The 144,179-nt window shown below is 37.0% G+C and overlaps 1 protein-coding gene across 1 annotated transcript; it reads left to right on the plus strand.

Annotated features, from left to right (window-relative positions):
- Positions 1–5,468: 5,468 nt before the first annotated feature.
- Positions 5,469–6,562, plus strand: LOC147611547 (glutathione S-transferase U19-like). The gene is made up of 2 exons (XM_086784971.1): positions 5,469–5,864; positions 5,977–6,562. The coding sequence occupies exons 1-2, from the start codon at positions 5,523–5,525 to the stop codon at positions 6,325–6,327; spliced, it is 693 nt and encodes a 230-aa protein (XP_086641097.1). The 5' UTR covers positions 5,469–5,522; the 3' UTR covers positions 6,328–6,562.
- The last annotated feature ends 137,617 nt before the right edge of the window (positions 6,563–144,179 follow it).

Below are 144,179 nucleotides of genomic sequence, written 5' to 3' on the forward strand. Positions count from 1 at the left end.
GCAGGCATTGCGGAGATCCTAGAGTCAGATATCCTGTTGACAGGTTGACATATAGAGATTTTGCTATGCACTATGCATATATGACATCTATGGTGAAGCATGTGGAACCTACATGCTATACAGAGGCTATTGGAGAGCATGTATGGGAAAAAGCAATGGATGTGGAGATGGACGCATTGATCCATAATGATACATGGGACTTGGTTGCATTACCAAACGACAAGAATGTTATTGGATGTAAATGGGTTTATAACGTGAAGTGCAAATCTGATGGTTCTATTAAGAGACATAAAGCTAGATTGGTAGCAAAGGGTTATGCACAGACCCAAGGATTAGATTATGATGAGACGTTTAGTCCAGTGGCTAAGATGGGCACAGTGAGAGCAGTCATTGCTATGGCTGCAGCTAATGGCTGGGAAATGCATCAGATGGATGTCAAGAATGCATTTCTGAATGGAGATCTACAAGAGGAAGTGTACATGGCACAGCCAGAAGGGTATGTACACCCTAGATATTCCACTCACGTATGCAGATTGAAAAAGGCATTGTATGGTCTGAAGCAAGCACCTCGTGCTTGGAGTGATAAGATGAGCAGATATCTTATCTCACTTGGTTTTCAGATTTCTACAGCAGATTCTTCACTCTATGTGAAGAAGACAGAGCATGGGATTGTTTTATTAGTCATCTATGTGGATGACTTGATTATCACAGGTGATCATGGTGCAGATGTGATGCATGTCAAGAAAGCTTTGAGTGGGCAATTTGACATGAAAGATCTTGGTGAGTTGAGATACTTTCTTGGAATTGAAGTGGTGAAAGATCATGCAGGTACTTGGTTAGTACAGCGCCAATATGCATTGGATATGTTGGCAAAGTATGGCATGACAGGGTGTAAGCCTATGAGTACACCATTGGAGCAAAATGTGAAGTTGCGGGCTGATTATGGCGAGGAATTAGATGATCCTTCTATGTAGAGGAAGATGGTTGGTAGTCTCATATATATGACTATCACACGCCCGGATTTGAGTTATGCTGTGGGGCTAGTCAGCCAGTTTATGCAGAGCCCCAGGAAACCACATTTGGATGCAGTGAGACGCATCATGAGATATGTGAAGACCACAGCACATTATGGTTTATTTTATGAGAGTGGTAAAAGCTTGGACATACATGGCTACACAGATGCTGATTGGGCAGGTAGCGCATATGACAGGAGGTCTACTAGTGGATATGCTTTTACACTTGGAAGTGCTGTGGTGAGTTGGAGTAGCAAAAAGCAACCTATAGTTGCTTTATCCAGTACAGAGGCTGAGTACAGGGGTGCAGCCATTGCTACTTGTGAGGCTATATGGTTAAAGAGTCTCTTGACAGATTTATGTGAGCCTATTGATAGCAAAGTTGTCATTCATTGTGACAACATGAGCAGTATACAGTTGGCAAAGAATCCAGTGTTTCATGCGAGGACCAAACACATAGAGGTCCATTATCACTTTGTCAGAGAGAAGGTGCTAGATGGTACAGTTGATCTTCACTATGTGAAGACTGATGAGCAGGTGGCAGACATCTTTACGAAGCCACTTAGCAGGGAGAAGTTTGAGTACTTCCGGACTATGTTGGGAGTACATGGGATGAGCTTGAGGGGGAGTGTTGAGAGTCTTGATATCCCAAGCTCATCTACATATTCATCGGCAGTACATCATGAGCTTGAGAGGGGCTGTTAAGATTCAAGCTCGATGTCAGTGTGAGCCACCTATGCTATGTGCTGGCAGATTAGGTAGGAACATGTGTGAGACATAAATGACCGCGTGTCCAACTGGTCATAGTGTGTGGACATTAGCTAGGGTTAGTAGAGTGTGGACACACACTCATTGTGTGTTGTGTGGATCATGGATTAGTGCATTATGCTTTGTGTGAGAGTGGACATGGCTTCCCTCTATGGTTAGGGTTTGCAATATACATTACGGGTTACTCCTGTGTGTGTGTCTCCTCCTTCTCTACCGTTCTTTCAACAGTTGAGCCCACATGCATTGATGAGGCTATTGGAAATGTGTGTTGGGAGAAAGCTATGGATGAGGAGATGAATGCACTATATGGAAATGAAACTTGGGATTTAGTGCAATTGCCTGAAGGCAAGAAATCCATTGGATGCAAGTGGGTGTACAAAGTTAAACATAACAGTGATGGAAGCATAAACAAGTACAAGGCTAGATTGGTAGCCAAAGGATATGCGCAGACATATGGGATTGATTATGAGGAAACTTTCAGCCCAGTTGCCAAGATGGCAATGGTGAGAGTTGTGATAGCAGTGGCTGCATCAAAGCAATGGTCTTTACATCAGATGGATGTAAAGAATGCATTCTTGCATGGGGATTTGCAAGAAGAGGTGTATATGTTGCAGCCACCTGGATATGAGGATGTGGGTCACCCCGAGCATGTTTGCAGGTTGAAGAAAGCCTTGTATGGCTTAAAGCAAGCACCAAGAGCATGGTCTGACAAGATTTCTGAATATCTTGTCACTATTGGCTTTCATGTAGCCAATGCAGATTTCTCATTGTATGTGAGACATGGTGATAGAGGAGTTGTGCTTGTTGTTATCTATGTAGATGACTTGATCATTACGGGGGACCATGATGCAGAGATATTTGATTTAAAGATCTTGCTAAGACAGAAGTTTGAGATGAAGGATCTGGGGGAGCTCAGATATTTCTTGGGCATTGAGGTGATTAGGTCACCACATGGTATGGATTACTGCAGAGACAGTATGGCTTGGACATGTTATCCAAGTATGGTATGACAGGCTGTAAGCCTATTTCTGTGCCATTAGATCAGAATGGCAAGTTGAGTGTAGATTCAGGAGAGATCTTGGAGGATCCTACTATGTACAGGAGCATAGTAGAAAGTTTGATCTACATGACGATCACCAGACCAGATTTGAGCTATGCTGTTGGGTTGGTGAGTCAGTTTATGCAGGTTCCACGGAAACCGCATTTGGATGCAGTGAGACGCATACTGAGGTATGTGAAGTCTACTTTGCATTGTGGACTATTCTATGAGACTGGGACAGAGATATGTGTACATGGGTACACAGATGCTGATTGGGCTGGTAGTATCTCAGATAGAAGATCTACCAGTGGATTCATGTTTTCTTTGGGGAGTGCTGCTGTGACTTGGAGCAGCAAGAAGTAGCCTACGGTTACTCTATCAAGTACAGAGGCCGAGTATAGAGGAGCTGCTATGGCAGCATGTGAGGTAGCTTGGTTGAGAAAGCTACTTGCAGATTTGGGTCTATCAGTGGATAGACAAGTTGTCATTTTTTGTGACAACATTAGCAGTATACAGTTGGCCAGGAACCCAGTCTTTCATGCTCGTACGAAGCACATAGAGGTCCACTACCACTTCGTCAGAGAGAAGGTCTTGGTAGGAGACCTTGACCTTGTTTATGTCAGCACAGAGGATCAGGTAGCTGACATCTTCACCAAAGCATTGGGTACAGAGAAGCTCCGCAGATTCAGGGCTTCGCTTGGTGTACATGAGATGGAGTTGAGCTCGAGGGGGAGTGTTGAGATATCGAGCTCGTCTAGTGAGGCGGTGGCCACTGATGACCCGCCTGGGGGATAGGCCCCACACTTACACCACTGGCATGGTTGGTGAGATCTTGGGTGATATGCCGCCAGTGGGATGACAGGCTGTGTGACAGCCATTCTAGAGACTGGTATAGTTATAGCGCCAGCTCATTTAGTCGGGTTCACACTATAGAGAACCCGTGTATGTATTGGTTGAGTACCTTTCATATTATGTGTGTACTCTTATCTTGTATATGGTGTGTTGAGTGTTGTGTAGAGAAGAAGAAGATTTTCAGCCTCTCACCTTGTGTGTTCTCTATTAGGGTTTTGTGAGTGTGTGTGTGTGCTTGCAAGAGCTCAAGCTCTCTTTCCCCCTGCATCTTTTCAAGTATTTATGTACGGGGTGTACCTTTTCAGTTATATAATTTTCTAGGATTATTGTGATTAATTAGTTGTGTGCGTTGGTATGATATAGTCAAGATTAATATATCTAATCAACTGTGTGTACGTAGACTTATATTGTTTTGGTACATGTAAGTGATGATTGAAGGGTGGCTTTTAAGTTGATCACGGGTGGATGGACCACACAATGAAATATCTTGCTAGACATGTGATCACCTCTTAGATTTTCATATTTGGCATTTATATTTTGGAAAGGCCTTAGCCTTAAACCTTTGTACAAACCAAATAGTATTTTCATACTTTTGGCAGGCCCAAAACTCTAAAATTAGGGTTGCTATAATTTTGGAAGGAGCTTGTATGCTCAAAGACTCAAAAAGCTATTAGGCTTTATTTTTGGAGTATCTTTTTGTAAATAGAAAGCATTAATATATCTAAATAGGGGTATGATGGGCCACACTCACGCAGAGGAGATTGAACCCAACCATGTATCGATGGTCACTTCTTCTCTATTTTCAAACTTTAATGGTTTATGCTATTTTGTTGAATTGTTTATGTAAGGTTTTGGTCTTCAATTTGTGAAAAGTCAATGTTCTATTAATTTTTGTGTTTGAGTTTGAGTAATTCTACTCTAAGGTGTCCTAAGATCGTTATAGGATATATTGTTTGATTATTTGTTAAACTCAAACCTTAAAAAACTAGCCAAAAATAATAATATTTTTTTCTAGGATATATTGTATGATTGTGTGCTAAACTCAAACCTTGAAAAACTAATAAAAAGGCCTAAAAGCTAAGCCTTATTGTTGATTGATGAGTTTACAAACACTAAGAGTTGTGAATTTTTACCAAACTCAAGTGGTAAAGGTCATTTTCTAGGACCAAGAGGTCATGGGTTTTCAAAACAACATAAGGTGCTTCCTTGGCAGCGTCACCTAGGTGGATTAAAAAATGCCTAAGGGGTAGTGAGAAATGATAACAATAGGAGGAGGATTTTGGGCTTGAGGCTAGTTGGAACAAAAAAAAAAAAAGAGTTATGCATTTGTGATTTTAATTTCATATAGTAGGGAAATTAATTTTTCTGACTAGATATATAATTCTAAGGACAAGAGGTCTACTAGGAACACACCTCTTTGTTATTGGTTACTTTCCTCTGTTTCATACTTCTAAAAGTAACCCATACATGGGGATTCAAATCTTGATTAAATTTTCTTTGTAAAATGTCATAATTTTCGAGCCCATGCAAAGGAAATGCCATAATTTTCGAACCCATGAAAAGGGAATGCTACTGAACTTCTATGTATACAGGTTTGGGGGAGGTTATTTTTCTTTTTCTACGCGTGTTATGCAACGTGAAGGATAAACCCTCCCTTAGGCCTTGAAAAACAGAGGATGAACGCCATGCGTGAGGCAACCAACCACCAACTGACCTTGGACTTGGTAGCGAAAAAGGACGGAGGTGACGTAGTGGATGACGTCCAATATCTATTATAAAGGGGTTGATGCCATTCATCCACTTAATTTCCTTTTACAGTAGAAGCGTGAGAGCAGAGATATCAAGCTTTCATGGCGAGCACCGGAGACAATCATGATGTTCAGCTCCTGGACGCTTGGCCCAGCGCCTACGTGATGCGCGTTCATGTGGCTCTCGCTGCCAAGGGCATCGCCTACACTAGCGTTCCCCAAGAGCTTGGGCCTAACAACAAGAGCCCCCTCCTCCTGCAATCCAACCCTGTTCACAAGAAGGTCCCCGTGCTCCTCCACAAGGGCAAACCCATCTGCGAATCCCTCATCATCGTAGAGTACATCGACGAGGCCTTCCCTTCCCCCCATGGCAAAGACTTGCTCCCCAAGGACCCCTACCACAAGGCCATGGCTCGTTTCTGGGCAGATTTCTGTGATAAAAAGGTAAGCATCTTTTAAGGCGGGGGCTAATTATTATAGCCAATATATTGTGCTAATCTTGCATTGAGAAGATACACTTGAACTAAGACCTCTAGTTATTACTGTGGGTGGACAGGTTCTTGAGGCTCTGATGAAGCTTGTTCGGGGGCCAAGGGAGGAGTTTGGAGCAGTTATAGAGGAAAGCAAGGGATATCTGAGTACCTTGGAAGGGGCCTTTGCAAAGGAGCTTCCCTACTTCGGGGGCTCTCAAGTGGGCTTTGTTGATGTGGTGTTGGCCCCCCTCGTTGTGTGGCTGCCAGCATTGGAGTCTGTGGTAGGCCTTAAATGGGACTTCGAGAAGCTGCCTCGTTTTCACGCCTGGCTGAAGGCCTTTGAAGGCTCCCCTCTTGCGGCGTGCTTGCCAAACCCAACTAAGCTCAAAGAGGTCGCCGAGGGTATCAGAAAGAGACGATTCCCGAACGAATAAACTAAGCTTGACGTTCTACCCTTGTAGCAAGAGTTTTGAAGACCCGTGAATAACTTGTGTTCTTGAAATCCATCATTTCAAATCCTTCTAAGCTTGACGTTTTGATCCTTTCTTTGTTGTGGATATTAATGAGTTTTCTAGCCCCCACAATGCAAGGCTTGCGCCACAATCCAAAGGACGCATCTCTCTTAACTTCACTTTTTGGTCTTTTTTCAAAGAATGTGTAATTCTACAATTTGACTTAGCGGGCCTTATGTCTTACTTTTCAATATACCCCAATTTGTCCTTGTTAATTAAGCCATGACATGTTGAAAACACATGTATATATATATATATATATATATCAAGCTTGATGTGACTGTGCAAGTCAAGTTAGGTGTAAAATGTGCCCAAGCGTTAATACCTTGTTCATTTATCCACTAAGGTCCATCATTTTTTAAAAAAATGAAAAAAGGGTCAATACATTGCTTGAAAAATCACATGTGCAACAATGCTTTCTTTCTCAAACCATTTTGTACAAAATTCTTTTGACTCTCTCAATCCTATGATCTATCAAATATTAGATACATGAAGTTAGTAGATTCACCTTGATTGTTTTTATTTGCTTGAAAAAATCAAGCAATAGTTGATTAGGATTATAGAGATGCACTTGTAACTTCGCTAGTATAGTATATCAATAATATTGCCTCTTAAGATTCTAGGAATTTTTTTACCATATAGCACCCTTGTGTTCAAGGGGACAACCTTTTCACATGATTTATTCATTGTTCTAGTGGTATACATAGCTCTTAAACTTTGCATAAGGGACTATGCATAGCTCTTATGTATGCATGCTCTTATTCTTAGCTCCATGATGGCCCTTATGCAAAGATCTTATGCATGCTTTAATTTGTATATATGAGCTAGCTTGAATAAAACCATAAGGGCTTGTATGAAAATCAATGCAAGTCAGTTGATGATGAGATGGGTGCAAGTGGCTACTATCACAATTCTGAGATCACCATAAACAACTATGCATAGAAGCCTAAATTGCATGGAAGTCTGGGCAGTTGATCTCGTGAATGAGTGTAACCTAACAAGGAAAGAAAGGAAGAAAACTAAGATGAAGATAAATGTCCACAACTATAAAGGCCCAAACAACTAGGCAAAGGCTAATAATTATAGTCCCTTGCACCTCGTTGATGAGTTACATAGAACAAGGAGTAAGCATAAGCTATTTAGCAAGCCTCTTCTCCACAACACAAGTTTACTTTACATAAATATTTAAGTTATACCATTATAATGTTCCATAAGATATTTATAGTAGTGTAATACTTGCACTAGTAGACCAGAAAAGAAAGGGAAGATGCTAGTTTACCACAAGTACCCATGGTGTTACATTTCATTTAGGATAGCAATTAGAAACTACCAGGCAACAATTACAAGATTCTAAGCAAAACCTTGTGCATTGTGAAGAGCAAATAATGGAACTTGAAGTTGAAATCATTGTGTACCAACATACTTTACAAGCATGGAATGGACGATGAGACATTGAATTTAAAGCCACTTATAGAGTCATTACATGTATGTTTCTTAAAAATGGTTGCTTTATAGTGTTTCTATTCTTGATATTTTATGCTTTTAGCTTGTGACAACTTAAGTGGTCCGAGTGCTTGTTAGAGCTTTCCCCATTGCTTTCAAGTAGTAGCAAAATGATTGCTTTGTGGTGCTTTTCATTGTTTGAAAGCAACATTTTCATTGCTTGTTAAGACTAGAAAATGTTGGATTTTGGATACTTATCAGTCCTTTTTACTACTTCATAAGTGATTGGTTTTAGGTGTTTTGAACCAATAGAAAGTACCTAAAAATTGGTTAGCCTTAGGTGCTTTTTGCTACAACACACAATGCTTGCACTAGTAGACCAAATGAAAAGAAAGAGAATATTATGCTTACCACACACAAGTGACTACGGTGTAACTTTCCATTTATGATAGAAATTAAAAAGTACAAGCACAACAATTAGAAGCACAACAACACATGGGGAGCATAGCCACATTTAAAACTATGTGACAATAAAGAAATTAGGTTGAAAAAAGTCCCTCACACAACTATGCACGTGGCTATAGCTACATAGTAGCCATGCCTATAGCCGCATGCATAGCTGTGGAGTGAAGTTTGTAACAAAAAATGGGGATAGAATGGGAGAGATGTGTCCTCACATCTCTTGCATTCTGCCCCCTTCCATATATATATATATATATATATATATATATATATATATATATATATATATATATATATATATATATATATATATATATATATATATATATATAACACATTACAAATACAAAAAACAATTGCACCTGAGTATTACAATACTTGGCAAATGTCATTGTATTACATATTCTCTGTGCTTAAAAAATACATAAGTTGATTGAGTCCAAAAAGACTTTTACAAAAAACTAAAAAGTTGATTAATAAGAAAACTAATTAAGTTAAATCATCTTCATCTTTATCTTCAAGAGCATCCTTACTATAATCTTTCTCTCCACAACCAACACCACCATGTGTGTACCACCACCTTCTTCAGCATCCTCTTCTTGCATTTAATAATGAAACAATGCAAAAAAGTTAGTGCAAAAGGCAAAACAACATAGGAATTGAGACTTCCATGATAATTGAAATTGAAGTTCAAAAGAATTGACTACTCACAAAGTCATTGTTTCCTTGACCACTCCCTCTTATTTTGACTACTCCCAAGTCTCGGCTTCATTGTGATGCCATTGCGGTACCTATTCTCCCGAGTAGTTGGGGCACGACCTGCTACCCTTTCCTACCACAAATTACGACATGCTTAGGATATGAAATTAATGAGGAGAAATAAACTAAACTTAATGATACATAAGAAAGAAGAAACTTACAAATCATACAAGCCAAGTTACCTTTTCTCCAGAATTAATGACTCATATGTGTTGCCTTCTGCTAAGGGTGTTGAGTACCCTCCCTCACCTCTTTCTTCACCTTCTTCCTCTCCTTAACCGAGCAATTGGTGGGAATTTATTTTCCTTGTCTAATGCACCTCCTTGCGTGAGACATCCTATTGTTAAGTATCTTATCCCTAGCCGATTAGTCAAAAAAATGCATGTGTATTGGATTCAAGAACCCTCCAATTGTTGAGTATCTTTATGATGTGATCCCTAGCCCATTGGTTTGTAAAACACTCATGCATGCATTGCACCACATACATGAAGTCTTTATTCTTTTCTCCCCCCATTGGTTGAAAAAATACATGTGTGTTGGAAACCGCTTATGCATGCATTACACCACATACATGAAGTCTTTATCCTTTTTTTCCCCCCCATTGGTTAAAAAAATGCGTGTGTGTTGGCAACTTCTCATGCATGCATTGCACCACATACATTAATTCTTTATCCTTTTTTCTCGGGGGGTTCACTATATGTAAAATCTCTATATCATGTGAGTTCAAGGCCTAATTAAAAAACCCCTTATCTATAAAATTTTCATGAATAAAACACACCCTTTTTCTATTCAATGTGTAAATATCCCCTTTAAATGGTACCCTTCTATATGTAAAAAATGTGTAAAAAAGGGATTTAAAAAACCCCTTATGTTGAGCCCACGTGCTATGCTAACATATTTATGAGTGACCCCTCGAGCCTTTTTTCCTTCCATTAGGCGAAAAAATGCATGTGTGTTGTTGGAAACTGCTCATGCATGCATTGCATCACATATATGAAGTCTTTATCTTTTTGCTACCCCATGGTTTGAAAGCATCTTTATAAGTTTGATTGAATGCTTTATGGAAGTTATAATAAACTATTTGTCTGCTCCATATCTATTGAGAGAGGGAGAGAGACGAGACAAGAGACACCACATACGCTCCACAAGAATGAATCATATTAGTTACAAGTCACATATATATAGGCAAGACCTAGAGTGAGTTAGGGCTAGCTATATATAGCTCCAACACCCCCACTCAAATAAAGGTCTCCAGCCTACGAGTAAAAAAACCCTTGGGAGCACAAGGAAAAAACCCGAGCTCCTACATATAAATGTACAATGCCACCTTAAAGTCCATGTGCAATGTGCTTCTATATACAAAGTACAAAGAATAAATGTGCAAGATGTGAAGTATCCTAAAGTCTATAGGCTATGTACAAGTCTAGACAAAATTGACATGATGTGAGATGTGCTAATCTCCAAAAAGAGAGGCCGCCCGCAACTCCAAGTTCTGATCGCAAAAGTGTAAACCGAGCTTCATGGAGTCCTTTGGTGAGAATGTCTGCAATCATTTGATCAGTTGGACAATGTTCTACCATTATAAAAGCCATCTTAACATCCATTTGATGTATTTCCAAATCAAACTGAGTTGCAAAAGCTAGTAGTACTCGAATGCTTGTACTACGAACTACGGGTGAAAAAATGTCATGATAGACAATCCCTGCAATTTGTGAGTATCCCTTTGCAACTAAACGAGCTTTGAATTTATCAAAGGATCCATCTGCCTTTGTTTTAGTCTTGTAAACCCACTTACATTTGATAGGAGTACGATCAGAAGGTAGATTGGTAAGAACCCATGTACCTTTCGAGATTATAATAACATCATTCTGAGGTGGATCAATAGGTTGAGGAGGGCATGCAAGAATACCAAGAACAATATCTGCCAATTCGTCTCCTTCCAAAATTAATAGCATCTTGTATTTCCAACCAGGAATCCTTGGCCTTAGAAAAGAGGAACAGAACATTGCCCAAAAGGAAATCCGTTAGCAAGTATGTTGTTTTCCATGTCGGGTTGTGAGAACATGTACAAGATAAGATCGCAAAACTTGCAGACCATCTACGAGATATGAGAAACATAGCCAAAAATAGGCATGCACCAGACGACGAGCATAAAGTGATCGTGTAAAGAATAGAACATGAACCAAAATTAGAACTCTAAAAGTGGAGACCCGTGTCTCATGCACGTGAGAAAGCTTAGAGGTCCTTAAAAGACGAAAATAATAATAAGAAAAAGCACCGCGTTATGATGCAACTTGCACAGCAAGTTTTGTATCTAATTGTAGCTTGTACAGCAAGCATCTGTCTAAAGATTTCATGGAGATCTTTGACGATCAAATCCTGCTTACGACTCAGAGACAACTACCTGTTTGCTCTCACAAAGAACCTGTTTTACTATTTTAGATGCAGTTTGCCTGAACTGTCCTCCTAACTTTTGACTCAGAACTCCGATTGACAAACCGTTTTGATAGGATTCACCAGCACTGTACCATCTACGCACCAGCACTTGGTTTTGGTTTTAAGGACGCGATTAAGAAACAATTCTAATTACAACAAGTGGAGCTATAAAATCATGTAGGAAACATATAATCAAAGAACCAATCAACCCTACACAAAACTGTTACCAAAGATCAATCTTGTAAGACATGAAATCATAATCATAAATTGAACAAGAAGACATAGATGCTTACCTTATGATTAGAATTTCTCTGATACCATGTTGAGAGAGGGAGAGAGACGAGACAAGAGACACCACATATGCTCCACAAGAATGAATCATATTAGTCACAAGTCACATATATATAGGCAAGACCTAGAGTGAGTTAGGGCTAGCTATATATAGCTCCAACAATATCACCCCTAAAATGCCGAGCCTTCTCATTAAGAGTATAATAAAGCGTATCATCCTCCGGCACCTAGTCTTTCTCCACCATATGTGAAGGTGATTACTCACCTCCTCCAAAGCATCCTATGCACCCAACCCCCACTACTAGATCATTGGCGGATCTGAGAAGCCTTCACACTAGCACCACCTAAGTGGCATCCTCTATTCATAGAGCTTATGCATGAGATTAATGCATAAGCTTATAAGCTTATGTATAATCTCTATGCATAGAGCTTATGCATGTCAACAAGCTTAATGCATGAGCATAGAGCTTATTGGTTGTGAAGCTATGAATAAGATCTATGCATTAAGCTCTATGCATAGAGATTAATGCACGATCACTATGCATAGAGCATTATATGTGCATAGAGATTATTAGATGCAAAGTGATTTAGGGATGTGGTGTGTGAAAGCATTCAAGAAACCGTGGATTTATGGTGAGATCAATTCCACAAAATGTTTGGCAAAGAGAGAAAGACATATTTGTGCTACCTTACCATTGTGAAAAAGTAAATTCTAACCCATAAGCTTTCACTATACCATCCTTATGCATGCTTAATTTACACTATGTGTTTTTTCTTATAAGTTTGTGTTCCATGTGGATATAAATGACAAGAAATGGTGGTATCTCATACAATTTGATCCTTGTTCCAAAGAGTACTTTTCAATATAGGGATGTTTAAGAGCTCATGGGTGAAGTGGTCGAAAATGAGTATGCGGAGGATCAAGTGCAATATGAAGAAGGAAAGATACCAACAACTAATCAAGATGAAGGTGTCGCTATCCAAGATGATGAGGAAGTAATTGAATCCAAGCATAATGATGATGATGATGATGATGATGATGATTACACTAATAGTGGGATATTTGATGATGATGTGATGATTACACTAATAGTGGGATATTTGTTGGCCTTGCAATGGGACATATGGATCTTGTGATAGACCAATTAGCATGTATGGATTTGATGAAAGATGCGGTCGATGTTAAGACAACCTCACCCTAATATATTAATCAATTTCTCAATTTATGAGCCGTGATTAAGTCCATATTTGATTGTATCACATTTTGTGCATTTTTTTGTGATATTGTATTATATTGTACAAAAAACCCAATCCTTTGCTCTGAAGGGGATATTGTGATCTCTCTAGAATTTTGGAAATTTTTTTATCATAGTACATGGGTATACACGCGGCTAGCCACACATGTATAGCCTTGCATGGCTATAGCCATGTGCATAGCCTCATGTGACCGTGCATTACAATTGCACACCCTGCACAGCTATGGTGGGTCCCCTATTACTACTTTCTCTCCTCTTCACATGGCTATCCTACACGACTATGGTCCCTTTCTCTTATTCTTAAGATTTGAAGCACAACCTTGTGCCTTATGAAGAGCAAGTAATGAAACTTCAAGCTAAAATCGCTGCATGTACCAATTTACTTTGCAAGTATGGAAACACTATTGCGAGCAAAATAGGTAACTAACGAGGGTCACCTAAAAAGATTCCCTCCCAAAATGTGTGAAATCTCAAAAATGGCTTAAAAACATAGTTTTTTGAAAACACATCTAGAATGTTTTGCATCAACTCGATGTGCAAAACATCGAGTTGTGTGGAAAAGTTGATGTTTTGCATCAACTCGATGCAAAACATCAACTTTTAGGCTAAAAGTTGATATTTTGCATTGACTTGATGCAAAACGTCAATTTTTCCACACAACTCGATGTTGTGCAGCATCGAGTTGATGCAAAACATCAACTTTTCCACACAATTTGATGTTTTGCATCAAAGTTGATGCAAAACATCAAATTTTCCACACAACTCGATGTTTTGCATCAAAGTTGATGCAAAACATCAACTCTACCACAAAACTTGATGTTTTGCATCGAGTTTCAGATACTCCAGAGAAGAAAGTTGGAGGATCGGAGATTGATTTTCACAAACGGCTGTTTTAGCAATTCCGTCTGCGACACCATGCTCAGATGACCTATTCTACAAATTTTGAGTATGAACATGACCATGTTCCGATGCGATTTACAGACTTCACAAAGCGACTTTTGCTGATGATGCAGTAAGTCGCTTTGTGACGTCTGCAAATCGCATCGAAACATAGTGGTGTTGATACTCAAAATTTGTGAAATAGGTCGTCTGAGCATGTCATCATGGACGGAATTGCTAAAACAGGATGTTTGTGAAAATCGATCTTTGATCCTCCAACTTTCTTCTCCGCAGCATCTGAAACTTGATGCAAAAGATCAAGTTTTATGGTAGAGTTGATGTTTTGCACCAACTTTGATGCAAAATATCGAGTTGTGTGAAAAAGTTGATGTTTTGCATCAACTTTGATGCAAAACATCGAGTTGTGTGGAAAAGTTAATGTTTTGCATCAACTCGATACAAAACATTGAGTTGTGTGGAAAAGTTAATATTTTGCATCATCGAGTTGATGCAAAACATCAACTTTTCCACACAACTCGATGTTTTGCATATCGAGTTGATGTAAAACATCAAGTTTTATGAAAAAGTTGATGTTTTACATCGATTTTATACAAAACATCAACTTTTCCATAAAACTTGATGTTTTGCATCAAAGTTGATGTCAAACATCAAGTTTTGTGGGAAGTTGATGTTTTGTATAATGTTGATACAAAACATCAAGTATTGTAAAAAAGTTGATCTTTTGCATAGATAGTTAATCTTTTGCATAGAATGTTAATATTTTGAATATAAAGCTAATGTTTTACATCAACTTGATGTAAAATATCAAATTTTTGTAAAAGTTGATGTTTTGTATCAAGTTGATGGAAAACATCAACTCTTAGTTGAGAAGTTTTTACTCAGCATTAAATTGGCTGCAAATGTTATAGCTAAAATATCCTTACTATGTGTAGTAACCAGTAGGATTCGAACCTTAGTCCCTGCGCCTGATATTTTACAAAAAAGTTTTTTGGAAAGTATAAACTTTTGTTTCTTAAAGAGACATTTTTCATACTTTCTAAACTCATTTAATAACTAAAATTACCATTTAACCCTTTTTTTATCACATCAAGGACATCTTCTTTAAAAATGAGTGTGGAATTATTTTTCAAAATTAGACAACTTTTAATAGCTTATTCATGATATTTTGAAATTCATATGTACGTAACAAACTCTTTTTAAAAAAGTATATATTATCAATCAAGAAATTGTGATACTCAAGAGCTTCAAAATTGATTTTAATACTACTCTCATCGAGAGCCAAAATAGGGTTTTACAATTAAGATAATAATTGTATCAAGATAACTCTTTTGTAATATAATTATACAAATAGTTTTTTATAGTTGCACTCTGTAGCACATCCTCAATCATGCTAACATGGCAGATGACCCCAAGGAGTCTAAGCTTCAAGTGTACACATAGAAGAAAAAAATTGTATTTGTGGATAGTGAAGAAGAGGATGCCTCATCTACCTTCTCAAGGAAAGGCACATCAACTAGTGACGGTGTAGCAATGATTATGAGGAACCATACCTATGCCATAAGCTATATATTTAGAAAATGGCTTCTTTTACAGTCGTATCATTTTTTTAATGGATTGAAGATGGAAATGATAAACATTGTCTCTATTTTGGCATGTTTTTTGAAAACCTATTGTTAGATTTTTAATTATAATCTCAAAAAATAAGCAAAACAAAGTCTTTTTTTTTCATGTCAATTTTTGTAAGAAACATGTAGAGTGCCCAAAATATTATCATTTTTTGGTAGTGTTGTATGCTTGAGTAGACCACTTTTTAAAAAGAGGTTGAAAAACTAAACTTTTTTGATGGAATCTTTGAAAGATGCCAAATGTTTCTTGTTTTCAGGAAATATTACCTATTTTGTCTACAACAGTGTTTGGAGTGGACGATGAGACAAAGAATTCAAATCCACATGTGGAGTTACAGGTATGTTTCCTACCAACAATGGTTACTTTATAGTGTTTCTATTCTTGATTTTCCATGCTTTTCATAGCTTTTCACAACTTGAAGGGCTTTCACTTCTTGTCAAGACTATTGGCTTTTGGGTACAATGCTTTTTACTACTTCATAAAGTGATTGGTTTTAGGTGCTTTGAAAATAGAAAGTACCTAAAACTTGTTTGGTCTTAGGTGCTTTTATTTCTTCATAAGTGATTGGTATTAGGTTCTTTGAACCAATAGAAAGTACCTAAAAATTTTGTGGTTTAGGTGCTTTTCATTGCTTGAGCAAGTCATTACTTTTAGGTGTTTTTGAATGCTTCAGGGTACTTGAACAAGCCAATACTTTTAGGGGATTTTCACTACTTGAGCAAGTCAATGTTTTTACGTGCTTTTGAATGCTTCATGATACTTGAACAAGTCACTGCTTTGAGGTACTTCTGAATGCTTATGGGTACTGTTAGGTGCTTTTGACTTGGTGGAAGTTCTTTAAATCACTTGTGTGGACTTAGGTGAGAATCCATCCTCTTTAGTCTCCATCTTGGGATCTGCATTGTATTTTTTATTTCCTTTTAATTCAAGGTGGGGTTGCTAAAGTTTTCCTCTTTTGATTTATATATTCGTAAGAGTATCTATAAATATAGCTTTTAGGTTTTTAGCATGTTCAAGTCAAGAAAATTGTGTGGTCTTAGGTGCTTTTCAGTGCTCGAGCAAGTTACTGCTTTTAGGTGATTTTGAATGCTTCAAGGTACTTGAATAAGTCATTTCTTTTAGGTGCTTTTTTGAATGCTTTAGGGTATGTTTAGGTGCTTTTGACTTTTTGGATGCACTTGTGTGGACTTAGATGCTTTCACTTTGCTTGAGCACATCACTACTTTTATAATCACTACTTTTATGTGCTTTTATCTTTTAGTGCTTAATCAAGTCACTACCTTTATGTGATTTTGATTACTATAAATTACTTAACACTATATTAGATAATTTGGAAAAATTCCCATTCCCATTTGAAAAATGGGATCATGGTGAACTTGATCAAAACCCCCTCTCATGTGACATATCATTAGAAAGATCTTGAAGAGTAGAATCTAAATCTATAATCTCTGACAAATTTGGATTTGGTATGTTTAAGATATGTCCAAAACTATATGGAGTAATTGATTCCCAAAATATGAGATTTTTTCCAAATTATCTAATATTGACTTACTTGAACAAGTCACTACTTTTATGTGCTTTTGACTACTTTAGAGTAATTGAACAACTCCTTTTATGTGAGTCTATGTGCTTTAAATTTCTTGAGGAAGTCACTTCTTTTATGTTTTTTTAATTTCTTTAGAGTACTTGAACAAGCTACTACTCTTATGTGTTTTAGAGTGCTTGAGAGCAAGTCGTTGCTTTTATGTTCTTTTAATTACTTTTAGAGTAATTAAATAAGCCACTACTCATATGTTTTTTTGACTAATTGAGAGTACTTGAGCAAGTCAATACTCTTATGTGCTTTTGACTGCTTTAGAGGACTTGAGAAAGTCACCACTCATATGTGCTTTGGCTACTTTAGAGTACTTGAGCAAGTCACTGCTTTTATGTGATTTTGTCTACTTTAGAGTACTTGAGAAAGTCGCTACATTTATGTGCTTTTGACTACTTTTAGGTGCTTTTGAATGCTTCAGAGCACTTGAAAAATTCAATGCTTTTAGGTGTTTTTGAATGCTTTGGGGTACTTAAACAAGTCACTACTTTTAGGTGCTTCTAAATGCTATAGGATACTTTTAGGTTCTTTTGACTAGTTGAAAGTGCTTTAAAGCATTTGAGAAGTGCCTAGGTTTGGATGGTTTTTACACCTTTTCACTATTTAGAAGCAATAGTATAAGTGACTAATTTTTGGTGCTTTAAGCACTGGATATAATAGCATACCATTTGCTTTGAAGCAAAAACTCAATTGAGACAAATGGGATTGCCCTTTTTCATATTTCATAAAAAGTCTTATATACATGAGCTTATATTTACAATGTTCGGCCGCCCAATTACAAGTGAGGGCCCAAAACTAGTCTTCCTAGTTTTACTAGCTCTATGTACATCAAATCCTCATGACCGACGTTACACATATCGTAAGCTCGGTCATCCCATGTCTCATTTACAATTAGCGCAATGTGCAATTACAAAAAGATGAGTTACAAAAAGGCGTAGTAACCGTGTGAAGGTCATGTTAACCAAAGTGGTTAACAAAGCTCCCAAGTCTTGTGAGTCAAGGTCATAACATGAGGAACTCGGTTGCAAAGGCCAAACACTTGTAAAATCCTTATAACTAATGGTAGGAGCCCTCAGGTTTGGAGAGGGAATTAGGGAAAGCGCTATCTTTGTTGGTAGTTTTCTTTTATAAATTCAAAATGGGAACAAGTATTGCTTGGTACCTCAACCTCCGAAAGCCCCACCAATTGAAAAGGATATAGTTTTTTTATCTCCCAAAATACTTTGCTTACCTCCCTTTTATTAGATGAGTTTACAACACAAACTTTATTCATAGAACGGGCCTTTACAAATTCCACCACATTGGCTACACACTTCAAAAGATCACCTGCTCATGTGTGAGTGCCCTCTTGATTACTACACCTAGCTGTAGCATCCACCCTCTTCCCATGGCCTAAACCAAAAAAATTTCACTCCATCTCTAGAACTATGAGTTTATAGTATCTAAGCAAAGTAAAAAGGTTTCTTTGCTTTGAATTATGATGTGGCACTATTAGACCACACCTAGTGCTACTTTAATTTAATCACTTGATCTTTCAGCCACCTATCATGTTGGAGAAAGCAATGTTAGACAAATAGTGTATTGTGTACATAAAAGTGGATAGTCTTCTTTGGATCACCCAACACCATGTTTCAATATGAAATGTGAACCAACATGTGGTGACCTGGTTTGAATACTAGTGCATTGATTGGATCTCATTTTTCTATCTAAACGAATAGTTTTTTGTGAGGTCAATGATTGAGACCACAATATTTTTTGGAATCCTTCCTTGAATTGTTAAACATTCCACCTATAGATGATATGCTCGGTAAAACTACTGATGTGTACATTAAACAAGGAAAGTAGATCAATGCATGCGTTACAACTTCTTCACAATAAGATCCTTCCTTTTCTTATGGTTCCCCTCATTGACTTTGCATACATCGAAGCCCTCGAAAACCTTGATGGAGACATTTAAATCCTTCTTTTGTGATTTTTTTACTGATACAACACCATCCTTTTAATGCCATAGTGGGGTTGCACTTTTTGTTGAAGATTGGCAATGCCAAATTATTGAGGTTGAGAGGTGAGTTGATTAAATTTATTGGAGAGATGGTTAGTTAACACACCTAATTTTACATTAAGGAGGGGTGTTGAAATATGCAATGTAGAATAAATCTTGGGTTATTTGGTTGTGTGTGGACGCACCTTAGAGGTGCAAGATATGATCTTGCTAATTGTGGAAAGATAAGAATGCAACATGAGAAATAGTGAGAGCTTCATAAAAGCATGTGGAAAAGGGATTGCTACATAGCATGATGATGCGTAAAGGAGATTGGGCTAGAGGATATTTATAATAGAAGCCTTTCATTGTATAGCTTATAACATATGTAATGAGAGAAAGATATTGTTTAGTGTGCTACTTTGTGTCTCTCTCTCATTATAGAGTTTTTAGTGTGGTGGAATCCACCATAACTATTCTTGTTAATTATGTTCACCACCATGATTATTCCTAATTTTAGCATTCTTAACATGGTATCATAGTTAGCCTTGGACTCTTGGTTATGGTGGATATCTATGTATATAGTAGCCTTTATGAAAGTTCATTTTATGAAACATATTGTATGATTTTGCATCTACTATTATGAAAAATTAAGCACAATCTTCTGTCATCATTTAGATTGCGTTTGAAGTTTTGGGAGATGCTTCCCATAAACTCAAGGAGTGAAGATTTCATCATTATGAAGGCTATTGACTCTACATAAACAAACAAATGATATTCCAAGAAGGATTTTACATCAAGTATTTTGCCTCGTGAAATATGTAAACCTCAAGGAGGAGGTTTGCTCATGTAAAAATATTAAGGAAAGAGCTTCCTTATACAAAGTTCAAAAATTGAGGCCAAGATAGGACTAGCTAAAAGAGAAGTGAGTATTATTAGTGTGGGAAAAGCAAAGTTGGGACAAGCAAAGTAAAAGAAAACATCCATGACTGAGTAGTAACCAACCGGGCTGAGCAAGCTAGGTGAGTTTTAAATTATGTCATGTAAGCAAGAGGAGAGAGGTAGGAAAAAAACTTACACACAAGCAATCTTGTGTATGAGGAAAGCTTCAGCAAAATGCTACTCAACAGATTTGTACAATGTAAACGATTCTAGCAAGAGGCCTATGTAGAAATACAATCCACAACATGTTAAAATCCATGGAACCTTCACTAATGCAAGTGGATTAAGCTAATGACATGTTGATAATGAGTGATTACACTAATCTAAGGTGGATGGTGTCTAGAATTACACCGATGATGATGTGTATGTGCAATAGACTAAAATAAATCAGGTTTCAAGATAGATTAGCTTGGACTCGTAAAAAGCCTTGAGATATGTGCAAGTGCTTGTACTTTTAATTTCTAGGAAATGACCCCTTTTATATGGCTAGAGTACATCTTTTCTTGTTCCATGCATGTGGGATAATTGAGTTTGCCATACGTATTCATGCTCACCTCCTCACTCCTTGCCTCTACATGTGCTCTATGGCACCACATGTCTCAACAACTCTCCTTGGTGCCATATCTCTTGGGGCCACTCAAGGTGGTTGGATGTGAGTTACAACAAACATAACCCCCTCTGGGTGCTCAACTGATTGCTCTCCAGGTGATCAGGTGGATACATACAACAAACAAGGTGAAATGATAAGATGTGTGTCTACTCATATGGTGACCCTTGTTTTACAACAGATGGCTAGGGTAGAAGTGGTGTTTTCCTGCTTGATCTTTAGAAGAGCTGATTACTAGGGATCTCTTTATACTCGGTGGTCAAAGTAGTCCCCATCAACCTTGTGACTCTCTTGCTCAGTGAAGAGCAATCTCGTTCCAACAGGAACAACATGATATCTTCTGAGTCAGCAATGTGGCTGCTCTCTTTCATGGGAATAGATATGGGCCTAAACCTAGCCCATCGGATCCTCCCAAGACAGAGTACAAGCTTGAAAAGAAATAGTGCTAAAATTATTGCAGGAAAATAGGGCCCACCACAGAGGAATGCACAAAGTGTATTGAGAGTGAATAAAAGAAGAAGCTGGCATCTTCTTCCACCACACAAGTGTGCAGATCAGGACAATTTGGCTACACATGTATTAGCCTTGACCCTTACATCTTCATCACCTGTAGAGATGTCTTCTGATGCCATTGCTTTTGATGACTATGCTCTGTAGTATGTACTCCTTGGTATGCATTGTCTGGCAGATGCATTTCAAGGGGGATTTTACTTGCCCACATGCAGTTGGTGATGATTATGGTCACTTATGCTTGTTGACCCTTATGCTTGCCTATGCTAGATGCTTTCTCTTATGTGATGTCTATTGGAGATGCCTTTTATGCTATTTTTCCTTGCAACGGGATTGTTTCTACAGTGTTGACATTGCACTTTCTCACATGTGATGTTTACTGGGAGTGCCTTCTACACACTTCGCCAGTGTTGGCTTGCTCTCATGGTTTTGATATGTCACATGTATACTATTCATTGTGGGATTATGCATCTTTACACTTGCCATACATGTCACCCACTGATCATGGCATCGTTTGAGAGTTTACCCATTCTTAAAACCCTAAGATCTCTCTAGTTAATTGTTATGCATAAACATGCATAAATCACGCATCAACTTATCCCCCCGAGCCCAAGGGATGCACACATAAAATATAATGAAATACATCATACCTTTACTTTGATGTCCCATACCATCAAGAGGTATAACTCCAATCCAATAGCATGTAGCTATAGTGTGAAATGGTAGGTGAGTAGATATGATCCGCTACACAAGAGACCATAGCCTAAGCCTCCAAGCCCCCAAGCCTCCCTTGAGTGTGCCCCATGCCCCTATTATAGAGGGCCCTCAAGTGACTCGTGACTCTCCATTTTCCATGTGTGACCCTTGGATGCCTGACCCTAACGTTAATCCTTAAGGTAAGTCCTAAGCCATGTTCCACTAGAGCTTGTTCCCATGCTCCCATGCTCACAAGCCTAATGTGGGTTAGCCTCCTAGTATATGCACACATAATGTGCATATAACATACTTCCCCTCTCTCAAAACATTGCACTCTTGCAATGAAAAGAAGGAGAACTGCGCTGAACAATCTCTTTTGACTCCCTAGTGGAATCCTCTATTTCCATATCTTTCCATCTAATTTTAACCTTAGGGATTAGTCAACTACAAAGTTTCCTTTCCTTGAGTTCAAGTACCTTATCAGGTTCATGTGGAACAAAGGATAAATCTTCGACTTCAACGAGTTCTTGAAGAGTAATTGTGTTATCCTCACCTCTCAATTTCCCTTTCAATCTATCGATATGAAAGACTAGATGAACTCTAACAATTGAAGGTAGTTTTAGTTCATACGGAATCATGCCAATACAATGTATAAATCAAAATGGACCACAATATCTAAGAGGTAAATTCGAGCATTTTCCTTTTGACAAAGTTCGAAAATCTTTAGGAACTTTTGAATAAACCAACGCTCCTGGTTTAAAAGACCAAACTGAGTGTCCTCTATCAGCATAGAACTGTGCCCTATCCTGAGCACTCCTGATAGAATCCCAAGCTTTGGTTAGCATTTCCTGCATATCATGCAAGAAATCCCTCAATGCATTAAGCTCGATGTCCTTAAGACCAACATCAAAAGGTGCCCTGGGTTGATACCCATACATAAGCATGAACGGACTAAAACAAATAGCTGTTGCATCCCATACCACCATGATACCACCCATACATACCTTAACAATTTAAAACTCCCTAGTATGCCATCTAGGAAATATGAATAAAATCCTGTATAAAAGGAATAAGATGGCCTTATTCCAGAATTTCACATACTAAAATTTGTCTCTATATTCTTGAGACCACATTAAGGAATAACTCTTTCCGAGTGAACCATTAGAAAAGAATTTTACTTTTTTTGGCGCCTTTCTAATGATAACTACCCAATAAACTTAAAAAAGTTAGGGTAGAAAAATAACAATTCACCTAGATATATAAGCAACTAGGTATCTAAGTTGGAATATGTACAAAAGTACAAGGAACATAGTCCAAAATTACGTGGTTGCCCCTTAATTTTATTTTTTTGGGACCAATAATATATATATTATAAAAGGAAAAAGAAAACTCTACATAAACTTATTTTCATGCCCACAGTTAGCCCTTAACAACATCAACACAAGAGTCACCATTCAGCAGACTACACATCAAATCCCATCTATCATCCGGGTGGTTGCAGGATCAAGGTGCCCAGTTTTGTCCACTCAGGCATCTTGTATAGTAAAAAAACAGGCATTTATTTACCTTTAGTGGCCAATCTCTCCTAGCTAATGAATGAATTTCCTTTCAAGTTTTTTTGTTGGAACATCACATGCAAAGTTGGGAATTAACCATTAGATAGTCGAAAGTCCTCATTTCCTTATGTACAGTCAATGTATATACACCCTGTCCCAAATTTGGACTAATTCCATAAAATGCTAATATCTTTTATGTATAAACTCATATGCAATTCCCACTTTGCACCTTAGATCTTCACATACTATAGAGCTTAACTTGATTTCTTGAGAAACTTTAAACCTATTTGTCTATTTTCTTTAAATATTTCAAGGTCTTTAAAGTATTATAATATTTGCCACTTTTTGCACCCACAATAACTACCACTTTAAATGCTCAATCTTGTAGATCAAAATAGTGGTAGTAGCGAGAAATTAGTAGAATGTGGTGGTTAGTCAAAATTGCAAATCCAACGATTAGAGTTCTAATGAGATCTTTTCCAAAATTCTTCCAGGCTATTAGAAGGACTGCAAATATTAATAATCTAATTAGTAAAATTACATTTTTGATGTAAATAATCTAAAACCTATAGGGACTAGTGTACTTAGAATAGTGCATCTATGGGAAAAAAATGAATCACTCTAAGGATGGAAAGATCATTTGTTATCATTTCATCATTATTTTTATTAATTCAAATTAATTAGACTAATTTATATTAATTTAAGTTATATTGGGAGTTAATTTGAATGCATGTGTATTTTCTATTAGTTGTTTGATCTCATTTGAAGTGCCATGCCCCCCCAAATTTACTCTCCAAGCATTGTCCCAGTCCGGACAAAACTAGACACCCTGATCTTGCAACAACCCATCCTCTGAAACAAAAGAAGATTCACCCCAAGGTAAGTGATATCCAAGAAAATTACAGGCCTCAATCAAAGCTTTAGATGTGCAACCCTAGGGGTCTGTTTTTCCAAGATCTCACCCTTTATCTCCCCTTTTTAAAACCATATTTTAACAGTTAGTCTGGACCCGATTCAATTTTCAATCAATGCCACAAAAATATAGCTAGCTTGTTTGACCTTCTTATACCATCTCTTTGTTCTAGGATCGTCCTTTGTAAATGCTCCCTTCAAGCAATGCATGCATCCTGTAGGGGTATGAAACTCACTAATGCACTTCTTTACACGCCGTTGCTCATCCTTTGTCATGACCCAAGGAGCTTTTGATAGCTTCACCTTTCCATCTGCTCTATTTTGGGCCCATAAGGGTGCATGCGTTCGTTGAATCTCTTGTAAATCATCTCCTTGTGCCTTGCTCTCCTTTGCTCCTGTGATGGTTTTCCAAAGCACCTCGGCTATATTCTTGAAAATGTGCATTGGACCAAGAAGATCGCTCACTAGAAGGTCATTCTAGTATGGAAGTTGATGGAAAATGGATAGACACTTTATTCGTGGATCCAGCTCCCATAAGGTCCTCTAATCACTGCTCTTCCATATGCGAGGAGACCTCCCTAGAAATCCCTCACGCAAAGGATGGTCCACTGGGAGAGATACTTCTTGTGGCCGTCGTATACTATCTTCTTTATAGACTTTGGGTATCGAGCCTCAAGTTGCGGCCCACATAATGGACATCCATTATACCCTAACACTGAAAGCCCTGTAAAACATCAAAAAAGATTGTAGCAGGTAAGTTTGGATGACAATCATGACTTAACATAATATGTTAACAAGCTATAGTATTACCTCTCCATAACCAGGCCAATCATGCATAGTCCACATAAGTATTCCTCTCAATGTTAGTGCACGCTGTCTAAACCTCTTGGAAATATCATGAACTTCAATGCCCTCCCATAGAACACAAAGCTCCTCAACTAAAGGGGCTAAATACACATCCATGTTCTTCACCCTGTACTTTCCAGGAATTATCAAAGACAATGAAAGATATCCTTTTTTTTATCGCTAGCCATGGTGGAAGATTATAGTTAACTAGACAAACAAGCCATGTACTCCATGATGAACTTCGTAAACCAAATGGACTCACTCCATCCATCGCTAGTCTGAGTCGAATATGGTGAGCCTCCTCCTGAAAGACTACCCACTTCTATTCAATGTGCTTCCATGTAGGGGAATTTGTTTGCACACGCATAACACCATCCGTGGACCTAGTGTTACGGTGCCAAGTCATCAATCCTGTAATGGATTTGCACTTGAACATTGTTTTAATCCGAGGGATGATGGGAAAGTGTCGTAAAACTTTTGTTGGTACCCTTTCTCCTTACACATCTTGTCTATATCGCTATGCACCACGATATAGTGGAAGAAAAGCAAGCCTGCGCAATTGTTTCTCTTCTTGGGAAGCGTTTTCTTCTACCCCTTCATGTTCTAAACCTTGATCTTCTGTTCCATCGTGTAAGGCATTTATCATGTCATTCATGTCATGTTCTAGTATTTGCTTCGAATCCGCCTTAAGTTCCTTGGGTTGTTGGATCACCTTGTTTGTGCTACTCTTGTTGGTCTCCATGGTTCAGGCCAGATATCCACTGGTTCGTCATTGTTGAAGTGCGCATTGCTAATAATTAGATGTTCCAATTGCTCCACCAAAACTATTCCCCATTTTTTTGTATGATCATTGGAAATTCGTCGACGTCAAGCCACTTGGTATTTGCAGCAAGTACATGGGCAAAGTGTCTTCTTCTTTATGCATCTTTTTATGCATAAAATCAAAATTGATGAGAATAACACTTTTTGGATTAAATTAAATTCTTTATGCATCTTTCCATGCATAAATCCAATTTAGTAGGAATTACACTTTTAGAATAAAAGAATTTCTCTTATGCATCTAATTTATGCATAAAATCCATTTATGATGAAAATCACACTTTTAATATAAAAATACCTTTTATACATATGTTTATGCATACAAATCATTTATGAAGAAAATCACTCTTTTAATATAAAAAAAATTCTTTTATGCATCCATTTATGCATAAGAATCATTTATGATGAAAATCACACTTTTAATATAAAAATATCTTTTATGCATATGTTTATGCGTACAAATCATTTATGATGAAAATCACTCTTTTAATATGAAAGAATTACTTTTATGCATCCATTTATGCATAAAAATAATTTATGATGAAAATCACACTTTTAATATAAAAAATATCTTTTATGCATGTTTATGAATACAAATCATTTATGATGAAAATCACTCTTTTAATATAATAGAATTTCTTTTATGCATAAAAATCATTTATGATGAAAATCACACTTTCAATATAAAAACAATATCTTTTATGCATGTTTATGCATACAAATCATTTATGATGAAAATCACTCTTTTAATATAAAAGAATTTCTTTCATGCATCCATTTATGCATAAAAATCACACTTTTAATATAAAAATATCTTTTATGCATATGTTTATGCATACAAATCATTTATCACTCTTTTAGTATAAAAGAATTTCTTTTATGCATGCGTTTATGCATAAAAATCATTTATGATGAAAAGCACACTTTTAATATAAAAATATCTTTTATGCATATGTTTGTGCATACAAATCATTTATGATGAGAATCACTCTTTTAATATAAAATAATTTCTTTTATGCATCCATTTATGCATAAAAATCATTTATGATGAAAATCACACTTTTAATATTAAAAAAATATCTTTTATGCATGTTTATGCATACAAATCATTTATGATAAAAATACTCTTTTAATCTAATAGAATTTATTTTATGCATCCATTTATGCATAAAAATCATTTATGATGAAAATCACACTTTTAATATATAAAAAATATCTTTTATGCATACAAATCATTTATGATGAAAAAACATTTTTATAATCAAAATAATAATTTCAATATACTTCCTTCTATGCATGGAATTTGATTCTAAAGAAAGTAACACTTTTTTAATAAAATATTTTTAGTATGCATTTTCTTATACTACCTAGGATGAAAATTAACACTTTAAGAATACATATACGATGGGAATTACTCTTTTTGAATAAAAAAAGTAAAACTTATTTTTCACAATTTTAGAAAGGTTTGCCATAACCTCCTTTGTATAGCTAACCATTTTTTAATTTTTAATCCTCTAAAATTAATTGGAAGTTCACCAAGAGTATTTAAATCATTCTAATGTAAACATTTTCTACTTATCAAAGAGAAACATTATGAAAAACTTGATTTTATTCATTAATCATTCATCTAGGTTAACGAATAGTTGGATTTACTAAAGAAGAGAGGGGAATGCCTTTTTTCAATGAGGCATAACATCATAATCATTTTAGAGAAGACAAAAACCATAAAAAACCATAAAATGAAATAGAAAAGCAAAGAATCTCCAACTTACAAGGAGAATTTGAGAGCTTTCCTTTGGTTTGATGGTTTAAGGGATCTACCCTTGTTTGAAACAAGAGTGACCACCAATCTTTAGAAGAGGGAAGGTCAAAAACTAATGAATTATGAGTAAATTTATCGTTTTTTTTTGCTCTTGGGAGAAGCAGGGTAACAGTGCAAAAACACTATTAAGCTTCAACAAAGGGGAGACTTCTATTTATAGGAAAAAATGAGCCTCTAACCAAGCAAACTGATTCTAGAATTTTCCAGATCAATTTGGTCAATTTTTGACCATTTTTAGCTCAGTTTAGCTCACTTTTGGATCTAGTTGAAACAGGAGAGAGGAGAGATAAAAATATCTCATTATTTGGGAGTTTAAAACTCTCCCACACAAGTGAAATAGGTGCCTCCTTCATGAGGGGAATTCCCCCATACTGAGGTGTCATAAATGCATCATTTCTTCTAAATATCTCTCTTTTTTAACTAATAACCTTGTCCTTAGTCATCTTATGTGAGTATTTACTCATTTTTGGGAGGATTTTCTTTATTTCTTCCATTTATCTCCTCCACACATTTGGATGAATCTGATTGGACCCTCAAAACCTTAATTTAAAATTTTCAAAAAATTTGGACCCCGAGGATAAGGCCTTTTAAACAGATTATAATTTATTTCGAATGCACCTTCTGAAAATCTTTTTGAACTTCTGTTTCGGGGAAACTTATTTAAATACAAAGAGATATTTTTCCATCCAAAAATATCCAAAATCTGAATAACCTCTCTCTAGAATATTTTCTCTCTCTAGGCTAAAACAGATAAAAACAAGATCTTTTATATTTCTGAAGAGGGATTTGACTACAGGGGAAGATACTGGACATCCTGAGACACTGGGGAGGAATATTACATTCTATCCCAGTTAAAAAACGCGAGATGTCCTCATCTCGCAGGTGGAGTATGATCTCTTTCATCTTCTTCTTCGTCTTCTTCAATCATTTCCAGTGTTACTGCCTTGGAAGTGGATGGCCGATTTGGGAACAACTCTCTTTGACTTCCCCTATTCTGAGGTGGAGGTCTTGCATTACTTTGGATTGAAATTGCAGGTTGGATAGAGGATCTACCTCTGGGATTCACCTGATTTTGGCAGATAGAACCCTGATTACTCTGGACGGAAGGGGCTGGAACCTGGAATCTTGATCCCTGATTTTCCTACCCTGAAAACCTTGATCCAAAAGGAGTTGGGCAATCCATACTACGATGTCCAAATCCTTGACAGTTATAGCATTTCACTCTCTTGTTCAAGGGTGGAACTTCTGAAGTTGAAATCCAGGGGATTGAGTTTGGGAAAAGGACATTTTTTCCATTCTGGGACTTCCCATATCTTGGGTTTGACCCTGATATCTCTTAGGCGGAGGAAGGTTGGATTCACCTTCTGGGAATAAGAAAGGTGATGGTGCTGGCTTTGGCGGGACTTTGACATCAAAGGCTTTGGCGAAATCCTTCACCATCCGAACTGCTTTAGCCATGGAAACTGGCTTGGCATTCTTCACCAGGATATTTGGAAGTACATAAGCAACAAAGTAGCATATGTCTTGAAAATGAACATTTTTCAGGATTTTTCGGGATTTTTCCAAATATGCAAGCATCATTCTCTCAAAAAAAAAATCCAATGATATCAATAGCATTTTTCCCAAGATATTTTGATAGCATACATCAGTCCAAGGAGGTAGAAGTTCACCAAAAAAATCATTTTCCTTTCTTAGAATTTTTTCCAAAAAAGTTGTATAAAATCAGCAAAAGTAACACGTATTATCAAAACTCAATCACGCCACTAAAAAAAATTATAGCCCTATCAATGAGAATGTTGATTATTGGTTTTCATGCTTGAGATGAGATAAATAAGCCATAATTTGATGTGTATGACACTAACTTAGCCTCCACTTAAGTAGGTTCTTATCGCCTAGTTCTAAAAAAACTGTAAAAAACAAAAATACAAAATTTGATCATCTTTTTTCAAAAACTAATCATAACTATGCTTGCACAAGTAGTCTACACATATAGTTACAACAAATAATGCACTTACACAGCTTTTCCCTTTGATGAAAATCAAAATTAGGCTCATAATTAAACATTTTATGTATTAAAAACAGGTTGCACAAAAGGCCATGTATGAGAAGAGGCCCAAAAAGTGGCTATGAAGTTTTGGAAAATTCAAAACAAAGTAGTATTTACCGTATATAACATGGGTGCACCTCAAGTTTTACATTATTAGCTTGTATATGGAAGGAGAAAAATTCATGCTCCACCTGTATAAAAAACATCATTTCAATATTAGCGAGTCAAAAATTTATCCCCAATAATTATCGTTTTGATGATTCCAAGATTTAGTTTACATCATGGGCTTTCCATCAAGCCAAGTTTCATGATCAAACTATGTCCCTTCTAAAAGTTATGTACAAATTACTACTATTTTGAAAACAGCAAAAATCATGCGTTTTATCAGCCATGTGTCTAAGAAAATTAAAATATTGCCTTGCAAAAGCTAAGAAAAGTGCAATTTAAAAAATCTCAATTTTTTTTTTGGGTCTTGAGGAACATCTGTGGATATTAAGCATTTCAAAACTCTTAATAGATTGCCCACAAAAATTCAAGAAAAATGCTAACTTTCAGGATACTTTAGTGTCCTCAGGACACTTAAGTGTCCAATTACAGAACTAGTGTTAACTCTAAGAATTCATTCATCTTTGTTTCTAAAAAGCTGGGAGGACAGAACCTCGTCCTTAGGTAAATTTTGAGATCAGTCCAGGTTTGGGTATTTCGGTCGAGATGGTGTGTCTCACAGTAGTTTCTCCATGCCACTCTACCTGTCTCCACTATCTTCAGCCTTGCAAGAGCCATTTTGCTCTTCTCATTGTACCTGGTGACATTGAAGTATTCTTCTATTGATTCGATCCACTTCTCCACAGCCTCGCCCAAGTTTTCCCCTTCACCCTTGAAAGGTCCAGGCTGCGAACTATGAAGGTCCAGGCTGTGAACTATGAAGAGTTTTACGAACATCCAGGTCGAGCTCTTCTTCATCAAGTTGGGGGTTAACATTTCTACCACGACGACCTCGATCCATGTTCCTATCAATACGAAAATTCTTGTTAAGTCTCTTTATTTATGATTCAATCCGATTTTTGATTCAACTGATTCCGAGGTTCTCTAAATAGGTCGGCTCCCCACAGAATCAAGGAAAAAAGATACTCATATAGAATGCATTATCAATTAACAATTCATTCAGAATATCTCATTCACATCTTTAACACAATAATGGTCCATCAGACTAATTTTTTTCCATCTGAACAGTCCTCCATAGGGATTTCAATTTCTTAGATTTTTAATTTATCATCCCTTAACTTGATCCACTAGACAAAAGTTAACAGTAGCATTCTGTAGCACAATCCACTAATCCCATAGTGATTGGCTAAAGTCATTAACGTCATTCCAGTTAAGAACATCATCACAGGGACTCATCCCATTCATCCTCATTGCAGTTTCACTCAACTTATTACATCACAGGGACTCATCCTCATTGCGGTTTCGCTCAACTTATTACATTTCAACCAAATTTCAGTGATCATCATTTTTCAATCAGGATCCAAATCAACTCATCAGTTCTCAACCAGAATTTAAAAATCATATCAACCACATTCAAATTCATCATCTGGATAGCATTAATGCTTATAATTTCAAGTCTTAGATTTACTCGTATATACTGCCAGTAAAGAGCTGCAGTTATACCCTCAGTATATACGAGTAGTCATGGTTCTTGGAACTATAAGGTAAATACAATCATGTCTAGGCCTCAAGTAAGTCAGGGATTCCATCTAATTGCGGTACTTCCTTCTGAAGACCCAATTACTAAATTACGAATTTCAGTTTGAATATCAAATTGTATGAATTTTATCACACGATTACAACCTTTTAGTGCTTCTTGATAAATTTTTGACATATTTGGCTTCTCGGTTAATCCTCATTAGCCAAATGGCTCTGATACCAACTGTAAGATCCCTGCCCCCACCGCGCAACAAATTCAGGGGTGCTAGCAGCAGAAGTAGCACTTCTTGTGCGGAGCAGGGTCCCACACAAGGGGCCTCGCCCATGGATATCCGGACAAGAGACTAATCCATCAGTTTTTCCAAAACCGAACGAAAAAACTTCCTTTGCCCGGAAAGCACGGGCGATTCCACCAGGATAACTTTTCCCTAACGTAGTCAAAAGCCTTAACCAACTGAGCTCATCTGACCGAACCCATAAGTCCCATATTCAGATCAGGGAAAAAGATTGTACTTGGATCATAGAGACCAATGCTTTTTTCCTCATTGAGAGGCACAGCCGTTGATTCTTTTCCATAGAACAATTTTTGTCCAGAATTTACTTCATCTATCAAACTAAACAGAAATTGAGTCCCGATTTACGGATCCATTAGTCTAGCCTAACCCCATCCAGTCCCATGGGTTAGCCAACCACCCAACCACTATAGTGATGGGATCCAATTAGGAATTTGGTTAGGTTTTGTCCCGGGTACCAGGGAAAAGAGTTCCCAGGCCCCCTAGCCGGAAGTTCATACAAACATAAAACTAGTCACACCACTTACACACCCAATATGAAATTGCCTTTTTTCTCAGCATCAACTAACTTTAAAACAATCCTGCAATCCTCAAAATCTGTGGTTGAATCCCTATTTCCAATCATTCCTTCATCTGTGTACTTATGGCATCATTGGTAACCAGAACGCTCACCACCTGTTCACTCAGGGGCCTTTTCGATAGTTCTTAGCTCATAGTAACCGGAAATATATTCTCATAACAAAATGGAATCTCCATGGAAGATCAGCAAGATCAACCAACAGATCCATATAAAAGAGTCATGGACTCATCCGTTGAGGACCAACAAGGTCAATCAACCAGATCCACACCCGAATTCAGAAAACAACTCTTACTCCTTGTTCCAATATCTTCCTCGACGTACTTGTGGGTATCTTCAGTGACCCAGAGCCCGAGCACCATATGGTCAGCACCCTCTAGGATCCTTCGTAGGTCACTTAGCGCTTCACTCATAGGCGGCTTCCTTGGTCCCTCATCCACTGTACCGGAAGCTCACCATTTTAATCAAACCGAGGCTGGTCAAGACCTTCGGCCGACCTTGCTACGCGAGTCATCCTCCATTGACTCTCCGTCATCACAGCAGTTGCAACTTTATCAGTTAGGTCTCCACGACCTTAATCACAAGACGGTCAAAATGCTTCCCCAGCATTCTCGACATAAAACAGTCATTTACAAACAGGTCACAAAAATAGTTTCTATAATGAACTCTCGTCTTTCCACATTATCCCTCATCAATCCACATTACTTATTCCACATTCCATTCATATGTGTACTCATTCTCATCCAATCACATCATTTTCCATCTCATCACATCAGATTCATTCACATCACATATCATTTATTCACATCCTAATTCACACGTCATCACATCTCATCCATTCACTCATATCGACGTCACACATTTCACATACACATTCGCATTCATTATTCCACATACACATCCACATTTGTACATCCACATCCATACATCCATTTCCACATCCACATCCACATCCATACTTCCATTTTCACATCCACCTTCACATCCACATCCATATCCACATCCACATCTATACATCCACATCCCTATTCTCATTCATACATCCGCATCCTCATTCACATTTATACATCCACATCCACATCTACATTCATACATCCATTTCCACATCCGCATTCATACATACACATCATATCCACATCTACATCTACATTCATACATCCACACATCCATTTCCACATCCGCATTCATACATACACATCATATCCACATCTACATCTACATTCATACATCCACACATCCATTTCCACATCCACATTCATACATCCATTTCCACATCCACATTCATACATCCACTTCCACATCCACATTCATACATCCGCATCCTCATTCACATTCATACATCCACATCCACATCTACATTCATACATCCACACATCCATTTCCACATCCACATTCATACATCCATTTCCACATCCACTTCCACATCCACATTCATACATCCACATCCCCATTCACATTCATACATCCGCATCCTCATTCACATTCATACATCCACATCCACATCTACATTCATACATCCACACATCCATTTCCACATCCACATTCATACATCCACTTCCACATCCGCATTCATACATACATATCCATATCCACATCCATACATCCACATCCACATCTACATTCATACATCCACACATCCATTTCCACATCCACATTCATACATCCACTTCCACATCCGCATTCATACATACACATCCATATCCACATCCACATTCATACATCCACATCCACATCCACATCCACATCCACATCTACATTCATACATCCACACATCCATTTCCATATCCACATTCATACATCCACTTCCACATCCGCATTCATACATACACATCCATATCCACATCCATACATCCCCATCCACATCTACATTCATACATCCACACATCCACTTCTACATTCATACATCCACTTCCACATCCGCATTCACATGCCATCATGCATTCACATCCCTTTTCATTCATTCATATCACGATTCACATGCCATCACATTCCTTCACATCCTATACCATTCATTCACATCCTAATTCACGAGACATAAAATCCATTCATCCATTTTCATTTATCTGATTCATATCACTTCCATCCATCCATTTACATCTATCTGATTCCTTTCACATCTCATCACATCTATTTATAGAATGTAAGAGAATTCTAAATTTTTTTTATATAAAGATTCTTTACGCATCTAATTAGGCATAAAGACAACTTTAGTAGGAATAACACTTTTATAAAAATCCTTTTATGCATCTATTTAGGCATAAATTCAATTTTAAGGAAGATAACACTTTCGAATTAAAAATAAACCTTTTATGCATTTTACTATGCATAAATTCCATTTTAATGAGAATAACACTTTCAAAATAAAAAATAAATCTTTTATGCATCTATCTATGCATAATTTCAATTTCAATGAAAATAATACTTTCGAAATAAAAAAATTCTTTTATGCATTTTTCTATGCATAAAATCAAAATTGATAAGAATAACTCTTTTGGATTAAAAGTAAAAAAATTTTATGCATCTATTTATGCATAAAATCAAAATTGATGAAAATAACTCTTTTGAATTAAAAATAAAATTCTTTATATATCTTTCTATGCATAAAATCAAAATTGATAAGAATAACTCTTTTGGAATAAAAATAAAATTCTTTATGCATCTATTTATGCATAAAATCAAAATTGATAAGAATAACTCTTTTGGAATAAAAATAAAATTCTTTATGCATCTATTTATGCATAAAATCAAAATTGATGAAAATAACTCTTTTGAAATAAAAATAGATTTCTTTATGCATCTTTCTGTGCATAAAATCAAAATTGATGAGAATAACACTTTTTGGATTAAATTAAATTCTTTATGCATCTTTCCATGCATAAATCTAATTCAGTAGGAATTACACTTTTAAAATAAAAGAATTTTTCTTATCCATCTAATTTATGCATAAAATCCATTTATGATGAAAATCACACTTTTAATATAAAAATATCTTTTATGCATATGTTTATGCATACAAATCATTTATGATGAAAATCACTCTTTTAATATAAAAGAATTTCCTTTATGCATCCATTTATGCATAAAAATCATTTATGATGAAAATCACTCTTTTAATATAAAAGAATTTCTTTTATGCATCCATTTATGCATAAAAATCATTTATGATGAAAATCACACTTTTAATATAAAAATATCTTTTATCCATATGTTTATGCATACAAATTATTTATGATGAAAATAACTCTTTTAATATAAAAGAATTTCTTTTATGCATCCATTTATGCAATAAAATTATTATGATGAAAATCACACTTTTAATATAAAAAAAATATCTTTTATGCATGTTTATGCATACAAATCATTTACGATGAGAATCACTCTTTTAATATAAAAGAATTTCTTTTATGCATCCATTTATGCATAAAAATCATTTATGATGAAAATCACACTTTTAATATTTAAAAAAATATCTTTTATGCATAATTATGCATACAAATCATTTTTGATGAAAATCACTCTTTTAATATTAAAGAATTTATTTTATGCATCCATTTATGCATAAAAATCATTTATGATGAAAATCACACTTGTAATATAAAAATATCTTTTATGCATATGTTTATGCATACAAATCATTTATGATGAAAATCACTCTTCGAATATAAAAGAATTTCTTTTATGCATCCATTTACGCATAAAAATCATTTATGAGATGAAAATCACACTTTTAATATAAAAATATCTTTTATGCATACAAATCATTTATGATAAAAATCACTCTTTTAATATAAAAGAATTTCTTTTATGCATAAAAATCATTTATAATAAAAATCACACTTTTAATATAAAAAATATATCTTTTATGCATACAAATCATTTATGATGAAAATCACTCTTTTAATATAAAAGAATTTCTTTCATGCATCCATTTATGCATAAAAATCATTTATGATGAAAATCACACTTTTAATATAAAACAAATATCTTTTATGTATGTATTTATGCATACAAATCATTTATGATGAAAAAACACTTTTATAATCAAAATAACAATTTCAATATACTTCCTTCTATGCATGGAATTTAATTCTAAAGAAAGTAACACTTTTTTAATAAAATATTTTTAGTATGCATTTTCTTATACTACCTAGGATGAAAATTAACACTTTAAGAATACATATATGATGGGAATTACTCTTTTTGAATTAAAAAAAGTAAAACTTATTTTTCACAATTTTAGAAAATTTTGCCATAACCTCCTTTGTATGGGTGACCATTTTTCAATTTTAAATTCTCTAAAATTAATTGGAAGTTCACCAAGAGTATTTAAAATATTCTAATGTAAACATTTTCTACTTATCAAAGAGAAACATTATGAAAAACTTGATTTTATCCATTAATCATTAATCTAGGATAAAGAATGGTTGGATTTACTAAAGAAGAGAGGGGAATGCCTTTTTTCAATGAGGCATAACATCATAATCATTTTAGAGAAGACAAAAATCATAAAAAACCATAAAATGAAATAGAAAAGAGAAGAATCTCCAACTTACAAGGAGAATTTGAGAGCTTTCCTTTGGCTTGATGGTTTGACGGATCTACTCAAATCAAGCCATAACATGTACTCCATAATGTAATATGCACTTCATGAAGCTTTCATGCGTTTTGCATCCAAAACCAAGAGGTTTAAGACTATCCAAACAGTGATTTCCACAAATTCCAGCAAGCCATAATCTATGTTTTTATGCACCAATTGGTTCCTCAAAGGTAGCCAAAGGATAACCTATCAAAACTTTGACCTCCTAGATCAAAAGGAAAACCAAGAGACCAACAATCAAGCTCCTCAAGTACAAGTAGACACCCGGATCAAAAGGATAACTACTTTAATTTCCAACCCACATAACTTGGCTACCACATATACTAGGGTCCAAAGGAAAGCATATCGGTATATCCATCAACCCGGAGCATAAATGTAATATACCATGTGCAAGCGTATTTCCTCGATCCAAAGGCAATACACCAAACCATGGCGTGCCACAATACATAAAACAGTCATTTAAAAACAGATTTCATATACAAATATAGTTCCGACAATATTTCCATCTTTTCTCATCACTCCACATCCTTTCATGTTAGTCCCCATCTTTTCTCATCTTCACACAAATTTTTTTTCTTCATCGATCCCTATCACATCACATCATTCCAACATCAAATCACATCCAATCGCATCATCCACACATCAATCCACATCATCCATACATTCATCCACATCAATCCACACCATCCATACATCCATCTACATCAATCCACAGTATCCACACATCCATCCACATCTTCCATAGATCCATCCACATCAATCCACACGTCAATCCACATCATCCATACATCCATCCACATCAATCCACATTATCCACACATCAATCCACATCATCCATACATCCATTCACGTCAATCCACATTATCCACACATCAACCCACATCATCCATACATCCATCCACATCAATCCACATCATCCATACATCCATCCACATCATCCACATCAATCCACATCATCCATACATCCATCCACATCAATCCACATTATCCACACATCCATCCACATCTTCAATACATCCATCCACATCAATCCACACGTCAATCCACATCATCCATACATCCATCCACATTAATCCACATTATCCACACATCAATCCACATCATCCATACATCCATTCATGTCAATCCACATTATTCACACATCAATCGTCATCATCCGTATATCCATCCACATCAATCCTCATCATCCGTATATCCATCCATATCAATCCACATCATCCATATATCCATCCACATGAATCCACATTATCCACACATCCATCCACATATTCCATACATCCATCCACATCAATCCACACGTCAATCCACATCATCCATACATCCATCCACATCAATCCACATTATCCACATCAATTCACATTATCTACACATCCATCCACATCTTCCATACATCTATCCACATCAAACCACACGTCAATCCACATCATCCATACATCCATCCACATTAATCCACATTATCCACACATCAATCCACATCATCCATACATCCATTCACGTCAATCTACATTATCCACACATCAATCCACATCAATCCACATTCATTTCATAAGTATTCCCATTCTCATCTAATCACATCTTTTTCTATCTCATCACTTATTTCCTCATTTATTCTCATTAGATCTCATCCACTTGCATCTACCCATACATCTCATCACTTCACATACATTAACATTTATCCAGTTTACATCCCATCTTATCACATCCATTTCACATCACATCTCATTCATTCACATCCCGATTCACATGCTAACACGTTCATTCACGTCCCTTATCATTCATTTACATCCTGATTCACATCACATCACATTCATTCACATCCCGATTCACATGCTATCACATTCATTCACATCCTATATCATTCATTCACATCCCGATTCACATGCTATCACATTCATTCACATCCTATATCATTTATTCACATCCCGATTCACATGCTAACACATTCATTCATAATCCGATTCACATGACATCACATCTCATCTATTCATTCACATTTATCTGATTCACATCACATCTCATCACATCTATTTACCTCTTATTCTCATCACTTCTATTCTCATCACATCCATTCATCCATTCTTTCCCATCTATCTGATTCGCATCCCATCTCATCACATCTATTTACCTCTCATTCTCATCGCATCCATCCATCCATTCATTCCCATCTATCTGATTCACATCACATATCATCACATCTATTTACCTCACATTCTCGTCACTTCTATTCTCATCGCATCCATCCATCCATTCATTCCCGTCTATCTGATTCACATCACATATCATCACATCTATTTATCTCTCATTCTCATCACTTCTATTCTCATTCCCATCCATTCATTCATTCCCATCTATCTGATTCGCATCACATATCATCACATCTATTTACCTCTCATTCTCATCACTTCTATTCTCATCGCATCCATCCATCCAATCATTCCCATCTATTTGATTCGCATCACATATCATCACATCTATTTACCTCTCATTGTCATCACTTTTATTCTCATCACATCCATTCTCTATTCATTCTCATCTATCTGATTCATATCATATCTTATCACATCTATTTAGAGAATGTAAGAGAATTCTTATTTTTGATATAAATATTCTTTACGCATCTATTTATGCATAAGAACAACTTCAGTGGGAAATAACACTTTTATAAAAATCCGTTTATGCATCTATTTATTCATAAATTCAATCTTAAGGAGAATAACACTTTCGAAATAAAAATAAATCTTTTATGCATTTGTCTATACATAAATTCAATTTTAATGAGAATAACTCTTTTGAAATAAAAATAAATTTCTTTATGCATCTTTCTATGCATAAAATCAAAATTAATGAGAATAACTCTTTTAAAATAAAAATAAATTTCTTTATGCATCTTTCTATGCATAAAATCAAAATTTATGAGAATAACTCTTTTGAAATAAAAATAAATTTCTTTATGCATCTTTCTATGCATAAAATCAAAATTGATGAGAATAACTCTTTTGAAATAAAAATAAATTTCTTTATGTATCTTTCTATGCATAAAATCAAAATTTGATGAGAATAATATTTTTATAATTAAAAAAATTCTTTTATGCATCTATTTATACATAAGTTCAATTTTAATGAAAGTAACACTTTTATAATAAAAAAATTCTTTTATGCATCTATTTATGCATAAAAATTAATTTTGATGAAAGTAACACTTTTATAATCAAAATATTCCCAATATGCATCTTTCTATGCATAGAAATTAATTCTAATGAAAATAACACTTTTATAATAAAAAAAATTCCAATATGCATTTTTCTATGCATAGAATAAAAATAACACTTTTAGAATACACAAGCAATCGGGATTACTCTTTTTGAATAGTAAAAAGATAAAACTTACTTCACCAAATTAAAGAAAATTTTGCCATAAACTCCTTTGTATGGAAAACCATTTTTCAAAATTTTCACTCTAAAATTTACTAGAAATTATCCTTAAATCATTCTATTCTAATCAATTTCGACTTTATTAAGAGTAAACAATATGAAAAGTTTAATTCCATCAATTTGATTACACATCTAGGATAAAGAAAGGCTGAATTCAATAATGAAGAGAAGGGGGAAAGCCTTTCCAGCAAGGCATAACATTCATTTTAAAGAAAGCAAAAATCAGAAAACCATAAAATAGAATAAGAAAAAGTAGAATTTCTAACTTACTAGGAGTTTTGTGAGCTTTTCTTTGGCTTGATGGTTTGAGGGATCTACTCTTGTTTGCAACAAGAGTGGCCACCAATTCTTTTGAAGAGGGAATGGTCAAAAACAAATGAATTATCAATGAATTCACTGTTTTTGGCTCTGGGAGGAGTAGAGTAATAGTGCATAAAACACTATTAACCATTTACAAAGGGAGAGGCTTCATTTATAGGAAAAAGTGAGCCTCTAACCAAGCAAACTGATTTTAGAATTTTCCAGATCACTTTGGTCAATTTTTGACCATTTTTAGGTCAGTTTAGCTTACTTTTTGGATCTAGTTAAAGCAAGAGAGAGGAGAGATGAAAATATCTCATTATTTGTGAGTTTAAAACTCAACCACACATGTGAAATAGCCGTCTCCTTCATGAGGAAAATTCCCCACACTGAGGTGTCAAAAATGCATCATTTCTTCTAATTTATATCTTTTCTTTTTTAACTAAAAACCTTGTCCTTAGTCAACTCTTCATCTTATGTGAGCATTTACTCATTTTTGGGGGATTCTCTTTTATTATTCCATTTATCTCCTCCCTGTATTTGGATTAATCTAATTGGTCCATAGGAACCTTAATTCAAAAATTTTAAAAAATCTGGACTCTTAGGCTTAGGTCCTTTTTACCTGATTTCAATTTATTCCAATTGCACATTGGAAATTTCTTTTTGAATATCTATTTCAGGGGAGACCATTTTAGACACTAAGAGGTTTTTTATATCCAAAAATATCTCAATTTTGAATTACCTCCCTCTAGATATTTTCTCTCTCTAGGCTAAAACAGGGTAAAACAAGATCTTTCTTTTATTTCAGAGAGGGGAATAATTATAAGATCAGAAGGGGAGGTTCTTACACCTGCACACCTCAAAAGTGAGAGGGAGAAATCTTATAGACATGTGCACATTCTTCAATCTCGTTGGCCACAGTTGCAGAGCAACATTTCCTCTAGATCCACAAGCGTTGTCATTACTTGAAAAGCCATGTACATTCTCTTGCATATTTTACCATGTTTTGTTATCTCTTGTACTTAAATATCTCATGCAACTCACGTGATGCTGGTTTTTTTTTGCACTCATTAGTTTTATGACCCTTTTCTACACAACGAAAAACATACATCTTCATGTTGTGCCTTTTTTACCATCTTTGGGGACAAATATGTGAAATACTAGTTACCATTCTTCTTCTCGCCCATCTGCATTCTCATAGTCTAAAAACAAGTTTCCCTTCTCGTTGAGCCTGTCCACCATGAAAATTTAGACGATCTTACATCTCTTCATCTTCTTAACCACACTCTACTTCTTCATTCAAACCCACGGAAGTTTGAACGCGTAAATTTTTCAAGAGTTACACCCACACAAAATAATCTCTATAAAGCTCCTTTTTCTTGTCCTAGGTTGACTACTGAATTTGTTTGATGTGTAGCCATCTTGTGAATGTACAACAAAATTGTAAAAGATTATAAAAAGAAAAGAATCTCCTCGTTGTATCACAAAAATAAAAAATAATATGAGTCACCCAAGACCTGCAACATCCACCAATTAAGTGTTGACCGCCCAACCTATGTTGTGATACCAACTATGACGGTCTCGAATCTAACCATATCTTAATCCTATAACTTAATCCAAGAAAATATTAAAACTCACTTAATCGTTCTATTTACACATAGCAATACAATCAAATCAACACTCTTAAATAGAAAAATAAGTATGCATGCCATATCCATGATTCTTATCACATAATCAAAGAATCATTGAATCTCAAATAAACATTTAAAGATTCTATCATCATAACCATGTTTGACAACATGGCTTACCATAATGAAAAAAATGCAGCCAATCTTGGGCTTTCTCCCGATGCGCGTCCACCCAACCTCCACACTGGACATCGTCGGCTATCTTGTGTATGCCTCTTTCTAAATCTCGTCCTCTTTGGGTTCTACCACATGGCTCCCAAAGAGCATAAATCTTGTTCTGCCTCCGGCATTCCCAGTCTAAGGATGGCTAGCCCGAATCTCAAAATCTCATGTGTCGAGTCTATAATACACATCATATCAATCATTCATTTCAAAACAAAGCAATCACAAGTCATGCTTAAACTAATCTCTAGTCCAACATCTTTCAAGACAAGCATATTCAAATCAATCAAAATCAACCTCAAGTATAGAAACAAGCTTTAAATTCAAACAATTTTCAACTTCTCTTAGTCTTATGATTCTTTCAATTCATACATGAATCTTTATCACCTTCTAACTAATAAGATTATCTCTAGTTGCTATACCTAAGTCATAACTATGCTTACGTATTAGTCCATTTGGTCTATATAGACAAGGTAGTAAATCTTGAAAGCAATTTCTATGGCAAGCTTGACAATTGGTCTCTTTGGGAGAGTAATATCTTCCAATCTATTTGGAATTAGAGAAAAGTCATAACGGCAAAGTATTAGGAATGCTAACTCTCTTTAAAACATATCTCAGTGATGGTTCTCTAAAAATGAGTTCTAAGATCTTTTTGAGAGTGTTCAAAATGGCCAAAGTTGTGCTTTTAGCATAAAACTGTCAAAAATAGCCGTGCCCCACTCTACACTCGGATATCTCAAAAACGAAAGAGATGTGACATTCTAGAGTCTTGTACACTTTTGTAGAGTTTCTTTTCCTCTAAAATTTTTGTGCTTACCTCAACATCTGAGTCATATCACAAAATAGTCCCCAATGAAGGTTATACATAAAATCTAGTCACAAACTAGTCAAATATTCTATCTTCTAATTCTTTACCTTTAAAAGTGTTTATACTATGAGTTATATAGACTAAGTAGATCATGTATAATTAAGAAAGTTAAGAATTACTCATCGTTAAGTGCGGCCTATATCCACTCATATTCTCATATACACACTTATTGACTTATTTATTTAATATCAAAAGAATTTGAAACAAAATAATAAACAGAGAGATTGTGTACTTCCCGGATATATTTGAAGATGTCTTGATTGATTGGGAATCCATGTCTACTCTCGTGAAGTTGTGGAAGAGGTGTTTGTAGATTTGGAAAGCCTCTCAAATTTGTTATCAAGGCTGCAACTTGCAATAGGTATAAATTTTTTTTATATAAAGATTCTTTACGCATCTAATTAGGCATAAAGACAACTTTAGTAGGAATAACACTTTTATAAAAATCCTTTTATGCATCTATTTAGGCATAAATTCAATTTTAAGGAAGATAACACTTTCGAATTAAAAATAAACCTTTTATGCATTTTACTATGCATAAATTCCATTTTAATGAGAATAACACTTTCAAAATAAAAAATAAATCTTTTATGCATCTATCTATGCATAATTTCAATTTCAATGAAAATAATACTTTCGAAATAAAAAAATTCTTTTATGCATTTTTCTATGCATAAAATCAAAATTGATAAGAATAACTCTTTTGGATTAAAAGTAAAAAATTTTATGCATCTATTTATGCATAAAATCAAAATTGATGAAAATAACTCTTTTGAATTAAAAATAAAATTCTTTATATATCTTTCTATGCATAAAATCAAAATTGATAAGAATAACTCTTTTGGAATAAAAATAAAATTCTTTATGCATCTATTTATGCATAAAATCAAAATTGATAAGAATAACTCTTTTGGAATAAAAATAAAATTCTTTATGCATCTATTTATGCATAAAATCAAAATTGATGAAAATAACTCTTTTGAAATAAAAATAGATTTCTTTATGCATCTTTCTGTGCATAAAATCAAAATTGATGAGAATAACACTTTTTGGATTAAATTAAATTCTTTATGCATCTTTCCATGCATAAATCTAATTCAGTAGGAATTACACTTTTAAAATAAAAGAATTTTTCTTATCCATCTAATTTATGCATAAAATCCATTTATGATGAAAATCACACTTTTAATATAAAAATATCTTTTATGCATATGTTTATGCATACAAATCATTTATGATGAAAATCACTCTTTTAATATAAAAGAATTTCCTTTATGCATCCATTTATGCATAAAAATCATTTATGATGAAAATCACTCTTTTAATATAAAAGAATTTCTTTTATGCATCCATTTATGCATAAAAATCATTTATGATGAAAATCACACTTTTAATATAAAAATATCTTTTATCCATATGTTTATGCATACAAATTATTTATGATGAAAATAACTCTTTTAATATAAAAGAATTTCTTTTATGCATCCATTTATGCAATAAAATTATTATGATGAAAATCACACTTTTAATATAAAAAAAATATCTTTTATGCATGTTTATGCATACAAATCATTTACGATGAGAATCACTCTTTTAATATAAAAGAATTTCTTTTATGCATCCATTTATGCATAAAAATCATTTATGATGAAAATCACACTTTTAATATTAAAAAAAATATCTTTTATGCATAATTATGCATACAAATCATTTTTGATGAAAATCACTCTTTTAATATTAAAGAATTTATTTTATGCATCCATTTATGCATAAAAATCATTTATGATGAAAATCACACTTGTAATATAAAAATATCTTTTATGCATATGTTTATGCATACAAATCATTTATGATGAAAATCACTCTTCGAATATAAAAGAATTTCTTTTATGCATCCATTTACGCATAAAAATTTTTAATGAGATGAAAATCACACTTTTAATATAAAAATATCTTTTATGCATACAAATCATTTATGATAAAAATCACTCTTTTAATATAAAAGAATTTCTTTTATGCATAAAAATTATTTATAATAAAAATCACACTTTTAATATAAAAAATATATCTTTTATGCATACAAATCATTTATGATGAAAATCACTCTTTTAATATAAAAGAATTTCTTTCATGCATCCATTTATGCATAAAAATCATTTATGATGAAAATCACACTTTTAATATAAAACAAATATCTTTTATGCATGTATTTATGCATACAAATCATTTATGATGAAAAAAACACTTTTATAATCAAAATAACAATTTCAATATACTTCCTTCTATGCATGGAATTTAATTCTAAAGAAAGTAACACTTTTTTAATAAAATATTTTTAGTATGCATTTTCTTATACTACCTAGGATGAAAATTAACACTTTAAGAATACATATATGATGGGAATTACTCTTTTTGAATTAAAAAAAGTAAAACTTATTTTTCACAATTTTAGAAAATTTTACCATAACCTCCTTTGTATGGGTGACCATTTTTCAATTTTAAATTCTCTAAAATTAATTGGAAGTTCACCAAGAGTATTTAAAATATTCTAATGTAAACATTTTCTACTTATCAAAGAGAAACATTATGAAAAACTTGATTTTATCCATTAATCATTAATCTAGGATAAAGAATGGTTGGATTTACTAAAGAAGAGAGGGGAATGCCTTTTTTCAATGAGGCATAACATCATAATCATTTTAGAGAAGACAAAAATCATAAAAAACCATAAAATGAAATAGAAAAGAGAAGAATCTCCAACTTACAAGGAGAATTTGAGAGCTTTCCTTTGGCTTGATGGTTTGACGGATCTACTCAAATCAAGCCATAACATGTACTCCATAATGTAATATGCACTTCATGAAGCTTTCATGCGTTTTGCATCCAAAACCAAGAGGTTTAAGACTATCCATACAGTGATTTCCACAAATTCCAGCAAGCCATAATCTATGTTTTTATGCACCAATTGGTTCCTCAAAGGTAGCCAAAGGATAACCTATCAAAACTTTGACCTCCTAGATCAAAAGGAAAACCAAGAGACCAACAATCAAGCTCCTCAAGTACAAGTAGACACCCGGATCAAAAGGATAACTACTTTAATTTCCAACCCACATAACTTGGCTACCACATATACTAGGGTCCAAAGGAAAGCATATCGGTATATCCATCAACCCGGAGCATAAATGTAATATACCATGTGCAAGCGTATTTCCTCGATCCAAAGGCAATACACCAAACCATGGCGTGCCACAATACATAAAACAGTCATTTAAAAACAGATTTCATATACAAATATAGTTCCGACAATATTTCCATCTTTTCTCATCACTCCACATCCTTTCATGTTAGTCCCCATCTTTTCTCATCTTCACACAAATTTTTTTTCTTCATCGATCCCTATCACATCACATCATTCCAACATCAAATCACATCCAATCGCATCATCCACACATCAATCCACATCATCCATACATTCATCCACATCAATCCACACCATCCATACATCCATCTACATCAATCCACAGTATCCACACATCCATCCACATCTTCCATAGATCCATCCACATCAATCCACACGTCAATCCACATCATCCATACATCCATCCACATCAATCCACATTATCCACACATCAATCCACATCATCCATACATCCATTCACGTCAATCCACATTATCCACACATCAACCCACATCATCCATACATCCATCCACATCAACCCACATCATCCATACATCCATCCACATCATCCACATCAATCCACATCATCCATACATCCATCCACATCAATCCACATTATCCACACATCCATCCACATCTTCAATACATCCATCCACATCAATCCACACGTCAATCCACATCATCCATACATCCATCCACATTAATCCACATTATCCACACATCAATCCACATCATCCATACATCCATTCATGTCAATCCACATTATTCACACATCAATCGTCATCATCCGTATATCCATTCACATCAATCCTCATCATCCGTATATCCATCCATATCAATCCACATCATCCATATATCCATCCACATGAATCCACATTATCCACACATCCATCCACATATTCCATACATCCATCCACATCAATCCACACGTCAATCCACATCATCCATACATCCATCCACATCAATCCACATTATCCACATCAATTCACATTATCTACACATCCATCCACATCTTCCATACATCTATCCACATCAAACCACACGTCAATCCACATCATCCATACATCCATCCACATTAATCCACATTATCCACACATCAATCCACATCATCCATACATCCATTCACGTCAATCTACATTATCCACACATCAATCCACATCAATCCACATTCATTTCATAAGTATTCCCATTCTCATCTAATCACATCTTTTTCTATCTCATCACTTATTTCCTCATTTATCCTCATTAGATCTCATCCACTTGCATCTACCCATACATCTCATCACTTCACATACATTAACATTTATTCAGTTTACATCCCATCTTATCACATCCATTTCACATCACATCTCATTCATTCACATCCCGATTCACATGCTAACACGTTCATTCACGTCCCTTATCATTCATTTACATCCTGATTCACATCACATCACATTCATTCACATCCCGATTCACATGCTATCACATTCATTCACATCCTATATCATTCATTCACATCCCGATTCACATGCTATCACATTCATTCACATCCTATATCATTTATTCACATCCCGATTCACATGCTAACACATTCATTCATAATCCGATTCACATGACATCACATCTCATCTATTCATTCACATTTATCTGATTCACATCACATCTCATCACATCTATTTACCTCTTATTCTCATCACTTCTATTCTCATCACATCCATTCATCCATTCTTTCCCATCTATCTGATTCGCATCCCATCTCATCACATCTATTTACCTCTCATTCTCATCGCATCCATCCATCCATTCATTCCCATCTATCTGATTCACATCACATATCATCACATCTATTTACCTCACATTCTCGTCACTTCTATTCTCATCGCATCCATCCATCCATTCATTCCCATCTATCTGATTCACATCACATATCATCACATCTATTTATCTCTCATTCTCATCACTTCTATTCTCATTCCCATCCATTCATTCATTCCCATCTATCTGATTCGCATCACATATCATCACATCTATTTACCTCTCATTCTCATCACTTCTATTCTCATCGCATCCATCCATCCAATCATTCCCATCTATTTGATTCGCATCACATATCATCACATCTATTTACCTCTCATTGTCATCACTTTTATTCTCATCACATCCATTCTCTATTCATTCTCATCTATCTGATTCATATCATATCTTATCACATCTATTTAGAGAATGTAAGAGAATTCTTATTTTTGATATAAATATTCTTTACGCATCTATTTATGCATAAGAACAACTTCAGTGGGAAATAACACTTTTATAAAAATCCGTTTATGCATCTATTTATTCATAAATTCAATCTTAAGGAGAATAACACTTTCGAAATAAAAATAAATCTTTTATGCATTTGTCTATACATAAATTCAATTTTAATGAGAATAACTCTTTTGAAATAAAAATAAATTTCTTTATGCATCTTTCTATGCATAAAATCAAAATTAATGAGAATAACTCTTTTAAAATAAAAATAAATTTCTTTATGCATCTTTCTATGCATAAAATCAAAATTTATGAGAATAACTCTTTTGAAATAAAAATAAATTTCTTTATGCATCTTTCTATGCATAAAATCAAAATTGATGAGAATAACTCTTTTGAAATAAAAATAAATTTCTTTATGTATCTTTCTATGCATAAAATCAAAATTTGATGAGAATAATATTTTTATAATTAAAAAAATTCTTTTATGCATCTATTTATACATAAGTTCAATTTTAATGAAAGTAACACTTTTATAATAAAAAAATTCTTTTATGCATCTATTTATGCATAAAAATTAATTTTGATGAAAGTAACACTTTTATAATCAAAATATTCCCAATATGCATCTTTCTATGCATAGAAATTAATTCTAATGAAAATAACACTTTTATAATAAAAAAAATTCCAATATGCATTTTTCTATGCATAGAATAAAAATAACACTTTTAGAATACACAAGCAGTCGGGATTACTCTTTTTGAATAGTAAAAAGATAAAACTTACTTCACCAAATTAAAGAAAATTTTGCCATAAACTCCTTTGTATGGAAAACCATTTTTCAAAATTTTCACTCTAAAATTTACTAGAAATTATCCTTAAATCATTCTATTCTAATCAATTTCGACTTTATTAAGAGTAAACAATATGAAAAGTTTAATTCCATCAATTTGATTACACATCTAGGATAAAGAAAGGCTGAATTCAATAATGAAGAGAAGGGGGAAAGCCTTTCCAGCAAGGCATAACATTCATTTTAAAGAAAGCAAAAATCAGAAAACCATAAAATAAAATAAGAAAAAGTAGAATTTCTAACTTACTAGGAGTTTTGTGAGCTTTTCTTTGGCTTGATGGTTTGAGGGATCTACTCTTGTTTGCAACAAGAGTGGCCACCAATTCTTTTGAAGAGGGAATGGTCAAAAACAAATGAATTATCAATGAATTCACTGTTTTTGGCTCTGGGAGGAGTAGAGTAATAGTGCATAAAACACTATTAACCATTTACAAAGGGGGAGGCTTCATTTATAGGAAAAAGTGAGCCTCTAACCAAGCAAACTGATTCTAGAATTTTCCAGATCACTTTGGTCAATTTTTGACCATTTTTAGGTCAGTTTAGCTTACTTTTTGGATCTAGTTGAAGCAAGAGAGAGGAGAGATGAAAATATCTCATTATTTGTGAGTTTAAAACTCAACCACACATGTGAAATAGCCGTCTCCTTCATGAGGAAAATTCCCCACACTGAGGTGTCAAAAATGCATCATTTCTTCTAATTTATATCTTTTCTTTTTTAACTAAAAACCTTGTCCTTAGTCAACTCTTCATCTTATGTGAGCATTTACTCATTTTTGGGGGATTTTCTTTTATTATTCCATTTATCTCCTCCCTGCATTTGGATTAATCTAATTGGTCCATAGGAACCTTAATTCAAAAATTTTAAAAAATCTGGACTCTTAGGCTTAGGTCCTTTTTACCTGATTTCAATTTATTCCAATTGCACATTGGAAATTTCTTTTTGAATATCTATTTCAGGGAAGACCATTTTAGACACTAAGAGGTTTTTTATATCCAAAAATATCTCAATTTTGAATTACCTCTCTCTAGATATTTTCTCTCTCTAGGCTAAAACAGGGTAAAACAAGATCTTTCTTTTATTTCAGAGAGGGGAATAATTATAAGATCAGAAGGGGAGGTTCTTACACCTGCACACCTCAAAAGTGAGAGGGAGAAATCTTACAGACATGTGCACATTCTTCAATCTCGTTGGCCACAGTTTTGCAGAGCAACATTTCCTCTAGATCCACAAGCGTTGTCATTACTTGAAAAGCCATGTACATTCTCTTGCATATTTTACCATGTTTTGTTATCTCTTGTACTTAAATATCTCATGCAACTCACGTGATGCTGGTTTTTTTTTGCACTCATTAGTTTTATGACCCTTTTCTAAACAACGAAAAACATACATCTTCATGTTGTGCCTTTTTTACCATCTTTGGGGACAAATATGTGAAATACTAGTTACCATTCTTCTTCTCGCCCATCTGCATTCTCATATTCTAAAAACAAGTTTCCCTTCTCGTTGAGCCTGTCCACCATGAAAATTTAGACGATCTTACATCTCTTCATCTTCTTAACCACACTCTACTTCTTCATTCAAACCCACGGAAGTTTGAACGCGTAAATTTTTCAAGAGTTACACCCACACAAAATAATCTCTATAAAGCTCCTTTTTCTTGTCCTAGGTTGACTACTGAATTTGTTTGATGTGTAGCCATCTTGTGAATGTACAACAAAATTGTAAAAGATTATAAAAAGAAAAGAATCTCCTCGTTGTATCACAAAAATAAAAAATAATATGAGTCACCCAAGACCTGCAACATCCACCAATTAAGTGTTGACCGCCCAACCTATGTTGTGATACCAACTATGACGGTCTCGAATCTAACCATATCTTAATCCTATAACTTAATCCAAGAAAATATTAAAACTCACTTAATCGTTCTATTTACACATAGCAATACAATCAAATCAACACTCTTAAATAGAAAAATAAGTATGCATGCCATATCCATGATTCTTATCACATAATCAAAGAATCATTGAATCTCAAATAAACATTTAAAGATTCTATCATCATAACCATGTTTGACAACATGGCTTATCATAATGAAAAAAATGCAGCCAATCTTGGGCTTTCTCCCGATGCGCGTCCACCCAACCTCCACACTGGACATCGTCGGCTATCTTGTGTATGCATCTTTCTAAATCTCGTCCTCTTTGGGTTCTACCACATGGCTCCCAAAGAGCATAAATCTTGTTCTGCCTCCGGCATTCCCAGTCTAAGGATGGCTAGCCCGAATCTCAAAATCTCATGTGTCGAGTCTATATACACATCATATCAATCATTCATTTCAAAACAAAGCAATCACAATTCATGCTTAAACTAATCTCTAGTCCAACATCTTTCAAGACAAGCATATTCAAATCAATCAAAATCAACCTCAAGTATAGAAACAAGCTTTAAATTCAAACAATTTTCAACTTCTCTTAGTCTTATGATTCTTTCAATTCATACATGAATCTTTATCACCTTCTAACTAATAAGATTATCTCTAGTTGCTATACCTAAGTCATAACTATGCTTACGTATTAGTCCATTTGGTCTATATAGACAAGGTAGTAAATCTTGAAAGCAATTTCTATGGCAAGCTTGACAATTGGTCTCTTTGGGAGAGTAATATCTTCCAATCTATTTGGAATTAGAGAAAAGTCATAACGGCAAAGTATTAGGAATGCTAACTCTCTTTAAAACATATCTCAGTGATGGTTCTCTAAAAATGAGTTCTAAGATCTTTTTGAGAGTGTTCAAAATGGCCAAAGTTGTGCTTTTAGCATAAAACTGTCAAAAATAGCCGTGCCCCACTCTACACTCGGATATCTCAAAAACGAAAGAGATGTGACATTCTAGAGTCTTGTACACTTTTGTAGAGTTTCTTTTCCTCTAAAATTTTTGTGCTTACCTCAACATCTGAGTCATATCACAAAATAGTCCCCAATGAAGGTTAAACATAAAATCTAGTCACAAACTAGTCAAATATTCTATCTTCTAATTCTTTACCTTTAAAAGTGTTTATACTATGAGTTATATAGACTAAGTAGATCATGTATAATTAAGAAAGTTAAGAATTACTCATCGTTAAGTGCGGCCTATATCCACTCATATTCTCATATACACACTTATTGACTTATTTATTTAATATCAAAAGAATTTGAAACAAAATAATAAACAGAGAGATTGTGTACTTCCCGGATATATTTGAAGATGTCTTGATTGATTGGGAATCCATGTCTACTCTCGTGAAGTTTTGGAAGAGGTGTTTGTAGATTTGGAAAGCCTCTCAAATTTGTTATCAAGGCTGCAACTTGCAGTAGGTATAACTTCGCGCACAATTATGAGAAACTAGTCATGTGGGTACTTAAAATTCCTAGATTGTATGCGTTCTACAAAACTAGCATGGGCGGAATCGCCAAATCAGCTGTATGTGAAAGTCAACCCCAAAAATAGATCACGTTTTAATGTTATATCAAATTTTGATTTTCATGTCTATGTACACACTCAAAGACTGCTTTTGAGTATATTAACTAATACAAAACTAAAACTTGAATTTTTACTGAATTTTAACACTTGGAATTTTTGCTAGTGAAAAACTATTGAAAACCTGCTGAGATTCATTACTGAAATCTGTAGCATCCAGAACTTTAGATTATATTTAATCATAGCTTGGTTAATCTTAGAGGTATGTTACATTCTCTCCTCATTAAGAAATCATCGTATCCTTAATCATTTGACCTTGAGAAATAGTTTTTGATTATTCAACTATTATACTTGATATAGTACTTGAGAAGTTGTATAGCTTTGACTTTTGTAGGATCCCTGTCCCCACCGCGCAATGAATTTAAGGGTGCTAGCAGCGGAAGTAGCACTTCTTGCACAGGGCAGGGTCCCACACTTGGGGCCTCGCCCACGGATATCCGGACAAGAGACTAATCCATCGGTTCTTCCCTTGCCTGAAAAGCACAGGCGATTCCTCGAGGATAAATTTTTCTCTAACGTAGTCAAAAGCCTTAACTAACTAAACTGATCTGACCGAACCCATAAGTCCCATAGTCAGATTAGGAAAAAGATTGCACTTGGATCATAGAGACCAACACTTTTTTCCTCATTGAGAGGCACAACCGTTGATTCTTTTCCATAGAACAATTTTTGTTCGGGATTTACTTCATCTATCATACCATAACAGAATTGAGTCTCAATTTAGGGATCCATCAGTCTAGCCTAATCCCATTTAGTCGCCCAACCACTGTAGTGATGGGATCTAATTAGGAATTTTGTTAGGTTTTGTCCCGGGTACCAGGGAAAAGAGTTCCCAGGGCCCCTAGCCGGATATTCATGCAAGCATAAAACTAGTCACACCACTTACACACCCAATATAAACTTGCAATTTTCACAGATTCAACAATCTTTAAAACAATCATTTAATGAAACCATAGTGTTAATGATCATAATCCTCTAATTATCCAGTTAAATCTTGAATTTCCAATTCCTTCCTTCATTGGTGTACCTATGGCATCATTGGCAACCAGAACACCACCACTTGTTTACTCAGGGGCCTTTTCAATAGCTCCTAGCTCATAGTACCCGGCAATATAATCACATAAAATATCCAGATGGAATCTCTGTTGAAGATCAGCAAGATCAACCAAATGATCCATATAAAAGAACCATGGACTCATCCGTTGAGGGCCAGCAAGGTCAATCAACCAGATCCATGCCCAAATTCAGAAAACAACTCTTACTCCTTATTCTAATATCTTCCCCGACATACTCGTGGGTATCTTCGGCGACCCAGAGCCCGAGCAGCGTATGGTAAACACCCTCTAGGATCCTTTGCAGGTCACCTAGCGCTTCACTCATAGGCCTCTTCCTTGGTCCCTCATCCACTGTAGCGGAAGCTCATCATTTAATCAAACCGAGGCTGGTCAAGACCTCGGCCTACCTTGCTAGGCGAGACGTCCTCCAATGACTCTCCATCAGCAGTTGCAACTTTAACAAATAGGTCTCCAGGACCTCATTCACAAGACGGTCAAAATGCTTCCCCAGCATTCTTGACATAAAACAATCATTTAAAAACAGATTTCACAAACAATTACAGTTCCAACAATATTTCCATCTTTTCTCATTTCTCCGCATCCTTTCACATTAGACCCCATCTTTTTTTTCATCTTACCACAATTTTATTTTCATCATCGATCCCTATCACATCACATCATTCCTACATCAAATCATATCCAATCGCATCATCCACACATCAATCCACATCATCCATACATCCATCCACATCAATCCACACGTCAATCCACATCATTCAAACATCCATGCACATCATTCAAACATCCATGCACATCAATCCACATTATCCTCACATCAATCCACATTATCCACACATCCATCCATATCTTCCATACATCCATCCACATTAATCCACACATCAATCCACATCATCCAAACATCCATGCACATCAATTCACATTATCCACACATCAATCCACCTCATTTCATAAGCATTCCCATTCTCATCTGATCACATCTTTTTCTATCTCATCACTTATTTCCTCATTTATCCTCATCAGATCTCACCCACTTTCATCTACCCATATATCTCATCACTTCACATACATTAACATCTATCCAGTTTACATCGCATCTTATCACATTCATTTCACATCACATCTCATTCATTCACATCCTGATTCACATGCTAACACATTCATTCATGTCCCTTATCGTTCATTCACATCCCGATTCACATCACATCACATCCATTCACATCCCTTATCATTCATTCACATCCCGATTCACATCACATCACATCCATTCACATCCCTTATCATTCGTTCACATCCTTTATCATTCATTCACATCCTGATTCACATCACATCACATCCATTCACATCCTTTATCATTCATTCACATCCCGATTCACATCACATCACATCTATTCACATCCCTTATCATTTATTCACATCCCGATTCACATCACATCACATCCATTCACATCCCTTATCATTTATTCACATCCTGATTCACATCACATCACATCCATTCACATCCCTTATCATTCATTCACATCCCTATTCATATGCTATCACATTGATTCACATCCTATATCATTCATTCACATCCCTTATTATTCATATCTATCCAATTTACATCACATCTCATCGCTTCAGTTCTTGTTCATATCCATCACATTTGCATCCACATATATTCTCCCATATACATCCACATCCATACTTATCACATACACATCCACATCTATCCTTTCACATACATCCACATCCATACTTCTCACATACACATCCACATCTATCCTTTCAAATACACATCCACATCCGTTCTTTCACATACATCCACATCCATCCTTCACATACATCCACATCCATACTTATCACATACATCGACATCCATTCTTTAACATACATCCACTTCTATTCTTCACATACATCCACATCCATCCTTCACATACATCCACTGGCATCCATACTCATCACATACATCCACATCCATTCTTTAACATACATCCACTTCTATTCTTCACATACATCCACATCCATTCTTTAACATGCATCCACTTCTATTCTTAACATACATCCACTTCTATTCTTCACATACATCCACATCCATCCATCCATTCATTCCCATCTATCAGATTCACATTACTTCTCATCACATCTATTCACATCACATTCTCGTCACTCCTATTCTCATCACATCTATCCATCCATTCATTCTCATCTATTTGATTCATATCACATATCATCACATCTATCTACCTCTCATTCTCATTACTTCAATTTTCATCACATCTATTCATCTATCAGATTCACATTCCATCTCATCACATCCATTCTTAGAATGCAAGAGAATCCTTATTATTTTATATAAAGATTCTTTACACATCTATTTATGCATAATTTTAATTTTAAGGAGAATAACACTTTCAAAAAAAAAATCTTGTATACATAAATCTATGCATAAAATCAAAATTGATGATAATAACTCTTCTGAAATAAAAATAAATTCTATATTCACCTATTTATACATAAAATCAAAATTGATGAGAATAACTCTTTTGAAATAAAAATAAATTTCTTTATGCATCATTCTATGCATAAAATCGAAATTGATGAGAATAACTCTTTTGAAATAAAAATAAATTTCTTTATGCACCTTTCTATGCATAAAATCAAAATTGATGAGAATAACTCTTTTGAATTAAAAATAAATTCTTTATGCACCTATTTATGCATAAAATTAAAATTGATGAGAATAACTCTTTTGAAATAAAAATAAATTTCTTTATGCACCTTTCTATGCATAAATTCAAAATTGATGAGAATAAGTCTTTTGAATCAAAATAAATTTCTTCATGCAAATTTCTATGCATAAAATCAAAATTGATGAGAATAACTCTTTTGAAATAAAAATAAATTTCTTTATGCATCTTTCTATGCATAAAATCAAAATAACACTTTTAGGATACACAATTGGTGGGGATTACTCTTTTTGAATAATAAAAGATAAAACTTACTTCAACAATTTTTAGAAAATTTTACCATAACCTCCATTGTATGGCTGACCATTTTTTAATTTTTTCTATCTTAAAATTACTTAAAATTATCCCCAAATGGTTTTAAGCACTCTAAACTAATCAAATTTAACTTTTAAAAGAGAAACAATATGAAAAGTTTAATTGCAACAATTAGATTACTTATCTAGGATAAAGAAGGGCTGAATTTAAGAATGAGAGAGGGGGAAAGCCTTTCCAACAAGGCATAGCATCAGATTATCATTTTAAAGATAACAAAAATTAGAAAACCATTAAAAGAATAAAGAAAAAGTAAGATTTCTAACTTATATAAATTTTTGAGAGATTTCCTTTGGCTTGATGGTTTGAGGGATCTACTCTTGTTTGCAACAAGAGTGGCCACCAATTCTTTAGAAGAGGGAAAGGTCAAAAACTAATGAATTATTAAGAACTTCATAGTTCTTGGCTTTGGGGTGGAGCAGAGTAACAGTGTATAAAACACTATTAAGCTTCAACAAAGGGGGAGGCTTCTATTTAAAGGAAAAAGTGAGCTTCTAACCAAGCAAACTGATTCTAGAATTTTCCAGATCAGTTTGGTCAATTTTTGACCATTTTTAGGTCAGTTTAGCTTACTTTTTGGAACTAGACTTGAATTAGGAGAGAGGAGAGATGAAATATCTCAATTTTTTATAATTTTAAACTCCACCACACATGTGAAGTAGGCACCTCCTTCATGAGGGGGGGAATTCCCATTGTGAGGTGTCAAAAATCCTTTTTTTAGTAATTCCTTTGGTCCTTAGTCCACTCTTCATCTTATGTGAGTATTTACTCATTCAAGTCAAATATTCTACCTTCTAATTCTATACCTCTAAAAGTGTTTGTACTAGTTGTATAGATTAAGGAGATCATGTATAATTAAGAAAGTTAAGAATTCCTCATCATTAAGCATGTCCTATATCCACTCATATTCTCTCATATACACACTTATTGATTTATTTATTGAATATTTAAAGAATTTGAATCAAAATAATAAAAAGAGAGATTGTGTACTTCCCTGATATATTTGAAAATGTCTTGATTGATTGGGAATCCATGTCTACTCTCCAAAAGTTGTGGAAGAGGTGTTTGTAGATTTAGAAAGCCTCTCAGATTTGTTGTGAGGGGCTGCAAATTGCAATAGGTATAACTTCACATACAGTTATCAGAAACTAGTCATGTGGATACTTAAAATTACCGGAATGTATGCGTTCTACAACCCAGCATGGGCGGAATTGCCAAATCAGCTTATATCTGAAAGTCAACCCGAAAAATAGATCACATATTATTGTTTGATCAGATTTCGATTTGCATGTCTATATACACACTCAAAGGCTACTTTTGAGTATATTAACTAATAGAAAACTAAAACTTGAATTTCTACTAAATTAAAATTTTAATACTTAGAATTTTTTGATGGTGAAAAACTATTGAAAACCTGCTGAAATTCATTACTAAAATCTGTAGCGTCGACAACTTAACATTATATTTAATCATAGCTTGGTTAATCTTGGAGGTATGTTACATTATCTCCCAATAAAGAAATCGTCGTCCCTTGATGATAAAAATATCATATCCTCAATCATTAGACCTTAAGAAATAGGTTTTTTTTAATTCAACTATTATACTTGATATACTACTTGAGAAGTTGTATACCTTTGACTTTCAAGAAAAGTATATCTTTGTCCTTAGATTTCTTCAAGTAGCCTTGGAACAAACGACTTGCTTGTCTAAAACTTGATTATTCATTTCTTAACGATCTGTTGGATAAAATCAAAATACTTGGTATTCACTCCATGTATTAGACTCTAAATATGTGAAATACTGGTTAACATTATACTTCTCGCCCATCTGCATTCTCATATTCTACATAAAATTATCCCTTCTCATTGACCCTGTCTACCATGAAAATTTAGACGATCTTGCATCTCTTCATCTTCTCAACCACCCTCGTCTTCTTCATTCAAACCCACAGAAGTTTGAACATGCATGGCTCTCATTCTTTCCACCAATTCTTCATGCTTGTAATAAATTTGAAAACTTTCTCAAGAGTTATACCCACACAAAATAATCTCTCTGTAAAAGCTCCTTTTCTTGTCCTAGGTTGACTACTGAATTTGTTTGATGTGCAGCCATCTTGTGAATGTGCATCAAAATTGTAAAAGATTTTAAAAAGAAAATAATCTCCTTCTTGTATCACAAAAATAAAAAATAATATGAGTCACCCAAGACCTGCAAAATCCACCAATTAATATGAGTCACCCAAGACCGTCAAAAATAAAAAATAATATGACTCACCCAAGACCTACAAAATCCAGCAATTAATTGCAGACCGCCGCCCAACCTATGCTTTGATACCAACTATGATGGTCTCAAATCTACCCATATATTAATCATATAACTCAATCCAAGAAAATATTAAAACTCACTTAATCGTGCTATTTCTACATAGCAATACAATCAAATCAACTCTCTCGAATAGAAAAATAAGTATGCATGCCATATGCAAGATTCTTATGACACAAGTAAAGAGTCATGTAATCTCAAAAAAACATTCACATAATATAAATCTCTATTAATTAAAGCATAGCATCTCAATCAATCAACATGTACGTGTCTATCTCAAAGATTCTATCATCATCACCATGGCTAGTCATAATGACAAAAATAAAGCCAACGTTGGGCTTTCTCCGATGCCCGTCCACCCAACCTCCACACTGGACATTGCAGCTATCTCGTGTATGCCTCTTTCTGAATTGCATCCTCTCTGGGTTGTACCACATGCTCCCAGAGGGCATAAATCTTGTTCTCCCTCCGGCATTTCCTGTCTAAGGGCAACCGGCCTTAATCTCAAAATCTCATGTCGAGTCTCATAATACACATGCATATCAATCATTCATTTCAAAACAAAGCAATCATAAGTCATGCTTACACTGATTTCTAGTCCAACATCTTTCAAGACAAGCATATTCAAATCAATCAAAATCAACCTCAAGTATAGAAACAAGCTTTTAATTCAAACAGTCCTTAACTTCTCTTAGTATTTTAGTTATTTCAAGTCATACATGAAACTTTATTTTTAACATAATTATTTATCACCTTCTAACTAGTAAGATTATCTCTAGTTGTTATATCTAAGTCATAATTCTGCTTACGTTTTAGTCCATCTGGTCTATATAGATAATGTAGTTAATCTTGAAAGTAATTTGTAAGGCAAGCCTGACAATTGGTCTCTTTGGGAGAGTAATATCTTCCAATCTATTTGGAATAAAAGAGAGAAGTCAAAACGGCAAAGTTTTAGGAATGCTAACGCTCTATAAAACATATATCAGTGATGGTTCTCTAAAAATGAGTTCTAAGATCTTTTTGAGAGTGTTCAAAATGGCCAAAGTTGTGCTTTTAGCATAAAATTGTCAAAAACAGCCAAGTGCCCCACTCTACACTCGAATAACTCAAAAACGAAAGAGACTTGACATTCTAGAGTCTCATACACTTTTGTAGAGTTTCTTTTCTTTTAAAGCTTTTGTGCTTACCTCTACATCTGATTCATATCACATGAAAAGATAAGCTCTTCTCAAAATAGTCCCTAATGAAGGTTATACATAAAATCTAGTCAAAAACTAATCAAATATTCTATCTTCTAATTCTTTCCCTCTAAAAGTGTTTGTACTATGAGTTGTATAGACTAAGGAGATCATGTGTAATTTATGTATACAGAAATCAATAAGTCTTATTGATTTATTTATTTAATATCAGCATAATTTGAAGAAAAATAATAAAAAGAGAGATTGTGTATTTTCCCAATATATTTGAGAATGTCTTGATTGATTTGGGAATCCATGTCTACTCTCCACAAGTTGTGGAAGAGGTGTTTGTAGATTTGGAAAGCCTCTCAGATTTGTTGTGAAGGTTGCAAATTGCAATAGGTATAACTTCGCACACAATTTTAAAAATTTGGTCATGTGGGTACTTAAAATTACTGGAATTGTCTGCGTTCTACAACCTAGCATGGGCGGAATCGCCAAATCAGCTATATGTGAAAGTCCACCACAAAAAAAGATCACGTTTCAATGTTTTATCAAATTCAATTTGCATGTCTATATACACACACAGAGGATGCTTTTGAGTATATTAACTAATAGATAACTAAAACTTGAATTTTTACTTAATTTTAACACGTAGATTTTTTATGGTGAAAAACTGTTGAGAAAACCTGCTCAAATTCATACTGGAATTTGTAGAAGATTATATTCAATCAAAGCTTGGTTAATCTTTGAGATATGCTACATTCTTATCCCATTAAGAAATCATCATCCCTCGAGACGATAAAAATATCATATCCTCAATCATTAGACCGTGAGAAATAGTTTTTTATTATTCAACTATTATACTTGACATATTACTTGAGAAGTCGTATACCTTTGACTTTCAAAAAAAGTATATCTTCGTCCGAAGATTTCTTTAAGTAGCCTTGGAACAAACGACTTGCTTGTCTAAGATCTTAACTTGATATAAAAGCTCTAATTAACTTGATTATTCATTTCTTAACTATCTCTTGGATAAAATCAAAATACTTGGTATTCATTGATTTCTTTAAGTAGCCTTGGAACAAACGACTTGCTTGTCTAAGATCTTAACTTGATATAAAAGCTCTAATTAACTTGATTATTCATTTCTTAACTATCTCTTGGATAAAATCATCATCCCTCGAGACGATAAAAATATCATATCCTCAATCATTAGACCGTGAGAAATAGTTTTTTATTATTCAACTATTATACTTGACATATTACTTGAGAAGTCGTATACCTTTGACTTTCAAAAAAAGTATATCTTCATCCGAAGATTTCTTTAAGTAGCCTTGGAACAAACGACTTGCTTGTCTAAGATCTTAACTTGATATAAAAGCTCTAATTAACTTGATTATTCATTTCTTAACTATCTCTTGGATAAAATCAAAATACTTGGTATTCATTGCATGTATTAGACTCTCAATACTATAGCATTCTTTTCTTTGAGTATTGTGCTCTCTCTTTCAATCATATCTCTGATAAATCTTATCTTGGATAAAGGATTTTATGTGTTAAGCTAGTCACGTATATGCTAGAGTTTTTTTGGTCTCCTAAACTCTTTGTAATTCCATAAAATTCAACTCCAAATAAGAAACTAGATAGATCTTGAGGCATTACACAAAGTAACTTGATCTTGTAAATCACTCACTATCCATGTCATAAATAAACCTTCTTGGAATCAGAACTTAATAAACAATAATATATCTGATGAAAATCATTATTGTCGTATTGTCTTAAACTTAAAGGTAATCAATCAAATTGCAAACTCTCATTTTCACTTTGCTTTTAACTTTAGACTCAGTCAAATTTCTTTACCTCCACATCTGATTCATATCACATGAAAAGATAAGTTCTTCGCAAAATAGTTCCTAATGAAGGTTATACCTAAAATCTAGTCACAAACTAGTCAAATATTCTATCTTCTAATTCTTTCCCTCTAAAAGTGTTTGTACTATGAGTTGTATAGACTAAGGAGATCATGTATAATTTATGTATACACAAATCAATAAGTCTTATTGATTTATTTATTTAATATCAACAGAATATGAAGACAAATAATAAAAAGAGAGATTGCATATCTCCCCAATATATTTGAAAATGTCTTGATTGATTGGGAATCCATGTCTACTCTCCAGAAGTTGTGGAAGAGGTGTTTGTAGATTTGGAAAGCCCCTCAAATTTGTTTTCAGGGCTGCAACTTGCAATAGGTATAACTTCACACACAGTTATCAGAAACTAGTTATGTGGGTACTTAAAATTACAGGAATGTATGCGTTCTACAGACTAGCATGGGCAGAATCGCCAAATATGTGAGAGTCGACCCAAAAAATAGATCACCTTTCAATGTTTTATCAAATTTTGATTTGCATGTCTATATACACACACAAAGGATGCTTTTGAGTATATTAACTAATAGAGAACTAATACTTGAATTTTTACTTAATTTTAACACGTAGATTTTTTGCTGGTGAAAAGCTCTTGAAAACCTGCTGAAATTCATACTGAAATCTATAGCGTCTAGAACTTAAGATTATATTTAATCATAGCTTGGTTAATCTTGGAGGTATGCTACATTCTCTTCCCATTAAGAAATCGTCATCCCTCGACGATAAAAATATCATATCCTCAATCATTAGACCTTGAGAAATAGTTTTTTTTAATTCAACTTTTACACTTGATATAGTACTTGAGAAGTCGTATAACTTTGACTTTCAAGAAAAGTATATCTTCGTCCTAAGATTTCTTCATGTAGCCTGGAACAAACGACTTGTTTGTCTAACATCTTAACTTGATATAAAATCTCTTAACTTGATCATTCATTTCTTAACTATCTGTTGGTTAAAATCAAAATATTCAGTATTCACTACGTGTATTAGACTCTCAATACTTTAGTATTGTTTTCTTTCAGTATTTTGCTCTTTATTTCAATCATATCTCTGATAGATCTTATCTTGGGATAAAGCATTTTTTGTGTTGAGCTAGTCACATATATGCTAAAGATTAGCAGGTCTCCTATACTCTTCTTAATTCCATAAAGTTCAACTCCAAATAAGAAACTAGATAGATCTAGCGTTGTCATTACTTGAAAAGCCACGTACATTCTCTTGGACATTTTGCCTTGTTTTCTTATCTCTTGTACTTAAAAATCTCACGCACCGCACATGATGCTGGTTTGTTTCTACACTCATTAGTTTTATGAACCAGCTTTTCTAAACAACGAAAAACATACGTCTTCAGGTTGTGCCTTTTTTACCATCTTTGGGAAAAATATGTCAAATACTGGTTATTACCATTCTTCTTCTCGCCCATCTGCATTCTCATATTCTACTTAAAATTATCCCTTTTCATTGCCCCTGTCTACCAAGAAAATTTAGACGATCTTGCATCTCTTCATCTTCTCAACCACCCTCTTCTTCTTCATTTAAACCCACGGAAGTTTGAACATGCATGGCTCTCATTCTTTCCGCCAATTCTTCATGCTTGTCAATAAATTTGAAAAGTTTATCAAGAGTTAGAGCCACACAAAATAATCTCTGTGTAAAAGCTCCTTTTCTTGTCCTAGGTTAACTACTGAATTTGTTTGATGTGTAGCCATCTTGTGAATGTACAAGAAAATTGCAGAAGATTTTAAAAAGAAATAATCTCCTTGTATCACAAAAATATAAAATAATGTGAGCCACTCGAGACTTGCAACATCCACCAATTTATTGCAACATCCACCAATTTATTGCAGACCGCCCAACCTATGCTATGATACCAATTGTGATGGTCTCAAATCTAACCATATCTTAATCATATAACTTAATCTAAGAAAATATTAAAACTCACTTATTCATGCTATTCCTACATAGGAATACAATCAAATCAACCCTCTAAAATAGCATAATAAGTGTGCATGCCATATGCAAGATTCTTATCACATAAGCAAAGAGTCATGTAATCTCAAAAAAATATTCACATAAGATAAATCTCTATTAATTAACGCATAGCATCTCAATCAATCAACATGTATGTGTCTATCTCAAAGATTCTATTATCAACACCATGGCTAGTCATAATGACAAAAATGAAGCCAACCTTGGGCTTTCTCCGATGGCCGTCCACTCAACCTCCACAGTGGACATTGCAGCTATCTCGTGTATGCCTCTTTTTGAGTCTCGTCCTCTTTGGGTTTTACCACATGGCTCCCAGAGGGCATAAATCTTGTTCTCCCTCCGGAATTACATGTCTAAGGGCGGCCGGTCTGAATCTCAAAATCTCATGTCGAGTCTCATAATACACATGCATATCAATCATGCATATCAATCATTCATCTCAAGTCATGCTTAGAGTGATCTCTAGTCCAACGTCTTTCAAGACAAGCATATTCAAATCAATCAAAATCAACCTCAAGTATAGAAACAAGCTTTTAATTCAAACAGTCCTTAACTTCTCTTAGTCTTTTAATTCTTTCAAGTCATACATGAATCTTTATTTTTAACATAATTATTTATCACGTTCTAACTAGTAAGATTATCTCTAGTTGTTATATCTAAGTCATAATTATGCTTACGTATTAGTCCATTTGGTCTACATAGACAAGGTAGTCAATCTTGAAAGCAATTTCTAAGGCAAGCCCGACAATTGGTCTCTTTGGGAGAGTAATATCTTCCAATCTATTTGGAATTAGAGAATAGTCAAAACGGTAAAGTTTTAGGAATGCTAACGCTCTATAAAACATATATCAGTGATGGTTCTCTAAAAATGAGTTCTAAGATCTTTTTGAGAGTGTTCAAAATGGCCAAAGTTGTGCTTTTAGCATAAAACTGTAAAAAACAGCCAAGTGCCCCACTCTACACTCGAATAACTTAAAAACGAAAGAGATTTGACATTCTGGAGTCTCATACACTTTTGTAGAGTTTCTTTTCCTTTAAAATTTTTGTCCTTACCTCGACATCTGATTCATATCACATGAAAAGATAAGTTCTTTGCAAAAAAGATCCCTAATGAAGGTTATACACAAAATCTAGTCACAAACTAGTCAAATATTCTATCTTCTAATTCTTTACCTCTAAAAGTGTTTGTACTATGAGTTGTATAGACTAAGGAGATCATGTATAATTATTTATACATAAATCAATAAGTCTCATTGATTGATTTATTTAATATCAACAAAATTTAAAGAAAAATAATTAAAAAAGATATTGTGTACTTCCCCGATATATTTGAACATGTATTGATTGATTGGGAATCCATGTCTACTCTCCAAAAGTTGTGGAAGAAGAGGTGTTTGTAGATTTCAAAAGCCACTCAAATTTGTTTTCAGGGCTGCAACTTGCAAATAGGTATAACTTCACACACAGTTATCAGAAACTAGTCAGTTGGGTACTTAAAATTACCGCTGGAATGTATGCGTTCTACAACCCAGCATGGGCGGAATCGCCAAATCAGCTATGTGTGACAGTCGACCCCAAAAATAGATCACGTTGTAATATTTTTTCAAATTTTGATTTGTGTCTATATACACACGCAAAGGATGCATTCAAGTATATTAACTAATAAAGAACTAAAACTTGAATTTTTTCTTAATTTTAACACGTAGAATTTTTGCTAGTGAAAAACTATTAAAAACCTACTGAAATTCATACTGAAATCTGTAGCATCTAGAACTTAAGATTATATTTAAGCATAGCTTTGTTAATCTTGGTGGTATGCTACATTCTCTCCCCATTAAGAAATCGTCATCCCTCGACGATAAAAATATCATATCCTCAATCATTAGACCTTGAGAAATAGTTTTTTATTATTCAACTTTTATACTTGATATAGTACTTGAGAAGTCGTATACGTTTGACTTTCAAGAAAATTTTATCTTCGTCCTAAGATTTCTTCAAGTAGTCTTGGAACAAACGACTTGCTTGTCTAACATCTTAACTTGATATAAAAGCTCTTAACTTGATATAAAAGCTCTTAACTTGATCATTCATTTCTTAACTATCTGTTGTGGTTTAAAGAAAAATACTCAGTATTCATTGCATGTATTAGACTCTCAATACTATAGCATTCTTTTCTCTCAGTATTTTGGTCTCTATTTCAATCATATCTGTGAGAGATCTTATCTTGCCTAGTAGGTCTCCTAAACTCTTCTTAATTCTGCAATATTCCTCCCTCCAGCTTTTGAGGTGTACAGGTGGAAGAACCTCCCCCTTTTGATCTTATAATTATTCCCCTCTCTGAAATAAAAGAAAGATCCTGTTTTACCCTGTTTTGGCCTAGAGAGAGAAAATGTCTAGAGGGAGGTAATTCAAAGTTGAGATATTTTTGGATATAAAAATCCTCCTAGTATTTAAAATGATTTCCCTTGAAACAAAAATTCAAAAAGAACTTTCCAATGTGCAATTGGAATTAATTGAAAATAGGTAAAATGGACCTTATCGTGAGGGTACAGATTTTCTGATAATTTTGGATTAAGGTTCCTATGGACCAATAAGATTAATCCAAATGTAGGGAGGAAATAAATTGAAGAATAAAAGAAAATCCCCCAAAAATGAGTAAATACTCACATAAGATGAAGAGGACTAAGGACAAGTTTTGTTAGTTAAAAAAGAAGAGATATTTATAGGAAATGATGCATTTTTGACACCTCAGTGTGGGAAATTTCCCTCATGAAGGAGGAGCCTATTTCACATGTAACCTGCTTCTCAATACATAATACCTTGGACTTTCTAGGCACTAACCAATCTATCCCTAAATATGGCATCATATCTTCCCAAAGGCAACACATGGAAATTAGCTTTTGACTTCAGGTCACTTATAATGAAAGGTGCATTCTTGACATTCTCCTTACATGTCTGTTGCTTTCTCGAAGCAAGATCTACCATAATATTCTTCTTTTAAAATGTAGTTATTCTTAACTGTATTACCATGTGGGGTAATTGAAAACTATGGGTGCTTCACGAGTCAATATACACTTGAAATACACTATTCGCAATCTTGATAGGAATTTTAATAATTCAAGATCGATTTTTGGCCTTACCTACACGAATAGTACCATTGACATATGCACATTCTTCAATCTCCTCGCCCACAGTTGCAACAACATTTTCTCTCGCTCCACAAGGACCTCACATGATGCTGGTTTGTTTTCCCAGGCAAAAAGGAATCTTCTAGGTATCTATCTTGTCCCTTCTCCGAACCCTATCTTGCTTGGGAAAGATTCACGTAACGACGTGAATCTTTCCCAGGCAAAAAGGAATCTTCTAGGTATCTATCTTGTCCCTTCTCCGAACCCTATCGTGTTATATATCAATGGATAGCTTTTGAAGAGTAGAATCTAAATATGTGAGGTTCGACAAACTTGGAGTTCGTTTGCAAAAATTTTATCCGGTGCCCCTTTTTGGAGGAAATATTCCGGTCAAACTTCCTTATAGGGCCCCAAAATGACCTCAAAAATTTCCTAATGGGCGCCGTAGAGGGAGACAACCATAGCAGCATGCCCAAAGACCCCAACGCAACAACAGACATAGCCTCAGCATCTTTGGGTTTCAGTGAGGAACAGCTTTGCTCCCCTCCATGAGAAGACCCCAGCACAGACTGAGGATCAGGAGATGTCAACGCCCCCCCTTCACCTCCACCTCCACCTCCACCTCCACCCCCCTCCCCCGTCCCCCCCTCCCGCCTCGCTTCCACCCTCACCTCCTTCCCCACCCCCTTCTCCCCCCTCCTCCCCCTCCGCTTGTCTCAGCTCCCTGGGAGGCACTGGCAGTGCCATGGCACTCACCTGCAGAGCAGCCGGTAGGCGCTGCACTGAGCACCGACCTTGCTCGTGTACCGCAGAGGAGACCTACCATGCCGATTTGTGCTTCACGAATATCCTCTATCCGCAGTCGGCTGAGTAGTCTCGACACTAGACAGTGCGCTCGGAGGATTTCGACTACTCCTTTACACGCCTATTTGGAGTGAAGGGCCCCCATGAGCCAGCACCTATGAGAGTTCATGTGGTGATACTTCAGTGATGGCCTTCTCCTTCCCTCTTTGTGGCACTCGTGATTGGGAGTGGACTCTAGATCTTGCTCTTAGTATTTTGCAAACACAGGCAGTTGAGTTTTCTCACCATGAGAGCGACTTGGAGATTACAGACATGGTAGGCCAACTATGGGAGTTGGCACATTTCTTTGATACTGGGAGTGCGGATGCCTCTGGGAATCGACACTTGTTGGTGGTTCGCATAGTGGCACACCTAGCGTGAGACCCTGGCTATGTATGCATACATGAGGGTTCTTTCTCCAAGCGGGAGGCAGTCACTATGGGACACAACCACTCGCCCCTGGTCTGAGACTCTTGTAGCACACCGGGTGGGCAGATTCGTAGCCGCTCGAATGGGGATTACTCCCCATCCAAGCCGCTTGTGAAGGCCTACCGTATGGCTGAGACAGCCTCCATCTCAGCATCACAGCAGGTCATCCATGAGGATCATCTCATGGAATGTACAGGGCCTTGGCGGTGCACACTATGTACGTTATCGTGGTTGCTAGAGGCAAGAGCTTCAGAGATGCCTGGTTGGGGGTAGTATTGATATTTTGATGATGCAGGAGCACCATTTGAGTGAGAGCAAGATTCGGAGATATGGTTTGGTGATGCCTGGTTGCACACTACAGCCTTGACACGGCTGTTGGGAGAGACACGAGAGCGGGAGCGTCGCTTGAGACATAGCCTTGCTTCACTCCAGCGCCTTTAGGAGCAGCAGCCTACATGTGAGTGGGTGGCGTCCCAGCTGAGCCAGGCACGCCAGGAGGTTAGAGAGGTAGAGGAGCAGAGACATGAGTTTTACTATCATTGCCAGGCCTCTCAGTGAACTCAACTTGGTGATAGAGTGACTGGGGGGTTTTTTGAGATCACCGCGGACCCCACCATGCTCGAGCAGGAGTATGCCAGCTCAGGAGGCAAGACGGACCATTAACCACCACTAAGCCTGAGGAGATTAGAGCTATTGCCACTAAGTTCTACAGAGACCTGCTTTCAGCGGAGCCAGCCACACGGAGGCATGTGATGCTTGCAGACAGATTGTGTGGGCCCATGTGAAAAGGAGGGTCACAGATCGTATGCCCATAGCTTTGGGTGAGCCCCTTTCAGAGGATGAGCTTGGTGAGGCTTTGAGGGCCCTCCCGTGTCATAGTTGCCCTGGGGAGGATGGATTGACGCCTGTCTTTTTTATGCGCTATTGGGACCTTTTGGGGGCCAGGCCTCCGCAGGAGTTTTCAGCATGTTTTGGACACTGAGGTGATGCCACGGAGTTTTTCAGAGGGCTTGATCTTTCTTATCCCCAAGGGGGAGGGAGTGTCAGATGATATTCGGCAGTGGAGGCCTATTATGATCCTTAATACTATCTACAAGGTCCTAGCCAAGGCCTTGAGTTTGAGGATCCAGCCCTTCCTTGGGGATTTGATTCATGTTACCCAGATAGGATTTGTCAAGGAGCGCAGTATCCTTGACAACATTTTCACCTTCTGGGAGGCGACGGCCCAAGCTAGATCTCTCGACGAGCGACGAGGACTTGGTCGTTATGCTTCTCGATTTTGAGAAGGCATACGATAGAGTCGGCTAGGTTTTTTTGGAGGGCACTATGCTTCGCCTGGGTTTTGAGCCAAACTAGATTCAAGGGGTTAGCTCTATATTCCACAGCTCGTAGTAGCCAGGTATTGATGGGCAAGAGGACGGGGGCCGAGTTTTGAGCTGACCAGATCAGTCCGTCATTAGGGATACCCTCTCTCTCCGTTCCTTTTTCTTTTCTTTGCAGAGGCTATGATCTTGTATCTGACAGCAAAGGAGGTTGGTTTGAAAGGACTCCAGCTTCCAGCCCGGGGTGAGGACTTGCTTGATTTTGAGTTTGCTGATGACACGGGATTGTTTTTGCATGGCCAAGAGGCCAATCTACAAAGGACAGAGCAATCTCTATAGGTTTTTGGTGTGGCTTCAGGAGCATTGATCAATTGGCGCAAGACAGTGGCTTTTTGGATCAGTAGCATCCCCGCTCCGGCATGGAGCCTAGACCTGGGTTTTAGATGGATTCCTCCTGGCACAGCAGTGCGGTATCCGGGATGCCAGATTGGACTTGATTTGTCACCTGAGCAGCAGATCGCTCTGCTTCTTCTGAGCATTTGGAAGAAGCTTTTATATTGGACTACAGCTCGGCTTTCCCTGGCTGGGAGGGTGGTGACAAATCAGGTGCTTTTAGGCGACTATGTGGTATATCATGTCTTGTTGGATTTTCTCAAGCTCTTGCATCAGTCAGGTACAGAGGCTGATCAAGAGCTTTCTTTGGTCTGGGCGGGATGGTCAGCCGGCCCAGCTAAGGTTGCTTGGGCAGTTTTATTACTCTTTCGCTGGCCTAGGGGGGCTTGGGCATTATAGATCTAGCTAATCAGAGTAGAGCCTTGTTGTTTGGGGAAGCTTATTGTTTGGGGGCTACTTCCAGGCGGCGCTGACCCTTGGAAGGAGCTTCTTTTTCAGCGGGCTGCAAGGCTAGAGCTCCCCGAGCAGGGCACTTGGGCACCAGAGATACGGTGGATCTTCACAGAGATGAGGAGGACAAGCCTCAGTAGAGGATGGGAGGACAGATTTGCCTTGAGTATCCTATGAGCTTGGGAGGAGTTACTGAGACCGGGATTTCTCAGAGACCTCCCACTTGTGATGAGGAGGAGCGGGCGCCAGAAAGCCACTCATATGGAGCCCCATGGTATGCATAGAGAGAAAGGTCATATGCTGGGTTCGCGGCCTTGTCTAGCGTGGGGACCATTGGCGGCAGGCCCAACACGCAATTTTGGAGATTGGCAGGCCTTTTGCAGTCTCTCGGAGGAGATCCAGGCAGAGAGGCTGAGTCATTTCAGAGGGGGGGCTGATTATGAGGGATGACATTCAGGAGGCTCTCACTGAGAAGTGGTTCACGCCTTTTGAGCCAGCAGCCCCACGGTGGATGGGAGCCTTTAGACAGTTGGAGATCCTGATTGCTGTTAGAGCTTGCACTAAGGATGGTAGATGCCTCTACTATGAGATACAGGATGAGGGCAGACTTCAGAGAGTGGAGGCGGAGTCGCCTTTGGTTGCAGACTGCATCTTTCAGAGGATACGGGTAGTGGCCGCCACTTCTCAAAAGTGGCATATTGATCCAGACCCTGCAGATGTGGACTCTGATTGGTGCATATGGGCATATGCTGCGCGTCCCTTGGCTCGGCTCCCCAGTGGGACCCTAGCGAGTACGAGTGGCATGATCCTTATGCCTCCCCCGAGGCCACAGAGATCACCTTTTTCCAGTACACTGCTCAGTTGGGGAGGCATATTTTGACTGCAAGGAGGACAATCTCTCAAACCGCATCGGAGCATTGGCGGCTACTACAGGGACTCTCACAGGAGTTCCTTGACCAGCTAAGACTACTTGTGCAAGAAAATGAATAAATCTGGCAAGGTACTTGACCTTTTGAAGAAATGTGACCAACTGTTTTGTATTTGATGGAGATGGGAGTACTAAGAGATCTTGCACTTTTGACGAATCAGCCTCAATACCTTGTGAAGAAACCTAGTGGCCCAAGAGCCTTACCTTAGTCTAGGCAATGTTGCATTTCTTTGGATTCAATTGTTGATAGAGCTAGATCAATCTTTTTAAGCCTTCTTCCACCTTTTGGCAATGTAAAGACTTGCTACTATATATATGCAAAAATCAACTATGAAAACTCTAATGGATGACCCAAAAAATGGTTGGAAAACATAGTTCATGAACCTTTAAATGTGGTAGGTGCATTGATGAGACCATATGCGGCAGGTGCATTTATGAGAACAAATGACAACTCTATAAGAAAAACAACCCCAAGGGGTGATGAACATGGTCTTCCTTTGGCCCTCCTCTACTATTCTAATATGGAAATATCTTGAGTATCCATCACAAATAGTATATTGTTCATGGCCAACCACCTCATTCAAAATTTCATCTTGAAATGGTAAAGGAAAATGATCTTTTTTTGTAGCTGCATTGAGGGTTTTGTAGTCAACACAAACCCCCCACTTTCCATTATTTTTGGGAGTCACCACCACACGAGATACCCATTCAGAGTTCTCCACTAGATAAATGAATCTAGCCTTTAATAGCTTATTCACTTCTGTTAACAAGAAATCTCTTTGCACCACACCTAACCTTCTTACTTTTTGAACCACACCTAACCTTCTTACTTTTTGAACCACAGGCTTAGTTTCTGCCTTTAACTCAATATGATGCTCAATATCCCTTACTCCTATGATTTCTAAATAACTAGTAATGAAAAGATTGGGATCCTTTTAAGCATGTTGATGTAGGCCTTTTGCACTTCTGGTGATAGATCTAATGCCATTATTTTTTTGAATTTCTCTTTGGTTCTTGCATCTGTCGATTGTAGTATCTCTAGCTTATATTTAGCTTCCCCATTTTAAAAAGTAAACCCATAACTAGTAATGAAAAGATTGGGATCCTTTTAAGCATGTTGATGTAGGCCTTTTGCACTTCTAGTGATAGATCTAATGCCATTATTTTTTTGAATTTCTCTTTGGTTCTTGCATCTGTCGATTGTAGTATCTCTAGCTTATATTTAGCTTCCCCATTTTAAAAAGTAAACCCATAACATCAAATGAACTATCATTATCAGTGCTAAATGTTTCCTCCTTAGTCTAAGTGGTTGAGCATTCACTACTCTCTTCATCTACTATGGTCTCATATCTCAAATCCACTTCTTTACCCTTGCACATATCATAGGTGATTTTTTGACTAGAAGACCTCTTAGATCCATATGGATTTAGCACCAACATTCATGTTCCCCACCTTTGATCTGCATTCATGGCTATGAGCCAAGGCCTTCCTAGTATAATTGGGTAGCCCTCCCCTTTGCTGGAAATCACATACATGCCAACTTCTACCTCCACTTTCTTCTACCTCCACTGCACAAATAGTGAGTCTCACATCCTTAATGACACCACCCAAACACTTTATGCTAGAGTTGTTGGCCAAAGTTACCTTAAATGTGGATGGAGAATTGACCTCCAGACGTAACCTGTGCATAGTGCTCTCTGACATTACACACATTTTAACCCCTTCATCTACATACACCCTGGATATCTTGTGACCCTTAACCCAAGCATCCAAAATTTGGACAACATCTTTGTGGGGATTGGACTTGATTAAATCGATAGGCCTAACATGCTTTTTCCTGGGGATCCTAGTGCTAGATAATTTTGCCCATTACTTCCTGAAAAGAGGTGATAAATCTAAGAGTTGTGGATAAGTAATATTAGGCTTTTAGGGACTTAAATCAATGGAAAGATTATAAGATTTGAGACCCTTACCCAAAGAAACGTCTTCCATCGTAATCTTTCACTTAGTCTTCTTGGTTTTCTTGATTCTCTTGCTGCTCCTGCCTTCCTCCTTGGCTTGGCTTTTCTTCTCTCTCATGTTCTCCTCCAAATCTTCTACTTTATCTTCAAAATGTTTAGCTCTGGCCCTCTTAATTGATAGTATGTCCTCCAGTTTTTCTATGGGTTCTCTTTTAAGTGTGTTGAGGCGTAACACATTGAATACTCGATTTTTTGCTATCGGTGGTGGAATTGCAGTTGCTTGTTATGATGAAGGCACATCTGACATTGTTGACGGGTGTGTACACCCCCTAGCATTTTGGCATGAGCTTGGGTGTGATAACCCCCTAGCATTAGTAGCATTAGCTTAGGCTAATGAGTTGTGGGATTTGGTTAAATTACAAGATGTCATATGAAGAAGTGGTTATAAGAGGGCTAGTTGTGGAGTTAGAATCTTGTGGAGGTTATGGGAGCCCAATTTGCACATGGATAGCCCAATAGTCACATGGGTAGCCCAATAGTCACATGGGTACCCAAGAGTCACATGGTTGGATGGCTATACCGAGGGGAAAGCTCAGTGAGATACTAGCCTAGATGCCCGTAAGACTTAGTGAGAAGGCATAAGGTCTGGAGGAAAGGTTCACTGAGGTCCCTACCGAGTTGCGTGTAAGGAAAAGGAACAAACAAAAACCAAAATGAAAATATTAAAAGTACAAGGAAATGATGTAACAATTTCTAGAATGCAGTTACTTGTTGGGTGTTGTAATTTCAAGACAAAGGGAGGACTCACCTTGTGGACTTTTGGAGATGAAGCTGACTTCCTGGACACATGGAGCAGAAGCAGGTGGTTACATCAACACAGATGGTAGCACACTTGAGTGCCCATGGATGAGATCCTTTATCAGCACATACTTGTGGAGTCTTCATCAGATTGGTGTAAATCATCTTCCCACCATCTCCTACGATCAGTTTTTGTGGTTCTACGTGATATATTGTATAACTTGAAATGGCTTGCATTGTACAATCTGGTAGCCACTTATTCACGGATTTTCATGATGTGCTTGGCATTGATAGGAGATAGTACACTCCCAACTAAACAAAGGGGAAGAGAGGTGTTGACGAGTGTGTGCAACCCCTAGCATTAGTAGCATTAGCTTACACCTTGTAGTGTCACTCTATTGTAAAACATACCACCAACACCTTACCACCAAAACCTTGTAATGTCACCCTATTGTGGTGCCTTAAAAGAAAATGCAAGATATAATTTTGAGAGAGAGAGAGAGAGAGATAGAGATAGAGAGAGAGAGAGAGAGAGAGAGAGAGAGAGAGAGAGAGAGAGAGAGAGAGAGAGAGAGAGAGAGAGAGAGAGAGAGAATCTTAATAAACTAATATCAAGATGTATTTATTCTCATTAAAACATATTCATCAACAAGAGGAAAACTTACTAGGAATTATCATCTAATATTTCATCTCTTAGTTCAACATTCTTCAACATGACCTCCATAATTACATCTAGGCTAATCATCATTAAGTCCTTGACACAAGCTTTCACTGAGTGAAAAACCAAATTGCTCCTTTGGTATAGTACTCTTATGTTCTCAACGTTATAATTTCCTATGTTATCCATTTCATTAGAAGATCCTTTGTTATTGAAGTTTGAAACTGATTTCAATTTGTAATACACCAAAAGCTAATTTGTTCACTAAGTGTTGGATTTAGAAGCATATAACACTAGATCACCCAACACCCTCACCCCCTACCCCAATTAAGTGTTGGAGCATACACACACACACACACACCACCACCACCACCACCACCACCACCACCACCCTCCCCCCAAACCATTCGGCCTTGAAAGGAACATGTTTTGATACCAAACTACGCTTCGTAGATTTTCTAGAGAGGCCTACATTAATGAAGTTCTAGAAGTGGTAGAAGTTAAGTTGTCAATGGGGCATAAGAGGAAGAAGTGTGAGGAAACATAGCAAATGTGGGGTTACATATGTTGGTTGGAGAAGTGGTAGAAGTGGTAGAAGTTAAGTTGTCAATGGGGCAGAAGAGGAAGAAGTGTGAGGAAACATAGCAAATGTGGGGTTACATATGTTGGTTGGAGAAGCCATGAACGTTGTAGCATATACACACGTTTTGGAAAACGTTCCGCATACACAAAATCAAAAGTGAAAGAAAATTATTCAGCTTTGGACTTTTGGGGCGTTGGGGTAGAGGGGATGGAGTAGATGACATGGGACGTCCCATTATAATAAAGGTGTGGAGCAGACGACCCCGGATAATAAATTAAATTTTTTGAAGGTGTCCTAAGAATAGAATATTAAATCTGATCTCTTTTACTTTTAAAAGGAGGTTACCAAATAAGACTTTCTACAACATGAGTTGGAGAATGACTTTCTGCAAACTAAGAAAGAAAAATGATGAAGTTTCTAGAAACGTCAGGGTGAATGCAAAATTTAAGAGCATGGAAGATACCATCTACTCTAATACACTTGAAGCAAGAAACCAATATTTTTTTCAATAAAAATATTTTCTACTGAATGTTTTGTTTTGGAATTCAAAGCTAACTTCTTATGAAAAAAAGTTGAAAAGAACCTTGATTTTTCATAATTAGGTATAAAGTTAGACCTTACGATCCAAAGCTTAACATTTTGAAATTTGGAAGCCTATTTAATAATACCCTCAAAGTGATACTTAGGTTAACTATTATGTGGTAATTTTGACCACATCATGTTTTCACTACACATAAAAAATTATCATTTTTAAGAATTTGAAGAGCTAATATTGATAACCCACACTAGTGCATCTCGGTACTTTTAGTCAACTATTGCAAAATCCTCTTTGATGCTTTTCTTCAAGGAAATGACAACAATCAAGCATGGCTAGAAGCTTTGCATATTCAATACCCTAGGTTAAAAAAATCAAAGGAATCTTGTTCAAAGTAATTTAATAAAGAAAATATTATTCCACATGTAATTTGCTAAGTGATATATTAGGTATGGAGCTTTAATGGTCAATGGATGAATAAACAATTTGAGCATATTTTATTCCCAACTAGTCTTGTACAAAGTGATTCACTAACATATGTACATGTTTCCACATATCATGGCTTACCCTAGTTGTAGAATGTTATATCTTCTATGTCATGACTCATAAACATGAGCCTTATAAACATGAGCCTTATAAACAATATAAGGCTCATAAACATGAGCCTTATATTGTTACTAAACTATCTACATAAGTAAGTCATAGAAGTTATATCACTAGCCAAGTTGTACATGTAGTGAATGCACTTTTGTAATACTCCCCTCATTATAATACCTTTTATTTCCACTTTGTGGAAGTATAATTAATAATGATCACGCGAATATATGATCAAGTTCTTATTTAGTTTACTCTACAAGAACAAAGTCATGATCAAATACAAGCTAAGCGTGTGCCCTTGCTTACCTTCTTTTCATAGAAATATGCCCACGAGCCATTGCCTTCTGGTAAGGATCCTTGGGAAGCAAATCAATGCCATAAGGGGAAGGGAAGGCTTCATTGATGTCCTCTATGATGATGAGGGATTTAGAGATGGGTTTACCCTTCTTGAGGAGCACAAGGACCTTTTTGTGAACATGGTTGGATTGCAGGAGGAGGGGGCTCTTGTTGGTAGGCTCAAGCTCTTGGGGGTGGCTAGTGTAGGCGATGGATGCCCTTGGCAATAACGAGAGCATCACATAGGGGCTGGGTGGAGATAAAATCTAGGAGCTGAACATCATTGGCTTGTGGAGCTACTACCATGTAACCACTATATACTTTCTTTGTATAGTTGTCTGGGATCGTCTGCTCCACACCTTTATAATGCGACAAGTTTCATTGCCATTAATGAGCATAGAGAAAGGCTATTGGAGGAAGGATTTTTCGATTGTCTTGTAAAAATCCCCCCAATGTCATCTTGATAGGTGTAGACAAGAGGGATTGCAACATGTTCAATGTCTTAGGCTATTTTACGTTATAGTTGTCTGGGGTCGTTTGCTCCACACCTTTATAATGGGACAAGTTTCATTGCCATCAATGAGCATAGAGAAAGGCTATTGGAGGGAGGATTTTTCTTTCAAATGTAGCATCTTTTCCATTTCCTTTTCTTTTGGCCAACTCGTTAGGCTCATGACCTGACCAAGTAGTCATGACCTGAAGACTGGGGGTTTGATCCCTACCCCCACATGTAATGTTGTTAGCAATACAAAAGCAAACAAAGATTATCATATAATAATCCATGCTTAAGAATGGGAAATGTTCCCGTCCTGCAGTTTGGTAGGAAAGCAGTAAATTTAAGCAAATGAAGATTATTGTATAGGAATCATGCTTAAGAATGGGAAACAATAAGGAAGTAACCTCACGAGGTGAACCGGGAACTGATTTGTGAGAATAGCCTTTTTCGACGTGATGGAACATGATCGTAAAACCAACTGCTTATCAGGCTGGGGTTCAGGACTACTTATAGGTCCCGACTGCATACTTTTATCAGTCTGGCTGCATACTTATCAGCACTACCGAATGGCTTCTTGCATACTTATCTAGCATTGTAGGTGGTAGCTTAACCATCCTGGTGCAGATCATTTGGAATAACCCATTCTAGTCTTTAGTGATTAGCATGACTTATTTAGTCTTTTAGTACTCCATCTAGATTAAACTACTTATGTACGATTAATGCTACATATGTAGTAGGTAATGATCTCTTCTAGTGGCTTGCAGTAGTGGCTAGTCCAAATCATACTTATCAGCACTGCTGAATGGCTTCTCAAATCATACTTATCAGCACTACCGAATGCCTTCTCACATACTTATCTAGCATTATATGTGGTGGCTTAACCATCCCAATGTAGATCATTTGGAGTAACCCATTCTAGTCTTTAGCAATTAACGTGACTTATCTAGTCTTTCAGTACTCCATCCAGATCGAACTACTTATGTACCAATTAACACTACATATCTAGTAGGTAAAGATCTCTTCTAGTGGCTCCCAGGTAGTGGCTAGTCCAAATCATTCATCTTATATATTATCTAGTAGAGGTAAATTGGTTATCTATTATCTAATAAGTAAAGTCAGAAGATGGCCTAGCCCGATGAAACCGATGGGGGTTTCAGTTGGTAGTAGAAGCTACACAATTGCTAGTGGCAAATTGACATGGCCATAGTCATTCAACCTCCCCATGCTATGTGAGTGGATGCACCTCACCCTTCCACTAGGCCCTCCCCCCATGCTATGTGAGTGGATGCACCTCACCCTTCCACTGGGCCAACATGGACCGATGTGATCTCGCCTTGATATTAGTGGTTTGGCTTATGGATAAGAGACCAAGGCCTTCTCCAACCAAGAGTCACACCTTCATGAAAATATTACACCACACTTGTGCTCGTTAGTTGATCACGTTTCTAGCTAATGTTCCTTGTCATCGCAAATGACAACCTATTTGATTAGATTATGAATAAATCCTCATGTCTATGTGCTTGTTTGGGCATGAAGTGAATTTGTTATAACCTCCCCATGCTATGTGAGTGGATGCACCTCACCCTTCCACTGGGCCAACATGGACCGATGTGATCTCGCCTTGATATTAGTGGTTTGGCTTATGGATAAGAGACCAACGCCTTCTCCAACCAAGAGTCACACCTTCATGAAAATATTACACCACACTTGTGCTCGTTAGCTAATGTTCCTTGTCATCGCAAATGACAACCTATTTGATTAGATTATGAATAAATCCTCATGTCTATGTGCTTGTTTGGGCACGAAGTGAATTTGTTATAGGCTATAGATACCGATAGTTGGTTGAGCCCCGAAGAAGTACAGACCCAATGCCCATAGACATCGATAGTTGGTTGAGTCTTGAAGGGTAGATGAGTCCCTCTTGGGATTACCTCAAAAGGAAGAGAGGCATCATACGTCATAGTTCATACAGTTCTTCGAGGAGGAAATGAATCTATCCTTGCATCCCAACGTAGAATAAGAATCAATCATTGAACGAGGTGAAAACCCTTCATTCAATTAGCTCAAGTAGTGGGGGAAATCAGCTCAGTCTCTATAGAGTGCATTGTTTACACCAAGAGAGTCAACGGTTTAAGTCCGCTTTTGCCTAGGGCTATAAACCCAGTTATGAGCATGCCTTAGATCATATCAATCTAAAATAAAATGATCAATTACCATGCTTAACCCTTTTATGAAATCAATAATTGCGGCTTACATCCAACACGGGTCTTGCCCATTATCTGGCACCCCCTCCTAATGTATCACTCTTGGCATGCCCCTCGAAAACTTCGGGTAGACTGAAAACGCGAAGGGAAAGTAGCCCGAATAAGTCTGGTAAATCATTGGTAGAGGAATTAAATAGCTAGCTCCTATTGTTCCTTCTCAATACATATGTGATCAGTACCATGTATGTGATAGATACTCAATATATACTTCAATTCACACACAATAGATCATTTTCCTCAATCACCCGGCAAGGCGACTATTCTTGCCCCGACGCTTGCCATGAACACATGGTGTTTAGGAATTAGTCTTGGTCACTCATAGTCCATAGAGTTGGTTAATTCACTTGGCTCATTTTTTGCCAATCCTCATTTGGAATCGGTTAAGTGCCCAAAAAATTCAACATGGCACGAATGTGATAATTTTGATATCAAGACTAGCGAGCATGTACTACCTCCCGACCTAACTTTTCTTTTCATTCCCACCGACCATGAGTCCAAAAAATGCAGTTATCCCTTTTGCTTGCCTGCCATCCAAGACACTGCCATGAATATCGAGAAAAAAGATAGAGAAGAGCAACATTATATAAGTACGATATATGCGCGAATTGATTTTATTTGTTATTTCAATTTTTAGCATTTTGAATTTGGAATGAATATCAATATATAATGAGGAAATATTAATAGTTGTTCATCTAGTGGGTTTTTTTTCCCTTAGTTAAAACAACCTAAGTGACATTTTCAGAGCGACTTTTAGGGAAAAAAGTGAAGCTATTCAAACAAATTCATAGCATTTTCCCAGTTCCTAGGAAGCTCTGCAGTCTGAGTCCAAGGAATAGCATGAATTACTATTACTCAATCTGCATTTAAGTACATAAATGATTTCGGAATCCTTTTTCAATGGGATAGTGGAGGTTCGCACATTGTCATACAAATAAACAATATAAGCTCTGTTGTGCTAAGAAACAGAAATTTAATCAAAAGCATCGTTAGCCATTTGAAAGCATTCCCATCTCTAAGAATAAGACAAGATAGTGAGTCGTTCCCGCTTTCCAGTAGTCAGTAACAAATTTGGTGGCTTGTCAAGTGGAATGAAACATCAGTCCACACTGATCTAACCAAGCATGGTATGGTTCACAGGGACCTCGCCTTTGTTGTTGTAGGGGATATTATGGAAGCATACTAGGGATGCTTCAATAAAGAGCCAGATTCAACCCCAACCAAGAATGAATCCCCAAAACAAGATGAGGATTCGAGGGATGAATTGAATGAATATGATGGTAGGGAGGAGTGAACAATTTTGATAGCCCACTACAGACGTAGGCCAAAAGTACCCACCACACGAACGAAAGGAGAGAGAAGTGGCACATTACCTAGCACCCGACCCCGTTCCTTGGTATCATGACCGATGGGTTTTGGGGGGTCTCTTGTTGGGCTGATGACTCTCAAATCTAGCTGTATAGTTCCAATCTAGCCTAGTGATTGTTATGTAGATCAAGCTACCCACTATCTTCCTATACATAGTGGGGTTCTCCAAAATCACATTGCCTGCACTCAATTTACCATTTGAATCTAATGGCATAGAAATTAGCTTACAACCCAAGAATGCCATATTTGGATAGCATGTACAATTCATACTACCTTTATGAGAGCCATATGCCCTTGGTCATCCTAATGACCTCAATGCCAAGAATGTATCTCAACCCACCCAAATCCTTCATGTCAAATTTCTTCTTGAGGAGACATTTCACACTCTCAACTTCCTCTCCACTTTCACCCCCCAAAAAAATCAAGTCATCTACATAGATTGTGATGAACCACAAGGCCCTTATCGCTCTTCCACACAGAGAGTGAATGATCAACATCTACCACATGATAGCCAATGGTGATAAGATATTATTCTGTCTTATCATGCCATGCCCTTGGTGCCTATTTCAAGCCATATAAGGCTTTGTGCAATTTGTATACAAAATCAGGGTGACCCACATCTTCATAGACTAATGTGGTTGATCCATATACAGTTCTTCTTGCACAGTATCCATGCAAGAATTTATTCTTTACATCCATTTTATGTAAAACCCATCCTTTTGATGCAGCCATTATAATAACAACTCTCATAGTTGTCATCTTGGCAATGGGGCTAAACCTCTCCTCATAATCAATGCCATAAGTTTGAGCATAACCTTTGGCAACCAATCTTGCTTTATACTTGCTAATGCTTCCATTTTAGTTGTGCTTTATTTTGTACACCCACTTGCATATAAATAGCCTTCTTGTCCTTAGGCAATGGCACCAAGTCCCAAGTCTCATTTGCATCCAATGCAACCATTTCTTCATCCATGGATTTCTCCCAATCTACATTCCCAACAGCTTCTTCACGGCATGTGGGTTCAACATCTTGCACAACTTTAGCTATATATACATAGTGATGAGCCACATAACCATTATATGTCAACCTATCAATAGGTTTTCTAAATCTCCGTGACCTGCGTTGTTCATGATCACTACGTAGCATTTTTACAGCTTCTCTAGCCTTTATTACACCAGGTTTTCTAATAGTTGGAGTCCCAAGCTCATCATCAAGGCTCTTCGCTCCGAGCCACTAGACTCTCCATCAACAAAATAATGCCTTGCAAAAATGTCAGGCATACCAAGAGGTTCAGCAACCTTCTCTTTGCCTTTACATGATGTACCAACTACATTCAGGACTGGTATTTTTGTTGAGAAAAACAATGTGTGAGAGTGCAACATGAATAGAACAAGGGGAGGACCATGCACATTAGAAAAAAAAATAGACTAAGGGTATATTGGAAAAGGTTGGTTTTTTTGGTAATTTGTAAAAGGTGAAGTCAAAGGTCAAAAAGGTAGCACATGGAAAGTGCAAGGGAGCACATGTAGTGTGAGAATTTATGGACACATGTTTGGCACTAGGGTGCACACAAATCATGTATTGAGAGCTCTATGAGATCTATAAAAGGATGTACTTGGATCAACACACTAATGCAATGAGATTATGTGGGTTTGTGATTAATCACTTGTCATTGCTGTATATTAGCTTAATCACTCTTTATATTATCCTAATCAATATGCTTAATCATGTCCCTCATATGCTTTGATCCACCTTGAGCTCATGTTTAATTTCTTAACAATTTTGATGCAGCCTGCCACATGGTCTATCAACACACCCAACACAACCTATGTAGATTCTCGTAATTTCATTGAGATTGTCATAGCATAAGAGAAGATATAGTTTTTCATTTTCTTGTTCCCCATATTGATTCTATATTTTATCTCTTGCCTAGCAAAAACTAATTGAGCTTTGTCTGATCCACCAGAAGTAGAAGCTGAATCAGTCTCGCGGGCTATAATTCGGAATATCTCTTAATGGGATTTGATCCTTTTCTTTTAGTAAAGTATGCTATGATGATCTTAATGAGGTGCAAAGCCTTGCATTCAACATTCATTGGGCTTTTGCTCTCTACTACAGGAGCCAGCCTCCCCTCAAGGGCCTTATATAGTAAACCCCTACGAGCAACAATCTAAAGACTAGTAGGTCTCGTGAAGCTTTCGAAGAGGGGTAGCCTAGTGTATAAGCACAACAATGAACCACGAACCCCTCGGATGACCTATCTAAGATTAAGGGGATATCTCAACTGGTTATCTTGTAACTCTTCCTTAGACCTATACTATCAAACGCTCATATGGGAAAGTGCACTCTTAGGTCTGGAACCAGGGAGGGTTGCTTCGAGAAATCCCTTCTCGTCCCCCCTAGAGGGTGCAGACACACCTGCATGGATTATAGGTGATGACTACAAAGATGGCAGGGAAGGAAACAATACCCGACATCTAGGGATGAATGTAAACTCATTGAACAGGGGTAATCATTCTAGTCCTCAGAAAGAAAACTCACCAACAATGGTAGACACTAGTCTGAGAGGTGCAAAGCACTACGAATCACTACTAAGCAATGGTGGGGCACAAAGTGCACCCATGTACTCAAAACTATTGTGGACGAAAGTCTACCTACTACTGGCGTCCCATGAGAAAATTGAGTCTAAACCATGTGACTTAACCCCAAGCAAAGAGGGCTCATTTTCTAAAACTTGTTCATTAAAGGGGATCTTTTTGGAATATTCGGAGAGAGACTCACCACGCCTCTTTCCAGGTGCCTTACTCGAGTCAATGGGAGAAAAGATGGTATTTCTTATTTCTAAAAAATCATTCTTAGAAATTGCATTTAGGTTCTTTTTTATTAATTCCTTACAAATTCTTTTGCAAAAAATGGGCTTTGTTCTTGAGCTTAGACTTCTCATGGTAATAGCACTGAGGGACAAGATCATTTAGGGGGTGATATAGCCGGTACCTAAATTATTTACAAGCCCTAATTTTTAGACACATTGTATGGATTCCATTCATCGGGTCAATTAAAGAAGCGAGAAAATTCAAAAAAGGGAGGGAAGAAGACCAGATTGGGGGTGAAAAAGAGCCATGTGGAAGTGGGAAAAAAAAACAGATCGGGAGTGAAAAAAGCACATATCTCTTTTCTCACCTCTTGTTGAGAATAAGAACTCAGAGGCTTATATTTTCTCCTTACCTCTGAGGTTTAGACTTCTCTGGGGACGTTTGGCAATGTAACAGATTGTATTTGCCTACAATCTCCGATCCGGCACAACCAATTTGCTGTGAAATGGTGCTTTTCCCTTTGCCTTTGAATCGAGTCTCAAAAGCTATGAAACCTGGGGGAGACCCCTGTGGGACCTATCCTGTGGGACACCCCTAAAGCAAATAGAACCAGAATTGGATCGTGAAATATTGATGGAATGAGTGACATGACCGAATAATTGTTTAGCTAGTGAGATATTTTACGGGTCTTAAACGTTGCATGCTTCTCGGGGTGTTGGAGTATTGAACCTGTCTTTCCTCATCACCTAGCTAAGGATTTAGTGAAATTCGTCTCACTCTTCAAGACTAAATGATCATTTTGAATGGGGGACGACACATCCTCCCTCCTTCGGTATTTGCTCTTGATACTCACCGGCCCTCCCCTTCCACCCACCATAGTGCTCCCCTATCCGCCCCATTACTTCACCTCAGTGCTCTCCTTCCCACGTAACTTACAAGAAAATGATGATGGTGTAGCAATGAAAAGCTAAATAAAAAGGGCTATAGGAATATGAAGAACTCCCTTCATTGAAAAAGAAAGTGTCGATTGTCTATTCCTTAGGCACTCATGGGAAACTAATCGCTCCTAGAGGACACGTGTGCAAAGTATTTGTTTCAAAAAATCCCAAAGTCTTTAAGGTTTTGACCATTTTGTGTAACCATTGGGATGTTCCAAAAGCACTGGAGTATAGGAAGGAAACAGTGGTGTTCAAAGAATTCTTTGGGAACCACATCCTGTTCTTCTTGGATGGATGATTTGCCGCATCTGATGCCGTCATGTGAAAGTTGTTTTCATCATGATTTAGGAATTCAACTGATTTTAGGTAATCCATATTTATGTGGCACGACATGAAAGGTGCTATGCAAAACACGTGACCGACCAAATTACGTGAAATGGATAAATCGATCTGGTTAGGGCATTCTTAAGAACTTACTTTTCAAGAAGAATCATTTAGGGCTACAATTGGGTTTCTTCTTTCTCGTATCCATAACCTTTTTCCTTTTGAAAGCTAGCAAATTGGAGTCTTTTTTGGGTGACCATGCCCTATTCAACGTGTTGCGAGATAGACACGGATATGCTCCCTACCTGCTACTATAGGCACATCTTCGTCATGCCCGAGTGCCACTTCTCTCTTCTTTCATTTATAGAGAGAATTTACCTAATAGACACCCAATAGTTAGTTACATTAGAAGGTGCAAATTTAATTGGAGAAAGAGCAGCTACCCTGGCCTCAACAGTAGTAATAGCAGGTACTCGAAACGTATCTAGTCCTTTGACAACCTCTATCGAGTGAAATTTCTCATTAGCCAAACAATTATTTGGTTATGTTACTCTAGGACTTGTTGCCTTAACAAAAGCTATTACCCTATCTACTTCAACGATGACCCTTTCAATATCATTTGTATCTCAAGGAAAAAAAAGTTAGTAGAAAACAAATAGGTTATACCTATGGGATGGGGGGGCTTAATGAATCCCTCGTTAGCATCATGCCAAGTTTCCCCAAGTTAGATTTGATGATATTGATGGAAAACAAGCACAACCACCCCTACCCTCCAAGTAGAGCATGTAGCAAAAAAACGTTGTTATTCTCTACCCTTTTTACTTTGCTATGCCTTTTATCGTTTAGCATAGTGTTCAAGAATTAGTCTAGGTTACTCAGAGCCCACAAAGTGGCCCCATGTAGTTGGCTCATTCCTCTCCTGATTAAACTCTATGCTTAAAGCCTTTATGCCTCCCTCTTTGCTTTAATAAATTTGCGCCCCTTTACCCAAGTGGGCCACCCTTCAATTCAAAAGGTGCATGCCATGTAGGTTCGGTATGGAAATCAAGGGGTTTTTGGCCCATAAAAGGGCAAGGCTTTACAGTAGTGGACAGGCCTCCATGGGAAAGTGTGATATACCAAGCCGAGCAATAGCTTGAATCTAGAAAACCTTCCCTTCCAACTCAAGAATGCAATCTTTCAATTATCAAAACTCAAATGGAATGTGAATCAGCACGTAGCCTCCCTAAGATAAAGGGATATTTTGGAAACAGCCCATGAAAAAGTGGAGAGGGGTATTGACAGTTGACATGAAGAAAATGAGGCGTTTCTACCAAAGGATACTCACCTAGATAACATTCATTCATGTATACTACTACAATACCATCGGTGAAGCATCATGAGTCAGAGTTGTTCTTTTTCGTTCAATTACCACATAGAAATCTATCTCATAATTAGTAGTAATAGTAATACAATAAAATTTGGGTGTATAGCTCAGTTGGTAGAGCATTGGGCTTTTGATCTAATGGTCGCACAACTTCAAGTCTTGCTACACACAGACTTGAGCCTTATAGTAACTATCACCTCTATTCACATCCATCCATCCATCCATTCATTCACATCTATCTGATTCACATCACATCTCATCACATCTATTCACCTCACATCTCATCACCTCTATTCACATCACATCCATCCATCCATTCATTCACATCTATCTGATTCTCATCACATCTCATCACATCTATTCACCTCACATCTCGTCACCTCTATTTACATCTCCATCCATCCATTCATTCACACCTATCTGATTCATATCACATCTATTCACCTCTCATCTCATCACCTCTATTCACATCACATCCATCTATCCATTCATTCACATCTATCTGGTTCATATGACATCTATTCACCTCACATCCATCCATCCATTCATTCACATCTATCTGGTTCATATCACATCTATTCACCTCACATCCATCCATCCATTCATTCACATCTATCTGGTTCATATCACATCTATTCACCTCACATCTCATCACCTCTATTCACCTCACATCCATCCATGCATTCATTCACATTTATCTGATTCACATCACATCTCATCACATCTATTCACCTCACATCTCACCACATCTTATTCACATCACATCCATCCATTCATTCACACCTATCTGATTCTCATCACATCTCATTACATCTATTCATAGAATTTAAACATAGAATTTAACAGAATTCTAATTTTGATATAAAGATTCTTTACGTATCTATTTATGCATAAAAATCAACTTCAGTGGGAATAACACTTTTATAAAAATCCTTTTATGCATAAAAATCAACTTTAATGAGAATAACACTTTTGAAATAAAAATAAATCCTTTATGCATCTTTCTATATGCATAAAATTAGTTTTAATGAGAATAACACTTTTGAAATAAAAATAAATCCTTTATGCATCTTTCTATGCATAAAATCAATTTTAATGAGAATAGCACTTTTGTAATAAAAAAAATCCATTATGTATCTTTCTATGCATAGAAATAAAATATGATGGAAATAACACTTTTATAACAAAACAATTTCCATTATGCATCTTTCTATGCATAGAAATCAATTTTAATAATTAGTATCAGTGATCTCCATGCATATTCATAGGTGAATATGTACATGGAGTAATTAGAATATTTCTTTTAGAATGCACACATGGTGGGAATTACTCTTTTGGAATAACATAAAAACAAACTTTCTTTTCCACAAAAATTTGGAAAATTTTGCCATAACCTCCTTTGTATGGCTGACCATTTCTCATTTTTCTCATTCTAATTTTAACTTAAATTAACCCAACCTAGATGTATATGACTCTAATCTACTCATTTTTTAGAATCAAGAGAGTAAATAATAAGAGAAGTTTAATTAATCATTTAACTAATCTTTCTAGGATTAAGAAAGGCTGAATTGTAAAGAAGAGAAGGGGGTGGCCTTTTCATCAAGGCATAGCATTAGAATTTACTTCAATCACTATAAGACAAAAAAATCAAGAAAAACCATAGATTTAAATTTAAAAAGTAAAAAAAATTAGCTTACATGGAGTTGTAAGCTTTCCTTTGGCTTGAGGGATTGAGGGTTCTACTCTTGTTTGAAGCAAGAGTGGCCACCAATTACTTCTTAGAGGATTAAGCCAAAAAACAATTGAATTATCAAGAAATTCAATGTAAATGGCTCAGGACACGAGCAGAGTAACAGTGCATAAACACCATTAAGATTTTACAAAGGGGGAGGCTTCTATATATAAGAAAAAGTGAGCCTCTAACCAAGCAAACTGATTCTAGAATTTTCCAGATCAGTTTGGTCAATTTTTGACCATATTTGGGTCAGTTTAGCTTACTTTTTGGATCTAGTTGAAATAGGAGAGAGGAGAGATGAAAATATGTCATTATTTTTATTTTAAAACTTCTCCACACATGTGAAATAGGTGACTCCTTATGAGGGGAGATCCCCACACTGAGGTGTCAAAAATGCATCATTTTCTCTAAATATCTCTTAATTTTTAACTATTAAACCTTGTACTCAGTCAACTCTTCATCTTATGTGAGCATCTACTCATTTTTGGCTGTAAGATCCCTGTTCCCACCGAGCAACGGATTCGGGGTATTGGCAGCGGAAGTAGCGCTTCTCGCGCGGGACAGGGGTCCCACACTCGGGGCCTCGCCCACGGATATCCGGATAAGAGACTAATCCGTCGGTTGTTCCAAAATCGAACCCGGAAAAACTTCCTTTACCGGAAAGCACGGGCGATTCCACCAGGATAACTTTTTACTCTAACGTAGTCAAGATCATTTCTGATCGAGATGATCCGATTACATCTATAAGATACTTAGTCAGTTCAAGGAAGAAACTTGCACTTGGATCATTGGGATCAACGCTTTTTTCCCCATTCAAGAGGCACAGCCGTTGATTCCTATCCATAGAACAGTTTCTGTCCGGGATTTTTTTTTTCTATCGTAAAAACAAAAGTTTGAGTCTCGATTTACGGATCCATCAGTCCAGCCTAACCCCATCCAATCCCATGGGTTAGCCAACCGCCCAACCACTGTAGTGATGGGATCCAATTAAAAATTTGGTTAGGTTTTGTCCCGGGTACCAAGGAAAAGAGTTCCAAGACCCCCTAGCCGGATGTTCATGCAAAATAAAACTAGTCACACCACTCACACACCCAATATGAAATTGCCTTTTTCAATCAGATTCAACCAGTTTAAAACAATCCTTTAATAAAACCATAGTATCATTGATCACCATCTTCCAATTTATCCAATTGATTCTTAATTTCCCATCATTCCTTCATCAGAGTATCTATGGCATCATTGGCAACTAGAACGCTCAGGAGCCGTTTCGATAGTTCCTAGCCCATAATACTTGGCAATATAATCACTTAACAAGATGGACTCTCGTTGAAGATCAGCAAGATCAACCAACAGATCCATATAAGGAGCCATGGACTCATCCATTGAAGACCAGCAAGGTCAATCAACCAGATCCATGCTCGATTTCAGAAAACAACTCCAACTCTGTTCCAATATCTTCCTCGACGCACGTGTGGGTATCCTAGGCAACCCAGAGCCCGAGCACCGTATGGTCAGCACCCTCTAGGATCCTTCGCAGGTAACCTAGCGCTTCACGCATAGGCCGCTTCCTTGGCCCCTCATCCACCGTACCGGAAGCTCACCATTTTAATCGCACCGAGGCTGGTCAAGACCTCGGCCGACCTTGCTACGCGAGACGTCCTTCATTGACTCCCCGTCAGTAGTTGCAACTTCCTCATCACGACCTTAATCACAAGACGGTCAAAATGCTCCCCCCAGCATTCTTGACATAAAACAATCATTTACAAACAGCATTTACAAACAGTTTACAATACAATTTCTATTTTAACTTTCATTTTTCCACATTATCCCTCATCAATCTACATTACTTATTCCATATTCTATTTATATGTATACTCATCCCATCACATCATTTCCATCTCATCCCTTCAGATTCCCTCACATCACATATCGTATATTCACATCCATACATCCACATCTATATGCGTACATTCACATCTACATGCATACTTCTACATCTCTATGCATACACCCACATCCACATTCACATTCGCCTCCATACATCTACATCTATATGCATACTTCCACCTCCACATTCACATCCATATCTATACATCTACATCTACATGCATACATCCACCTCTACATCCACATCTACATCTATACACCTACATCTACATGCATACATCCACATCTCCATTCACATCTACATCTATACATCTACATCTACATGCATCCATCCACCTCCACATCCTCATCTACATCTATACATCTACATCTACATGCATACATCCATATCTCCATTCCATCATCTACATGCATCCATCCACCTCCACATCCACATCTACATCTATACATCTACATCTACATGTATACATCCACATCTCCATTCACATCTACACCTATACATCTACATGTACATGCATCCATCCACCTCCACATCCTCATCTACATCTATACATCTACATCTACATGCATACATCCATATCTCCATTCCATCATCTACATGCATCCATCCACCTCCACATCCACATCTACATCTATACATCTACATCTACATGTATACATCCACATCTCCATTCACATCTACACCTATACATCTACATGTACATGCATACATCCACATCTCCATTTACATCCTCATCTATACATCTACTTCTACATGCATACATCCACATCTCCATGCACACATCCACCTCCACATTCACACTCACATCCATACATCTACATCTACATGCAAACATCCACATCTCCATGCCTAATAATATTCTTTTAATTAATCTAGGATGATAGTTCCTAGAATATGGTAGGAAGTCCTCTTTTTATGTTTTGAATGAATTTATTTTATGCGTAATTTCTATAAAAATTTTGCCATAGCTCCGCTACTATGACTGATAAATCTCAATTTTTTTCTAAGGGATAAAGCTCATTATTAAAGAAATAATTAGAATGGTCTCTAATTGGATCATCAATCCATAATGATCTCTAATCGGACCATTAAGAAAACAATTAGAATGGTCTCTAATTGGGTCATCAATCCATAATGGATTGAATCATCAATGTGCATAAACTAAAAGCATAGCAAAAGGCCATTAATTTGGCCTCAAGTATAGCTTAATCTTGGATTAAGGAAAAGCTTTATGAAAAGCTTCATTTGGATTGAGAATGGGTCATGAGTATGAGCATTTCTTGAGTGAGAGAGAGAAATTATAAAAACCATTAGAATTTAAATATAAGTGGAAATTAACTTCTATAGCATTTATTAAATTATGTAACTCTTCACTACTATTCACCAATTAACTTCATTAGCATTTAAAAAAAACCATACCAATTAAACTTCTCAAGCTTGAGAGGGGTTGAGAAGAGAGAATCATTGAGAAATTGTAGAAAAGATCAAAATTCGATATACTTACCTTATAATTTGCTTGATTCTTTATTCACGGTAGAGGCCCCCAACCAATCAATTGGTTTAGTATGTTGATGGAGCCACCAATGGAGATTGAAGAAAGAGAGAAGCTCCAAAAACTAGTGAATTATTAAATGAATTCACAGTTCTTGGCTTAGGTGGAGTAGAGTAACGATGCATAAATACTAACTATTTTTCAACAAGGGGGAGGCTTCTATTTATAGGAAAAATTGAGCTCCTAACCAAACAAACTGATTCTAGAATTTTCTAAATCAGTTTGGTCAATATTTGACCATTTTTAGGTCAGTTAAGCTAACTTTTTGGAACTAGACTTGAATGAGGAGAGAGGAGAGATGAAATATCTCAATTTTTATGAGTTTAAAACTCATTCAAGCATGTGAAATATGCACCTCCTTTAAAGAACTCCCCTTCCTTACATATGTGTCATAATGGAATCATTTTAATATTGCTCATAGTTTTTTTACTAATAAACCTTGTACATTTTCAACTCTTCATCTTATGTGAATTATGCACCTCCTTTAAAGAACTCCCCTTCCTTACATATGTGTCATAATGGAATCATTTTAATATTGCTCATAGTTTTTTACTAATAAATCTTGTACATTTTCAACTCTTCATCTTATGTGAAATATGCACCTCCTTTAAAGAACTCCCCTTCCTTACATATGTGTCATAATGGAATCATTTTAATATTGCTCATAGTTTTTTACTAATAAACCTTGTACATTTTCAACTCTTCATCTTATGTGAAATATGCACCTCCTTTAAAGAACTCCCCTTCCTTACATATGTGTCATAATGGAATCATTTTAATATTGCTCATAGTTTTTTTTACTAATAAACCTTGTACATTTTCAACTCTTCACCTCATGTAAGCATTTACTCATTTTTGGGTATTTTCTTTTTACAAGTTGGATTTATCTCCTCCCTACACATGGATTGATGCTATTGGTCCATAGGAACCTTAATTGGACCATAGTCTAAAGATTTCTGAAAATCTAGACCCTTAGGCTAAGGTTCTTTATACCTATTTTCAATTAATTCCAATTGCACATTGGAAAATTCTTTTTGAATTTCTGTTTCAGGGGAACTCATTTGAATTAGAAGAGATATTTTTCTATCCAAAAATATTCAAAATCTGAATATTCTCTCTCTAGAATATTTTTCTCTCTCTAGGCTAAAATAGATAGAAACAAGGTCTTTATATTTCTGAAGAGGGATTGATTACAGGGAAAGATACTAGACATCAAAAAGGGGGTGGGGGAGGAATCTTACATTCTACCCCACTTAAAAAATGCGAGATGTCCTCATCTCGCAAACTGGGATAATTTCGCAAGATGCACGAAGATGAGACTTAAAGAAAAATTTTAATCAAGATTAACCACCAAGAAACGTCTTAAAGAGAGCAAGATTCAAAATTAGAACAAGATTTAAACTTTATTTATTCTCGGAACTTATACAGTAAAGATAGAAGAACTCTTTACACTTCCATAAGCCCGTCCATCATATGATCACAAAAGCAGTCCTCACAAGCTGCACAAGTATAAGGTAACTCATCTATGGGAATGATTCTGTGGGTTATTGCTGCGCCTATCTCAGTGGTATGAGGTGTTCTAACAAAAGGACCTCTGAGAGGCAAGCCAAAAACGGGGTAAAGGCATATCTTCTCATGAGGAAGAAAACACGCCAGTAAGAAGACCCGCTCAGAAAACCCAGGATGCCTTGATCTCATGACGCAGTAGTATCGGGGACCCAAACCCAAAGCTTCAATAACCATGGCCAAGCGGACATTGTTACGAAAGTGCTGCTGACCCCAGGGTGTTACCCTAGTTATGTCTTGATAGGTCCGCCATTTTGTCTGCGCTACAGAAGTTCCCAAGTGAGGGAAAAGTGAGCGCTCATACTGCTCTATAAAATCTTTCTTCACAGACTCCCTTGCGTCTTGAAGGTGAGAAATCATTAGGGATAAAACTAGTTCTTGTTGCCAAGCCATGAAGGAGATTAAGAAAGAAAGGAGATCGATGGAAGTAAGATTACTGTGAGCGACAAGTAAAAGTTACAACTTATATAAAGGAAGGAGCTAGCGTAACTTAGAAGCCAACGGTAACTTGCCACTGAAGTTTTACCGTCTTTCCATGATTTGGGTTTGACACATTTTTCTATAGAAGGCATTAAGAATTTTGAGATGAAGAGATAAAAGAAGCTTGTAGGCTAAGTCACCTACTTTCATTGAATTCAGATATAAGGCTCACAATATCTGGGGGATAACTTCATATACTCCCCAAGAGATAAAGAACTTCTTTTGGCCGTACTCGAATGAAGACCAAAACCTTGATATCCAAAACATCGATTCTCACTTCTGAACTCATTGTTCTGAATCCTTAAAACAGGTGGGACTCTTGAGAAGTATTCTAGGAAAAGGGTCTTCCTTTGTTAAACAGAACTTTCTTTTATTTTAGAGAGGGAATAATTATAAGATCAGAAAGGGAGATTCTTACTCCTGTATACCTCGAAGGCTGGGGAGGAATCTTACATCCTACCCCACTTAAAAAGTGCGAGATGTCCTCATCTCGCAAGGTAGAGGACAACTCTTTTTCTTAAGATCCAATTTTATTTTGGGGTTTCTTATATTCTGGTCAACCCAACAGAATACTGGGATAAATATCCCTTATATATAAATCATCATTAAATAACAATTCATTCAGATCATATCATTCATATCTTTAACATGATAATGGTCCATTAGACCGCAAAGTTTCCTTCGAAACATTCCTCCACGGAATTTTCAATCAAGCAAGTTCTCAATTTGACATTCTACCGGTCAAGTATTAACAGTAGCAATCTGACAACACAACCCACTAATCTCATAGTGATTTGCTGAATTCATTATCATCATTCTACCGGTCAAGTATTAACAGTAGCAATCTGACAACACAACCCACTAATCTCATAGTGATTTGCTGAATTCATTATCATCATTCTAGTTATGAATATCACTATAGGGACTCGTCCCATTCCCCCTCATTGTGGTTTTGTTCAGATTTTTATATTTCAACTAATTTCAGAAATCATCATTTTTCAATCAGAATTTTCAATCAGAATCCAATTCAATTCATCAATTCTCAAACAGAATTAAAAATCATATCAACCACATTCGAATTCATCATCTGGATAGCATTAACGCTTATAGTTTCAAGTCTTAGATTTACTCGTATATACTGTCAGTAAAGAGCTGCAGTATACTCTCGGTATATACGGGTAGTCGTGGCTCTTGGAATTATAAGGTAAATACCATCATGTCTAGGCCTCAAGCAAGTCAGGGATTCTATATAATTGCGGTACTTCCATCTGAAGACCCAATTACCAAATTACGAATTTCAGTTTGAATATCAAATTGTATGAATTATATCACACAATTAAAACCTTTTTGTGCTTCTTGATAAATTTTTGACATATTTGTCTTCTCAGTTCATCTTTATTAACCAAAGGCTCTGATACCAACTGTAAGATCCCTGTTCCCACCGAGCAACGGATTCGGGGTATTGGCAGCGGAAGTAGCGCTTCTCGCGCGGGACAGGGGTCCCACACTCGGGGCCTCGCCCACGGATATCCGGATAAGAGACTAATCCGTCGGTTGTTCCAAAATCGAACCCGGAAAAACTTCCTTTACCGGAAAGCACGGGCGATTCCACCAGGATAACTTTTTACTCTAACGTAGTCAAGATCATTTCTGATCGAGATGATCCGATTACATCTATAAGATACTTAGTCAGTTCAAGGAAGAAACTTGCACTTGGATCATTGGGATCAACGCTTTTTTCCCCATTCAAGAGGCACAGCCGTTGATTCCTATCCATAGAACAGTTTCTGTCCGGGATTTTTTTTTTCTATCGTAAAAACAAAAGTTTGAGTCTCGATTTACGGATCCATCAGTCCAGCCTAACCCCATCCAATCCCATGGGTTAGCCAACCGCCCAACCACTGTAGTGATGGGATCCAATTAAAAATTTGGTTAGGTTTTGTCCCGGGTACCAAGGAAAAGAGTTCCAAGACCCCCTAGCCGGATGTTCATGCAAAATAAAACTAGTCACACCACTCACACACCCAATATGAAATTGCCTTTTTCAATCAGATTCAACCAGTTTAAAACAATCCTTTAATAAAACCATAGTATCATTGATCACCATCTTCCAATTTATCCAATTGATTCTTAATTTCCCATCATTCCTTCATCAGAGTATCTATGGCATCATTGGCAACTAGAACGCTCAGGAGCCGTTTCGATAGTTCCTAGCCCATAATACTTGGCAATATAATCACTTAACAAGATGGACTCTCGTTGAAGATCAGCAAGATCAACCAACAGATCCATATAAGGAGCCATGGACTCATCCATTGAAGACCAGCAAGGTCAATCAACCAGATCCATGCTCGATTTCAGAAAACAACTCCAACTCTGTTCCAATATCTTCCTCGACGCACGTGTGGGTATCCTAGGCAACCCAGAGCCCGAGCACCGTATGGTCAGCACCCTCTAGGATCCTTCGCAGGTAACCTAGCGCTTCACGCATAGGCCGCTTCCTTGGCCCCTCATCCACCGTACCGGAAGCTCACCATTTTAATCGCACCGAGGCTGGTCAAGACCTCGGCCGACCTTGCTACGCGAGACGTCCTTCATTGACTCCCCGTCAGCAGTTGCAACTTCCTCATCACGACCTTAATCACAAGACGGTCAAAATGCTCCCCCCAGCATTCTTGACATAAAACAATCATTTACAAACAGCATTTACAAACAGTTTACAATACAATTTCTATTTTAACTTTCATTTTTCCACATTATCCCTCATCAATCTACATTACTTATTCCATATTCTATTTATATGTATACTCATCCCATCACATCATTTCCATCTCATCCCTTCAGATTCCCTCACATCACATATCGTATATTCACATCCATACATCCACATCTATATGCGTACATTCACATCTACATGCATACTTCTACATCTCTATGCATACACCCACATCCACATTCACATTCGCCTCCATACATCTACATCTATATGCATACTTCCACCTCCACATTCACATCCATATCTATACATCTACATCTACATGCATACATCCACCTCTACATCCACATCTACATCTATACACCTACATCTACATGCATACATCCACATCTCCATTCACATCTACATCTATACATCTACATCTACATGCATCCATCCACCTCCACATCCTCATCTACATCTATACATCTACATCTACATGCATACATCCATATCTCCATTCCATCATCTACATGCATCCATCCACCTCCACATCCACATCTACATCTATACATCTACATCTACATGTATACATCCACATCTCCATTCACATCTACACCTATACATCTACATGTACATGCATCCATCCACCTCCACATCCTCATCTACATCTATACATCTACATCTACATGCATACATCCATATCTCCATTCCATCATCTACATGCATCCATCCACCTCCACATCCACATCTACATCTATACATCTACATCTACATGTATACATCCACATCTCCATTCACATCTACACCTATACATCTACATGTACATGCATACATCCACATCTCCATTTACATCCTCATCTATACATCTACTTCTACATGCATACATCCACATCTCCATGCACACATCCACCTCCACATTCACACTCACATCCATACATCTACATCTACATGCAAACATCCACATCTCCATGCCTAATAATATTCTTTTAATTAATCTAGGATGATAGTTCCTAGAATATGGTAGGAAGTCCTCTTTTTATGTTTTGAATGAATTTATTTTATGCGTAATTTCTATAAAAATTTTGCCATAGCTCCGCTACTATGACTGATAAATCTCAATTTTTTTCTAAGGGATAAAGCTCATTATTAAAGAAATAATTAGAATGGTCTCTAATTGGATCATCAATCCATAATGATCTCTAATCGGACCATTAAGAAAACAATTAGAATGGTCTCTAATTGGGTCATCAATCCATAATGGATTGAATCATCAATGTGCATAAACTAAAAGCATAGCAAAAGGCCATTAATTTGGCCTCAAGTATAGCTTAATCTTGGATTAAGGAAAAGCTTTATGAAAAGCTTCATTTGGATTGAGAATGGGTCATGAGTATGAGCATTTCTTGAGTGAGAGAGAGAAATTATAAAAACCATTAGAATTTAAATATAAGTGGAAATTAACTTCTATAGCATTTATTAAATTATGTAACTCTTCACTACTATTCACCAATTAACTTCATTAGCATTTAAAAAAAACCATACCAATTAAACTTCTCAAGCTTGAGAGGGGTTGAGAAGAGAGAATCATTGAGAAATTGTAGAAAAGATCAAAATTCGATATACTTACCTTATAATTTGCTTGATTCTTTATTCACGGTAGAGGCCCCCAACCAATCAATTGGTTTAGTATGTTGATGGAGCCACCAATGGAGATTGAAGAAAGAGAGAAGCTCCAAAAACTAGTGAATTATTAAATGAATTCACAGTTCTTGGCTTAGGTGGAGTAGAGTAACGATGCATAAATACTAACTATTTTTCAACAAGGGGGAGGCTTCTATTTATAGGAAAAATTGAGCTCCTAACCAAACAAACTGATTCTAGAATTTTCTAAATCAGTTTGGTCAATATTTGACCATTTTTAGGTCAGTTAAGCTAACTTTTTGGAACTAGACTTGAATGAGGAGAGAGGAGAGATGAAATATCTCAATTTTTATGAGTTTAAAACTCATTCAAGCATGTGAAATATGCACCTCCTTTAAAGAACTCCCCTTCCTTACATATGTGTCATAATGGAATCATTTTAATATTGCTCATAGTTTTTTTACTAATAAACCTTGTACATTTTCAACTCTTCATCTTATGTGAATTATGCACCTCCTTTAAAGAACTCCCCTTCCTTACATATGTGTCATAATGGAATCATTTTAATATTGCTCATAGTTTTTTACTAATAAATCTTGTACATTTTCAACTCTTCATCTTATGTGAAATATGCACCTCCTTTAAAGAACTCCCCTTCCTTACATATGTGTCATAATGGAATCATTTTAATATTGCTCATAGTTTTTTACTAATAAACCTTGTACATTTTCAACTCTTCATCTTATGTGAAATATGCACCTCCTTTAAAGAACTCCCCTTCCTTACATATGTGTCATAATGGAATCATTTTAATATTGCTCATAGTTTTTTTTACTAATAAACCTTGTACATTTTCAACTCTTCACCTCATGTAAGCATTTACTCATTTTTGGGTATTTTCTTTTTACAAGTTGGATTTATCTCCTCCCTACACATGGATTGATGCTATTGGTCCATAGGAACCTTAATTGGACCATAGTCTAAAGATTTCTGAAAATCTAGACCCTTAGGCTAAGGTTCTTTATACCTATTTTCAATTAATTCCAATTGCACATTGGAAAATTCTTTTTGAATTTCTGTTTCAGGGGAACTCATTTGAATTAGAAGAGATATTTTTCTATCCAAAAATATTCAAAATCTGAATATTCTCTCTCTAGAATATTTTTCTCTCTCTAGGCTAAAATAGATAGAAACAAGGTCTTTATATTTCTGAAGAGGGATTGATTACAGGGAAAGATACTAGACATCAAAAAGGGGGTGGGGGAGGAATCTTACATTCTACCCCACTTAAAAAATGCGAGATGTCCTCATCTCGCAAACTGGGATAATTTCGCAAGATGCACGAAGATGAGACTTAAAGAAAAATTTTAATCAAGATTAACCACCAAGAAACGTCTTAAAGAGAGCAAGATTCAAAATTAGAACAAGATTTAAACTTTATTTATTCTCGGAACTTATACAGTAAAGATAGAAGAACTCTTTACACTTCCATAAGCCCGTCCATCATATGATCACAAAAGCAGTCCTCACAAGCTGCACAAGTATAAGGTAACTCATCTATGGGAATGATTCTGTGGGTTATTGCTGCGCCTATCTCAGTGGTATGAGGTGTTCTAACAAAAGGACCTCTGAGAGGCAAGCCAAAAACGGGGTAAAGGCATATCTTCTCATGAGGAAGAAAACACGCCAGTAAGAAGACCCGCTCAGAAAACCCAGGATGCCTTGATCTCATGACGCAGTAGTATCGGGGACCCAAACCCAAAGCTTCAATAACCATGGCCAAGCGGACATTGTTACGAAAGTGCTGCTGACCCCAGGGTGTTACCCTAGTTATGTCTTGATAGGTCCGCCATTTTGTCTGCGCTACAGAAGTTCCCAAGTGAGGGAAAAGTGAGCGCTCATACTGCTCTATAAAATCTTTCTTCACAGACTCCCTTGCGTCTTGAAGGTGAGAAATCATTAGGGATAAAACTAGTTCTTGTTGCCAAGCCATGAAGGAGATTAAGAAAGAAAGGAGATCGATGGAAGTAAGATTACTGTGAGCGACAAGTAAAAGTTACGACTTATATAAAGGAAGGAGCTAGCGTAACTTAGAAGCCAACGGTAACTTGCCACTGAAGTTTTACCGTCTTTCCATGATTTGGGTTTGACACATTTTTCTATAGAAGGCATTAAGAATTTTGAGATGAAGAGATAAAAGAAGCTTGTAGGCTAAGTCACCTACTTTCATTGAATTCAGATATAAGGCTCACAATATCTGGGGGATAACTTCATATACTCCCCAAGAGATAAAGAACTTCTTTTGGCCGTACTCGAATGAAGACCAAAACCTTGATATCCAAAACATCGATTCTCACTTCTGAACTCATTGTTCTGAATCCTTAAAACAGGTGGGACTCTTGAGAAGTATTCTAGGAAAAGGGTCTTCCTTTGTTAAACAGAACTTTCTTTTATTTTAGAGAGGGAATAATTATAAGATCAGAAAGGGAGATTCTTACTCCTGTATACCTCGAAGGCTGGGGAGGAATCTTACATCCTACCCCACTTAAAAAGTGCGAGATGTCCTCATCTCGCAAGGTAGAGGACAACTCTTTTTCTTAAGATCCAATTTTATTTTGGGGTTTCTTATATTCTGGTCAACCCAACAGAATACTGGGATAAATATCCCTTATATATAAATCATCATTAAATAACAATTCATTCAGATCATATCATTCATATCTTTAACATGATAATGGTCCATTAGACCGCAAAGTTTCCTTCGAAACATTCCTCCACGGAATTTTCAATCAAGCAAGTTCTCAATTTGACATTCTACCGGTCAAGTATTAACAGTAGCAATCTGACAACACAACCCACTAATCTCATAGTGATTTGCTGAATTCATTATCATCATTCTACCGGTCAAGTATTAACAGTAGCAATCTGACAACACAACCCACTAATCTCATAGTGATTTGCTGAATTCATTATCATCATTCTAGTTATGAATATCACTATAGGGACTCGTCCCATTCCCCCTCATTGTGGTTTTGTTCAGATTTTTATATTTCAACTAATTTCAGAAATCATCATTTTTCAATCAGAATTTTCAATCAGAATCCAATTCAATTCATCAATTCTCAAACAGAATTAAAAATCATATCAACCACATTCGAATTCATCATCTGGATAGCATTAACGCTTATAGTTTCAAGTCTTAGATTTACTCGTATATACTGTCAGTAAAGAGCTGCAGTATACTCTCGGTATATACGGGTAGTCGTGGCTCTTGGAATTATAAGGTAAATACCATCATGTCTAGGCCTCAAGCAAGTCAGGGATTCTATATAATTGCGGTACTTCCATCTGAAGACCCAATTACCAAATTACGAATTTCAGTTTGAATATCAAATTGTATGAATTATATCACACAATTAAAACCTTTTTGTGCTTCTTGATAAATTTTTGACATATTTGTCTTCTCAGTTCATCTTTATTAACCAAAGGCTCTGATACCAACTGTAAGATCCCTGTTCCCACCGAGCAACGGATTCGGGGTATTGGCAGCGGAAGTAGCGCTTCTCGCGCGGGACAGGGGTCCCACACTCGGGGCCTCGCCCACGGATATCCGGATAAGAGACTAATCCGTCGGTTGTTCCAAAATCGAACCCGGAAAAACTTCCTTTACCGGAAAGCACGGGCGATTCCACCAGGATAACTTTTTACTCTAACGTAGTCAAGATCATTTCTGATCGAGATGATCCGATTACATCTATAAGATACTTAGTCAGTTCAAGGAAGAAACTTGCACTTGGATCATTGGGATCAACGCTTTTTTCCCCATTCAAGAGGCACAGCCGTTGATTCCTATCCATAGAACAGTTTCTGTCCGGGATTTTTTTTTTCTATCGTAAAAACAAAAGTTTGAGTCTCGATTTACGGATCCATCAGTCCAGCCTAACCCCATCCAATCCCATGGGTTAGCCAACCGCCCAACCACTGTAGTGATGGGATCCAATTAAAAATTTGGTTAGGTTTTGTCCCGGGTACCAAGGAAAAGAGTTCCAAGACCCCCTAGCCGGATGTTCATGCAAAATAAAACTAGTCACACCACTCACACACCCAATATGAAATTGCCTTTTTCAATCAGATTCAACCAGTTTAAAACAATCCTTTAATAAAACCATAGTATCATTGATCACCATCTTCCAATTTATCCAATTGATTCTTAATTTCCCATCATTCCTTCATCAGAGTATCTATGGCATCATTGGCAACTAGAACGCTCAGGAGCCGTTTCGATAGTTCCTAGCCCATAATACTTGGCAATATAATCACTTAACAAGATGGACTCTCGTTGAAGATCAGCAAGATCAACCAACAGATCCATATAAGGAGCCATGGACTCATCCATTGAAGACCAGCAAGGTCAATCAACCAGATCCATGCTCGATTTCAGAAAACAACTCCAACTCTGTTCCAATATCTTCCTCGACGCACGTGTGGGTATCCTAGGCAACCCAGAGCCCGAGCACCGTATGGTCAGCACCCTCTAGGATCCTTCGCAGGTAACCTAGCGCTTCACGCATAGGCCGCTTCCTTGGCCCCTCATCCACCGTACCGGAAGCTCACCATTTTAATCGCACCGAGGCTGGTCAAGACCTCGGCCGACCTTGCTACGCGAGACGTCCTTCATTGACTCCCCGTCAGCAGTTGCAACTTCCTCATCACGACCTTAATCACAAGACGGTCAAAATGCTCCCCCCAGCATTCTTGACATAAAACAATCATTTACAAACAGCATTTACAAACAGTTTACAATACAATTTCTATTTTAACTTTCATTTTTCCACATTATCCCTCATCAATCTACATTACTTATTCCATATTCTATTTATATGTATACTCATCCCATCACATCATTTCCATCTCATCCCTTCAGATTCCCTCACATCACATATCGTATATTCACATCCATACATCCACATCTATATGCGTACATTCACATCTACATGCATACTTCTACATCTCTATGCATACACCCACATCCACATTCACATTCGCCTCCATACATCTACATCTATATGCATACTTCCACCTCCACATTCACATCCATATCTATACATCTACATCTACATGCATACATCCACCTCTACATCCACATCTACATCTATACACCTACATCTACATGCATACATCCACATCTCCATTCACATCTACATCTATACATCTACATCTACATGCATCCATCCACCTCCACATCCTCATCTACATCTATACATCTACATCTACATGCATACATCCATATCTCCATTCCATCATCTACATGCATCCATCCACCTCCACATCCACATCTACATCTATACATCTACATCTACATGTATACATCCACATCTCCATTCACATCTACACCTATACATCTACATGTACATGCATCCATCCACCTCCACATCCTCATCTACATCTATACATCTACATCTACATGCATACATCCATATCTCCATTCCATCATCTACATGCATCCATCCACCTCCACATCCACATCTACATCTATACATCTACATCTACATGTATACATCCACATCTCCATTCACATCTACACCTATACATCTACATGTACATGCATACATCCACATCTCCATTTACATCCTCATCTATACATCTACTTCTACATGCATACATCCACATCTCCATGCACACATCCACCTCCACATTCACACTCACATCCATACATCTACATCTACATGCAAACATCCACATCTCCATGCCTAATAATATTCTTTTAATTAATCTAGGATGATAGTTCCTAGAATATGGTAGGAAGTCCTCTTTTTATGTTTTGAATGAATTTATTTTATGCGTAATTTCTATAAAAATTTTGCCATAGCTCCGCTACTATGACTGATAAATCTCAATTTTTTTCTAAGGGATAAAGCTCATTATTAAAGAAATAATTAGAATGGTCTCTAATTGGATCATCAATCCATAATGATCTCTAATCGGACCATTAAGAAAACAATTAGAATGGTCTCTAATTGGGTCATCAATCCATAATGGATTGAATCATCAATGTGCATAAACTAAAAGCATAGCAAAAGGCCATTAATTTGGCCTCAAGTATAGCTTAATCTTGGATTAAGGAAAAGCTTTATGAAAAGCTTCATTTGGATTGAGAATGGGTCATGAGTATGAGCATTTCTTGAGTGAGAGAGAGAAATTATAAAAACCATTAGAATTTAAATATAAGTGGAAATTAACTTCTATAGCATTTATTAAATTATGTAACTCTTCACTACTATTCACCAATTAACTTCATTAGCATTTAAAAAAAACCATACCAATTAAACTTCTCAAGCTTGAGAGGGGTTGAGAAGAGAGAATCATTGAGAAATTGTAGAAAAGATCAAAATTCGATATACTTACCTTATAATTTGCTTGATTCTTTATTCACGGTAGAGGCCCCCAACCAATCAATTGGTTTAGTATGTTGATGGAGCCACCAATGGAGATTGAAGAAAGAGAGAAGCTCCAAAAACTAGTGAATTATTAAATGAATTCACAGTTCTTGGCTTAGGTGGAGTAGAGTAACGATGCATAAATACTAACTATTTTTCAACAAGGGGGAGGCTTCTATTTATAGGAAAAATTGAGCTCCTAACCAAACAAACTGATTCTAGAATTTTCTAAATCAGTTTGGTCAATATTTGACCATTTTTAGGTCAGTTAAGCTAACTTTTTGGAACTAGACTTGAATGAGGAGAGAGGAGAGATGAAATATCTCAATTTTTATGAGTTTAAAACTCATTCAAGCATGTGAAATATGCACCTCCTTTAAAGAACTCCCCTTCCTTACATATGTGTCATAATGGAATCATTTTAATATTGCTCATAGTTTTTTTACTAATAAACCTTGTACATTTTCAACTCTTCATCTTATGTGAAATATGCACCTCCTTTAAAGAACTCCCCTTCCTTACATATGTGTCATAATGGAATCATTTTAATATTGCTCATAGTTTTTTACTAATAAATCTTGTACATTTTCAACTCTTCATCTTATGTGAAATATGCACCTCCTTTAAAGAACTCCCCTTCCTTACATATGTGTCATAATGGAATCATTTTAATATTGCTCATAGTTTTTTACTAATAAACCTTGTACATTTTCAACTCTTCATCTTATGTGAAATATGCACCTCCTTTAAAGAACTCCCCTTCCTTACATATGTGTCATAATGGAATCATTTTAATATTGCTCATAGTTTTTTTTACTAATAAACCTTGTACATTTTCAACTCTTCACCTCATGTAAGCATTTACTCATTTTTGGGTATTTTCTTTTTACAAGTTGGATTTATCTCCTCCCTACACATGGATTGATGCTATTGGTCCATAGGAACCTTAATTGGACCATAGTCTAAAGATTTCTGAAAATCTAGACCCTTAGGCTAAGGTTCTTTATACCTATTTTCAATTAATTCCAATTGCACATTGGAAAATTCTTTTTGAATTTCTGTTTCAGGGGAACTCATTTGAATTAGAAGAGATATTTTTCTATCCAAAAATATTCAAAATCTGAATATTCTCTCTCTAGAATATTTTTCTCTCTCTAGGCTAAAATAGATAGAAACAAGGTCTTTATATTTCTGAAGAGGGATTGATTACAGGGAAAGATACTAGACATCAAAAAGGGGGTGGGGGAGGAATCTTACATTTGGGGGGTTTTTCTTTTATTCTTCAATTTATTTCCTCCCTACATTTGGATTAATCTTATTGGTCCATAGGAACCTTAATTGGATCATAATCTAATTTTTTTTTAAAATCTGGACCCTTAGGCTAAGGCCCTTTTTACCTATTTTGAGTTCCCAGGCCCCCTAGCCGGATATTCATGCAAACTTAAAACTAGTCACACCACTTAAAACTAGTCACACCACTTATACACCCAATATGAAATTGCCTTTTTCACAGATTCAGCTATCTTTAAAACAATCATTTAATGAAATCTTAGTGTCACTGATCCTCGAGCACTGATCATAATCCTCAAATTCTCTGGTTGAATCCTAATTTTCAATCATTCCTTCATCGGTGTACCTATGGCATCATGGGCAACTAGAACACTCACCACCTGTCCACTCAGGGGCCTTTTCAATGGTTCCTAGCTCATAGTACTCGACAATATATTCACATATCAAAATGGAATCTTTATTGAAGATCAATAAGATCAACCAACGGATCCATATAAAAGAGCCACGAACTCATCCGTTGTTGAGGACCAGCAAGGTCAATCAACCAGATCCATGCCCCAATTCAAAAAATGACTCATACTCCTTGTTCTAATATCTTCCATGATGCACGTGTGGGTATCTCGAGCACCGTATGGTCAGCACCCTCTCGCAGGTCACCTAGCGCTTCACTCATAGGCCACTTCCTTGGTCCCTCATCCACCGTACCGGAAGCTCACCATTTAAATTGAACCGATAGGCTGGTCAAGATTTCGATCGACTTTGCTACTATGCGAGATGTCCTCTGTTGACTCTCCATTAGCTGTTGCAACTTTATCAGTTAGGTCTCCAAGACCTCATTCACAAGACGGTCAAAATGCTTCCCCAACATTCTTGACATAAAATAGTCATTTAAAAATAGGTCATAAATATAGTTTCTATAACAAACTCTCGTCTTTCCACATTGTTCCACATCAATCCACATTATTTAATTCCACATCCATTTCATATGTATTTCTATTCTCATCCAATCACATCATTTTCATCTCATCACATCTTTCCTCAATTTATCCTCATCAGATCTCATCCACTCGCATCTACCCATATCCACATCTCATCAAATCATAATAGTTCACATCACACATCACATCTATCTCCATTTACATCGCATCATATTCATTCATATCTTCATCACATTCATTCATTCATATCCACCACATACATTCTCATAACCATCCCATCGCATACTATCACATCACTTCTATACACATCATATCTCATTCATACACATCTCATCTCATTCATCCACATCGTTCATATCTCCATCATATTCATTCATATCTCCATCACATTCATACATTCTATCCACATTATACACATCATATCTCATTCATACATTCTATCCACATTATACACATCATATCTCATTCATACACATCTCATCTCATTCATCCACATCCATCCAATTGTTCACATGTATGACTTAACACATCTATCCATACATTCATATCTAGCACTTCACATCCACATATATTCATGTCACATCACATCACATTCTTTCACATACACATCTACATCCATTCTATCACATACATCCACATCCATTCTTCCACATACTCATTCACATCCATTCTTCACATACACATTCACATCAATTTTCATCACATACATTCACATCCATTCTTTCACATACTCATTCACATCCATTCTTCATATATACATTCACATCCATTCTTTTACATACATCCACTCACATCCCATATCATTCATTTACATCCTGATTCACATGACATCACATCTCATCCATTCACATCTATCTGATTCACATGACATCACATCTCATCCATTCACATCTATCTGATTCACATTACATCTATTCACCTCACATCTCATCACCTCTATTCACATCACATCCATCCATCCATTCATTCACATCCATGTCATTCACATCACATCTCATCACCTCTATTCACATCACATCCATCCATCCATCCATTCACATCCATCTGATACACATCACATCTCATTACATCTATTCATCTCACATCTCATCACCTCTATTCACATCACATCCATCCATCCATTCATTCACATCTATCTGATTCATATCACATATATTCACCTCACATCTCATCACCTCTATTCACCTCACATCCAACCATTCATTAATTCACATCTATCTTATTCACATCACATCTATTCACCTCACATCTCATCACCTCTATTCACATCACATCCATCCATCCATCCATTCATTCACATCTATCTGATTCACATCACATCTCATCACATCTATTCACCTCACATCTATCTGATTCACATCACATCTCATCACATCTATTCACCTCACATCTCATCACCTCTATTCACATCACATCCATCCATCCATTCATTCACATCTATCTGATTCATATCACATCTATTCACCTCACATCTCATCACCTCTATTCACATCACACCCATCCATCCATTCATGCACATCTATCTGATTCACATCACATCTCATCACCTCTATTCACATCACATCCATCCATCCATTCATTCACATCTATCTGATTCACATCACATCTCATCACATCTATTCACCTCACATCTCATCACCTCTATTCACATCACATCCATCCATCCATTCATTCACATCTATCTGATTCATATCACATCTATTCACCTCATATCTCATCATCTCTATTCACATCACATCCATCCATCCATTCATTCACATCTATCTAGTTCATATCACATCTATTCACCTCACATCTCATCACCTCTTTTCACCTCACATCCATCCATGCATTCATTCACATCTATCTGATTCACATCACATCTCATCACATCTCACCACCTCTTGTTCACATCACATCCATCCATTCATTCACACCTATTTGATTTTCATCACATCTCATTACATCTATTCATACAATTTAAACATAGAATTTAAGAGAATTCTAATTTTGATATAAAGATTCTTTACGCATAGATCTATTTATGCATAAAAATCAACTTCAGTGAGAATAACACTTTTATAAAATTCCTTTTATGCATAAAAATCAACTTTAAGGAGAATAACACTTTTGAAATAAAAATAAATCCTTTATGCATCTTTCTATGCATAAAATCAATTTTAATGAGAATAACACTTTTGAAACAAAAATAAATCCTTTATGCATCTTTCTATGCATAAAATCAATTTTAATGAGAATAACACTTTTGTAATTTAAAAAAATTTCCATTATGTATCTTTCTATGCATAGAAATAAAATTTAATGAAAATAACACTTTTATAACAAAACAATTTCCATTATGTATCTTTCTATGCATAGAAATCAATTTTAATAATTAATATCAGTGATATCCATGCATATTCGTAGGTGAATATGTACATGGAGTAATTAGAATATTTCTTTTAGAATGCACAAGCGGTGGGAATTACTCTTTTGGAATAGCATAAAAACAAACTTTCTTTTCCATAAAATTCTAGAAAATTTTACCATAACCTCCGTTGTATGGCTGACCATTTCTCATTTTTTCATTCTAGTTTCAACTTAAATTAACCCAATCTAGATGTATATGACTCTAATCTACTCAATTTTCAGAATAAAGAGAGTAAATAATAAGAAAAGTTTAATTAATAATTTAACTAATCTTTCTAGGATTAAGAAAGGCTAAATTGTAAAGAAGAGAAGGGGGTGGCCTTTTCATCAAGGCATTGCATTAGAATTTACTTCAATCACTATAAAACAAGAAAATCAAGAAAAACCATAGATTTAAATTTAAAAAGTAAAAAAAATTAGCTTACATGGAGTTGTAAGCTTTCCTTTGGCTTGAGGGATTGAGGGTTCTACCCTTGTTTGAAGCAAGAGTGGCCACCCATCACTGTGGAGAGAATTAAGCCAAAAACAATTGAATTATCAAGAAATTCAATGTAAATGGCTCAAGACAGGAGTAAGTAACAGTGCATAAACACCATTAAGCTTTTACAAAGGGGGAGGCTTCTATTTATAGGAAAAAGTGAGCCTCTAACCAAGCAAACTGATTCTAGAATTTTCCAGATCAATTTGGTCAATTTTTGACGATATTTATGTAAGTTTAGCTTACTTTTTAGATCTAGTTGAAATAGGAGAGAGGAGAGATGAAAATATCTCATTATTTTTGAGTTTAAAACTCCTCCACACATGTGAAATAGGCACCTCTTTCATGAGGGGATATCCCCACACTGAAGTGTCAAAAATGCATCATTTTTCCTCTAAATATCTCTTAATTTTTAACTAATAAACCTTGTACTCAGTCAACTCTTCATCTTATGTGAGCATCTACTCATTTTTGGGGGGTTTTTCTTTTATTCTTCAATTTATTTCCTCCCTACATTTGAATTAATCTTATTGGTCCATAGGAACCTTAATTGGACCATAATCTAATTTTTTTTAAAAATCTGGACCCTTAGGCTTAGGTCCTTTTTTTAATTACCTATTTTCAATTAATTCCAATTGCACATTGGAAAGTTCTTTTTGAATTTTTGTTTCAAGGGAAACCATTTTAGACACTAGGAGGATTTTTATATCTAAAAATATCTCAATTTTGAATTACCTCCCTCTAGACATTTTCTCTCTCTAGGCCAAAATAGGGTAAAACAGGATCTTTCTTTTATTTCAGAAAGGGAAATAATTATAAGATCAAAAGGGGAGGTTCTTACACCTACACACCTCAAAAGTTGGAGGGAGGAATCTTACACTTGGTTGTATAAGGCCTTCGTCTCTTCTCTACATAAGCCAGACTGCCAACGTCAAGGTGAGATCACATTGGTTAAGTCCCCACTAGCCTAGTGGAAGGGTGAGGTGCATCCACTTAGATAGCATGGGGAGGTCGAATGACTACAACCACGTCAATCCGTCTCACTAGCAATTGTCTAGCTTATACTACCAACTGAAACGCCCACCAGTTTCATCGAGCCGCGGGCCATCTTCTGACTTTACCTACTAGATAATAGATAACTGGTTTACCTACTAAATAATAGATAAGATGAATGATTAGAACTAGCCACTACTTGAGAAGAGATATTAACCTACTAGATAAGAAGTGTTAATCGTCTCGCTAGATAAGTAGTGCGATCTGGATGGAGTACTGAAAGACTAGAAAAGTCACACTAATCATTAAAGACTAAAGTGGGTTACTCTCCCAAACCCCACCCCGATAAGCAGTTGGTTATGATCTTGTTCTATCGTTTGGAAAAGCCTATTCTCACCTATTGTTCTCAGTTCACCTTGTGAGGTTACTTCCCTACTGTTTTCCATTCTTAACATGGATTATTATACAATAATCTTCGTTTGCTTTTTTACTACTTTCCTATCAAACTATAGGATAGGATTATTTACCATTCTTAATAATGGATTATTATACGATAATCTTTGTTTGCTTTTTTACTACACTGACAATGTTAGGAGGCAAGGTTCGAACCCGCAGTCTTCAAGTCATAAGCTTAAGGAGTTGGCTAAAAGAAAAGGAGAGGGAAAAGTTACTACATTTGAAAAAATAATCCTCCCTCCAATAGCCTTTCTCTACGCTCGTAAGTCTTTGCAAATAACCCGCCCTTGGAAAATTCGAAGAGCAAACTTGGAGGTGAAAGGTGATCAGATAATTGAAAGGTGATCGCTTCACTTAGGCTTTCTTTAGGGAAGCCTTTTACTCTACTTGCTGGTGATTGCTTTGGATTCTGGGGAACAGTTTGTTGATCCAGATCTATTTACTCAATTTTTTCTACATCACAAAAAACTTACTTGTCAAGCTTGCACAAATCTATCGGTAAGGGAAAGATTGCTTGTGCTGGCGAAAAATTGAGAAAATAGAAGGACTGCTACATCTATTAACGAATCATGCTAAGATGCCATCCCACCTTGTAGAAAAAATAATTGTCTATTTACTCAATTTTTTCTACATTGCAAAAAACTTGCTTGCGTGAATAAGATGCCATGTGATTAAAAGATTATTAAGGAAAAGAGCCAATCGTGTGATGCCATGTATACAAAAATGTTGGGTGATTAAAGGTGGTCAAAAGATTCTCTAGAAGATGTCTTTTTGTACTTTTCATTTCCAAAAAGTGGGGGGGAAAGTTTTTGAAATTTCGGACGTCCATAACTTCTACATATGAGCTTAAAGTTTATCGGAGATTACAGATCCAGAATCTACTCGTCAAGCTCTTTCCATAGATATGTCACATGATATAGTTTTGCTCGCTCGATTTCAAATTCAATTTTGGCGGGAAACTTTGAAATTCAAGCTTCTAGCCGTTTGAAGAACAAGAAGGTATCTAAAGTCAAAGAAACTTAACGTTTTAACAAAAAGTCATTAAAATCATAATATGGTAGCTTAAAGGGCCCCTATAGACCTCAACCTTCCCCTAATGAACCTTTCAAATAGCTACACCTAGTTTTAGACCAAATGATGCACATACGGAGGAGCACGATGTGCTAATCATGGAGTACCCATCATGGGTAGCATAGTTCAAGAAACATTGAAAGGTATGACTGAAGTTTTGTTGGCAAATAGAAATATTCGTAGGCCCGATGCACGAAAATTGAAAAAAATCAACTCAACTTTTATTTGATGATTTAGATAGAGATTTCACCACCTACCATGAGTGGAATGGCTAGGTTCTTAGGGACACCCAGTGGTGTGACAACCATGAAAGGAAAGGCAGGGCCATAGGATTAGCATCCATCTTAGCAACCGTGGAGAGCTCTTTTTGATCTGCAATTTTGCTACCCCAGTTTGGTTTCATGAATAGCATTATTACATGCATAGGGTGGACCCAAGCTCTTTTCACTGTAGAAGTTTTCCCACGGATTTCCTCTCCTCCTTTCCTTCCTTTGGAGGTGTCAGCCAAATTTTGGAAGACTTCTGATCCCACTTGGATGAAGTGGAAGATGTTGTCAATGAAAACGTACATCTTGCTTGTTGACATCTCAAAAATATTCTGCCATTGTTGGGGCAATTGAGCCAACTCTCATAATATGAGCTCTTCAACAGAGCTAGCTCAAAAAATGGAAAAACATCACGAACAACCCCCTTTCATGTTGGAACAAAACCCTTCAATTCATACACCTTATAGTCCACTAGAACAATTTGCCATTATTTCATTAATTTCCATCCATATAGGAAATCCGTATCTTTTATTTATCAATTCTTCTCTATCTCTATGCCACACCCACTATCAGTCTAATCCTACTCCTAGTTCACTTGGAGACCTCAAATGGAGGAAACTTAGTACTAAATACTTGGTAATCCCTAGTCGTGGAGATGATTTATGATTTCGTGCCTAACCCAGTGAACAAATAAATTAGTGCCTAACCCAGTGAATGAATAAATTAGCAGTGTTTCCAAATAATCATCTTTTCTCTTGACCCTCTGTTACTTTAACTTTTCCATCATTTCATCATTTGTAAGGTATGGTATCTTATAGCTTCATGGTAATAAGTCATTCTATTATTATTTTGGGTTCTTCATTATCTCTTTCTCTTGGAACTACTTAGTGGGGTCTTAAACACATGGGCTTCATCCTTTCAGTCTGTTATTACCACCGGGGGTACCTCCACCATTAGCGCTTTTCCTAATACTTCGGGAGTTAATCCCCCATCGTTTTTGTGCACTAAGCTTAGGAATACTTTTATTCTCTAACATGATGGCTGGTTATAGCTTAGTTAAGATTTCGAGTGGCTTTTCTTGGACCATGCTATCCACGAGGATTATCCTACTATTATCACATCTCGCTCCTCTTTAGATCGTATTTGCATATCAAGTGGTTTAGAATCAAGTGTAGTTATTTTACACTTGAATGATGCAATAAATCTTCACTGACATGGAAAGAGAAACGGTTTGGTTTCATTACCAAACCGTTCTTCTCTATATTACCAACAAATCTGCCACACTTAGCTCAATGGTTCATTCCAATGCCATCTGCTGTCATTACGTATCGCACCTTGTGGGGTTGATCGTTTGGTAAATGATTTGAGTAAGTTTCATCATCATACCTTGCCTTTGTTGTGTCACTTTACTTGCACCATGCTTTAGCCACCTTACCTACACCATGATTTGGCCACTTTTACCTACACCATGCTTTGGCCACTTTACCTACACTTGTAAATGATATTCCTCTATACACCATATTAGGGGATTTGGGAAAATCCCAATTCCAACTTTCGAAGATTTGGACTATATTTGTTAAAATTGGCTAGATAAAATCAATAAAATGATCTAGATTTGGACTATATTTATTAAAATCGACTAGAAAAAAGCTTGTATTGCTTGTAAATTTAGTCTATATTAGTGAAACTTGAGAAGAATTACCCTTTTGATTTATACTATATTTCACTAATGCAAGAAGAACATGCTCAACAAATAATAACCTATATTTCTATTATGGAGAGATTTTAAAATACTATAATACAACATAGGCTACCATGTGATTATAAGGATTATTACTTAGTAATTCTACTATTCAAAACTATATCCTGAATAAGGACAGTTCCTAAACACTAACAAATTTAAAATTCCATACTATATTTATGAACACATTCATGCCACTTAGGAGCTCGAGTACATAGACATTGAAAACCTCTTAGAAGTAGTAGTGTTGAAAAAAACTATAAATTATAATTGATATTACATTAGAAATCATAATCAGCAAAAAGGTCATCTCCAGCAGTGATATTCTTCAATGCGTCTACATAAATGTAGCCATAGTCATCTACATGTACATTTCTTTCTCTATGCTTGTACCATGGAGGTAATGATGGTGAGAATACATAGCACACATTCTCTCTTTCTTTGTAATCCTTACAGATATTTATATAACCAGCCACATTCTCTCTTTCTTTGTAATCCTTACAGATATTTATTTAACCAGCCACATTTCCATCTTGAACATCACCGACAATGTAAACTTTGTCCTCCTTAGGATACACACTAGGGTCCTCAATGATCGAGTACTTTTGTGCTCTAGGACTCTCTACACATAGTTTTATCCAATTATCAAGAGAATATTTTGACCCTCCATAGTGTAACAAGGTCCTTCCAGCTTGCACATTTGAATGTATAAAAAATCCAAGCCCAGCCCCTTGGATTGATGAAGGTTTTACCATGTAAGCCACATCTTTAATGTAGAAGATCTGTGCAACTTTGATAGGTAAATGCGATGGTCGCATTTCATCATCTTTGATATGGTATTCACATATTGAAGATATCATGATTTTTCTTAAAGCCTTGAATTCTGTGAAAAGTAAAAATACAATAACGTCTTTACATAAACTACATACCATATATAGCATAAATGTTACATGCTTCCTCCTATGCATTTGAAGGGTTCATGAAAAAAGAACCTAGTTTCTCCCTGGTTGACATTGATAAAAATCTTTTAATTGCAATACATAACTCTTAGCTTCAGCTCCTGTGAGGAAGATTTTTTTATACCCTAGTTGTTGACCATAGAGCATTGCTTCCATGTCTTTTAGTGTTGACACTGGAGGAATTCTTTGCAATATCACTAGTTGTCTACTACTTAGATGAACAGATGGAGCACGAACTTTACTTGTTTCCAAATCAGTATATGTTGTGTGTCCTTGACATTGATCTGATGGAATTTGTCTGCTTGATGATCTTGAATGATCATCTTGTCCTCCTTCCCTTGTTATGTTCTTGTTCATCTCATCCCGTTCAAGAATCACCTTTTGAAAATAGTCATATAATGAATGACCATATTGCACTGGTTGTTTGCACCATCTAAGTACAATAGATACTACAATCCTCAATTAAAATGTTATCTCCTTGATCAATATTAAAAGTGGTAGGAAAGATACAATTTTCTACTGGATTCAAACAACTTTTATAAGGGTTGTCATCAATGAGCACAATCTTTTCCACAAAACACTTTCCACTCCATTGGCACCATACCTTTAGAAGAGGTTTAAACATGGCCTGTAAATCTTCTCTTTATCATATTTGTAGCACTCTTCTTGTCCCCAAAGCATGAAAAATGGCAAGTCCTTTCTTGCGTGTTTTGTCAAAGTTTGCACTATAGACAAAACATTCTTTTGCATTGCTGCTGACCATATCTCAACATGAAATCTCATAAACAATTCATTTAAAACCATGCATCTTGGATGAAGAACAATCCATTGATTGCCACAATGTAGGCTTGTGAATTTATTTGATCCCATGAAGCAATGCTACAAAATTAATCCATTTAGGTCCAAGATAATTGCCATCTTTGGTTTAGTTTCGATCGATGCAAGATCTCTCATTTTGTCTTGTGGTGGAGAAGTTAACAAGACATGATCTGTTTCACACAGAGATAATTTTCTTATTACAAAGATTTTGAGAATGTTAATACAAACTAAATACATGTACTAAATATAATAAAGGTGATCTCTCTTTATTGAATAGTATGATATATAAACCCATTACAAAACTTCATTTGATATAATAATTGCATATAATTTCTCAAACTAATATGGATTGACATGCACACCTTTCTTAATAAACGAATTAAAGACAAAGAAATAGCATTTGACTTGAAGTATTGATTTGTATTCTACTACAACAAATTCAGATACAAGCCCATTCCTCTCCTCAAAAAAATTTACCAAGATGGGAGATTTGGACTCAAGTACATATCTCTAGGTATAAAGAAGAGATTTGGATTTGATAAACGTGTTTCAATAAGCAAAACAACTATGTTTCAAAGCACCTAAAACTAGAAAGAAATTTGGACTTGAGTCCGAAACTGTGGGTGTTAAGGTACTAAGGGAGATTTAAACTTTAGTCCAAAATCTCTTTTTAATTTGGACTCAAGTCCAAATCTCTTCAAATTGAGAGAAGATTTGGACCCAATTCCAAATCTTTAGATATTAAGGGTCCTCAATTCCTTGTGTGTAATCTATCCAAATACATATGGATTGACTAACACTTCCCTAACAACACCATAGACCTAGTTTTTATACCAAAATTCACATAATAATGCATCTATAATCAAACAACACTAGTCATGTGAGTTATTAGAAATGCTAAAATGACAAAACTTCTAAATATTAAAATTTATATATTGAATGTCAACTATGTTATCAAATTACACAAGCACTACACAAAACATTATCAAATAATATCTACAAAAAACATTATCTACAAAAAACATGTTTCAAGGAATGTTTTAAAGACCTGAATTCTCCATCTAGTCTTTAAACATCTTATCAATATTGGCATCTAGGTGGGCCTCTAGGTTTTGCTTTGATGTCTTTTGTAAGAGGAGGTAGAGCATGTGTAGAGCTTTCTTTGTTGAGACTCTCCCAATCTACACAACAATAGTCTTTTGTGGTGTTTCTTTTTCAATGATCCCTGCCCAAGCACTAATGTCTGAGTTGGTTTGTGCATATTGCCAACATAAGGATTCCACTGCCTTCTTCTCTTGCACACTAAGGACCATTGCAATCGTCCTCCTTTTAGTGCCAATGGCCAGTTTTGCTGCAACTCCAGATGCGAATACATCAAAGATATACTCGTCTTCTCTGCAAAACTCTTATATAGTTTGTTTAATGAGACTGATTCTTTTTTTCTCTTTACCAATCTTGTTGCAGCAACTTCAGCATCCACTTCCTCTTCATCTTCAGAGTCCTCCTCATTATGGAACACAATACCAGCATTGTCTAGTATTATTGGCTTTTATACTCTCTCACAGTAGCGTTTAATGTCATTAAACTCTTTTTCTTTGTGACTAGATATGGCAAGTCTTACATAAGTGTCTATTTCATTTTTGAAGTCCACGCTACCAGTCTCCATCACATACTTGCTAGCCACATTCTCTAAAGCATTCTCCAGTGCATACATCTGTTTTTTTGAAACAAAGGCAAGTAGAATAAACTTCACTGGATCATCAGAGACAATGGAGATTAGACCCTTGGAGTAGTTTTTCAAAATCTCAGTGTCCCAAGAGATGTTGTGTACACCATGTACTGTAATCCATGACAACAATTCCAACTGCCATGGGATCTTGGTAAATATTATGAATAAATTCAATGCCTTCCATGTTAGGTCCCACTTGAAAGATACTTCATGGCAAAACACTAGTACCAGAAGATTGACCTAGACTTTCTTTATATCCCATTATCCATCTAACGTAACCCTCTGTAGCTTCTGGCAACAATCCTACCTCTTTTCCTTGTGCGAGTTTCTTCTTTATCCAAGTATTACAACAACCAACAATTTTTTCATATAGTTCTAGTGTGATGTTGTAATACTCCTCTCACTCCTTCCAAGATCTTTGAGCTCCATCAACTGAATTTGCATTAATAAATGGCACCAGCTCATCTTGCAAGACCTTGTCTTCTTTAATTTGCTTTCATCTATCGGCCATGTCAATGTTATCAATGTCTGATTTGCTCTTTACCAATAGAGTTTTTCCATCAAGGATCTCCCCTTGGATTACTCTAATCTGCTCCTCATCCAACCCTTGTAAGCATCGGAACATTGTGACAGTTGGTTGCCTCTCACCCTTAATTTGAGTGCCACTTGGACTTTTTTGTGAGGGAAGGTCTCCTTTCATGTAGGCCTCTATTCCAATTTTTGAATACATCATCACAGATGTGATCATGTGTGAGTCCTTTGTAGCAAAGCCATCACCGAAAGCCACCTTTCTAGTCTCCAAGAATCTCTGTTACAAAAATACCATACTATTACATGAATATTGATTGTTTACAAACTATTTTATAGAAGATTTGGACTTAAGTCCAAATCTTACTTCACTGAAGAGAGATTTGGAATCAAGTCTAAATCTTATTTCAATCCATGATCTCTTGTGGATTAGAGAGACTTATATTCAAGTCCAAGTCTATAGACATTGGAAGGATATTTGGACTTGAGTTCAAATCTTTTAGTGAAGGAAAATTTGGTAAATTTAAGGGGATTAAAGGAAGATTTGGACTCAAGTCCAAATCTAGAGAGATTTTGAAATGAGATTTGGACTTAAGTCTAGATCTTCAAGCCAGAAGGGGATTCTTAAAGTTGAGTTAAAAAAAAGGACTGAACTTACATCCCATTGTGCTCATTCTAAACTCCCCTTTGCCAAGCCTTGTTGTGCTCTTGGTGGTCTTTCAAAAGCTATCCATTGATCTCTTACTTGTTTTAGAATATCTATAAAGGCTGATTGCCTCATAATGTTCTGTGATTTCAAGTTTACCATCAATTATATTTCAACACATTCTTTAGGTGAACAATTTATAATAGTCCTTGATTCCCTGGTCTTATAGTAACTTTTTCGTTCATCCATGGCTAGATCTGGGTTATTGATAAACACCTTTACAGCAAAGATAGAATGTTGACCAAAAAGTATCCAATACTAATATGTCTCTATCTTTTCCCTGGCTACATTCTCCAAGGGTATGCATTTGCCATCAACTTTATGAAAGGGCATAAGATCTGCACAAGAAGCTGGAGATCGAGAATTGATGCCAAAATCCAAAGCCAGCTTCTTCACATGCTCTATGTTTAGCCTTCTATATACATATTGTGTAGGTGCTTGGAAACAATTAACCACAGGGATGTGGAATTTTTATTTTGATCCCATGAAGTAGTATTTCTCATACTCTACCAAGCCTGATCTACCGGCACTGCTCTTAGAAGATAGTTTTTTCTTTGTTTGATCAAAGTTGACAGACAACATAGTGTTAGAAGTAGTTATTGGCATGGATGTGCTTGACCCAGATCCTCCTTCAACACCACCTCCTTTGGCACCAAAATATATTTCCTGTCCTCCTATCCGTCCTTTCTTTTTGTTGGGTTGGGTGAATCTCTTGAATGAGCATCGGGCTTGAGCTTTGCCTTCACTTTAGCATAAGAATCAATTATTTGCTAGATTGGAGCTTCCTCACCATCATCATCCACACATTCCATCCTAATGTTGTCATACTGTAGGTGTTGTCTGCCTTCATTTGTGTGTCATCATAATTACTAGGATGAAGCAAAAAAGCCTTGTCTTTACCCACATCCACATGAACACATGGTACACCTTGCTCTCTACTAACGGATCCTTCTTGTAATCCAATCACAGACCCTTCACTTTTTGTAGGTTCAGTGTTAGGCTTAAGCACAAAAGTTGGATGTTTTGCATTCGTTTTCCATCTTTATTATGAAAATACAAGTACCAATGCCAAGAACTGTCATCAGTAACTCCATCATAAAATTGGATTCTTGCTTGTGTTGAGTCAGCAGATGTCCTCTTAGTCATGTTTGAGGCCTATCAATATCAATAAAAGATAGTAAGATAGTAAGTACATACATAATTATATTCTCACTAGCAAGAAGTATATGTACATTGACCTATAGGAGTTAGATCCTAGATCTTCTACAATGCTAAGAGATTTGGACTCAAGTCTTGAAGATTTGGATGGAAGTCCAAATCTATAGACATTGAATGGATATTCGGACTTGAGTCCAAATCTATAGACATTGAATGGATATTTGGACTTGAGTCCAAATCTCCTAGCCCCACAGGGAGATTTAAACTTGAGTCCAAATCTCTAATTGAAGGGAATCCAAATCTGTATGAACTGAAAGAAGATGGGGAGATTTCAACTTAAGTACAAATCAAAAGTCATTGGAAGGAGATTTGGACTTGAGTCCAAATCTTCTAGCCTCACAGGGAGATTTCGACTTGAGTCCTAAACTCTTTGCCTCACAAAGAGATTTAGACTTAAGTCCAAATCTCCTAGCCTCATAGGAAGATTTGGACTTGAGTCCAAATGTCTTTGCCTCATGGGGAGATTTGGACTTGAGTCCAAATGTCTTTGCCTTACAAGTAGATTTGGACTTAAGTCCAAATCTCCTAGCCTCATAGGAAGATTTAGACTTGAGTCCAAATCTCTTTGCCTCATGTGAGGAGGTTTGGACTTGAGTCCAAATCTCTAAGTGAATGGAATCAAAATATATAGGGCCAGGAGAGGATTTGGAATCAAGTCCAAATCTCTAAGTGAAGGGAATCCAAATCTAAAGGGCTTGGAGAAGATTTGGACACTCAAGAGTCCAAATCTTAGGGAAGATGGAGAGATTTAGACTCAAGTCCAAATCTATAGGCATTCAAAGGATATTTAGATGTAAGTCCAAATCTCTAAGCCTCATGGAGAGATTCGGCATTCAGTCCAAATCTATTTGGACTGAAGTCCAATTCCTAAGTCTCATGGGAAGATTTGGACTCCTGTCCAAATCTATAGGCATTGTTGGGAGATTTAGACTTGAGTCCCAATCTCCCAACCTCGCAAGGAGATTTGGACTCAAGTCCAAATATCCCAATGAGGCTAGGAGATTGGGACTCCAAGTCCAAATCTCCCAACAATGCCTAGGCATTAAAGGAAGAGTAGGCCTTGCATCAAAATCTTTAAGTCTCATCACGAGAATATTTAGACTCAAGTCCAAATCTTTAGGGAAGATGCAGAGATTTGGACTTAAGTCCAAATCTTTAGGGAAGATAGAGAGATTTGGACTTAAGACAAAATCTATAGAAATTGGAAGGATATTTGGACTTAAGTCCTAGTTTATAGAAATTGGAAGGATATTTGGAGTTGAGTCCAAAATCTATAGAAATTGGAAGGATATTTGGACTTAAGTCCTAGTTTATAGAAATTGGAAGGATATTTGGAGTTGAGTCCAAACCCCTATCATATCCAAATATATTTGGACCAAAGTCTAATTCTTAAGCATTATGGGAAGATTTGGATTCAAGTCCAAATCTTTAAGCATCGAAAGGTGATTTGGACTAGAGTCTAAATCTCCAAGTCTTAGAGGGAGATTTGGAGTTAAGTCCAAATCTTTTAAGCCTCACTAAAGATTTGGACAATAGTACAAATGTACACAGGCATTGTAGGGAGATTTGGACCCAAGTCCAAATATAAAGCCTCATGGTGGGAAGATTTGGACTCAAGTCCAAATCTATAGCATTGGAAGGAGATTTGGACTTGAGTCCAAATCTCCAAGCCTCATGGGAAGATTTGGACTCATGACTAGGACACGACGCTACACTCGGCATTATGGGTACTCCGGACGGCTTATAAAAATGCAATAGGACTTACACCCTTCAACATGGTGTATGGACTAGAAGTAGTAGTGCCCATGGAGTTCTTGACACACAGAGTCTTAGGATAGTAGTGGTGGTTGAAAGGCTCTCTTTCGAAAGAGACAAGATTGAACAACTCCTGAAGCTGGATGAAAAGAGAATGCTTAGTGCCTAGACAGTGGAGATTTTGCAAAGGAGAAGAAAGCTGCAAGTGGAAAGGAACGCAAAGTTCAAGATCTTCGAGGAAAAAGATATTGTCCTTTTATTCACATCAAGAATGGGACACGACTCGAGAAAATTAAAAATGAGATGGACGGGCCCATACAAGATTTCCAGAAAGATGGGGACAGGAACTTTTGAGCTAGCTAGTCTGGATGGTGAACGACTTAGGAAGTTGGTAAATGGGTACATAATGAAGCCCTATTATGGAAAGATGCCAGATGAAGGAAAAAGGTGTCCAGAAGGGAAACAAAATCCTGTTCCAAAGATGATTCAAGAACCAAAATCTAGGTCTAGCCAAGAGCAGAAACTTGGGGGGGGGGGTCACTCATCAATATGTTAGCATAGCACGTGGGTTCAACAGAAGAGGTTTTTTAAATCCCTTTCTAACACATTTCTTACATACATAAGGGTACCATTTAAAGGGGGTATTTACAGATTGAATAAAAAAAGGACGTGTTTTATTCATGAAAAATTTACAGATAAGGGGTTTCTAAATTAGGCCTTGAACGCACGTGATATAGAGAGTTTACATATAGTGAACCCCTTGAGAGTAGGAAGTAGGAAAGGATTTAAAAAAACTTAAAAATGGTAAAGAAAATAGCCCAAAATTTGACTCCCCATGTGTAAATATGATAATGTTATGTACAGATATCTAGGAGCCAGAGGTGGCAGTAGCATAGCACAGGTGGGAATAACCTTCTAAATAGTGCACGTCATTGATGGTCGGATAGCGAGGAGGATCAGTGGAAATCATGGAAAATGGTCACCCTTTGTGGAAAAGTGAAAACAATGGTCGAATGCTTCTCCATTGAAAGCTTAGTTTCCTATCGCCTTTCAAAAAAAATTCTGCATGCTCTAGTAGATTCCCTCTTTGCTAAATTTTTTTCCTTTTCTAGTTTTCTCATGCTCAACCCCTGCACACCCAAAATAGGCAACATGGTGTGGAATTCGAGCCCCTATCCTCCATTATCTACAAGGAGGTGGATAGGCATTCTGAATGGCTCGAGAGGGTAGGATTAAAAAAATTTCTAAGCTTCCCTGGGTGGAGCTACAACAAAACTACAAGGCCACGTCGTAGCTGTAGAAATCCAACACCATTACGCTTCCATTAGGGGAGAAAAGGGTATTCAACCCCCTATACGTGGCAGAGGTCTTCAGACTACCGGCTAAAAGAGAAGGGGATATCAAGCTAGCCGCCTATGAAGAAGACATGATCAAGGAGTTCAGCCCGTTGTTGGAAGGTAAGTCCAAATAATTTAAACTTACAGGAACTCTAGATGAGGATAGGCAAAAGCATATGCTCTTGGTGATGGAGATTATTAATCTGTTAGAAGTCATCTCCTATCTATTTTTATACACCAGGGCCTTTGTTGTGGGTGTGCCCGCCCTTATGAGGTGTTTTCTCATTTTTCCCCACTCTCCATAATTTTCCCCAATTTTCTGTGGCTTGGGAGGCAGCCCTGAGATGGCAGGAGGACCCAGTGGTAGCTAGCGGATTGATGGCACTGGTCCACGACTCCATTTATGTGATGGCTGACTGCTCACAACTGGGCTGACTGGCTGCATTTGCTGGTCGTGGAGTTTCACGGCCAGTCATCTTCCTTTAGCATAGGCCGAATGGGTATATGGAGCCATATAAAATGGCCCCCAGCCCCCCATTCCATTTTGTATCATACTCGGGATCTTCTTGTGTATATAGAGCAGAGTTACATGCCTCTATCTCTCTCTCTCTTGTGCTGTGATTTTCTGCACTGCGTTTTGCTCTTATGTTCCCAGATCTGGTCATCATCTCCGCTGCGTATTCTGACATGGTATCAGAGCCTAGGCTCTAGATCGTTCTTGGGATTTGTGTGAGCAAGAGGGGGACTGTTGTGTTGCTAATTGGTGGACCATACGGGACTGTTCGGGGGAAGAGGAGAAGCAAGAGGACGGCGAGCTGATTTGCTGGACAGCCACTTGCATGAGTTAGTTCTTCTTTGTTCCCAGCCACCCAACTTTTTAGAGTACATCTCTACAATGGTAGATCTGTTTGAGATGGCCGAGAGGCATGTGAAGATCCCGCACTCCCCACGTTCTCGGTGGACTGTCAGTTGGACGGGAGCAACTACGGCATATGGAAGGTTATGATGGAATCTGTTCTAGAGTCTTACGACCTCGCTGATTTCATCATTGTTGGGGTTCCACGGCCGGAAGTAGAGGAAGGGGAGTTACTGTCGATCCGAAAGGATCGGGAGGCTCAGACACAGATGTGGGATCGTGTCAATGCTAGGGTCCGTTCGTTTATCTTTCTCAACTGCACACCACCGGTAATCAATCATGTAAAGCATATGACGTTGGCCACAGGTATATGGCAGCATTTGGCCCCTTTACAATAGGGTATCGCCCATGAAGAGGATTTCCTTGGAAGTACAGATGTGGGTTATGAGCCTTGCAAAGTCGGCGACGATGCGGGAGCATATTAACAAGCTGCAAGCTCTTTAGCAAGAAGTTCTTCAGGCTAGGAAGGAGATATCATCAGAGGACATGGCTATAACATTGTTGTCGCACTTGCCCTCTCAGTACTCAACATTTTACTCGTCTTTGATTACCAAGGGCAGGCTCAGTACCATCACTTGGGAGGAGCTTGTACCCATGGTCCTGGACTAGGAGGAACAATTCACAAACCCTCCTCAGGGTGGAGGTTCAGAGGCCTTAACTGGCCAACGGTCTCGAAAGGCCGTAACATGGGCAAAGGGAAGGTTTCGTCGGAGAAGTCTTCTGAGAAGAAGTCTGTTATTGACCGCAAGAAGCTAAAGGCACAGAGGACCTGTAATGATTGTGGCGAGAAAGGCCACTATTAGAGGCAGTGTCCCAAGCGAAAGACCGAGAAGGGTGAAGATTCCTCAGCAGCAATCATGAAGACTCCGGCTTTTGTGCACCTGGAGGTGGTGGACACCACTGTTTCATTTTCTTTAGGCATGGAGGAGATTGGAGGACTCTCCGCAAACGGATACTCAGGAGTGGATTCTAGATAGTGGTGCTTCTAGGCACATGACTCCTTCCCGTTCCGGTTTACAGGATCTTTGTAAGCTTTCTGGTCACATTCTTACTAGGGATACATCCACTATCCCAGTTCACAACAGTGAGGGCAGGATGGAAATAGTTCCCGATGGCAGAGGGGGGAAGCATTTCTCCCAGGTGTTGTATGTTCCGTCACTTGGTTTTCATCTATTGTCAGCGCATTAGGTTTGCAAGACTGGCGTACGGGTGGAGTTTGATGAGCATTTTGTTGCTCTCCGCGTCGGACAAAGCAACACGCCAAGTGGTTTGGGAAGGCGGAGTGGAGAATGGAGTTTACAAGCTTTCAGCACTCTCTCCCCCAGGTCCTCAGGTTTGTGATGAGTGGCAGTCTAGTAATGGCCACTTAAGTGTGGATACGCTACAGGTGCAGGCTTTCCAGGACCAGATGGTGGATAGCTTGCCAGTAGATGGCAGCAATTGGCAAGAACTCTCCAGTACTGATGTTGGTTGTTCTTGTGTTCGTCAGTCAGAGGAAACTGAATAGGTAACTTATGCTCTGATGTCTCGTAGTATTCAGGACAAAGAACCTCTAGTAGATGAGGATGTTCTTTCCATGGGGACCTCTTGGAAAGCCAGGCAGGTGGCAGTTGATTACTTGCAGAAGGAGGTGGGTTCTCCAAGCTTTGTGGTTTCGGATTCAGAGGGGGCGGTTGACAGGTTTCAGAAGGCCTTGCGTGGTCTTTAGCAGGTTTCCAAGACTTGGTTTTGCACCGTAAACAGGTGTTGATCCTTGTGAGGAGTGTGATGCCTCTTTGACTTAGAAGCAAAATGGTTCATTGATCTTTTTGATGGACACCAGATTGGACGAGAGCTTCCTGATGAGGTGGTTGAGCTCATGGTTGTGGATTGGGAGGCAGGATTGCATTTCCTATGGTTTCTGCGACATGCAAAGGATCATGGACTCTTTTACAGGAGGGGGATTGATTGATGGAGTCCGACTCCACAGTTGGAGTGACTCAGTTTGCGGAGGAGATCCGGACACGAGGAGATCTACTTCAGGCCGAGGAGCAGTTTTACAGAGACAGTCATCTTTTGCCTTGTCGAGGACAGAGGCAGAGTATCGGGCTGCTTGTGATGCTGCTTATGAGGTGGTGAGGATGCAGAGGTTGCATTGCAGGTTTGGGCTTCCACTGGAGGAACCCATGGTCATCCAGAGAGGCACTTTGTTTGTGAACAGATCATTACTGATGACATCTTGCTAGAGTTCTGTTCGACGGAGGACAGTACGGTGGGGACCTTTTCACGAAGTCGCTATCTCAGGATTTGCTCAGGCGGCACCCTAGCTCCTTGTGGTTGGTTTCATAGCCAAGAGCTGAGAGGGGGTGCTAGAAGTCATCTCCTGTCTATTTTTATACACCAGGGCTTTTGTTGTGGGTGTGCGTGCCCTTATGAGGTGTTTTCTCATTTTTTTCCACTCTCCTAATTTTTCCCATTTTTCTGTGGCTTGGGAGGCAGCCCTGAGATGGCAGGGGGACCCAGTAGTAGCTAGCCGACTGATGGCACTGGTCCACGACTCCATTTATGTGATGGTCAACTACTCACAACTGCCTGACTGGCTGCATTTGCTAGTCGTGGAGTTTTAGGGCCAGTCGGCTACCTTTAGCACAAGCCGACTGGGTATATGGGGCCATATAAAATGGCCCCCAGTCCCCCATTCCATTTTGTATCATACTCAGGATCTTCTTGTGTGTATATAGAGCAGAGTTACACGCCTCTATCTCTCTCTCTCTCTTGTGCTGTGATTTTTTGCACTGCATTTTGCTCGTGTTCCCATATCTGGTCATCATCTCTGCTGCATATTTTGACACAATCTCACCCACAAGGATCCCACAAACCATACTGTATGTTTAGAAAAGCCTTTGGATTGGTAAAAGCACAGTAGAGGCAGAGGGACAGTGGCTTGGGTGTGGTAGAGGTACTTTACAATAACCTAAAAGACTAGATCGGAAAAGTCACCCACGCAAACACCAAGAAAAAGATCCGCCCCTAATAGCACTCTTTTAAGCACTGCAACTAGGAGCTCTAAAGGAGGAAGAGAGCCAAAAGGAGGAGGCAAGCATGAAAGAAGACACAGGACAAAGGGAGAAGATAGAGGCAAGATCCTAGCAAGAAGGGAGCTCTAGAAAGACAATAACCAGAAAGAAGAGGATTTTTGAGTTCGAGGAAAAGAAGAAGGGAAAGAAGGGGAAGTTAGTGGAAGAAAAGAGCAGCAAGAAGTTAAAAGAGGAATTCGTTGACATTGGCAAGCCAATACTCACATAGAAGCTAGAAGGGCAATATAGGAAATAGCAACCTCGGAATGCCCACGGCCCAAACAGACACAGCACGAGGCCACAAACACAGAATGACTTCAATTGGGATAGGCACCACAAAATATTGTGGTGTGGAAGCACAAGATGATGAGCTCCCTACACCCCATCCTGCAAATTTTTTAGAGTCCTTTTACCAGACTAGGTGCAGGGATGCCTCAATTATTTGCAAAGATGTCTGGTAGATGGACTGAAGGAAATCACTAAGCTACATGTAGTGGTCAGGGAGCAGGATACAATCATCCATACCATGAGGAGATGGATAGGGCCAAGGAAAGCCAATCTAGGGTAGAGGGAAAAATCCTCTTGATCAAGAGAGAAGAGCACATAGAATCATAAGAGAGGTGCATGCTAGGGTAGATAGAGACAAAGTGAATCTAGTCAAGGCAGACGCCTAACTAGTAGTCCTGGATGCCGAGGAGTTCCTAGAAGTTTATGAATTGGAAGAAAAAAAATGGAACAATGGGAAAGCCACTCCATGGAGGACCTAAAGGAGGTGTGGTGGGGTGGATATGTGGAAAAACTGACAGTGGTAATGCAGTGTAGGGAGAGTTCCCTTTCTAGAGGTAAGACAAAAATCTGGACGGCAGATCCAGAAATCCAGACACAAGAAAGTTGAAAAGAGCTTTCCCTACGAGAGCCCTGGAGACTACTTCCCACAACCAAGGAGGCAAGACCCAATAAAGTAGACACGAGCAAGGAAAAGGAGCTACAAGATCAACATGAATAGCTTAGACTGGAAGTAGAGACATGGAAGAAAAGATTCATCGAGTTGAAAGGTGATGGGAAAAAGACATAGGAGCAGTCTGAGGGGAAGGGAAAGGAGCTAGTAAGGATCGTCAATGGATATAATCCCCGATGATGAGCTATGAGAGCATACCTCGATAGCCACAAAAAAGCTAGAGATGAGGCCGCTCTCAAAGATAGATTGAAGAGTTGGAGACGGTCTAATGATAGAGTACAAGGAGCAACAAAGACAATATGGGTTGACAATAAAATCCCTCAAGAAGGAGATTGATTCAACAACCCCTGCCAAGAACACAAGAGGAAAAGGAGGAAAAATGACAGTCAATGAGCTGAACATCACCCTGACAGCCCATGTTGATCTAAAGAAAAGACAAGATTAGATGGATGCCACAAGGAGAACACACGCAGAAGACCTAAAGGCATTTAGATCTCAACTTAGGAAAAGAAAAAAGCACGTGGAGACCATAAAATAAATCCATATGTGTTGCTTCATCAATGTCTATATCTAATGGAAGCTCAATGAGAAGATGGGGTTCTATATTAATATCACCATCATTATCCAATGAAGCATTGTCATGATTGATAGGTGACTCATCATGTTCTTCAGATTGATGTTCCTCATTCTCTTGATCGGTCTCCTGCAAAATGTTTTCTTTATCGTCTTCTTCCAATGAGCTGATTTGAGGTAGTACTTGCAACTCATCCACATATTCAACCTCTACATCTTAATCTTGAAAGATATGTTTTGGATGAGGGGAAACTTGTATAACATACCACCACTTTGGATCAATTCAATCAGCGTGAAATACAAAACCTAATATTACAAAGCAAAGGTGTTACACTTTTATTATACTACATCAAGATTTATTTTGGGATTGGTTGGGTTACTAACCTATTGACAATGTTGAGATAGTATGAAAGTATCTTTCTTATCATTCCAAAACTTGGTGGAATCAATTTGAAAGAACCCATTTGGATGTTTCTTTACGGTTGCTTAAGCTCCTCTATATATCACCTTTAACCATTTACGGTTGCTTCAGCTCCTCTATATATCACCTTTAACCATTTGACATCAAAGATGAATAGACTAAATGCTCTAAATACAACCTCAAGAATATCTTGAATAGTTCCACAATACTCAAGATTTTTCTCTATGACATTGGTATCATGTTTACTAGCTTGACTTTCTTGCTCAAAAGTTGCCATCACACCACAATGAAATGTGTTTCTTTTAGAATCCACATGCTCCATGTGAAAGTGCCTTCCCTCTAACCATATTTTAGTATAGAGTTTGTACTAAAATTAAACAAAAGCATGACATTTAGTATAGTGCATTAAACAAGGTATATAACGATCGGAGCATGAGACAAAGATGAATAATGTACTTACCTAAGGGTCACATCATCTTGCATACTCATGCTCTTCTCTTGTGATCATATCTCCATTTTGCGATGCCATCAATATTTCCATACAAAGGCATTATATATTGATCACATTTGGTAGAGGTTCCAAGCTGGGTAGGAATGACAAGCATTTATTTGCTCTTCTAAAAGCTCTTATCTCATGCTGTCATCTATTGATTTCATCCTTGTATCTCCCAATCCACTTTTCCATGATTGGATATTTAGAATGTAGAATGTATTCACCCTGTGTGGCATAATGCTTCATCCAATCTTCGTTAATGCCTTCCTTTTCCTTGTGGCACATTAGTGATTAGTCGGTCATCCTACTCATTGCTCCACAATCGTGGCATGGAAGGATCTATGCGAGATAGATGTTTTGAGATATACACAAGAGACTCTTGCATCAACCATCCCTCTACCATGCTTGCTTCTAGCCTTGCTCTTTGTCTCACAAAGTCCTTTAAGGTTTTCATGAACCTTTCAAGGAAAAATATCCATCAAACATGAACAATACCACAAAGTGTCACTTCATCAACCAAATGCACCATAAGATACAATTGGCTAATGAGAATTTTTCTAGGAAAGTTGTCCTCGATCATATACAGTGCCTCAATAGCATTGAGATGAGCCATATTTTTCTAGGAAAGTTGTCCTCGATCATACACACTGCCTCAATAGCATTGAGATGAGCCATATTTTTCTAGGAAAGTTGTCCTCGATCATACACACTGCCTCAATAGCATTGAGATGAGCCATATCAATGGATGTAGAATCTATCTCCTTTAAATATATGTACCTACATAGCAATCATGTGTACTAGTTACCAATACATAACTTGTGAATGCATGAGAATACAAAATATGCAATATAACTTAGCTAGTGAATTGAATAGAAGATTCATACCTCACGAAGCTTCCCATTTTGTAAATAGCCTCTCTCACCTTCTTGTCTCCACAACCAACTATAGTAATTGGAAGAATAAACTATGCATAGAAAAAAATGAAAGTTAGTATATGAGCCTATAAATTATGTACCATAAAGAGAAAAATGAATAAGCAAATATTTATATACCTATAATATCTTATGCCAATCACGTGACTTGAGGCCATATATTATACCTCTCCTTTCTTTTTGGTCTTTGTGAAGGCACCCTTCAATGAATACATTACTGTCGTTGGTGTACGAAAAGAGGAAATCACACTTTTCACATTATTGTGTTACTTCTTGTCTAATACCCATGGTGCCTTTGGTAGGACCATGTTACCACTCTCACTTTTAATTGGCCATGCACTTTAAAGGCATCCAATGTCTTGTAAGTCATCCCTTGCACCCTTTGTATCTCTTTTACTAATTAAATGGTCCCAAATATTTTTTGCCACATTCTTGAAGATATGTATGGGATCTAAGAGATGATTGATCTTCATGTCACACCAATATGGAAGTCAAAAGAAGATTGAGTGTCTAGACATCCCATAGGGTGGTGGATTGGGGGTACTTTTCCATGCCTCAAACTAATCTCTACCTCTCATCACAAGTGGTGAAACATCATGTGGCACATACTTGGGATGTGAAGGAGGGAGAAATCGATGATGTTTGTCATACACCACCTTCTTAAGTGTAGAGGGTGTTTCCAAAACAAGTGATGGTCCACAAATCATACATGCATGATGTCAGGAGGTTGCCAAACCTATTTTAAAATTGAGATGATTGAGAGGTAGAGATATAAACTTAAAGTTTAAAGCTTAAAGCTTAAAGTTATTTGGTTCAAGTATGTACCGGAGCACTTCCAGAAACCGAGATAGTCATGCATCATCCAAAGCAAAACTTCTTTCACCTTTCCTTCATGCCTATTTATTGACCTTGAAATATCATACACTTTAATACCTCGCCATAGTGTCTCAAGCTCCTCAATCAAAGGCTCGAGGTACACATCCATGTTTGCCACCTTATACTTGCCTAGTACAAGGCTCGAGGTACACATTCATGTTTGCCACCTTATACTTGCCTAGTACAAGGAGAGCAAGCATGACATGACCTTTCCTGATTGCCACCCATGGAAGGAGGTTGTAATTCACCAATACAATAGGCTGAGTAGACCATGATGCAGACTTGAAGCCAAATGGGTTAACACCATCCATGCCCAAACCAAGATGTAAGTTATGGGGCTCATGTTTAAACTCTAGTCATAAATTCTCCACATGTTTCCATGCCAGTAAATTAGCTACAATCCTCATGATGCCATCAGTTGAGCGATGAGTAGCATGCCATGTCATGCATTCTACAATCCCCTTACGTTTAAACACGTGTTCGATGCAAGCAATGATAGGGAAGTGTCTCAACATCTTTCGAAAAACTTTGTCTCCTTGCAAATCATCCCTATAGTGGCTCTCAACACATTGTATACATTGTGTTGCATCTTTATTAACCCCTCTAAATAGCATGCAATCATTGATACATGCATGTATTTTTGTGTAATCCATACCTAGCATAGAGTGCATTTTACGACACCCATCTCGTGAGTTTAGCAATAGATTTTGAGGGGGAATAATCTTCTTGAGAAGCCTACAACATATCATTAGAAATCATATGTCAAAATATTAGCAAGGAGAGTATATAAAACATGAAACATTTTCTATTTAAGAGAATAGAATGAGGCGGTCTTACCACCAAAGAAGACTTGTGACACTTGCATCACTCCATCCATAATGCAAGGTTTCCTCCTCTTGTGACATTGGAGCTTGCTCACTATCATCAATGACCTCCCATCCAAAGAAGTAATTCACCATGTCATCCATGATGAGATTCTCTTCCTCCTCATGTGGCAATGGTGGAGGCACCTCATTCATTGGTTGGCGAAGATGAGTCTCACCCATGCTTTCCATATGAAGCCTTGCCACCTTCCACACTCTACCCAATGTCACTGAACGGTGTGGCATGTTACCTAGCACTCTCCTATGGTTGTCCTCAATGTTATCATCCGCACTTGGTCATGCTAATGCCTCATGAAGCCTATACGTCCGGACATGCTCAATTTTTATATGACGTTGTCGTATATATTGGCCCTTGCATCGATCACACACACAACAAATTGTTTCTCTCAGCCATGCCTCGCAACCAACTTTCGACCCCCTTGATCACTGTCAGATATCTGAAACCTGATCAAAAATAATTTAGGGTTAGTACAAAAACACTTGAGCTATCCAAAACTTATGACAAAAAATTTCCCAGGATTTCGCTACTAGATAGCAACTATATCAGTGTTTTTTTGCTACTCAGCATCGAAATATCGCTACTCAACACAGCGAAGTTAGAAGCGAAATAGGCTTATGCGCATAAGTCCTTATGCAATAGGCTTATGTAATAGCCCTTATGCATAGGCTTATGCAATAGTCTTAATAACACCATATTGGGGAATATGGGAATTTCCCATAAGTTTGGGACACGTGGTCAAAACTTTGGATTTGCCATAACTTGAACACCATTACTCCAAATTGTGCGCTTTAAAGCTTAATAGATCCCTCTTTTCAAGCGCTTTCCAATGATAGGTCACATGATAGGGTTTTGAGAAACTTATAGACATGTTAATCGGGTCCCACCTTTTTAGTATTACAAAAATGAGACTTGGGAGATTCCCAAACTCATGAATATGGTGTTATAATATGCATAAGCCTTATGCATAGGCTTATGCCTAAGGCCTTATACATAGGCTTATGCATAAGCTCTTATGCATAAGGCCTTATACATAGGCTTATACATAAGCTCTTATGCATAGGCTATGCATGCATGAAGTTTAAATGTGTAACTAATCACTTTTTCTCATGTTATGTTGCATTGTTGTCATCTCCTTCAGCTGATATTGTCGAGGTAAGCTCTCTTATTCATGCAGCCTCATATTTATTACACCCTATTTGTGGGTTAGGCTTATGCATAGAGATATGGGGCATTATTGTAGGCCATCTAGAATGTTGGTTAAGTCACGTTAGGGGCATTATTGTAGGCCATCTAGAATGCTGGTTAAGTCACGTTAGGGGCATTATTGTAGGCCATCTAGAATGCTGGTTAAGTCACATTAGGAGTGTTTATCCGCGAGTAGGCAGCTATAGTGGAGGGGGAGCCCTTGATCTTTTCACCACTATCCTTCTCTTGTAAAAGAGAAGTTGCCTTTGGCTTTAATAGTGGGGAGCATGTGGAACGTCCTCAGCGGAGGTTATCATCCAAAAGGGGCACTGTCCAACCTACTTGTCTAAGCAGTATTGTAGAAGGTCTCAAAAATGTTCTAATATCACATGTCTTTTTTGTTTAAGCTTTAAGAGTTCTTCTATTAGAGCAATCTTGTGTTGTTTTCTCTTTTGTTCTTTGCAGCTCTTGCACTAATCCTCTCTTTCGGCTTCACATAAGCGCGGTAAGCTCTCTTCTTCTTTTGATTTCTTACATGTTTTTCCTTTATTACACCCTTGGGTGTTGGGTTTAGGTTTAGCTTAGGTTTAACTCTATGCATAGGCTCTTGTAAGCTCTATCCATAAAGCTTCTATGAATAGGCTATATGCATAAGGCTCTATGCGTAAGGCTATATGCGTGTAGAGCTTTATGCATAAGGCTATATGTGTAGCTCTATGCATAAGGCTCTATGAATAGGCTATATGCATAAGGCTCTATGCGTAAGGCTATATGCATGTAGAGCTTTATGCATAAGGCTATATGTGTAGATCTATGCATAAGGCTCTATGCATAAGACTCTATGCATAGGCTCTATGCATAGAGCTTTATACATAAGACTCTATGCGTAGGCTATACGCATAGACCTTTAGGATTTTATGTTTTATGCTTCAAGAAATTCACTCTTATGCATGTATAGGCAATGTCGATCGGGTGTCATAAAACTATTTCTTTGTTTTAATTTTTAAAAAAAGAGGTAGGGTAGACTAGGGAGTCCTGTGTAGACAACTCCCCAATCTGCCCCAACTTTTTTTTTCTACAGAATACTTTCGTTAACTGAACAACAAAAATAGCACCAAAATTTTGCTGCTCAGCAGCAAACCCATTGCAACAAAAATTGCAGCTTTTTTAACAACAAAAATAGCCCGACATCTCCCTACCCTCTAGTTATAAAAGTGTCGCTATTTTCGCTACTACACTCTCATTTTGTTGTTGTTGTTGTTGTTGTTGTTGTGTGTGTGTGTGTGTGTGTGTGTGTGTGTGTAGAGAGAGAGAGATTCACCTGTATGCATACACACATATATAGAGAGAGATTCATATGTATGTATACACACACACACACACATATCTCTCTCTCTCTCTCTCTATATATATATATATATATATATATGTATGTATGTATGTATACACACACACACACACATATATCTCTCTCTCTCTCTATCTATATATAGATAGATAGATAGAGAGAGAGAGAGTGTGAGAGATTTTCATATCTATGTACACACACACACACACACACACAACTTTTCATATGGCCGCAAAATGGTTGCATAAAAGGAAGATTGAGGGTATGTTTAATTTTTTACAAGCATCGTTCAAAATTGATTGGTTTGGTGGGTTTCGTAAAATATAGCAATACACACACATAAACATATATATATATGTTTTTTACAAGCATCGTTCAAAATTGACCGGTTTGGTGGGTTTCGTAAAATATAGCAATACACACACATAAACATATATATATATATATATATATATATATATATATAAAGAGAGAGAGATAACTTTTCATATGGCCACAAAATGCTTGCATAAAAAAGAGATTGAGACTCGTGAGCTTAATTTTTGACAAGCATCCTTATCCTTCAAAATTGACGGATTTGGTGAAATTTAGCAGGTTTTTTTTATTTTAGTGTAATTTTCGACGTGACTCCCATCAAAAAAGCAACTCGGACTACTCGGATTGAGAGTGGGTTTTTGCACACGTTGGTGCTCTAGCATTTAAAGGTACATACACACAACTCACAAATGTACACGATGCTTACAAGTTACACACATAGCACGGGACAAATATAACAATTTTTTTGTGAAACGCATGTCTGGCATTGTGACGTGCACGCAGAGTGATTATTTTATTTCTTATTGGGTAGTAGGTACCCTACACAAAGCCTCTTCACATTGGGCCATAGGCTAGTGGGTGCCCGTGCACTCGTTGGAGACATAAACACTGAGGCGATCGACGTTGGTGCCGGCACCGCCGAAGAAGCCAAGAATTTATGGACGGACAATCTAGCCATTCCAGGCACTCGAAAAATGGGTGACGGTTGAGGCGGAGAGGCCCACAGCCACCACTCCAATGTTGTTAGGATCGCCGGTGAAGTAGACAGAATCACGAGCCCCACAGTGACGGAGATGTCACTTAATGCCTGGAGCGCCACCATTGCCGGGATGAACTGGATTTGTGTGAACGAAATGAAAACAATAAAGATGGGTGCATCTGAATTAAGGTGGAAGAAGAACGTGTAATGGTGAGAGGCGCTCTCTAGCTTGTCGGAGCTATATATAGCTAGCCCTAACTCACTCTAGGTCTTGCCTATATATATGTGACTTGTGACTAATATGATTCATTCTTGTGGAGCGTATGTGGTGTCTCTTGTCTCGTCTCTCTCCCTCTCTCAACATGTTATCAGAGCAATTCTAATCATAAGGGAAGCATCTTTGTCTTCTTGTTCAATTTATGATTATGATTTCATGTCTTACAAGATTGATCTTTGGTAACAGTTTTGTGTAGGGTTGATTGGTTCTTTGATTATATGTTGCCTACATGATTTTATAGCTCCACTTGTTGTAATTAGAATTGTTGCTTAATCGCATCCTTAAAACCAAAACCAGGTGCTAGTGAATCCTATCAAAACGGTTTGTCAATCGGAGTTCTAAGTCAAAAGTTAGGACAGTTCAGGCAAACTACATCTAAAACAGTAAAACAGGTTCTTTGTGAGAGCAAATAGGTAGTTGTCTCTGAGTCGTAAGCAGGATTTGATCGTCAAGCTTTCCGTGAAAGCTTTAGACGGATGCTTGTTGTACAAGCTACAATTAGATACAAAACTTGTTGTGCAAGTTGCGTCATAACACGGTGCTTTTTCTTAACAACGCGGTGCTTTTTCTTATTATTATTTTCGTCTTTTATGGACCTCTAAGTTTGCTTACGTGCATGAGACACGGGTCTCCACTTTTAGAGTTCTAATTTTGGTTCACGTTCTATTCTTTACACGATCACTTTATGCTCGTCGTCTGGTGCATGCCTATTTTTGGCTACATTTCTCATATCTCGTACATGGTCTGCAAGTTCTGCGATCTTATCTTATACGTGTTCTCACAACCCGACATGGCAAACACCATACTTGTTAATGGATTTCCTTCTGGGCAGCGTTCTGTTTCTCTTTTCCAAGGCCAAGGATTTCCTGGTTGGAAATACAAGATGCTATTAATTTTGGAAGGAGATGAATTGGCAAATATTGTTCTTGGTATTCTTGCATGCCCTTCTTAACCTATTGATCCACTTCAGAATGATGTTATTATTATCGAAGGTCCTATTTTTGAACAGTGGAAAATTGATCATGCACATTGGATTTGTCTCGTGAGATAAGGCTGCTCGTTGGTATATACTTTCTGCCCTTAACGATTCACTCATGCTAGATGTTTATCCGTTATCCACGTCATATGCTATATGGGACTATCTTATCACTATGTTTGAGAAGAAAACTGTTATAGAGATTCTGTATCTCCGTAATCTTCTGGGCAAGCTTCAATTCAAGGCAGGTACATCCATGTCTAGTCACATTGAATCATTCAAAGGTATTATGAATCAACTTTCTGCTGCACAGGGGATCCTATTCCTCGAACTCAATTGGTTACACACCTTCTTAATACGGTGAAGGATCCTTTGTATGATAATATTGTCACTATATTATCTAACAAGGATGGAATTGACTTTGATCATACATGTATTTCTTTGATTGAATATTCTCAACATCATGATCGCAAAAGTCGATAACTCATGAAACGGTCATGATTGCCCAAGAGTACATAGAATCAGAGATAGCCTTTGCTGTCCGGAGATGTCCATTTCAGTAATGCCCTTCTTCCTCCTCCTAATTTACATCTCATGGATTCCAAAGAGGAGGTAATTCTTCTCGTTTCAAAAGCGTTGTTCTTATTGTGACAAAACTGGTCACTTGGTATCTGAATGTTAGGCACGAGAGTACGATGAAGAACACGGTATTACAAATAAGCAACCTCATTTATCAAGGGGTTCTTCCTCTTCTACAACCTGTGAATATTGTGGGAGCACAAGGCATTCATCCAGTTGATGCTTCAAGAGGCGTTATGATGAAGCTCAAAATCAAGCTTATGCTACTCAACAAAATCCTCATGAGATGAAGACAATGTTCATCAAGAGGCTAATTTGGTTCATTATAATGTCTCTCCAGAAAAGGTACTACATGTTCGTGATGGTTCTCTCTTTATTGTTGATTCTGGTGCTATTGGGGCAACATGACATATCAATTGCAATGGTTACACAATTATCATCCAATTCCTATCAAGAAAGTGGTTTATCTTTTGATAATACAACTTGCCTTATATTTGGAAACTTCTTCCTCAACCAAAATACTGCGAGCGAGGAGTTTTATATGTTCCTGATTTACAAAGAAACTTACTTTCTATTGCGTGGCTTGTGGATCTTGGTCTATTTGTTGGATTCGATAATACAAAGTGTCGCATCAAAAAGGATGGCACCACTATTGTGGTTGCTCCTCGACATGGTAATCTCTTTGAACCTTCATTGAATGAGGATGTTGCAAATGTTGTTACAGCTCTAGGAGATTTGGATTGTAAGCTATGGCATCATTGGTTTTCTCACTCAAATTTCTCAAAGCTTCTTGATATTCATCGTCATGATCTTCTGAGAGGTATGGACCTCAAATCCCACTCGCATCCACCTGCATATGGGGATATGTGAATATTGTGCTCTAGGCAAACATCATCGTAAGCCATTTCCAATGTCTACAAATATTCATTCAAATAATCTTTTGGATCTCATTCATACTGATATTTGTGGACCCTTTCCTCCATCCAAGTCTTGCTACCGTTACTTCATTACTTTTATTGATGACTATTCACGGTATACAAATGTCTTTTTGCTATGACATAAATCAGAAGCATTGGACACATTTAAGAGGTACCAAATATCTGTGGAGAATCACACTGGTCGAAGAGTCAAAATTCTTCGAAGTGATAATGGTGGTGAATATATTTCCAACTTATTTCATGATCATTGCATCAACCACGGCATCCACCATTCCATATTCTCCCCAACCAATAGAATGGAGTTGCAGAGCGAAAGAATCGTACAATTTTGAATGCAATCAAATGCATGCTTATTCATTCTGGATTATCTCGCTCTTTTTGGACAGAAGTAGTATTGACAGATGTTTTTGTTCAAAATCATCTTCCAACTACTGCACCTTCTAGTAAGATTCCAATCGTGCAGCTTGGACAGGACAAACTCCTTCTGTTGCACATTTCAAAGTCTTTGGGTGTATTGCTTATATTCATGTCCCAAAAGAGACACGACACAAGCTAGAACCTTCAGCTTTGAAGGTTATTTTTATTGGTTATTCTGACAACTCAAAGGGTTACAAGTTTTACAATCCAAGTTCTCAAAAGGCAATTGTTAGTCGAGATGCTATATTCAATGAGCAATTGATGGTCCACAAATGATGCTGATGATACAAAAACATTACTCACTTCTTTTTCTTTTCTACTTTTGGACAATGATTTGCATGATGATGACAACACTCTTTTGATGGATATTGGGGACAAGTCTATTGATGTTCATCCTATAGTTTCAAAGGAGACTGCTATAGATCTTGATATCTATGTTGATCTTCCTATTGAACTTGAGCATGGTGCAAATCATGTATATGATGAGTGATGATCTTGAAACCTTTAATCACGTATTGGTTGTTTGTGAAGATCCTTCAACTTATGCAGAAGCTCCATAAAAGGAACAATGGAAGGAAGCCATGGAAGCTGAATATGAGTCTTTGATCTCGAAAGGTACATGGGTTCTTACCAATCTACCTTCTGATCGTACTCCTATCAAATGTAAGTGGGTTTTCAAAACTAAAACAAAGGTAGATGGATCCTTTGATAAATTCAAAGCTCTTTTAGTTGCAAAGGGATACTCACAAATTACAGGGATTGACTATTATGACACTTTTTCATCCGTAGTTTGTAGTACAAGTATTCGAGTACTACTAGCTTTTGTAACTCAATTTGATTTGGAAATACATAAAATGGATGTTAAGATGGCTTTTCTTAATTGAGACTTAAAGGAGGAAATACATAAAATGGATGTTAAGACGGCTTTTCTTAATGGAGACTTAAAGGAGGAAATATATATGGAGCAACCTGAAGGATTTACAATTTCCAGAAAGGAACATCTTGTATGCCAACTCCACCGTACTTTGTATGGACTAAAACAAGCTTCACGATCATGGTACATCAAGATTGATCAATTTCTCACATCTCACGGGTTTGTTTCTTGCTTCTTTGATCCAAATCTTTATATTAAGCGCAATGTGGATAACCATTTTGTGATATTGGCCCTTTATGTTGATTACACTATACTTGTGTCTAATAATCTATCTTTCATGCAACAAGTAAAAAAGGTTTTATCCTCGGCCTTTGATATGGTAGATCTTGGCGACATCCATTCATACCTTGGTATTTAAGTTCAAAGGTATCGTCACAATGGTATTTTGCTTCTTCGTCAAACAAAGTTTATCCAAGATATTGTTCAAAAGTTTGGATTGGCTACTGCACATTCGGCAAACACTCCTTGTCTTGCAAGCTCTACTAGGAGTACTTCTGCAAATATTGAGGCTGGATCATTAGCTTTAAATCAACCCTATGCTAATCTTATTGGTTGTCTTCAATTTGTGGGCATGAGCACTCGTCCTGATATTCTGCTTGCAGCAAATTTGTTAGGACAATACTTGTCCTCTCCATCTACAAGACATTGGTCTCAAGCTATACGTGTTTTGAAGTACTTGAAGGACACTTCAAATTTCGGACTTGTATATCACCGTCAAGAAGACATATCTTCATCAATTTCTCTTAATCTTTTGGATTATTCAGATGCTGATTGGGCAAGCTCTAACTTGTCCATGCGATCCACCAGTGGTAATTGCTTCTTTATTAATGGCTGTTTGGTATCTTGGGCTAGCAAGAAACAACGCTGTATTGCAGTTTCTACTACAGAGTCTGAATATGTAGCTGCATCTTTAGCAGCTCGTGAATTGGTTTGGTTTCGAAAATTGCTTGCTGATATTGGTCATTCTCCTTCCTCAAGCACTCCTCTTAGATGTGACAATCAAAGTGCTATTAGTCTAGCCAAGGACTACGTGCAACATAGCAAGTCCAAGCATATTGCAGTTCATTATCACTATGTTTGACATGAAGTAAGGAAAGGAGCAATAATGGTAGAACATTGTCCAACTGATCAAATGATTGCAGACATTCTCACCAAAGGACTCCATGAAGCTCGGTTTATACTTTTGCGAGCGATCAGAACTTGGAGTTGCGACGGCCTCTCTTTTTGGAGATTAGCACATCTCACGTCATGTCAATTTTGTCTAGACTTGTACATAGCCTATAGGCTTTAGGACACTTCACACATTACTTCACATCATGCACATTTATTCTTTGTACTTTGTATATAGAAGCACATTGCACATGGACTTTAAGGTGGCATTGTACATTTATATGTAGGAGCTCGGGTTTTTCTCTTGTGCTCCCAAGGGTTTTTTTACTAGCAGCTGGAGACCTTTACTTGAGTGGGGGTGTTGGAACTATATATAGCTAGCCCTAACTCACTCTAGGTCTTGCCTATATATATGTGACTTGTGCCTAATATGATTCATTATTGTGGAGAGTATGTGGTGTCTCTTGTCTCGTCTCTCTCCCTCTCTCAACATAGCTCTCCTACCTTCTTTGCGTCTCTCTCCCTCTCTCAACATAGCTCTCCTACCTTCTTTGCGCTACCCACGCACGAACCGTGAAGCTTCCTGCTTTCATTGCCGTACACAATCTCCAAGCCCCCGAGTATCTCGGTGTAGTAAATGGTGACCTTCGAAATGCCTGAGTTATGCCATCCATCGGCGAAGGCGTCACCGCCAGCGCCGCCCCAAGGCCCAAGAATCACTGCTGCAATGATGAGCGTATCAATTATTCTATTAGCTAAGATAGCCTATACGTTACGTTGCCTGGGCAGAACTAGACATCTCGCTAAATCTGTAGGAAAGGAGGAAAGACGTTGTGGTTGGCCGCGATGCGGTGCTGCTGCGGCCCAGCTGCTTCTTAATTATAGGGCGCCCAGCCCAGCCTCCAGGACTCATTGTGGAGTCGAGGACGTAACCGACCGAAGCTACGCAGTTCTCTCGTGCTTCTAAGGTCTGAGTGCTGTCCTGTGTCTTGTCGCCGTCTCGCTTTGATATCTTGTCATCTTCTCTTTTAAACCGTTTTTTTATATTTCAAAAAGAAAGCTGAACCTTTGAATCCAAGGTTAGGCAAAATTACAATCTCCGTTTCAGCCCTGAAAATTAGGACGGCTTTCTTCTGACACTGCTGCAGATGACACTAGCTTCTCCTTGGGCCGTTCTCTCTAGGCCTTAAATTTGAAGCCTATTCTGGGCTTCACAAGCATTTTAGGCTTCATTTGACGCTTATAAATAAAGAAAAGGTTGCAAAAGTGGCACCTCTCAAAAATGAGTGTCAAAATGACGCCCAAGGTTGAGGTGTAGGGTTTCATCAGATATAGGACCCTAGAGGTATATATATGTCTTGAGGTTTATATATGTATTGTGTGTGTTTGGCCATGGATGTGTGTCTAGTATATGACAATGTACTTTACATGTTGATACATTTAAGTCACAAGTTAATAGTCACGTTTGTTACTTGTAAAAATGATATAAGGTACTAGGTAGTGTGTAGACCATAAATATAGACTAATTTAAGATAGAACAACGTAAAGTCATATACTTACCAGGGCCAACATCTAAGTGGGCTAACATTTAGGATGCATTTTGGATAGGACTGAGATGTTTTCAAATTTAAACAACAAGCTTGAATAAATTTGTACAGGATTGAGACATTTTGAAATTTGGGCAATGTTGAATTAAGCTTGAAGAGTTGTAACATGACTTCTAAGGTGCATTTTGGATATGATTGAGATGTTTTGAAATTTGGGCAAAAAGCTTGATTGAAATTTAGATAGGATTGGTGAAATTTAGATAGCTAAGCTTGAAAAAAATGCAAAGTTTGAAAAAAGTCACGAACCTTGAAAATAATGTAAAGTTCCAAATTGACTTCCAAATGGACAGAGGGTGCGTTTTGGATACAATTGAGACGTTTTAAAATTTGTAAGACAAGATTGAATTAATTTTGGATAGGTTTGAGGTATTTTGAGTCACGTTTGTTACTTGTAAAAATGATATAAGGTACTAGGTAGTGTGTAGACCGTAAATATAGACTAATTTAAGATAGAACAACATAAGGTCATATACTTACCAGGGCCAACATCTAAGTGGGCTAACATTTAGGATGCATTTTGGATAGGACTGAGATGTTTTCAAATTTAAACAACAAGCTTGAATAAATTTGTACAGGATTGAGACATTTTGAAATTTGGGCAATGTTGAATTAAGC

The sequence above is a fragment of the Cibotium barometz genome, chromosome 47, assembly GCF_041138505.1.
Source record: "Cibotium barometz isolate CiBa-2024 chromosome 47, ASM4113850v1, whole genome shotgun sequence".
NCBI lineage: Eukaryota > Viridiplantae > Streptophyta > Polypodiopsida > Cyatheales > Cibotiaceae > Cibotium > Cibotium barometz.

Bases quoted from the DNA above. Each gene is read 5' to 3' on its own strand.
- LOC147611547 (XM_086784971.1), top strand. From the start codon at position 5,523: ATGGCGAGCACCGGAGACAATCATGATGTTCAGCTCCTGGACGCTTGG. The intron at 5,865-5,976 runs GTAAGCATCTTT...GTGGGTGGACAG, and splicing joins CAGATTTCTGTGATAAAAAG to GTTCTTGAGGCTCTGATGAA.